Below are 119,937 nucleotides of genomic sequence, written 5' to 3'. Positions count from 1 at the left end.
TTGCATGGATGTCTTCTTATGATAAAACAAAATTTACATTTATGTTTGGATATGATACAGTTTGTTTAAATTACCCACAATTTCCATTTAATTCCCATAAATTCCCAATATTTCCAAAATTCCCCACCTCAACTTCCCATGTTTCCAGTTTCTGGAAATTTACTGGAAATTTTCCGCCCCTTTGCAACCCTACACAGAAATAATAATCATTTCAGTTTGTTACTAAGCGATAAAAACATCTCCAGCATTAGTTTTGATTCTGATCCGTTATATAACAACTGGCACATTTATCTTTTAATCATTTCTGATGAAATTATTGGCTTTTTCATAATTAAATGTTGAGTTTCGTAGACGTGTGACATGACAGCAGGTCCGTGATCCATCCGGTCGGTCGGTCGGTCGGTCGGAGAGAGACGAGGCATCCGACCGTGTGTAGCAGTCAGTGCAAGTGTTCAGTGCATCAGTAGTGTGTCGACAAACAATCAAGTCCCACTGCGTCCGACGGCCACAGAAGTGGTTCTCGACCTCTTTTTGAAAAAAACAATCGCAAAAATATTAAATATGATACATCATTTTTGCATATAAGACGTTTCGACATTCTTTAAATTATCTCGTCTCGCAGCTTGCTTTTTTTTTTTCAAAGTCTTTATATGTCTGAGGAGGATGAGGACAAAATACTTTCTGGCAAAAACAGCAGCTCAATGTAAAAAGCTGTTTTCTGGTTGAGTTCAACAGGAATCAATCACACTTGGTTCAATTTCTCCAGAAGAAGCTCAGCGATTGGCTGCCACGACGAGGTGATTAATATTCTAGGAATTGGCGGCAAGTCCCATAATTTAAAACAACGACAACAACAAAAAAAAAAAAAGGAAAAAGATGGCTCCTGTGGCGTGTCGGGGTCTCCAGGGTTGTTGTTTTTTTTTGAATGATGCTCCTTCTGCAGCCAATCACAGGCCTCCTCGTTCCTGATTATTGCAGCAACGCCGTTGTCGTCGTCGATGCTGCGAGTCGATGTTTCCGTCGGCCGGTGCAGCGACGTATTCAGCTCCCTGGGTTTGAGTCTAAAGAGCACTTTGATGTCACGTTGTCCGCTGCTTCGTGTCTTCTTTAGGCTTCATCTGAGCCTAACGAGTCTAACAAACGTCGGCTGATGCAGCTGCTTCTTCGTTATGTGCTTGGGATTCAGGAAACCTCTCTCTCGCTAAGAAAGACGGAGCTCCTCTTTAAGCCGGCGCTCCTGTGGCTATTGCTTCTTTTTTTCTGTTTTGTTTTTTGTTTTAATCCAGTGCAACAATGTCTTTAAAAAAAAGTCGTCAGGATCTCACATGGAAACAGCAACATAATCAGGAGGATGAGCGCTGCCGTCAAGTCGACCTCCTCTTCCCCCTCGTCAACGTCCCATGAGCCGTGATTGCGTCGTCGGCGGCTTTTAGGAGGTTTGAGGGAGGTTGTTTCCCGTCTCCGGTTGGACAGGTGTATCACAGGCGATACTTTTCCGTCTCGCCTGCCTGTCGAGAGTTCAGGCGTCACTGTGAGTCTCTGTGAAACCGGCTGCTGCTGCTGCTGAAGCTGCTGCGCTCGTGCTGCGAGACGACCGTGGTCATAGTGGCTTGTCGATCACGGCAACTCCTGGAGGAGAGACAACACAGGACACAGTGAGGCAGAGACACACACACACACACACACACACACACACACACACACACACACACACACACACACACACACACACACACACACACACACACACACACACACACACACACACACACACACACACACACACACACACACACACACACACACACACACACACACACACACACACACACAGGTAAGCAGGGTTCCCACTCTTTTCTTGAAATCATTTTCCAGCACTTTTCCAGGACATTTTCAGCTGCTAAAGTATGACGGACATCATGCCAACACATCCTCCGTCCCATTCATGCTTTGGAGAAGTCTTTTCGAAAGGTGTAGCTTATTTTGTACATTTAAAGCAGAAGTGAGCGATCCGGCCGTTTTGGCTAATGCTGCGTTCCAGGCAGGCTTTTGAAACCGTAAATTACAGCTTCAAGTCACAACTTACGATTTTGTAGCGTTCCAGGCAACCCACTCGTGTTTTTCCGACCTGTTTTACCGGTGAAAGTCACTATAACGGCCACTCGTAACTTCCGACCCGTGAACTCGTACCAGATCGAACTGGTATGACTTCACAGGTCGGAAAAACACGAGTTACGAGTTTCCTTGAACGCACCATAACAGTCCTCGTCCCTACGTCACCACATTCACGGCGTTCCTTGGCTGCACACACAGCCCTGCATGCCGTTCTCTCTCCTCATTGGATAAAAACTGTAGGATACGATAAATGTTTTCTCCTCGGCTCAGAGCAGAGCAGAGTGACTGAGAGACCCGTGTTTCAGTCCAAACACTCTATGTAAGTGATTGCTGTCGGAAGATATAACTATTTAAGACTTATATTAACACAAATATATCACTTACTTCTGCTTTAATCTCTCTTATTCTCTCTCCCAGAAGTCTGATTTAAAGATGTGCAGTCTATGGCTCCAACTTATCTATGACATAATATCTTACATGCTTAGAAATTAAAACAATTTTGTCATAGAATAATGCAAAAACATGTTGTTTTTGTTTTTAAACCACACCTACAACAGTTATCTGTCACTATCTATCTGTCCTTCCTCAGAGAAGACAACAGGTCCAATACTGGAAACACTCATCAACTCAATGTCCATAGTTTTCTCGCTAGGATTGGGAAAGAAATCCTTGGTGGGGTCTGAAAAAGTCAAACTGAGCTCTGGCAGCTGGTGTCATGATGTGATAAATAATTTTCCAGGACAACTCAAAGCTTTTCCAGGACATTTGACTATTTTTCCTCAATTCCCATGTGTTTCCCATGACTGGAAAATTGGTCAACCATTTTCCAGGTTTTCCAGGACGCGTGGGAACCCTGAGCTAAGATGTGAACACTGTAGGGATGTCGATTATTGTCAAAGAAATAATCACGGTATTACGTTTTTTTATTATTATGCATTAATTAATTTTACATCACTATGAATGTATAAATATAGTTCAAAATACAATTACATTACGAATTATATGCACAAAATATTTGAGGTATATATTAATATAGGACCAATTACTAATCCTCCAGGGGAAATGTTTGAAATATTCAAGTCATTAATTGTCATCTACAACAGATTAAGTTAAATTAAGTTAAATGTTATTATTATTTTAATGATACGCTTACATTGAAATTCCTACAAATTCAGTGTTACATTAGGTAAATTGATAAATTAATGTAATTTAACCCAGTATCTGTGCATTTACCTTTACTTTTGCAACTTGCACAGAAGGGAAACAAAGATAAATTATTTTCAGTTCAGTCTTTTTTGGAAAGCGAAGGTATTTAGGAACCTTTACGATTAATTAATTAATTAACTGTGGTGTTTTAATACCACGATTGATTGTGAAAACAGGTAATCGTGACCTCCCTAGAACACTGTCATGTAACATCGGTGTGATGAGTCGGGGCGTACCGGCGTAGCTGCGGCCGTTGCTCATGTTGGTGGGAATGAGGCTCCACTTGTCTGTGGCCGGGTTGTAAAACTCGACAGAGGAGAGGTTACAGGAGCCGTCGTCTCCTCCGATCACATACAGCAGTCCGTTAATGGCACACACACCTTGAGGAGGAGAGAGGAGAGTTTAAAGGCATAGTTCAACATTTTGGCAAACTGGCCCATTGCCATAATCCCTATAGTCATAGCAGTAGGTTCGTTACCTTTAGTTGTCGGTGCAAGCTGTTTTTAGAACGGCGGAGCAGAGCCGTGAGCTGCTCAAAGCTACGCTACGGAGGCTAATGGGATTTCTTGGTTTCCCTCATCAAACTCATCAAATACACAATCCAACAACTCCACAACGCTCTGGTGGACAAGTTGTGACCTGCACATTCACCACACTATGAGATAATAACACAACGTTACCAGACAGAGTTGTTTTAGAGGGAAATACATGCAAAACTGCTGATGCGCGTTGCCTTCAGGGGCAGTTTTTCCATCAAGCAGCCTCTGCATTTACCTCTAAAACAACTCTGTCTGGTAACTTCCTGTTATTATCTCATAGTGTGGTGAATGTGCAGGTCACAACTTGTCCACCAGAGCATTGTGGAGTTGTTGGATTGTGTATTTGATTAGTTTGATGAGAGAAACCAAGAAATCCCATGAGCCTCCGTAGCGTAGCTCTGAGCAGCTCGCGGCTCTGCTCCACCGTTCTAAAAATAGCTTGCACCGACAATTAAAGGTAACGAACCTACTGCTATGACTATAGGGATTATGGCAATGGCAATATCCCTTTAACATTTAAAATCTTTGCTCAACCTTTAAACAGTATAAATGTGTTTTCATCTGACCTGCGTTTCGTCTGCACATGTTCATGTCACACACCAGCCTCCAGGAGTTGGTCTGTGGGTCGTAAACCTCGACACTCTTCCTCACTAGAGGTCCGTCGTGTCCTCCTGCTGCGTACAGCTGACCGCACAACACACCCACACCTGGACGGAAACCGAAAAACCACAAAGCACTGGTGTGAACACAGATGAAGCAGCAGCAGTGGTAGAAGATGAAGCTGTAGTGTGGTAAAAATATATTTTAATAAGGTTGTGCTCTTCCTTTGACTTTTAAAGGTTAATTATATTCATATTTTATAGTCAAACTGAGCACCACCATCTTCACCTTTTAAACACTACTCAGTTAAAGATATGGTGGACTACGTGATAAATCTATATCTATATTACTTTCAGAGTCCTCCGTGCCTTCTCTGAGTTACAGCGGGGCTCGGCGCGGCACTGCACTGCCATATGACGGTAGCGAACGGGGCTCACTTTTCTTCGGCCAATTCAATTCAATTCAATTTATTTAAAGTGGGACAATGCGAGTTCATGAACGAAAACAAAATCGTAAACAAGCCGGATTGTAGCCACAGGCTAATTTCCATCCGCTGTCCCATACATAGATGTTCCCTGGTACAAAAAAAATACAATAAATAAAAACAAAAGCATGTTATAAAATAGCAGCAGTCAGTTTACAGTACAATCGATAATAATACAGATTCAGACAGTACAAAAGTGCAACCGTGTCATGATAAAGTGCTTACAATCAAGGCCAAAGGCTCCCAGTGTCTCAGTTCACTGCTCCGCCGGTGTCTTGAGTTGCACAGACACCGGCAAAGCAGTGAACTGAGACACTGGGAGCTTCCGCTACAAACAAGCTTAAAATATAGACTTATTTAATTTTTTTGGAACAATTTCTCATGTTGGGGCTTCAATACAAGAGGGACATTACAGACGAGCACTATGGAGGTATTTGGATGTTTTTTGGTGTGTCTTTTTGGACGAAGAAAAGTGAGCCCCATTTGCAACCGTCATATGGACATGCAGTGCTGCACGGAGCCCCGCTGTAACTCCAAGAAGGCACGGAGGACTCTGAAACTTCTCCCAACCCTTAGTTGACATTTTGGGTGAACTATCCCTTTAAGGGTTTGGCTGAAGTCGACTGCAGCGCTTAAAACACTGTTTCGTTTACCAATAGGTGTTTTCTGTGTCAGATTATTGTGTGTACAGTGACAGACAACGTCCACCAGGTGGTGCTGATGCTCCAAAGACTCAAACTGTTAGTATTAAAATCACAGGACTGCATAATCTACTCCAACACAAGTACACATTTAAAATGATGATCTTCCTCCCCCTCGTTTGTAGAAACACTGCTAAAGATAAAATAAGTGTTGTTTTGCTGCTGTTAGTGTGTGTGTGTGTGTGTGTGTGTGTGTGTGTGTGTACCTGCTCCGCTGCGCCGCGTGCTCATGTCGGCCACGTAGCACCACTGATCAGCGACGGGGTCGTACTCCTCCACGGTGCTGAGACACTGGCGAGACGCTCCGTCGTAGCCTCCGACTGCGTACAGCTTACCTACAACAGACACACAACCAGTAAAAGTCAGCGATTGTGTCTTGTGTTTTTGTATTTGTAGTCGTTGTTTAAAGGGATAGTTCACCCAAAATTGAAATTTCACTCATTATCTACTCACCCTCATGTGGACTAAGGGCTGGGAGAAGTTTCAGAGTCCTCCGTGGCTTCTCTGAGTTACAGGGGGTCTCGGCGTAGCAGTGCATGTCCATATAACGGTTGCAAATGGATACCAACTGTCTTCGTAACAAAAAGACACACCAAAAAACATCCAAATACCTCCATGCTGCTCGTATGTAATGTCTGTCTTGTATTGAAGCCCCGAAATGCGAAATTGTCGCGAAAAAAATTAAATGAGTCTATATTTCAAGCTTGTTTTGTAGCGGAAGCTTCTCGAAGCTCCTCTTCCCAGTTCCTCCAAATTTGACGAACTGGGAAGAGGAGCTTCGAGAAGCTTCCGCTACAAAACAAGCTTGAAATATAGACTTATTTAATTTTTTTCGGGACAATTTCGCAATTTGGCTTTTTTGGTGTGTCTTTTTGTTATGAAGACAGTTGGTATCCATTTGCAACCGTTATTATGGACATGCACTGCTACGCGGAGACCCCCTGTAACTTAGAGAAGCCACGGAGGACTCTGAAACTTCTCCCAGCCCTGAGTCGACATGAGGGTGAGTAGATAATGAGTGAAATTTCAATTTTGGGTGAACTATCCCTTTAAAACTACACGTCTGACACGATCGATCAAACACTTCACACCTACGTACCATCAACCACCCCGACGCCCACGCTGCTGCGCCGCGTGTTCATGGAGGCCACGTACATCCACTCGTTAGTTTTATAATTGTAGGCTTCTACTGTGGACAGACCTACACAGCAGAGAGAGACACACACACACACAAAAAGAGACAGAATAAGGTGAGAAAAAGACGACGTGTGTTGACGACGGGTGTGTGTGGGCATGTGAGACATTCTGCGTCCAGCTGGTAGTAGATGTGTTAAGAGAGGAGAGAGATAAGGAAAATGGCGTCTCTCCCCCTGTATCTGCCATTTACTGTTAACACCGGAGTAGAGTCGACAGTTGTGCCACCGCAAGCGATTACATCTGTTCAGCCTCAGGTGTTGATGAGCGAGAGGGCGAGTAATGATGCCGAGTCAGACGAGGAAATTTGTTTCAGAGAACTGGTCGGGGGGAAAAAGCGTCTTTACTAATCTAACAAATCTAATTTATACAAGACTTTTATTGACCAAATGTGTGTTTTGTGTGTATTTATGTCAATATACACAGTTACAAACATCTTAAATTCATCTTTTTTCTTCCTTTTTTTACTCTAGACAACATTTGTTAATACAACACTTTCTTTCTTTCACGTTCATGTTTTAAAAGGGACATTGTGTAACTCCTCCTGTTATCTATTCATGAAAATTGATTATTTGGTTCAAAAGTATGTTTTTCATTAATCAGTAACCCCCCCCCATCAACAAACTGAAGTGTTCCTTTCAGCTCTGAATGAGCCGTTCATATCATTCATTCTGATGCTGCATTCACCTGCAGTCGGGCAGACGGCCGTCGGTAACAAACCAGATGTCATTTTAGTCACAGGAGTCCAGAGAAAGCCGGTAAAACGTGGGTCAGGTAAACAATACGACATCACCATGACAACATATCGATGGCCGAAATGCAAAACCTCCTATCTGCAAAACTTCCGAATTGTGGATTTCACTTACAATGATGAGAACAGGGAAGGATCCTCCTATTTAGTCTGTTTGTAAGATAACCCTGCCCTTAATTGTGACAGAAAAGTCACCTAACCAAAACCTCCTATCAGGTTTGCTGGGAAAATTTTGAAGCGCAAAACCTCCGATCTGCCACAGCAGCAGCCCTAGCTGGAATTTGGGATGTCTGTGTTGCGTAGACCTGTCTAAATTTCTGTCAGATTGCAATAATCCATTGTTTTCTAAATAAGACGTGTCTTCCAACCGTACTAGTGAAGTATTTGATAGTATCTTTGTCAAGTTAATGATAAGAATAGTCTGAATCGTGCAGGATAGCATATTAGCACCCAGTGGTGAAACTTTTAGCACATCAAAAGGGTGAGTTTATCGAAAACCTGAGGAAATAATGCTTGAAACAGCACTGTAAAATGTCATAATTGCATAATTTGCATAATTGAGCATACTAAATAAGCATTATTTTGTAAATATCATGTTTGTTAGCCTAACTATTGCTAGGTAAAAACCTCCTATCTGCATGCAGATAGGCACAATGGCAGACAGTTCAGTGTTTAAAATTTCTACATAATACAACTGTATTAGTAAGATTCTGCTTACAAAGACAGGGTTTCCCGCAGCGCTGTCCTGTTAAGGCGGCTGCCTTAACAACAAAGAGCTGCCGCCTAAACTAACGTGTTAAAAAAAAAGTAGCGATATTCGCCGCCGCCGCCAATAGGCGAATTTGCCAAAATGGTGAACTATCCCTTTAAATCTTAGCATGAGATTTGTAAGGACTTAAGTAAATGTAAATGTAAATGTAAATGTAAATGTAAATGTACTTTATTTATACAGCCCTTTACAACAATCCTTTCGGAGTACCAAAGTGCTTTACATAAGTGTAATAATAAAAAGACAGAAGCAGAAATAAAAACAATTTAAAAACAATAAAAACAGTGAGAGCAATAAAATACAGCAAAGTCAAATAAAATAAAATAAGATAAAAATGCCATCGTGCTACTGGGTATTAAAAGCCATCCTAAATAAGTAGGTTTTTAACCTGGATTTAAAAAGGCCCGGGTCCGAGATGAGACGCATCTCGGTGGGGAGCTTGTTCCAGAGCCTGGGAGCAGCGACGGAAAAGGCTCGGTCACCCCAGTGTTTATATTTTGATCTGGGCACTTCCAGTACAAGTTGATTAAGTAAGTAAATTTAAACATTTGATAACAATTAAAGAGTTGAATATTTTAAACATTTCCCCTGAAGGACAGGGCCGTAGCCAGGGTTTTCAAATTGGTGAGGTCCGGGGGGGTTGAGAGTTGAGAGAGGCAGGAAACCACAAGTTCAAAATGCTCAACACCAAAACCTCGTATCTACATAGTTGAGAGAGGCAGGAAATGGGAGGGAGAGAGGGGGGGAATGACACGCAGGATAGGGCCGCTCAGCGCGGGATTTGAACCGGGGTCGCCTGCAGTGAGGACTATTAGCCTCAACACATGGGGCGGGTGCTCTACTTAGAAATGTCTTTGTAACACTTTCCAGACCAGTAGGGGGGGTGTTATGTGAACAAGTGGAAAATGTTCACATTTTTGACAAAAACTATGCATCACTTTGGACCCCTCTATACATAATCACATCAAAATGACCCACAATTATATAAAGTAGACTTAGACTTTTTATTATTATTATTTTTAGACCTATTAGTTAGGCTACTGTATGAAAGGAGCCTGCTTGAGCCTTACACCGCTGACCAGCAGGACAGACTTCCTGTGGTTTTCAGCCTTTTAACATCAGGTCATTAAATACAGTGCAGTGAAAAAGTATTTGCCCCCTTCCGGATGTCTTACTTTCTTGCAGATTTGTCACACTTAAATGTTAATTTTATTTATTTATTTTATTGTATGGCAGCCATCTAGGGAAGGTTTTCACCACTGTTCTAAGCTTAGCGTTCCCCTTTAGTGGATAAAGGCGCCTCTCACCGTGATTCACTGGCGTCCCAAAGCTTTAGAAATGTCTTTGTAACACTTTCCAGACCGGTTCAGTAGGTGTCAATTATTAGTTTTTTCATCTGTTCTTGAATGTCTTTCATTTCATTATCACAGTTAGTTCATGACTGAACTACTATGCATCACTTTGGACCCCTCTAGCCCCTAACCCTATACATAATTACATCAAAATGACCCATAAAGTAGACTTAGACTTTTTATTATGAAAGGAGGCTGGTTGAGCCTTACACCGCTGACCAGCAGGACAGATTTGTCCTGTGGTTTTCAGCCTTTTAACCTCAGGTATTGTTTGTTCCCTCTACATTAAATACAGTGCAGTGAAAAAGTATTTGCCCTCTTCCAAATTTCTTACTTTCTTGCAGATTTGTCACACTTAGATGTTTTATTTTATTTTATTTATTTATTATAGTATTTTGGCAGGATTTTGGGGGATGGATGTGTGTGCAGAAGACGCTATATCTTGTTAACATGTAATAATAGTAATATAGTCCAACAGTGTATCATGCATTGGATACCATTGACAAATAGCATTCTGCAAGAAAATACGTTTTTTTTTGTTTTCTCAAAAAAGTAATTTTTGCAGATAAGATCTGCTAACGCTAAACTACATCACTGTAAAATCATATTTTCATATTTTGGACTATTCTGTTTTAAGCACAATCTTAGCGATATACGATAGGTATTATTAATATATAATCAGCCCTTTCTCTGTTTGTTCAAGTATTTCTTTTCCTCAAAATCAATAAACATGATTACATTCCCAAATAAATAAAATTGTAAAAATGTTCATATTTCTGTCTTAACCGCATAAATTATTGGTCAGTAAACATATCCTGTGGAGCTGAGGAGAAAGAATTAAATCCAGGGATTATTTCATATTGAATAAATTTATCCTCCATCTCCTCGTCTGGACTGAATTTGTATATTTTCAGTCATTTGTCCTCATCACACCGGAACAGACCACGAAGAATCGCTTCATGTCACATTGTTTTCCTGCAGCCAGTCACAGATTTTTGTAATTTTACAGTTCTTTCAACATCTGGAAAAAATCTCAACTGGCCTATTTTGAGATGATGAGGTCTACTGGTCTATTTCTGTGTGTGTGTGTGTGTGTGTTCAAACACACCCGGAGGGCTGTTAACAATCAATGTCACAATCACAATGTCACAGTGAGACTCTTTTTAGTGCAGCTACTTCACCAGGTCATGTGATCGAAGCCTGAACGGCAGCCAGTGCAACACAGAACCTAATAAGGTCTAAGTTCATTACTTTCATTTATAGATACATTTGTATTAATTATTATTATTATGGGTTACATCATCCTGATATAACAAGTGAGGAAAAAAATTTTCCCATTTCCATTTTTGCTTTTCAAGATTAAAGGGAAACTTCGTTTTTTTTCAACCTGGGCCCTGTTTTCATATGTTTTTCTGTATATGTGAGTGATGGATAATACAATTATTGAGGTGGCTCCAGTATTGAGCCGGGCAGGCTGCTGCAGCCCAGCTAACGCTCTTCAACCGGGCAAGTGGCTCCCGTCAAAGTTCGCCCTATAAACGTGCCTTTTTTTCACACTGACAGGCTCAGATAGTTACAATGAGTGTCCAACAACATACTAGAAAGGAGAAATGAATGTAGGCCTATCTCTCTACCTTTAGCTGGAGGTCGCTGTTTGTTGTGATCTGCGTCCAAATCTCACCATGCTAGAAATCTCGTTTTTAAATCTCGTGATAACCCGCGGCAAAACACCGGTGGGGAAACTGTTACCTGACTGAGGTGAAGAGAGACGACCGGAGAATTTCCAAATTGTAACAACAAAATGTTGGGCTACTCTTCGCGCAGCTTTCACAGAGCTTTCACAAGTTAGGGCTAACAGTTAGCTGTGCTACAAATGGATGCTGACACTCCTGTGGATGCACTGCGCCGTGCAGACCACATGGTTGTCTGCTGTGACCACTTTGACCGGGATGACTACTGCCAGTCAAAGAAGAGACGCGCTAAAGGTAGAGACATACGTTCATTTCTCCTTTCTAGTATGTTGCTGGACACTCATTGTAACTATCTGAGCTTGTCAGTGTGAAAAAAATGCACGTCCATAGGGTGAACTTTGACGGGAGCCACTTGCCCCGTGGTAGAGCGTCAGCTGGGCTGCAGGCTGCCTGCCCGGCTCAATACTGGAGCCACCTCAATAACTGTATTATCCATCACTCACGTACAGAAAAACACATGGAAACAGGGCCCAGGTTGAAAAAAACGAAGTTTCCCTTTAAGTGTTTTCCAGATGTGCACAGCGACTCTTTGACCAAAGTGCTGACCAGCTACTTATATTATATTATATTATATTATATCTTCACTTGTGCATGCAGCTGTGTGTGTCAGTCTGTACCTATACTTCCGTTGAAGCCGCCCACAGCGTACAGCAGATCCCCCAACACGGCGGCTCCCAGCGTGCTGCGTCTCTCCTGCATACTCGCCACCGCGCTCCACTGGTCTCTCACTCCGTCGTACATGTCCACCGTCCGCTCCCGCAGCGAACTGTTGAACCCGCCGACGGCGTAAACACGGCCCGCCATGGAAACGACGCCTGGAGGCAGCAGAAAATGATTAAATGGATTATTTTATAAAAAAAGAAGACTACAGCACAGTGTGTTAAAATATATTCATGGAGGTTTTCAATTCCTGCTTCAACCTTAAAGTCTGGATACTTATTTATCACTTAAAAAAAAAAAAAAAAGGTAGTTTGGGGTTCAGACTGTTTTAATCTCTGTCAAATTTAGGTTTGGTTAGTACATGGTGGTGGAGGTGCAAGAGGGACGAGGTTACTTTTACATGTCAGTATCTTTAAAGGTGCAAATTACAGCATTAACATTTCTAAAGCTCAAACTTTCAGTGTTTCTCTGAGAGTGTGTAAACTGACATGTTCAGGGTTCCCACTCTTTTCTTGAAATCTCTTTCCAGGACATTTTCAGCTGCTACAGTACGACAGACATTAGTTTTTACGCCATACACTAATTCATTCATGCTTTGGAGATGTGTTCTTTTTGATAATGGCTCCTTATTTTGTACATTTAATCAGTTTGTTTCTATGTTTATTCTTCTCTCTCATTCTCTCTCCCAGAAGTCTGATTTACAGATGTACGGTCTATGGCTCTAACCTATGAAATAATCTTAGAAATGCTTAGAAATTATGACAAATGTATCATGTTGTTTTAGTTTTTAAACGCTGCCCACAGCTCTCTGTTGCTCCACTATCTGTCACTCGGCAGAGGAGACTGCAGCTGCGGGAGAGAAAACCCTCATCAGGGATCCCACTCTCTTCTTGAAATCATTTTCCAGGACATTTTCAAAGTGCTACAGTCTGCCAGACATGTCATCACGCCATACACTAATACATCCCTCATCCCATTCATGCCTTTGGGAAGTGTGCTTTTCGACAGTTGTACTCTGTTTTGCACATTTAAACAGTTTTTTTCTATGCTTATTCCTCTTTCACCCCCATTATTTTGATTTAGAGGTGTGCAGTCAATGGCTCTAATTTATGAAATAATCTTATAAATTGTAAAATGTAATCTCTTGCATCTTAATCTTTACATGCTTAGAAATTACAACAAATTTCTCGTAGAACAACGAAAACATGCGGTCTTTGACTTTTTTTTCTCATTTTCCATGTGTTTTCAATGACTGGAAAATAGGTCAACCATTTTCCAGGTTTTCCAGGTTTTACTGTCTGATGTTTATTAAAGGGATAGTTCAACTTTTTGTCAAATTGGCCCATTGCCATAATCCCTATAGTCATAGCAGTAGGTTTGTTACCTTTATTTGTCGGTGCAAGCTATTTTTAGACCGGCGGAGCAGAGCCGCGAGCTGCTCAGAGCTACGCTACGGAGGCTCATTATGGGATTTCTTGGTTTCCCTCATCAAACTAATCATATACACAATCCAACAACTCCAAAACGCTCTGGTGGACAAGTTGTGACCTGCACATTCACCACGCTATGAGATAATAACAGAACGTTACCACACAGAGTTGTTTTAGAGGGAAATTCATGCAAAACCGCTGATGCGCGTTGCCTTCAGGGACAGTTTTTCATCAAGCAGTCTCTGTATTTCCCTCTAAAACAACTCTGTCTGGTAACGTTGTGTTATTATCTCATAGCGTGGTGAATGTGCAGCTCACAACTTGTCCACCAGAGCGTTGTGGAGTTGTTGGATTGTGTATTTGATGAGTTTGATGAGGGAAACCAAGAAATCCCATGAGCCTCCGTAGCGTAGCTCTGAGCAGCTCACGGCTCTGCTCCGCCGTTCTAAAAATAGCTTGCACCGACAATTAAAGGTAACAAACCTACTGCTATGACTATAGGGATTATGTCAATGGGCCAGTTTGCCAAAATGTTGAACTATCCCTTTAACTGCAAAGTCATCACCATCCATCAGCATGAAACAGCTTCTTCTCCTTCTCCTCCTCCTAAAACACACACACTGACCTGCCCGGCAGCGTCTTGAAGGAAGCTCGGCTACTTGGTACCAGCGATCCTCCTGGAAGTCGTAACACTCCACGCTGCGGATCGCCTTCGGAGCCTGACCACCAACTACAATCATCACCTGCACATGTACACACACACACACACACACACACACACACAGAGAGTCAAGGTGAGACAGCTGAATCACTTCAGTGTGTTTACAAAGAGCAGAAACTATAATTGATGACTGTGAGCTGGCGTCCTGTCTGTCGGCAAACAGCCTGTGAGATGTGTGTTTGTGTGTGTGTGTGTGTGTGTGTGTGTGTGTGTGTATGTGTGTGTGTGTGTGTGTGTGTGTGTGTGTGTGTGTGTGTATTGACCTTGGGGATGCTGATCGGCGTCCTCGGCCGCGTCCTGTCCGTCTTGATGAGGTGGCGCTGGTCGGCCGGCAGCAGGTGATACTTCATCGCCTCTATGAGAAAATCTTTACAGGTGTTGTTGTTCTTTATCAAGGCCTCTTCCTCCACGATCTGAAACAGCGACACGTTGCCGACAAATTATAATTATTATTATTTAATTTACCAAACATCAGAGCTAAATATATAGAAGAACCAGTTTCACATCAACAACAACTACCCAGCCAAGAGACGAGAGGTGGAAGACAGAGAGCCTCCATTCTGCCCGTAACAAATCATTTAACCGTCACAATTACTCAGAAGCTGTTTAATAAATCAGTAGTCAAAATTTAAAGGAATAGTTCACCAAAAAAATGACATTCAGTGGAGGCCGGTTTGTAGTCCAACGAAAACTCGTCCACTGCAATCCAAGTGTCCTGAAGGGAGATAGTCCAGAGTTTACCTGAAACAACGTCATTGAGGCAAGTCCGGTCACGTCTGCGTGCGTCATGTGAACGCGAGAGAGCGCACCAAGCAAATTCAATCCAGGACTGTTTAGGCTGTAAAAATGTCCTAAATGACGTAATTTCCAGTAAACTCTGGACTACATCCCTTCAGGACACTTGGATTGCAGTGGACGAGCAGTGTGGAGGAATATTACAATGTTTTTGCGTAGTTTTATGGACCTCTTTGTGTCAGGCCCTATTCCTCTCATATGAATTGTTTGTTGGACTACGAACCGGCCTCCTGGGTCTCCAGATGCACTTTGAGGAATAAAAAACTACTCCGGAGTATTCATCAGCATGAGGGTGAGTCAATAATGACGGAATTTCATTTTTGGGTGAACTATTCCTTTAATAAAGGTAAAAAATCTTGCATAGTTCCTCTTTAAGACACTTTGATGCTTTGAACTGATGAAGTTATTTCTTCTTTACACACTTTCTTAAATCAGCTGAAGGACATCGGTGAAGAGCACCGACCGTATCTGAAGATGTTGAAGGCAAAACAACTTAATGTTTTACTGTTTAATTTGTTTGTAGTCTTTTTAACTGAAGCAGCTTCTTGTTCAGTCAGAAAACATCTCCAAACCTTCACCTCATGAAGTATTTCCAGACAGACTTTGATCTGGATGATCCACACTGACACACACAGATGTCTGGTGTTGCTCAGCTTATTCTAATTTATTTATAATTCATTTTTATTTATGTGAGTAACATGAACAATAACACGGTGGTGCAGTATGAGAGGAGAAGAATTCAGTAAAAGCAGAGAAGAGGACAGGATTTCTTTTACCTGTACCAGGTAATCCCTGGACAGCAGTGGAAGTCTGACATGCTCCATCAGTTTGGGCATGTACTCCAGGCGAGCCGGCTTATCGTGCTTGATCCAAGATATCATCGCCTCAAACACCTGGGGAGAGACGGAGAGCAGAGTCAGAGAGCAGAACGGGGAAATATACATAAATAAATGACGAGAGGCAGACCGAGAGAGGGTGAATCGTCCTTTTCTTTGACCTAGGAACACAGTCATTCAGGTTTTACACTTGAATTACGGCTGAATGTTCGTCTCAATCGCTGCATGATGAGGGGCGTGTTTCAGGTTTTTAGAAAGTCGCCTTTCTGACGTTGAAAAGAAGTGAGGAGGGGGAGTTCAACGATTTACAAATACTCAGACATCCTGAGTGTGAACGTTTTAGCCGTAGATACTGTGTCCTTTCATAGTGAAATACCAGTTTTAACTGCCCGTACTTCACTCCTTTTGTTTTATTTTACTGTTTTCGGTCCAAAACAAGATTGGGGTTAAAAGGCACCACACCCAGTCAGTGATGTGTTGATTCAAATTCACTGATTTACACACATTCACATCACACACGACGATAATTTCCTGTCGACCTGTGGAGCAGACGAGGGGCTGAGTGTCGCTCTTGTTGTGCACAAAGGGATGTTAATGAGGAGAGTCAGTACTCGACTTGCTGCTCCTCCAAGGTTCAAAGCGTCCGACCTCTATAAAGTACAAGCACCACCTCTCTACCGATGTACAGGACGAGCTTTCTATATAATTCAGATTTACGCAGCCCGCAAAATATTGTAATACGATCCAGCACAATGACGCTGTAATAAATATTTATGCTACGTCTGCTGGATATGTGCTGACAAAACCACAGCGCGTGCAGCTGACTTCACATCACGCCACACAAACTGTAATCAAGAGGATGTGACTCCTTCACCTCAACCTCAGAGTTGTAATTCTGAATGTTCATGATACAGGGATGCAAACGGGTCAGGACCAAAAAAGAGAGGAATTGTCGTGGGGGGGGGCTCACCATTAACAATATCACAGAAAAGTCTATTTCCAGTAGTTCAACCCCAACCAAGTATTGAGTGCATATAGATGGACAGTTTTCAGAAGGCCAACATTTCTATATTAAAAATGCTTTAAAAAAATAAAAACCATTGCAATATTTCAATTTTGGAGATACTGATTTTTAGGTCTTCACTGAATGTTAGTCATAATTATTACTATTAAAATAAACTGAAGAAATAAAGACATGGGATTTAACATCCCATTCAGTGTGTAATGGACATATAGGCCGATATAATGTGTTAGTTTCACTTTAATTGAACACATTCTACATCGCGGAGGCGACGTCTCTCCTTCACCTCTGAAACGGGGCAGAGCTCCGTGGGAAACACCTGCCTGACACAGCAACGGACATGATGCACGGGGGGGAAAACGGCGGCGCCGTCGCACCGAATGCACGCGGATACGCGCCGCTTTGGGTAACGAGCGCGCACGTCGCGTCTACATTGGAGGTGAATAGGAAGGCTTTGGGACTGATTGACTGTGGACCACCACCAGTCTGATCAGGTCCATCACAGCACAGCAGCTGCAGCTCTGCCCCGCTGTCACATGACGCATATCAGCGCAATCTGTTTACATTAAACCGACATCAGGAGAATAATGAGAATTATGATTAAAAAATATATATATTTGTTTCGAATTTTGGCCCCTGGATCATGATTTTTTTGGGCGCATTCTTGGTAAAAAAAAAAAAAAAATCCTCTAAAAAAAAGACAGTTGGGATCCATAATGTGTCTCATAACAGTATACTGTGCGTCACGTTATCGCAGAAATGTTGTTGTAGGCCGGTGCATATTCTCATTTGTCCAGGTCATAGTATTTCAAAGGAGGTTAAATCGAAAGCAACTGGACTTATACTGAGTCTCCACACCAGATAGTTGGACCAGTCCCAGCCTGGTCAGATGCTACATGAACTGATGAAGCCTCTTGGATGAGAGGTGAAACGTCTTCCTAGACTTTTTTTTTTCAAAGGAGGTTAAATCGAAAGCAACTGGACTTAGTTATAATAAGTAAATAACTAAGTCCAGTTGCTTTCGATTTAACCTCCTTTGAAAAAGAAAAAAAAAAAAAAAAAATTGTTGTAGTGAATTATTTTTTTGAAACGAGTGAAAACGAGCGCTAATTCGCGTATCTCGCGTATCTCGCGTTTGGTTGCGCGTAAAAGCTCGCGCGAAAAAAAAGCGTTCCTCAAACACGATGAAATAGACGAAGACGCGAGGGTCCCGTCGCCATAAAAGAATCGGGTGTATTGCGTCGCAAAAAAAAAAGTCGCGTCTACCGCGTCTCGCGCCTAATCGCGTCTTTGCGTCACGGCCTTTTACACCGCGGACGTAACGAATAAACGGTGACGGTGTGAACCAACAACATAGAACAGGACCAGACGTGGCGTTGTTTCCTCTTTTCACCGACAGCTCCACTCTCCCTTACTTACACAACTACTGTTATTGTTGAGGCCAGAGGATTGTGGGATTTGTAGTTTTTGACCAATCGCAGGTTGTGCTCTTTCTTTTTTGTGATTTTCCTGGTTCACACATGTTTTTTTTTTTTAGGGGCAAATGCGAGCGAAATGCTCGCCCATGGTGGGCATACGAAAATTTAAGAGCTGTCTTATTTAAGTCTTGAACACAATTATTCAACAAATTTAAGACATTTTAAGGCCTAAAAGTGTGTAATGGACATATAGGCTATAACCAGAGACAACCATGAATGAGTTCGCCTCAGTTTCACGTGATTGTCACTGTCAGCCTGTTAGAAAAACATTTTACTGACCCCAGCTGAGACCCCCCCCCCCCCCCCCCCAGCTGAGACGCTGAGACCCCCCCCCCCCCCCAAAAACAAAAACTCTTCGGATCTGAACGATTCACACAAGTCACCTAATTGGTCATGAAAAAAGCGAGTTTCGCTTTTCGGCGCGCTGTTTGCATCCCTGATATCAGGATCTGTTACTTTGTTAAAATAAACATGTGGTGGCAAAACGGCATTAAGTTTGAGTTGGATTTAACTGTGAAATGAATCAGTCGAGCTGCATGAGCCTGACTGTGAAGTTTGCATTAGGGGCAACCATCTTTAAATGTGTGAAAGAAGTTCCCACGATGAAACGGCAGGAAGTTTTCCCACGTCCTCTGAAAGCATCGCAGAGAAAACACGACAGCAAAAGTTGAACAATCCCACCTCTTTGAAACGGGGCGTGGAAAATAATCGTTTCAAAGATGCATTGAGATTCTTAATGGGACGATTCTGAATCGATGCAGTTACATAATCGATTATTAAATTCAAACTAGAAAAAGCATTTCCAAAAATGGAAATGGTGTGAATGCTGAAAGCGATTGCTGAACCATGCTGAATTAGCAGAATAAATTGACAAAGACATGCAGAATGGCATACAAGAAACATGTCCAAGGAAGGAATCAAACCCACAACCTTCTGCACATCAGCCCACTGATCTAACCACTTCACCATAGTTACATTCAATGAGAGAAGAATAAAAGAAATCCCTGTATAAGAGGCTCACTGACTTCTGAAGAGAGGTTGAGACTTGAGATTGAGATTTTTCAATGATGCTTAAAAAAAAGAAATTAAAGAGTATAAATGTGCCATTAGTTTGTCTACAGATCAGAAATTGAATGAAGTCTCTAGCAGAAAGTACAACATGAATGAGGCAGGAATCGAACCCATGACCTCATGATCAATAAACCTTTACTCTGCCACTTCTCTGAAAAATGGCCGAACAGAAGAACAATAGTGTGAATGCTGAAATGCTCTAGGCCTCTTCTTTTTCTTTGTGTGTTCAGACTCCAAGGAAGCTGCTGTATTGTGGAAATACATTTAAATGATATTTTCTATTTTATTTTGTGTAAATAAAAAGTTATCATATTTATCTGACTATTTATGTTAATTAATGAAAAAGCCATGTGTGGCAACATAGAAAATTGAGGATGTGATGCATCGAAATGCATCGTATAATCAAATCGTACTGATTCGTAATCAAATTGAATTTTTGGGCCAGTGAAGATGCACGCCACTACTTTAAAAATAAAAGCTAAGACGATCCGTTGCACTTTACTATGTATGTTTTTGTTTATGTTGATTCCCCAGCCGGTAAATTAGCAGACATTTCTGTGGTTACTTGCTGTATCACCAGTTTGACAATGACAGGATGACAGTGTCTGTCTCCCTGTGTGTCTTCGTTTGACTGAACCAGCAGTCACCTTGACTGCTGCTGCCATGACAGCAGGATGACACACAGATGCTCCCTCCTCTGACTCCTCCTGTTGACAGAGATGCCTTCCTCTGGAATACGTCTGTTGTAATCTAAACACAGCGGGCGTGACGAGGACGTCTGCCTCTAGTACAGCTCCAGATCGTTCTCAGCTCCCACTAGCGCTGTCCCAGAGTTTTTTTGTTTAGGGTTAGGGTTAAAAGAGCGCTTAATAGGGGTGTGCCAAAAAATCGATTCATATAAGAAATCACAATTCTCATTTAATACGATTCAGAATCGATATAAAATGCCCCAAAATCGGTTTTAAAAAATAAAAAAATGAAACTAATCTGCTGGCTGTCTGCCTCCATTTCCTTAAAATTTAAAAGGCAGCGTGTTTAACTGCACTATTTTTTTTTTTTTAAATAAAGTGGCACTTTTAATTTTGTTACTTAAGCAATATGTGATATTGCTTTTATGCAACAGTTTCAACAATTCCATCTAAGCATGGATAAATGTTTAAAACTCATTAAATGTGAAAACGACACTTTAGTCATTCTGCCTTGCAAAGCAGACTGGAGTAGATCATGACGGATCCTTTGCACACCGATAGACTGAAGCAGAAATCATTATGAATCCAATCGTTTTGAATCGAAAATCAATTTTGAATCGAATCGTAGCCCCAAAAGTCAGAATCGAATGTAATCGTGAGATAGTAAAAGATTCCCACCCCTAGCACTTATGTCATCTTCAAACTATCAGAAGTTCTTATTTCTGATATTTTGTGTCCCCTATTAGCAACAAGAGACAAAACTTTGGTGATAAGTTGTGTGTGTGTGTGTGTGTGTGTGTCTGCCACTCGCTGTCTGACCTTCTCCTCAGTGGAGACGGTGAGTTTATCGCTGGCGATGAGGCTGCACACTTGCTGCAGAGTGAGGCCCAGGAACTCCTCCCCCTGCACCACGTCTGTGAAATGCTGCTCTGAGAGACACAACAAACATGCAGCGTTACAATACACACACACACACACACAACGCCACTCAACATTTTACCCAACAGGCTGAACAGGTGGCAGGTTTCCAAAGATTTCAGCTTTTTTTAATTGTTTTTCCTCCGTCAGGGCTGGTGAAACTGTTACATAAAAACCACCACCACCACCACCACCTACCAAAACCAGAGATAAAACAAAGATGAGTCAGGATTCGTGGTGTGAACTTACCAGCGTACGCGTGGGCCTGGTTGAGAAGCTGCATGCATGTGTGCAGGTCAGCGAAGGCTCTGATGCCCAGACAGTTGGTGGGGTGAAGCTGAGACTGCAGGAACTCGCAGCAAACCTGACGAACGTCCATCAGCTGGAGGAGGCTCGCTGCCGGGAGGAGAACCTGCAAAGACGACACAAGACGCACAAAGTCAATTAGAATAATAAAAAACTCCAAATGGATTTAATCATCAGAGGAACACACAGAGATCTGGCTCTTCTTACGTATTCAAATCAGCCCAAAGTGTTAATATAAAATGCTAGAGCACAGTTATTTATCACCCACAGCCAAGGATTTAGGTCTGGATAGCTGTTAGTTGTGTAATCAACTCATTACTTTGACGACTTTACTGATAAATCAGTTGATTTACTCATCGATTAACAAGCTAGGCAAGTATCTATCAAGCAGCTATCGGTCCAGAAAAGTAATAAACAAGCCACTAATACATTTCTGCACCTGTCAGCTTGTTACTTCAGCAGGCCAGACACAAAAAATAAAATGTAACCTATTGATTTTACTGTAAGTTTTCAAACATTTGCTGGTTTAGACTTTTTTTTGTTATGTATTTTGTTATGTACAGTATATATATTTCCAAACATATGTGCAAAATATAGGCTTGTATGTATTATACTGTATATTATATATGGTACATGTATGTATATTTCTATAAGAATGCTTCATCAATAAAGTAACTTTGCTGTACCCTAGTAGTCTTAAAAGGTTCATTAATACTCGGAATTAAAGACAACTAAACAACTAAATCTATGACGTGTAGAATTTGCCGTTAGCTAACACTGAAAAAATCTGGTTTAGACTTTTTCAATATGAATGTCAGCTTCTTTTCTTTGTTATTTGAGGCATTGAGTTACCATCCTCACCAAAGTTAAGACAGCAACACATCAGCTCTTGAAAACACATCACATTTAATTTTGATAGCTGCAGATACAACACTAGATACTGTGTCAGACTTATCATTGCAACATGTATTGTAGTTTTTTTCTTAAACTGTTTTTATGTAAATAGGACTATAGATGAGAATTAGCATTTTTGCTACAATCTGGCATATTAACATACTTGTATGTTCATCAATGTGCACTGTCCCATCTGAATAATCAAATAAATACAAATACATTGGGATAAAACCTAAATTTGTATCTTCCTGGTCTTGAGCATCTGCAGCAGTCATTTCTCAGTGCTGCCACTTCACATAAACATGGATCCATACAGCTATTTATTAGAGGGGTTGTCTTGTCATACGGTTTGTCATTCTGCCTCTTTGTGCTCGGCCCTGCAGTCATTAAGTCTATTACTGAACCAGTTAGCAGAGCAGGCAGCGGCGGCGGTGCAAACTGTTCAAACCGTGATGCTAAGAGACAAAGCTACCCTTTGATACGTCCCTACACATTAGCCTAACTAGGTCAGTGAGACAGTGTCTGTCTGCACACTCACTCATCTTCTGAGTGTGCATTGTTACTGTCTCCTCAGTTTTCCAGCTGCCCTGAAGGCTTATGTTTTCCGAAAGGGAGCATGAGGCCCGCTGGAGCTATGATGCTTACAGCAGCTGGGACAGAGACAGAGAGAGACAGAGAGAGAGAGAGAGAGAGAGGCCCGAGGGCTCGACGAGCAACACATACACTGAATCAGAAACAGCCTCAGCTCTGTGTGGCTTTCAGTGAGGATAAGCAGCTGTTCAGGTGTCCCTAATAAAGTGCTCGGTGGTCGTTGTTATGTGGAGAAATGAAAAGTTAGAGCAACTCTTGTCTTTTCTAAAAAGAAAATGTTGCCCCTTAGTCAAAACACACGCGCCAAACATTTACAGTGGGAGCCAATCAGGCGGGCACGCCGCTAACAGTGGGAGGATTTCCTGCCTCTCTCTCCATGCACACTTCCTGTGCTAATAATGAGAGGAAGTATCCAGCCTGCAGCTTGATCCCGGTGCATTTATTCAACCCTGCAGCGAGCAAGGAGCCATGCAAGTTACCCAGAATTAATGCCACGGAGACAAACAAGGTCTCTCCAGTCATGTGCTTTTTTTTTCACAGCAAAAGCTCACAGCTCACTCACAACCATTAACCAGCTCTTACAGCGCTCGTGGTAAAACATCTGCTCCTCGGGGCAGGTTCACTTTGGCCCAAACTGGAAAAACCAAAGAATTAAAAAAAGTGAACAGGCCTTAAGGAACGACTCCCCTTGTGACAGACAAAAACAGTGACATTGATATAAAATCATTTATTATGAATAAAAAGAGCAATTTATCAACTAGTTGCGTCACTTTTTCCGTAGATAAACACATTTATTTTCGCCAATGCTCTGTGAATTATAAATATTTAACCCTGAATATACAATATGTTGTAAAATATCAACATGTGTTTGTCAGTAAAACACAACAATGAAGAGTGAAAAGAAGATTTTCTTTGTATTGTATTACCACGATATCATGTACTGTATGTATTTTGAAACAATAGTTTAGCAAAAGAGCGTTAACATCTGCTGTTTCACAATTTCGAGTCGAGACGTTTGCCATTTTTCCAAAAATTCCAAATATTTTTGTGAGTTTTCCGACTTGTGCTCGAGCCAGTGAGGAGGGGGAGGAGAAAAAACAAAACAAAAAGGTCTACGTGCAGAAAAAAGGTCAAGACAACAACAGCAGTAAGACGTTTCCTTCTGAAACAAAAAGGAAGTTCTGTAACTGTGTGACTAACACTGTGTGAGGCCAGATCTTTTCAGTGCTGCTTTGATTCACCGTCGTCTGCGCCGCGAAACGCAGAGAAAATGTGACAACGATGAAGTGAAGTAGTGATTTGAAACGCTGGTCCCCGAGGCAGCGGGGACACGTTAGTCGTTCGAAACTGAAGACTTCGAGAGAGAGAGCATGTTTTCAAAGCAAAATGCCACTAAGAATGAAAGAAAAACTGAAAAGAAAAAGGAAAAACAGGAAATGTTTCTTTCACCAACTCTCACTTCCTGCCCCCTCGCTCCCCCTCTTCATAAACACTGCAACACAAACACACTCCCTCACCTGGACGTTGTCCTCCGTCACCTCGATCTCAGCCGTGTAAATGTAATCGACCAGTTTTCTCAGCGTCTGCCCGTCCACCTCTCTGATCTCCACCTGATGGGCCTTGCTCTCGCTCATATCGCCTGCAACACAGAGGCGCACACATCAACACACACACACACACACACACACACATATATATAAGACATGATGACATGCACACAGCAGCAGTCAGTGTAATAAAACGTCTTTACCTGTGAACATGGCACAGAAGTAGGGGCTGCAGGACGCCAGGACCACCCTGTGAGCTGGCACCTCCACGTTCCCCGCGATCAGCTGGACGTCACACAGCATCTTTTTGCTGCAGGATGAGGAGACACAGTGACAAAGAATAAGACATATATAAACTCCTGCCTTATCTTAATATTCATGATGAAGCTATGAGAATAAAAAAAGTGTTTACAGGAGCCAGGAAAAACAAGACAATTAAGGTGTTAATTTAAAAAAAAAAAATACAAAAAACCTCCTGGAGAATACATGGACTTGTTCCATTTGGGAGTTTAATGTTTCAATATCATTTCCACATATTAATTTCAACCTGACTTGCTTGACGTTAAGTTGTTTCATCTTTCCATTTTTCCTTCTTTCTCAGAATAGAGGGAAGATTTCAGCTTTACTGTAAAACTGAAAATAGGCACCATTTACATCAGGGTGTCAAACTCATTTTAGTACAGGGGCCACATAGCTACAGCACAACTTGAAGTGGGCCAAACCGGTAAAATAATAGAATAATCACCTATAAATAACAAGAACTCTAAATATTTCCTTTGTTTTAGAGCAAATGAGCCCTCCTTTTCGAAACATGTTATGAGCAATCTAAAATGTCTTGAGAAAAATACTTGCAATTTCAACAATATTACACCTCTTCTGTCTTCTATGTGATTTTCACACTTGGCAGATTCATCCGGTGGGCCGGGTTGGACCCTCTGGGAGGCCGGTTTTGGCCCGCGGGCCTTATGTTTGACACCCCTGATTTATATTGTTTGTTTTTCAACTGCAAAGGGATAATCACCCAACATATTTCACCATGATTTTAAAATAGCTAAAAAAACAAATGATTAATCAATATAGTTACCAACTGTCCTCCTATCTAATAATAATGGACGGTCTATTTGATCATGTTTTAACAATGTTGACTGTCAACACATCTCATCGCCTCAGTACATGGTATGTGCTGTTTCTAAGCAGCAGCGTAGTGAAACCAAGGAAACTGTGAAACGCAGCCTCCTGCTTCTGCAACAGCTTTGCATCGTGGTGTGTTCAGGGTCCTGCTGCCTGAAATCTCTTTGATCTGAAATGGATTTCCGCTTGTGGCAGGACTTGGGTGGTGGTGGTGGTGGTGGTGGTGGTTGTGGTACAAAATGGTCCTGAAGAAGCACTTTCTTTTCTATTCTGAAGGACAGACACTAAAACCTGATGCTTATCACTGAGATGTTCTAGATAGCTAAGAGGTTTTTTTTAGCAAATTGAGGCCAGCACCTACAAAAAAAACCCAGCAACAACTACGCAGGAGGAGACCACCAGCTTTCTGTTTAAAAATGAAGCAGTTCCTCTTCAGGCAGAAGTAATTCACTGCTGTTCTGACATTTTCAAACAAACAAGGTGAACCACGGATGACTCCTGGGTTAATACATTACAGGGTTCCTACACATTTTAAATTTCCAAATTCCATACTTTTTCCAGACCCTAATTTCCGGACTTCCACTGCAAAAAACTCAAAACCTTACCAAGAATATTTGTCTTATTTCTAGTCAAAATGTCATTTCTAGTCAAAGCAAATCTCATTATACTTAAAATGAGACTCATCACATAAATAGTAGCTTGTTTTACTTCTTTCAAGCAGATTTTCACTTGAAATAAGTAGAAAAATCTGATAGTGGAGCAAGTTTTTCTTTCTTATTACAAGCACAAAAAACTTTCTTTCAGTGGCAGATTTTTCTACTTATTTCAAGTGAAAATTTGTTTGAAACAAGTGAAAATGATCTAAAAACAAGTTAATTTTTAGGTGATGAGTCTTATTTTAAGTGGAAAGAGATTCGTTTTGACTAGAAATTAGACATTTTGACAAGAAATAAGGCAAATATTCTTGGAAAGATGTAGAGTTTTTGCAGTGTCTCAAAAAAAAAATTCAAATAATTTGTGACATTTGAGCCAATAGATGCGTTTCATGTTAATAAATCATGCAATTAATCATTTGTTTTCATTATTCTGAATTAGTATGCCACTATGTAACCAAATAATTTCCAGGAGATTGTAGCTAGGTAGCCTACAATAGCGCATACAAAATGTTAATAAGACTGAATAAGTATTAAGATAAATATATTTCCATACAATAGTTTCCATTTTCCATACTTTTCAAGACCTGGAAATGTATAAAATCAAATTCCATATTATTCCATACTTTCCATACTTGCGTAGGAACCCTGACATTATTTCTGACAGACTACACAGCTTCTTCTTTACGGTTGCAACCCCCCCCCCCAAAAAAAACAAAGTGAAATGGCTTCATTACCTCCTCAGGTCGTTCATCAGCTGGAAAGCTTTCCTCGTGTGCGTCTGGTTGAAGGTGTGCATCCCTCCATTCACCGTGTCCTCCTCCGAGTCCGTGGTGGTGCAGTTGGGACGCGGCGAGGCCGGCGTGGCCACCAGACTGGTGAGACATGAGAGGCAGTGTCTGGATCAGTGGAAAATAGACGGTGACCCAACAGTTAGACGGAGAACTTCATGGTTCTTCACCTCCAGGGTTATGAAGAAAAGAAAAAAAGAGGACGGGACAGGGACGATAAAGTGGAGCCTCCACAAGTGGGAAAGTAGAGTTTTGTCGCTGTCGTGCCGCACCACAGAAAAGGCTGTTTAGTAAATGTACAGGCTACTTCATATCAGGCTCAGGCTCCTTATTTGTTGGTATTTTTGACCCATCCTCCTGTAATAATCCTTGGTTCTTCAAAGTAATCTGCTATGGTTGTCATGAAACACAGTGTGTTCTTTACATTAATGACATTATATGTCCTTTGACGACATTATGATCTTGTAGTTACAGCCTCTTATTTTGGGAGATTTGTTGACACCAAGAAAAACCTATGTGGCCAGCCTCCTCTGACATTTACAGAGCTCCAGATTGCCCCTAAATGCCGACTGCCCCTAATTTTGAGACAGTGCAAGTCAATTTTTCATCTACTTGCGCACGTGCAACCAGTAAATTTGCCTATTTACACTGGTGAAATGTAGAAGTGGCGACTCAAAGTAACTGGAATCCGTCATTACAGGTGGCAGGCCAATGTGTGTCAGGATCATGAATGAAAAGAAGAGCAAAGAAATTTGATTTATGGTCGATTTATGGTGTGTGCCCCTAAATGTTCTGCTTGCACTCCTAATATTTAAAGTCAGGGGCTACTGTGGTCCTAGAAAAAATATTTAGTTAGTGGTTAGTTAGTTAGTTAGTTAGTGTTAGGAGGAATAACTACAAATATTTCCCTTATTATCTAGGCTAATATTGAATAATCCAAACAAAGTCACACCTTAAACCTAAGGTGGTTTTCTCCGAGCTGAGAGCAGGTGTCAAAGGAGGAGGGAAACAGAAGAAAAAGAAAAGAGACAACCATCCAAAGCTCAACTAATGGGACATTTGCTTGGTTTTTAATGTGGAAAATATCACCGTGCATGTGCTCTACCTCATTTTATCCGGACTCACGTAATGATGACCCATATTATTGTCTCCACACACACACAACAAAACAAACACTTTGAACAAATCATGATGCAGCAGCAGCAGCAGCAGCAGCAGCACCACAGAGAAACCATGAGACTGTTGTTGTTATTATTTCAAGTTTGAACGAGACGTCAAAACTAAATAACACTAAAAACAGACCAAAAAAGTGAGAAAAGTGTGTATTTGTCTGTATTCACAACCAAAAAAAATATGAGTTTAGGGTAAAATGGTGTTTGTTTGTTTTGAGTTGTTGCTGTCAGCAGGCTGGGCTAGCTCTTAGCATTGCTAATCATTTAACTATCATATAAGCTTGTGACAGCGGTCGTTAGCCGCCTTGAATCATTGCTCATATCGAGGTTATAAACACACATCAGCGGTCCAGATCAATATCTCCCCAATAACGACTTGGTGGCAGTTTCCCAAACATTGTTTTACTGGGAGTTTTTGGTTTGAAGCACCACACCAGAGCAGACGATGCTAGCTGCTGCTGCTGCTGACTTAAGCTAGCTCGACTTCGTTTTGCCGTTGAAAGTCTCTTTACTAATGTTGGGTTTATGGTCATTAAGATCAGATCATGTGGCCTAAATGTTACCTAACAGATGTACCGCATGCAGTACAGAATCACAGATTTACTAAAAAAAAAAGATATAATCCCCCCCCCACTCCCCACTACTACCACCACCGGCTGAGCCAACTTACCCCAAAGAGACGCCGTCCATCCTCCCGGAGCTGCGGAGCACAGCAGGCATGAGGAGAGCCGCTCCAAGATCCTCTGTGGCCGGGAGGGAGAGCGAGAGGGGTCACTCCGCTGTTTTTTTGTTTTTTGTTTTTTTTTGTCAGACAAACATTACGCAGCTTGGCAGGAAACTGACTATTGACTGACCTGGTGCAAAAAAAAAAAAAAGAAAGAAAGAAAAAAAGAAAAAACTTTATTTAATGGGCTTCATTTACATTTTCCCCCAATGTGTCATTTGATTTTTGTTTGAGTTTATCCACCTTTATTGAAGTTTTACTACCAAACACTGGCAGCAACCTCTTTTTTATACAGTCTATGGCAGCAACCCATCCTCCTGTCCTCTCTCTGCAACAGGATTCAAGATTCAAGATTCAATATTCTTTATTTGTCACATGCATAGTTTGTTTGTTTATTTCACATATAAAAAAGTAAAAAAAAAAAAAAAAAAAAAAAAAAAAGATATAACATATAAAATCCAAGACAATGTGAAGGAGAAATGCCCCCCCCAAAAACCTCCAGGGGCTTGTGAGGTGGCATTCTTCTCCAGTTCTAAGCTAATGAGCATACATTTGTGAAGTACAAAAACCATTCATACATAATAAATACAAACATGGTTGCACATGATTTAACATTGTACAATGCAATACAAAAGCTTGATAAACATATGATAAAAAAAAAATAATAATAAAAAATCCCAGTTTAGATAGGCAGACCATGTGGAAAGTATTGACTGGTTAGCAGGAGTGACTTTAGTGCTCTCCTAAATTGTTGTAAAGATGAGTTAAAAAAAAAAAAAGGTGCAGGTAATAAATTCCATATTCTAGTTATAGTATACACTTACAACAAGCAGTGAAATGAAATCCTGACTACATCCCCCAGACTGTGCTGTCCCTCGAGTAAAAAACTATGTTAAAAAAAAGAAGCAAGAAGGCATCTCAGTACAAAAACATACAAGTTTAAAATGCAGATCAAGTGCAAATCAAAGGGCAAAAGGGTTAGAGAGACAGAGAGATGCTCATGGCATGTTCTGATTCATTCTGACAGCTTGTGGATAGAAACTTCTTTTCAGTCTCTCTGTCTCCGCTGCAATGCTCCTGAACCGCCTGCCTGATTTCAACAGCTGAACTTGTAAAGCTTTGAGCTGTATGTTTTTAATATATGAAAAGTGGTTTATAAATAAAGTTTGATTAATTTGACTGCCTCTATTTTACTATTGTGATTTATTTTATGGTGCACTTTATGTGGACTGCTGTACTGTTAACCCCACCACAGGTCCTTAGTGTTTTGTTTTATTGGGTTTTTATCCTATTTCATGTTTATCTTGTAATGTTTTATCTGTGATGTGAGTGAATGTTTTTTGTCAGTGCATGTAGCCCACTGAAACAAATTCCATTCGACATGTCAATATGGCAATCTTAAATAAAAAAAAACGTATATAAATTATAGTGAAAAAAAATTCATATAGACATTCAAAATAATTTAGCGATACACAGGGCCGATGCAAGGAATTCTGGGTCCCCCTCTCCTCTCCTCTCTTCTCCTGTTGCACCTTGTAGTTTCTTCTTGCTAATCAATATGCAAGAAGACATTGTCTCAATATGTATGATGTGGGAGAAGGGATGAAAAAGTTGTGCTGTCCCACACATAGCTGGACACCTGGTTAAAAAAAAGAAAAGAAAAGAAAAACGCACATAACAAAGTTTCACACATTTGTCGGTCTTTTCTTGCAATGGCTGTGTTCCCTGGCTTGAGGTGAATCACATCAGTCTGGTACTCAGAGTGTTTTACTGGATTCCTATGTGAAAAATAATCTATGTTTAAATACTAGGCTACTGCTATGTTTTTATAATGAGGCAGGTCCACTTACTGCTGTAAATAAACATGATTTTTCTTTCATATGATTTGGTAGTGTTGATTAGATTTAGGGAGCTTAAACTAACTCTTTACTGGCTACCTGTAAAAGATTGATTTTAAGATACTTTTTACAATAAAGCACTTCATTGGACTAAGCACCTGAGTATATTGCTGAACTCCTCTCCTCACTCTCACAATCTCTACTTTTCATCCTACATACAAATTGAAAAACCAGAGGTGACAGAGCATTTTCAGTTGCTGGTCCAAAACTGTGGAATAATTTACCACACTCAGTTTGTTCTTCACCCTCTATTACTGTAATATCTTCAAAACCCATCTCCTTTCCATGGCATTTGATTCGGCATAGTATAAATAGGCTACTCCATCATCGTCTGATTTACCCACTGTTTTAAAATGTTCTTTCTCTCTTTGTATACTCTTTTATCATTGTTCTTGTGTTGCACATAATTGTAAAGCACTTTTGTCCACATTTGTTGTTTTTAAATGTGCTCTACTGTATAAATAAAGCAGACTTGACTTGACTATTATTTCTAACATTTCTAATAGCACTCTTCACTCACAATGGCCTGCTAATGTTGCTAAAGCTGAAGTTATATTCTGCCAAATCACAAAATAGTATTTGCCGCAGCCAAAGCTACAATATGTTTGCGTGAGCAGAACAGCTTTCATGCGCCTTGATGTTGACCCTAGTATAGAAGAGAGGCATGGACACTATTCTTCCATTAGATTTGACCTCGTTTGGCGTCTTGATGATGGTGATGAAGTGCCGTCTGACACGTCATTCAGTTCTCCAGTAGATAATGAGATCTGTGGACTGTGATGATGGCCATTATCAAATGATATAAATGACTTTCATCAAACCATTCAGTGAAGCCTTGTTCCGTCTGGATGAAGACCTTTCACTTTAATCTGTTCTTGGGTGCTTCACTTCAGATGGGCCTGTTACTCCCGGCTGTTTATGTGGATGTCATCATCATTGATAAAGGGAATTAAGTTAAAACCAGACATCCTGAGAAACTTGTGATGACATGCTGCTGCAGAAATGTTTGGTGTGAGTCAAAATGAAGCCACTATATGCACAAGAGGTTAAATAGTGAGTCTCCACACCAGATAGTTGGACCAGTCCCAGCCTGGTCAGATGCTACATGAACTGATGAAGCCTCTTGGATGAAGGTGAAACGTCTTCCTAGACAAATAACTAAGTCCAGTTGCTTTCGATTTATTGTGTTCAAGACTTAAATAAGACAGCTCTTAAATTTTCGTATGCCCACCATGGGCGAGCATTTCGCTCGCATTTGCCCCTAAAAAAAAAAAAACATGTGTGAACCAGGAAAATCACAAAAAAGAAAGAGCACAACCTGCGATTGGTCAAAAACTACAAATCCCACAATCCTCTGGCCTCAACAATAACAGTAGTTAGTGTAAGTAAGGGCAGGGACTTTGGTAAGGGAGAGTGGAGCTGTCGGTGAAAAGAGGAAACAACGCCACGTCTGGTCCTGTTCTATGTTGTTGGTTCACACCGTCACCGTTTATTCGTTACGTCCGCGGTGTAAAAGGCCGTGACGCAAAGACGCGATTTTTTTTTTGCGACGCAATACACCCGATTCTTTTATGGCGACGGGACCTTCGCGTCTTCGTCTATTTCATCGTGTTTGGTGGGAAGACCCAAAGGGGCTTCCCACTCAAACACGAGGAACGCTTTTTTTTCGCGCGAGCTTTTACGCGCAACCAAACGCGAGATACGCGAGATACGCGAATTAGCGCTCGTTTTCACTCGTTTCAAAAAAAAATTTCACTACAACAATTTTTTTTTTTTTTTTTTTTTTTTTTTCAAAGGAGGTTAAATCGAAAGCAACTGGACTTAGTTATTTACTTATTATAACTAAGTCCAGTTGCTTTCGATTTAACCTCCTTTGAAAAAAAAGTCTAGGAAGACGTTTCACCTCTCATCCAAGAGGCTTCATCAGTTCATGTAGCATCTGACCAGGCTGGGACTGGTCCAACTATCTGGTGTGGAGACTCAGTATAAGTCCAGTTGCTTTCGATTTAACCTCCTTTGAAATACTATGACCTGGACAAATGAGAATATGCACCGGCTATATACACAACAAAATGGGTCAATGACGTGATGCAACCAAATGTCAAGTGGTATAACTGGTATTTTTTCATAAACATCTGATTATATGCAGGAAAATAATTCTGGACTCATATGTGGAATGAGTAATTCACTTTTGCAATGCAACACTATGTTTCTTGACAAATATTATGCAATTTGTCACATTATTTAGAAAAAAAAACTGCTGTGTTTTTGGGATATGTCCTGCCCATGTTGCCAAAATGCAATAAAATTTAGATGGAGAAACATATATCTATTTCAATTTATGGTTTCCAAAGAAAGAATATTTTTTATAAGTACATTTCTTAAATCCACTGTAGGTGGATAAAATATTTTTAATATTTATCATTCATCATCTTGTGGGTACACCATTTGACATTTTCAGGGGCATCCAGTCTTACTTTTGTTTTAAAAAAAGAGGTTCAGATGTCATTTCAAATGACATAAAACCAACATGAATTCAAAATTTACATTTTTACAAATGGATGCATGCTTTAAAAGCATTTTTTTCAAGATATTTTAGAATTTATCTTCTTGTCAACCCTTATTTGTCACTGACCCACATATATGTACTGTATTAATATAAAGGTGCCTGATAAGAAAATATATGCTTCCGTGTTGTCATACCCAGAAACAGTATCAGAGTGGGAGCTCACACTTTTTTCCATTCTCTGTGTTTGTAGTCTTTGCCTGCCTCTGTTGAATACAAAATCAATCAGTCATGTACATTTACCCATGAAATCAGCCTCCACTAAAAGACAATGTGTGATTTACAAATACTCAGAACATAATTTCATTCATGGTCTGAAACTGGACACAACATTTACACCAAATTAACACGAGGGGGGCGACACATGGTGCCTCCGAGTGAGTTAAACTAGTATTAAAGAGTGGAGTCGTCTTAGTGTCTGAAACACTAAACACTGGATGATTATATTATTAACAAACTGGCTGTGTGTGGGTTTGTAGACCAGGTAAACCAACCCAGATTTTTTTTTTTTTTTTTTAGAAAAGCTGTCAAAGGAAACATCTAAATCACAGTTTTCCAATAAGAAAAATGCAGCTAAATAGCTCTCTAAAATAGTGTTACAGCATAAAGGGACATTTCCTTCATTACATGGGAAAATGTTAATCTGAAATCAATAGTGTACCTTACAAAAAATACACTGCCACTATTAGATCTGTATGAGACAGTTAATTAATTTAATTGGATTGCAATCTGAGAAATTGACCTTTTATTTTGGTATTATCATGTAAAAATGCAGCTACAGAAGCAAATCAGGCTCAGCTTTTCACGATGAACCACATGAGCTCCTTTAACCTCTGCCTCCAAGTATTAGCATTTGCCGGTATAAAATGGCCGATGAAGTGGAAATGTGGCAATTATGCAGGCAACACTACCGCCTGGTGGTGGCTTTATGAACTCAATTTGTAAGATTACAAAAAAGGCAGATTATCGAAGTAAATGCAGATTAAAAAAAAGCACCAAACTGCAGCCTCCACGGTGCTGATTTAAATGCACACAAATGCAGACAACTTTGAATTAAGACTGCGAGATTAAAGATAGATTTTCAAAACATTAAAAACTTTAATAAAAGCAGAATACAACATAGGGGCGAACTGAACACATGGATTTCCAATACAGTTTTAATCTAAACAAACGCCTGTAATGGGACGGGAGAAGTGGAAAAAAAAAGGAAAAAAAAAAAAAAAAAAAGAATTTACAGTTAACAAAACAGTCCGTGACATTTCTCCAGAAAAAAATACTTTGTCACGGTAAGTGTTTTAAGATCAAGAAACTCAAGCAATCGAGTCCCATGCTGCCCGACACTGCCACCAACTTCACTTAAAACCCTGAGTTCATGATGCAAAAATAACAGACACATCTGGCTGGTTTGCAAGACAAACAAACTCATTTCTGAGTGAGCAGTGACTGACATTAATTATTACGGCTTTACAAATGGTTCAAAACAAGTTAATTTTTTTTCACCCCCACCCCTCCCCTCCCTTCCCCTCCTCACTCAACTCAAAACATAACAAAAAAAAAAAAATACGATTCAATAATTCACAATTCTTAGTAGTAAAGTCCATAATGTGTGGAATAAGAGGACAGATGGGTCCGGGTGGGGGGAAGAGCCAGGGGTCCTTATCACAGTCTCATTCATTCCGTGTGTGTGGGTGATGGGCACTACTGCTTCATTTGAATGAACAAAACAAAGACCCCTACACCCCCCACCTGGGCTTGTGTGGTGGTGGTGTGTGTATGTGCATGAGAGAGTGTGTGTATGTATATGTGTGTGTGAATTCAAGTTCGTTGTAATCAGATTTTTTCCCCCATGAACATTTCAAAAAAACAAACAAAAAAAAAAAAAAACAAAGTGGAGGAGGAAGCCACTTTAATAGCCGCCGCCAAATCCTCCTCCCCTGCCGTAGCCGCCACCACCACCTCCTCCTCCTCCTCCACCTCCTCCACCACCACCACCGCCGCCTCCTCTGTTGTAAGGCGCCCCGCTCCTGTAGGAGTAGTTGCCCCCCTTCATTGCACCATAATTTGAGTGCTGTTGTCCATAGCCGTCCCCAAAGTCACCATTGCTGTACCCACCCCCCATCTGGTTGTCGTATTCTTCGTAGCCGCCTCCGTAGCCCCCTCCGTAGCCTCCTCCGCCGCCGTTGTAGCCCCCTCCGTAGCCGCCGCCGCCTCCGTAGCTACCCCCTCCGTAGCCTCCACCGCCGCCGTAGCCTCCACCTCCTCCGTAGCCGCCGCCGCCTCCTCTTCCCCCGCCGTAGCTCTGCATCCCTCGCCCTCTCCCGCGTCCTCCGCCTCTCCCGCCGCCGCCGCCGGAGGACATCTCCTGCTTGGTGAGCGCCTTCTTCACCTCCACCTTGTTGCCGTTGATGGTGTGGTACTTGGTGAGCACGGCTTTGGTCGCCGAGTCGGTGTCCTCGAAGAAGACAAAGCCGAAGCCCCTCTTCCTGCCGGTCTGCTTGTCGGAGATGATCTCGGCCTTCTCCACCACGCCGAACTGGGAGAAGTACTCGGTCAGGTTGTCCGGCTCGATGTGATCCTTCACGCCGCCGACGAAGATTTTCTTCACGTTGGCGAGGATGTCCGGGTTGTTGGCGTCCTCCCGAGCTATGGCCCTTTTCAGCTCCACGTTGTTGCCTTCGACGACATGTGGCTTAGCCGCCATTGCTGCGTCGGCCTCCTCCGGCGTCGAGTAGGTGATGAAGCCGAAACAGCGGGACCGTCCGAGCTGCTGGTTCATGACCACGACGCAGTCACTCAGCGTGCCGTACTGCTCGAAATACTTACGGAGGCCATCTTCCGTGGTCTCCACGTTCAGTCCTCCAACAAAAAGCTTGCAAAGTTTCGCCGTCATGATTGAATTTCTTCTGTGTGGACGGTAGGATGAGACCGTCCCTCTTCTTCTTCAATGGACGACGTCAGGGCGGGCCTTTCGACTCACGCGGCATCGTAAGACGTAGCCGTCGCTGATTGGTCGTCTTGAAAAAATCTCCACCCCCATTGGCTGGCGAGCGAGTCCCCGTTCTGCCGCCTTCCAGTCCTGTCGGAAATTTGAAACTCCTGGTTAAGAGGCGTGGATTTGTGATAGTCGTGTTCCTTATTTCCGTTTTTCCCCTCTCCTACTGTATGAAACTTAATAAAAATACATTAATGTAAAACACAAGCACGTAATTAATACTTTTGTTGCACAAATTGCTGTTGTATTATCCCATGGCATTAAATAACGCCGTGTCCTAATTAAGTCATTTAGGTTATATCGCTGGTACTGTACAACCAGTGAACACAACTCTGCAGCATAATGCCTACGGATATATAACTGTAAAAAACACGTATCCCGCAGAATTAAACCCTACTTACAACACCAAAAATCGACATTTCCACTACAATATGACTTCAAAGAATTACGACTGACCACATAGTTGTAGAAGAGGCCTGAAAATACATGATACAAAATCGTCTTTGACCAGTAGACTACTAGACCACCACTGCAGTCCAACTGTACGTCAAACACAGAGCTGTAAAATCACCTACAAAGTGACATAACCACCTGGCTGAGGCTCTGATATGATCTTTTTTAAGTAAAATTATGTAAGTAAAACTCAACACCTTGAATCCTTAGCAACAAATAATAAAATCAACTGAAGTCCATATTTCACATACTAGTTATGTGGTTTTCGATGGCCAGCACTGACCTGGTTTTCCAACACTAATTATTTATGTTCTGTAGCAGTGCTTGACATTTCAGTAATGTGTTTTACAGTTAAAAAAAAATACACTGGTCATATAGCTTTGGTTCTTATTAGGTGGCATTTAGAATAGACATATACCTTAACATTTTATGCTGGCTGAACTTCTCACAATAAATGAAACTTGTCTCCACTCCTCCCGCAGGCAGATGACTGAGCTGCTTAGTTCAAAAGAATCTGCAGGACAAAAGCATGATGCAACATGCCCATCCTGCTTTGAGCTGGTAATTTCTGCAATTGCTTCCTTAACTGCCCATTTTCGTGGTACTTCTGGCACAGCCTAGGCACCAAGAAAGCTGTAGTATCAGTTTTGGGAGACCAACCAACTGTTAAACTAGGCCATCAAGTTTTTTTTTTTGTCTGTTCCCCCCTCAGCACTTATCACCATACTTCTTGGCTCCTTGTCTTTGTTTAGTGTGATTCCCTCCTCACATGGTTCATACATGAAGATGCCCCGTGGAGTTTCTGATTTCTAGCAGGCCATGGGGAGCAGTGTGTGTGTGTGCATGAAGGTGACATGACACACTCCTCCTGACAATGATTTAATACTAGTTACAGGTAGCATTGCTCTGAGGTGAGCAGCAATATGCCATAAAAGGCAAGAGGGAAGAATACTGCAGGCCCAAACATGGATGAAACCAATACAGGGCATATAATATATAATTCTGCTTTGTAAATGTGAGAAATACACTGTATTGAGGTAACACCGACTGTAAACATACCTTTAGTTTAGAGGAAAACTCCGGCGGATACCTTTAAACAGCCACAACACTCACACTATAAGGTATAAAGACCATGCTTGCCTCCTTAGTTTCACTCAACAGGCAAACAATCAAAACACAAATACTCCTCCAACTGTGGCCTCTGAAACCTTGTACATTTTGACACCCGTTCATGACGTGGGTCATCATCACCAACTATGCCCGGTGTGAAAAACACAAAAAGTAACGTAACAAGTCTCTTGGTATATAAAAATAGATATATTTATTGTGGATTCATAAAAAGCACAGCCAACATAACAGATGTTTCCTTTTCCTACGGGACGATGAGAAGCATCATTAATCCTATAAAGAAGACAAAGTAAGATTTACACTCCAATCGGCATGTCAAGCATTACTCAAACACAATATTGTCACGGACTGTTATGACACGTTACATCTCATGAGACATCACAGGGTTTAGTCCGCTTTTATGGAATGAGATTGTCACTGCGTTGTGTTGGTTTTAGTGCTCCTTTCACTCACATCAGTACAGCCAAGGCATGAGGAGGTACATTATTAAACTGCCACTGGCACCGAAACAGTGTCTGATGTGTTAAATGTCATCAAGGGTTTCTTGATAAGCTCCCCGATAAAGACCGTTTGTCTTTATCTCAAGAGTATGATAAGAGACCGCTTCATGCACAGATCATTTGCCACTCAATCAGCAGCGTCCTTTCAATTTTGACAATGAAATGAAACCAAAACCAACTGAACATGACAAACACAAAAACCCTCAAACATGGCGCCCACTGGCCTCTGACACTCATGAAAACTGTGCACCTTCTTCCCCAGACTGTTCAATGCCAATTTTAGGTGCATTTATGAACTTGCAGGACAGATACACTGGTGTTGATACATTACAACCAACCTCTCATCATTGTGCAACATTGCTCTTGAGTTGCAACACTTGTCTTTAAAGGCTCGAGGGCTTTGTAATATAGGGAAACATGGCACTCTCCGAGGGGCAATTCCACACATCACGAGAGTTTCATTTTGTGTCATCAGCCCTTTTGCGGTTCATTTACAGATGCTGACCATAACGCACACCTCCCTACAATCATTTTGAATTGCTTTATAGATCCTGTGACATCTTTAGTGTGGTTAATATAAGTTGTTAAACAGGTCTTCACAAGCATTTGAGTTCAAATCAATGCTTCTTGTTTTGCAACAAATCTGCAGACAAATGTTGCCTCCAAGCTCCACTGGATTTTCAGCCAGATGAAATATGCCAACAAAGCAATTTACATCTTATTAGTTACATGAGCCTTGCAAGAGGAGCAGTGCACCGATTTAGTTTCCTGCAGAACCACACACACGTGACAAAAGTCACACACACACAAACCTTTGTCGGATTAAACTCTGTTGAATATAAAAAACACGAAGACATGATAATAATTTATTATATATAAATATATTTTGAAACACAGTGCCCAAATGCAAGCTTCTTCTCCAGGGACATCAGTTGTTCCGTCAGCGGTCTCCAAGATAAAGCTGAGACCTAAGATTGAAAGAAACCATAAACCCATGCCGCCACCTTCATTCTGCGCCCTCAAACTCTGCCATCTCCCCCTTCAGTTGATAACAAACGTACTGTACTCGATCTGCACCTCACATTGTACTCACCGAGCATCCTAAAAAAGAGACACTCCTGTCCAAACCGTTTAAGACCGTAACCTGTCATGCATGAGTATAAGTACACTTTAAAAGGGTCACTTCACAGGTCCATTGTTCTCTCTGCTGGTCATTTGGGTCAAAGAACATCTGGTTGCACTGGAGCACTGTGTTGTCAAACCCCTCCCCCATACCCCACTCCCACTCCCACCCACTCCCCCCAAACCTACAGACATCTCCAACAAACCCTGTCAGACAGATGGACCACTTTTTTGGGGGAGGAATCCTTTGTGAAAACTGACTTCACCTGAGGGGGAGAAGGCAGCACAACCACTCTCTCCGGTTTCCCCTCGGTCGGCATGCCGTGCCGTGGGAGACACACACACACACCCCCCGTCGTTTTTTCGGGGTGATGTCCTCCTTCGTGCCCCAGGTTACCGTAGCAACCTGAAGGAGATGGGAGAAGAGACAGAGTGAGAAACTGGACAGAGTTGGTTTTCCTGGAGGAGACACCAATTTACTTGTTCCATTATTCTCATTTAATGGTGGAACAAAGTCTGGGTCCCCCTTCCACCCACTTCATTAAAGTTCATTAAATAAGACCACATTAAATGCCCCACCCCCCCCACATTTGTTTTTTTTTTATTTTAAGATTAGCTATATAAAAGGCGCATTAAGCTATGAAGTGTCAGTTAAGTTGTTTAAGATTAAATAATGGCACACTTGTGCACCATCACCAAAGATAATCCATACAACGGTTGATCAACACAGAGTGAAGACAGGTTGATTTACATACCTAGTTTGCTGGATGTGGATATCCTAAAGAGATATTTCAGACTCCTATCACAATCGACCCCAGGTAATCAACAGGGTCCTGATGTAGCCTACAAACAAACTGCTACGGCTATTTTGGCTGGGATAGCCTACTGGAATACGAGTAAGAACACCTAAATGTAGGAATAATCAGATAATCAAGATAAATATCAGAGCCCTCATGTCGACATATAGATATATTAAAATGTGTAAAAAAAAAAAAGAGAGAAAAAAGAAATATATTAAAAAAAGTTATTAGCAATGTCTAAAAACCACAAAATCAAAAACAAGGTCAAACCCTACAAAGCCTACATGCATTGGCTGTGGGTAGACTAAATCCATTCATTTCACCCACCTGAGAGTAAGGAATAAACTGGGAAAGATGCCATGTAACTAAGATCAACAAGATGATGCCACTTATAAAACCTGTGGACGAACTTGAGGAAGCCTGGTTAAATAAGTAAAATAACTAAGCTAAGTGGTATAACGTTTTATTTAAAATGAACATACATAAGCATACCAAAGTGTTTTAACAGTAGGTTTGTTCTCCAGACATGAAAGTATACAATATACATTATATTGCTACAGGTAGATGGAAAATGAACAATATTTAGGTTGAAACTAGTTCTATGCGTGAGTTTGAGTACAGTATAGGGAAGGAAACAAGGAAACTGGATCCTGCAGTACCACTTTCCCGCCTTTGCTGAATGACCAGAGTAAATAATTAATACAAATTTAAGTATAACATAGCTATGAAATCCAAAAACCACATAACATGCTTTCTCAAACTCATACATTGAAAATTCACACTAAATTTTTCTTTACTCCAGGAAACAAAATCTAAATCTAATTGCTTAAAAATGTAAGATAATAAGATAATCAGAACTTTGTCAGCAAAAACAATCCTACATCGAAAATTTTTCCAAAAACAACGGGGTTGAACGCAAATAATAAAAAAAATAATCAACTCTAAACGACAACCGCACGCCATCAGCGTGGGAACATAAAAAGGGGATCAATCATTGTGTGTATTTTTATTCTTCATGTTATAATGTGTCCTAGTTGTTGTTGAACGGCAACAATGGCTGCTCGTTATTATCAGGTTTTCTGGGAAGTGACCTTCCTACCTGTTTGGGGTTTTGAGGTCTTCATTATGATTAGAGAGAGAGGGGGGGGTCTCTGTCCGTATCTCTGCCATGGTTGGGTTTCACGGCAGACGCCCCGTAACTGAATTTGAGTTTAGTCGTTCAAATCCTGGCTCGAGGTAATTTGTGGCAGGGGGGATGGGTGGTTGACTCTCCATTGTACAGTCATCTCCTAGTAGCCGCCGCCGTAGCCCCCCCTTGGATAGCCACCACCGCCGCCGCCGCCTCTGGCGTAGGGGGCCGCGCTCCTCTGCCCGCCGAAGGGGGGCCCTTTCATGGGGCCGTAGCCGGAGGAGTGCTGGCCGTAGCCGCTGCCGAACTCGTTGTACCCGTTGCCACCTCCGTACCCGCTGCCCTGGTCTCCGTAGCCGCCCCCGTACGGTCCGCCGTACCCTCCGTAGCCGCCGCCGCCGCCGCCGCCACAGTTGTAGCCTCCGCCATTTCCGTAGTTGTAGTTTCCGCCGTAGTCCCTGCCGCCGTAGCCATTTTGATTCCCCCTCATGCCTCTGCCCGGCCTGCCGCGGGGCGCCATGGAGTTCCTGTTGGCCGCCTGCATCTCCTGCTTGGTCAGGGCTTTCTTCACCTCCACCTTGTGTCCCTTCACGGTGTGAAACTTCACCACCACCGCCTTGTCGGCCGCGTCGTGGTCGGTGAAGTACACAAAGCCGAAGCCTCTCTTCTTCCCCGTCTCCTTCTCCGAGATGACTTCGGCCTTCTCGATCTGGCCGTACTGGGAGAAGTACTCGGTCAGGTGCTCCTCCTCGATGTCGTCCTTCAGGCCGCCGACGAAGATCTTCTTTACCTTGGCGAGGGCCTCGGGTTTGTTGGCGTCCTCTCTCGCCACGGCCCGCTTCAACTCGACCGCGTTGCCGTCGACGGTGTGCGGCCTAGCGGCCATGGCTGCGTCGGCCTCCTCCGGCGTGGAGTAGGTCACAAAGCCGAAGCAGCGCGACCGCTGCAGCTGCTTGTTCACGACCACCACGCAGTCGGTGAGGGTCCCGTACTGCTCGAAGTGCTTCCGCAGGCCATCGTCGTCGGTGTCCACGTTCAACCCGCCGACGAAAAGTTTGCAAAGCTGGTCAGTCATTTTTGATTTAAAACAACAACGAGACGAGTCTTGAGTCAAACTCGGTCGGTAGTTAATCTCAAAATGGTGGCGAGGGGGAAGAGCGCAGATGTTTTTATACCGGAGGGGGAAGCTTGATATTTGGCACCACCTCTTCCGGTCCACTGTTCTCTATTATGTATGAAAAGACGGCAATCGATATTCTGAAGTAAAATACACGAAACGACACATAAAACCCACAACCATTGTGATTAAAAGAAAAAGATACATTAACATAGACATTAAACCGTCGGAGGCAACAATTCAGGAGGAGGCTTTGTGCGTCACATGATATCTAAACCTTTATAAAGGCATCGACAAAGAACGTCTCTGGTATCGATGTATTGTTACAATATATGCCATCCTTGAAAATAAAACATTAAAACTGAATGAATAAAACGCTTTTTAATTTCATTTGATAACACGCTCACCCATGAATAAATGAAATGTGTGAATAATAACGCTTTGTGGAGCAGTGATGGTGCCTGTGGCGTTGCCTCAGGATGGTCTTGTATGTCAGGCATTATTGAGAAGTGGTTGCTGATTTCATTTTATATCATAAATAGGAAATTAGATCAGCTACAGCAGCATATGCAGGCTATTTAGTAGTTTGGATTGCAATAGTTAAAGTTAAATAAAACATAAAAATATGATGATAATTTCTCCTATGCAGATCACTTACCCTGTTATTGATTCACTAAATAAAACAAAAGATAGCTAAATTAATTGATCAAATACTCAGTTATTCAACAATTAACCTTATAAAGCATTTACTATCAGCCACTGATTTGAGTTTGTTAAAGCAGATTTGAGGGTTGTTTTATATCACTGTACTCAGAATTTAGATTTTTGGTCCATGAGGCCAAACAAAACTGAATTTTGAGACTTTCTCTTTCACAGTTTGCTGACATTTTGGAGAGTTGTTTGTTCAATTTAATAAAATAAAACAACCAATGGTTTAATCACATTTGATATTGATTGTAAATTCAATTGCTTGCAGCTCACCAAAACACTCAATTTTCATTTAAGCGCACACACAAAATAGTGTTGCTGGTGGCTTACACATTGTCTGTGGACCAAAACTGGGATCAGTTAGTTTGTTTGTACAGCCTTAACCTTGTCAAATTTACTTACTGCCATGAAATCTACATTACAGGTAAGTGATCACCCCACGACACTGCAGTACATTACCATCTGTATGCATGTTTTTCACTGCTAGACCAAGAAAAACAACGCCTAGAGGAGCACACCGACCTCTTCAGACCATTGACGATTCAGGTATAGTTTCAGGTGAAAGACACGACACTTGGTTGAATTTCCACATCAACAGGGAACAGCAGCGAATAGTCGTTCTTCACGTCACACCCACCAGGGTTTATGCTAATCCTGATTTTAGAGCCCAGATTTTAGAGCAGACATTTCAAATAAAGAAACACCAATATCAAAGTTGATGGAAATCTTTATGAGGCATATTGCTCATGAAACAATCCCTTTATCTATTCTACCAACACAAACACACAGGACAGTCTGTGTCTGTACACACAACAGTTCCAGATCATTAATGGACACAAATGAGGCAACTTTTGGTTTGTCAATAAACAAGAAATGGAAGAAATGACTGATCACAAGACTGATCATGTTAAAACATAAAAACTGCATTTCTGGATTGCTTTTTGGATGTTATTATAATTTCCACACTTAAAACAATTACTTGTGCATTAGTTAACATTGGAGTCAACTTTCACGTCCTATCAATCCACATTGCAGATTTGTGCGCTTATTACTTCCAACCCATGTTTTAGAGAAAGCCATGAGGGAGGAGTTCATGTTTTCAGATGTTTTTCCAACTAAGTTTACAAGAAAAGACAGGATTGTTCAAGGACTGATCATCAGCCTAGTCAAAGTTTCATTTGTTTTTCAAATAAAGTAAAGATTGTGCATGAAGCTACATGAAATGTCAGTGACATTGGTGTAAACCCAGTAAAGTGTTGGGTGCTACAAGCAGCTTTAAAGTTTAAGAGAAACACATCTGCACAGTCCTTCACTTTATTATCGTCACTGGAAAGTAGTCATGAAATTAAGTCTATTTGGGTAAAGCTGAATTAACTAAAATCACCCAGGGTAAATATCCTAAATTCACTGCATTGAAATGCACTCACCCTTTTAGATGGAGAAGGGAAACTGGTGGAGTTAAGTTGAAAATGGCAAATCTCACACACAATAAGGGAAGACAATTTGTTCATTAAAAAAAGAAAAAAACACATCAGAGATGGTTGTCTTGTTTGGATATTGCATCAACTTCATCATAGTAGTAAAAAAAAAAAGCATAATTAATATTACTAATTGTTTATGTTATCAATTGAAACTAACAGCTTCTCCAGAAATTAAGTTATTCTGAACTTGGGGATACTGTGTGGGCAATATCAGGTTAACAACAGCCAAGAAAAGACTTGTTTAGTAGCAATCTTCATAGAAGCTCCATCTTTGTTACCATTACTTGTTCCCAAAACCCCTGAATTTATACATGAGGATGGTCAATTCCTATCTAATATTTACATTTGAAGAGGAGCCTCTGACAGCCCAATCGAGCTCCAGTTTCACAGCCAAGTAGGGGAAGAAATGCAAAAAATTTTAATTTAAAAGGAGGCATTTAACATATTGTATGCCCTCAACAACCCACCAAAAAACAAACAGCATGCATCACATGATAAGATGCTACTATGAGACCTGGCAGCCATGTTTGTTTTATAAAAAGCCCCCAAATCTCATGTGTTAATCTGGTTAATGAGGTGAGTTAACACAGTCCTGTCACGTGTTATTTAAGTAACAAAGGAACACGACTAGTAAAAAGGAAAAGGCAAAGTAACCTCAACAAGTTCTTTTATTTGTTGTAGTAAAATCAAACATCTACCTATCAGTTTTCACCACTTCAGTCCTTTTGCTCTAGTCTCTAATCTTCAGAGTGAAGGCCTGTAAGATAATGATAATGTTGATAGTCCATGTGCTTGAATGGATCAGATGAAACGACTTCTAGCCACATCTAAAACAGAGTCTGGAAGGAGGAGAGCCCAGTGTCTGTGCGATAAAACGGGAGGGAGGGGGGGTAGGTAGGTAGGTAGGTGAAAAGGAGTCAATCATGTATCAGGGAGGAGGGGGGGGGGCATTTCAGGGTAATTTGGGTGTGTCTGGGGGAGGATGAAGCGAGGGAGGGAGACGGGCACTGGATCACAGCTCCACAGGTGGCTCTCTTGAGTCGGCCAGGTCACAGGTGAGGGATGACAGGCCGTATTCAATCATGGTCATACTCAGGTTGGGGGTGGGGGGTCGTCTGAGTGATCACATGATGTAGACCTTCTCAGCCTGAGAGAAGTTGAAGACTTCTTTGGTTCTGGGGCACACCACTTTGTCATCTTGGCGGATGGACAGAAGGGACTGGAAGAGAGAGAGAGAGAGAGAGATCGTGACAAGAGGTTCATTAATTACACTGAAAAATAACCCCACACTGTATCTCTGCTATGGCAAGCCATTTTAACATTTAAAAGACAGACTGGATATGTGTTGCAGATATCAGTAATTCAGATCCGCCTAGTCCAGGGTTCCTACACATTTTAAATTTCCAAATTCCATACTTTTTCCAGACCCTAATTTCCAGACTTCCACTGCAAAAAACTCAATATCTTACCAAGAATATTTGTCTTATTTCTAGTCAAATCAAATCTCATTATACTTAAAATAAGACTCATCACATCAAAAAGTAGCTTGTTTTTAGACACTTCTTACTTCTTTCAAGCATATTTTTCGCTTGAAATAAGTAGAAAAATCTTGATAGTGGAGCAAGTTTTTTTCTTTCTTTATTACAAGCACAAAAAACTTGTTTCAAACAAATTTTCACTTGAAATAAGTAGAAAAAATCTGCCAGTGAAAGCAAGTGCAAATGGTCTAAAAATAAGTTTATTTTTAGGTGATGAGTCTTATGTTAAGTGGAAAGAGATTAATTTCAACTAGAAATGAGACATTTCGACAAGAAATAAGACAAATATTCTTGGAAAGATTTTGAGTTTTTGCAGTGTCTCAGTAAAAAGAAAAATTAAATAATTTGTGACATTTGAGTAAGTAGATGTGTATCATGTTAGTAAATCATGCAATTAATCATTTGTTTTCATTATTCTGAATGTGTATGCCATTATGTAACCAAATCATTTCCAGGAGATTGTAGCTAGGTACAATAGCGCATACAAAAATAATACTGTGAATAAGACCGAACCCAGATAAGTATTAAGATAAATATATTTCCATACAAGAGTTTCCATTTTCCATACTTTTCAAGACCTGGAAATGTATAAAATCAAATTCCATATTATTCCATACTTTCCATACTTGCGTAGGAACCCTGCTAGTCAAAAATAATATTTCCGATATCCGCAACTACATTCTTCCTATCCACAATTGTTATTTCAGATATCCACAACTACGTTCTTCCTAGGACAAATGACGTCACTTTTGCCATTCATGTGTATGGGGTTTGTCATTACAGATATCTACAATTCAGTTGCAGATATCTGCTATGTGAATTACGGATATCTGTAACTGAATTACAACTAGTACTTATTCCAGTTTGAGATATCTACAATTTGATTCTGACTAGTCATAATTCCAGTTCAAGATATCTTTAATTCACCTAAATTAAAGATATCTACATGTCCCTTTTCAGATATCTTAAATTACGTTTTGACTAGGAGAAATGACGTTGTAGATATCTCAAACTGGAATAGCCATAATTTAGTTGGATATCCGTAATTCACATAGCGGATATCTGCAACTCAATTGTAGATATCTGCAATGACAAACCCCATACACATGAACGGCAAAAGTGGCGTAATTTGTCCCAGGAAGAACGTAGTTGTGGATATCTGAAATGACAAAGTGGATAGGAAGAATGTAGTTGTGGATATCGGAAATGTTCTTTTTGACTAGGCAAAACTGAATTACAGATATCTTGAATGAAAAATCCAACTATTCAAAATGTAGTTACGACAAGTCAGAAAGACGTTGTTGATATCTACAATGTTAATTCCGGATAGTCAAACTTAGCTTTTAAATGTTAAATCCGCTTGCCATATCTCTGCTCCACAAACTCCCTTGTGCCCTTGTGGCGTACTCACGTTGTAGCCGTAGACATATCCATTAGGAAGCATCATTGGAGGGTTGTTTTCATTCATGACCTCCCCGGAGATCTTGCAGACTAGTCTGGAGTTGGCACAGTGGGCCATGGGTAGCGGCTGGGCCAGCTTGTTTAGAGATTTACTGCACACTGGGCAGTCTGGGTTCTTAGAGGTACCATCCTCCTTGTAACACTGACTGGAATGAGCATGAGGGTTAAGGTCCAACGTATTGTATTTCAATTAACACATTTGTCTCTGTATTTTACTCACAGCCGACAGAAATACAGAAGAGACCTGAAACAGAAGAGTAGGGCTGGGTTTAAAAACATTGATTTTCTGATTTATATCGATCTTCATCTGAAAGATCCGATAAAATCCTTTGACAATCTTTTAATGTACGCCATTGCACTGTTTACTTCTGGAGTGGGTCATTTTAAATAAATGTTCATTAATGTAACTGCTTTTTCGGTCAATTTAATATAAACATGAATGTTTTTAATAATACACCAGGTTAGAGAGTTCCATCTTTGTACAATTGGCAACATTAATTTTGTGAAAATCTCTTTCATAACCAAACAAATTGGTATTAAAACTGAAACATCTCCAAATGAATCAATATCGAATTGAATTGGGACCTTGTGAATGGGAATCGAATCAATTCAGTGAATCAGTAGCGATACCCAGCCCTAAAGAAGAGTGATGAAGACATAATTTAACAGACCTGAACCCACATTTAATGTTGAGCTGAATGAAGTCTTTTTAAATGTCTACCTTTCTCTATTCGCAATAAAAGTAATCCATATTTTATATTTCTTAAATAGTCTGGGGAATTAAATCCAAAAGGGCAAGACAGCCAGAGGTCTCCTTGCTTTTCACTGCCAGCAGACGCTCCAGCCTGCTTCACTTCACTGATAAACCTGAGAATCGTACTGAATAATTTACCAAATAAAAGTGAAGTTTCACCCCTCCGTCTGTTTATCTTGCCTCTGCCCTGTGTCGGTTACGTTTTAACATCAACATCTCCATTCCTGGTAGTAATGCTCGCTCACCAGAGCACAACACGTGTCCACACTTGGCAAGAGGAGGCTTGTACTGGACCATATGATAGACCTCTGATAAAGGTTTAACCTGTGTCACTGTCCCTGTACGAACAGGATAAGACAAAATATTCATGTAACAGAGTGCAGAAGGATACGGTGTCTTGATGGCAGACAGACCAGCCTGTAGGGTGATAGTAAAGACAGAGTTGTTTCCAAGCTGGTGCAGTCTGTAGTTGTCATATCGGAACTGCTGGATCAGCATCTTCCAGCGGGCTGGATCCAAAAGATCCTGATGGAACGACACAAACAGGAAGTAAAGATTAACACCAACAGACCCAGTAGTTGCTGGTTGTGAGAACGATGGTACAGCGATGTGCAAAGCAGAAAATTACATGCATACAAGAAGGAACTAATAAATGGAGAAATAGGAATCAACACCAACAGGGAAGTAGAAGATTACAGAGAAAAATCCCCTCATGCACCGTTATGATTAAGCAAATAAGCAGAGAAGAGTTGGGAAACTGTTTGTTTTTTTGTTTTGTTTTTTACAACGATTTACAATACAAGCAAATACCAGGAAATATGCAAGTAAACAACAAGTGTGTCTGGTACAAACTGAATAACACGTGGCCTACAGTGCAAAAATGGTCTAAAGTTTTCTCTTAGTTGAGTATATCATGTAATATTGGGTTGATTCAAAATTTAGAGAAATGTATGAATAGTTTCACATCAATAATGATCACAAAAATTCCAACTAATTAAATGTGATGATTAGTGAGGATAACAAGGCTCTGTATTGAGAGTTCCTGTCCTGTTCACACATCAGATTGATCCTCACTCACAGATGTTTGTTTTGAGCAAACTGTGATTAACAGCTCTCTGCTCATGCACACACACATCTGAGGTGGTAGTCAGAGTGTTTCACAAAGACATCCGACATGTAAATACAATACACACAGGATTCTTCCTGTTCAGCTGTGTGCTACGGTGGTGGCAAGTCTAATCTCATTAGGTTTTCACACTCAAGTCATGTAAAAGAAAGTGAGGGTGTAATTCAATATTTGTTTTCAAAGATGAACTGATCCTGAGTTCAACAGGAAAATAACTGTGATTATTATTTTAGCTATAAATATGCTGGCCGGGAACAGTGCTATGGTCGGGCTGGCACATGGAGCTGGCAGCAGTTTAGCTAAATCTATCTACCTTGCTTGTGGAAAAATTCAAATGTTTTTGCTTTTTTTTTTAGCTAAAATATTATTGGATTGACGCCATAGTAGAAATGTTTTTCAGAAAAACTTCTGTCTGGCATTGAAAATGAAAAATATCAACAGTGCTCCAGACAACAGCTGCACTTAGGCAAGTTAAAGCAGCACAGGAGCAAACAGTGTAGGACTTTCAAATAGAGAAGAACGGCCCTCTAGTGGTCACTCTGTGGCTACAGCACTGTGCTGCTTGATCCCTACAAAGCTCCACTGACACAGATTCAGTGGTGGATTACTGTCAATAAAAGGTTTAGGCCATAAACAAGTGGGTGATGTTTAGTTTTATCCACATTGAGCACATGTGGGTCATGTTGTTCATCATGCATACACACAACTGCAATGAGTTATACTACAGTGTGTAACCACTGGGGAGGACATTTCAGCAGACTGGTCCGTTTCAGGTCTGTCAGTGACCTCTCCATGTGAGAATAGTAGATAAACACTCATAAACCACAGTATTAAACATGTGTGAACGGGCTCTGACCATATAAAGTCTGATCCATGTCACACGTAATCTATATGTACTGTCTAGAGCTAGACTGCAGCTCTATGTGCTACCTACTGCTGTAACATGTTATGTAAAAATGTCATAAGTAAAAGAATGCTATATCAAAATGTAAAAAAGAAAAAACAAACGAAAATATTATGATATGATCTGCATACTACCTATTGCTGTAACATGTTATGTCAAATGTCATAAGTAAAAGAATGTTATATCAAAATGTAAAAAAGCAAAAACAAAAGAAAAAGATTATGATATGATTATGAAAAAGATTTTATTCTGTGGGTAATGGGGGCGGGACTAGATAAGCTTTTGCTTCTCCCGCTTTCCCTTTCGGCCATGTGTATTGTATTATTTGAACTAAGGTGAAGTGTGATGATGATTATTTAAATTGACATGCCCGAAATAAACAAATTGATTGATTGATTGATTGAACTTTAGGCACGTTTCCACTGCGGGAGTTCCTGGTAAAGAGAGGGGGTAGGAACTTCTTACTCGGCCCCTCTCAGCTGCCGTGTCTCCACTGCAGACCAGAACCCACCAGACTCTTGCGGCGACATGCAACAGCTTTGCGTAAGCATCGGGTAATCATTGTGCAGCAGTTTTTGTTTTGTTTTGTTTTTAACTGCTCTTGTTGTTGCGATCGTGTAATTCTCTGTCCACTTATCATATGTATTTTACTACTACTACCATCATATGTCTTTTACTGACTTATTCTCTTTTTTCCGGCCATGTAGACACTTTTATAAATGACGCTGGGTTTACAGTTTTTCTCAATTGCCAAAACACTAAACCCTGTTGTCTGAACCAAATTCTCAGTTGCCTGAACCCACTGATTGAACCAGTCACTTCTTTTGGCAAAACCATCAGCACTTTTCACCTGTTTAGACACAACTTACCAACACATTTTCATTGTGATGCACCTGTGTTGCATAATGCTGAGCACAGGTGGCAAAAGTCAAACACAACTAAAGCACGGGTGTCACCGGTTGAACACAACAACTCAAAATTGATCACACTTATGTCCAATGATGTGAGGGCACATATACTGTAAGCTAGTTCAGGATGAAGTCCTGTGGCCTGATCCAGTACAGAGAAATGATGCTGTGGCTGAGTTGTGCACTTCTCATTTGTTTTTTTTTTGTTTGTATTTTTATCTTTATTTTTACGTAGGCCTACAAGTGCTAAATGCACAAGATTTCTGTTTGTTTTTGTACTGTACAAGTGCTACATGTAAAATGCACATGTTTTTTATTTTGCAAGATGAGATGATGAGAGACGACAGGGTGAAGGAAGAAAGGATGAGGGAGGGAGGGAGGGATGAACTGGGAAGAAAAAAGAAGAAAAGGAAAAGGGGATGACATGGATGTGGGGAGGGAGGGAGGAGGGTGAAAGAAAGGGAAGGAGAGAAGTGCTAAATGCACAGGTTTTTTGTTTTGCAACATGCATTTAGCCTACAATGAACGATAAACATTTAGGCTATTTCTACAGCTTCATGTGCTGAGCTTTGTGTTTTCTATTTTTCTATGTAGTGTTGATTGACTCGGGGCACGATTTGACAACATAGTTCAGTTTTGGGCACAGATTGAACTGTTTTGAGGTGAAAGTTTGGTTTTGCAAGAAGAGTCTGAGGTTTTGTGAATGTAGCTTGAAAATTGGGGTTTGTGTTCACAGTTTAGAGAAACTGAGAGAAGCTTTCGAGAAATGTGTCTTAGCAATCGAGAAAAACTGTAAAAGGTGCGGCTCATTCCGGGGCTTTCTCTTGACGTCACATCCTGCTTTGAGTATGACCTATCGGCACCGTGTAAATCTCAGGCCCCACCCGGGAGCTTTTCGGGGCCGATCTGAGTACCTACCCCCAGACAGGGACTGTTTTCAGCCCCGTAAAATGACGTGAAGTTCCTGCAGTGGAAACGCGGCTATTTACAACAGTTAGACCATGGGTGTTACCTTGTATGGGGAGATGTGTGTATCTGATGGGAAGGCCAGCATTCCCATCACCTGCCGAACCTCATCCAGCTGTCCGCCCTCTGCTTGGCTGAAGTGTTTCCTTGCATGTCTGACACAGACAGAGTCACAGCATCAATATGTGTACACGTGTGTAGTTAAAGTTTGGCTGCGGCTGGTGGAAGGATTTAGGGTAAAACGGTTCATACCTGACTGCATCCATGCGTTTGTTTTGTCTGATGAGCTCGATGAACTCCTGGATTCTCAGACTGAACTCAAGACAGCTCTGCCATGGAAACAGATAAAAGAGGACACGATGTTTAAACCACTTCAATCATTATGCTTTGTCTTTTATGAACCTGGGACACTGTTGCATGCAGTAAACTGAGGTCTTTTATAGCTGCAGTGGTACTGGCGGTTTCACCACTGCATTTAAACACTGTGTTGACCAAATGGTTTGTGGACTGAGGAAAAAATATCCTACTGCTGTTTCCTGTTAACGAGTGCTGTTAAAACCTGCATGCAGTTGGCCGGTGTTGGTTTACTAATCTTCTTGTGACCTGATTGGAAAATTCACAAATGCTCAGAAATAAACAAAAACAACAACAAAAAAACACTCTGGGCAACCTTTTTAACCGTCCAGTACAATGTTGACTCTAGCAGCTGACTGGGAAGATTATCATGCGTTCCTGCAAGTCTGAACTCTACTTAGTACTTTCTCCTTTAATGGGATAATCCCAGGATTAACACTTTAACCTGCTGCCACAGTGAGCGGGGCAAAACACCCAGGACGAGTAATTAAATCTTGACATGTCCGTCCTTCATGATAGGCAATGTTACAAGGCTGGTTACTGTAGTATTTTATATAGAAAACCAGCAGTACTTGGCCACACATTTCTTTTTCTTGACTTTTTTTTGGTTGGTGAGGGACATGGTATGAAATTACCTTCATAATAATAGTACTGTATTTTCCGGACTATATGTCGCACCGGAGTATTAGTCGCATCTGTCAAAAAATACGCACGAAGAGGAAAAAAACATATATAAGTCGCACCGGTTTATAAGTCGCATTTATTTTTCAAACATTTAATTAATAGCCGGGTCTCATATAATGGCCGGGGCTTTGTTTACATGAAAGGCCGGAACCAAATAGCCTACTCCAGGCCGTGTCAAAAAAAGAAAAAGAAAAAAGAAAAACAACTCCGTGCCCTGGAGCAAACTGAGGAGGATATAATCAGAAACTCTTTGTGGACGGTCTGTGAAGACTGACGGGAGCCGACCTCTCCTCTGCTTCAGGGAGGGACTGCCTTGCACTGTCGGACCTGGGTTTCTGGTCCGTGTCCGGAGCTTGGTCGGGACCGGAGCAGAGACCGAAGACGGGCCGCAGAACATGCTGTGAAAATACTCTGAATTGACTGGGAGTGAAGCGCTACAGTGCAACGGAGACAGGTCCGACAGTGCGTGAGGAAGATGAAGATGAGCTAATGAATGAGGAGGGATTTAGAAATAAAAGCCTCACTTCCCTCTTGTGGTCATAGCGTAGGCTATATTTTGATATATAAGTCGCTTCTGAATATAGGTCGCATGGCCAGCCAAACTAGGAAAAAAAACGTCCGGAAAATATGGTAATAATAATTCCTAATGCTAGAAATTTCTTTCTAAAATAATTTACCTTCATCTTGCGGAGGCGAGACTTATTGTCATGGCACCAGGCTAAGCAGGTGGCCGTCTCCTGCCTCTCAAGAGACTCTTCTACCTCCTTAGCTGTGAGGAACATCTCAATGTTCACCAGATCCTGAAAATACAAGAGAGAGTAAGTGTTAATGGGAAAGAGGCATGCCAAAAACTTAAAGGGGACCTATTATGCTTTTCCAGCTTTTCAGACTTTTCTATATGTTTAAAATGTCGGATAATGGTTCTAGAGGCCGTGGAAGTGTCATATCCTGAGGTTAATGCATTTGGAGGTAAACCCTGCTAGATGATTGGGATTTCTCTGCACACCTGTTAACACTCGGTTGAGCTGAGTTTTTTTTGACATGAGCTCGCGTCTACGTCGATGCGTGCCGGACTCCCCTACATGGTCATGCCGAGGTCTCTGCTCCAGCCGGCCCCGCCTCCTCCCATGCTGCTCTGCTCTGTTGTGCCTGGGGTCACCGCGGAGAGCGGAGCGGACTACTTCCTGCTTTTTCCCTGCATGTTTTAGCGCTGTCGCGCCACTTTACTGAGTTTTATTTAGGAGTTTACGCCGACGTTTCATGTAAGTGAAGCTGTACCTGTGTGAGGAGCGACGTACCGCCGGGGCGACGTTGTTCGCCGGACCGACGTAACGCTGGACCGCCGCAGCACCGGAGCTCCGGAGCTCTGAAGCTCCAGCGGCGCCTCACACAGGCAGAGCCCGTCTGCAGGCCTCCTTGGCCGGGCAGGCGTCCGTGCTCATCGCGGTAGAGAAAACCCTCGCTAATAAACATACCCGCAGGTTTTTTAGACGTTTACCGCCGTGTGGTTAGTCTATTTAGCAGAATGTTGGTCTCATTGATGAAATCTTGTGGCAGTTGAATTAGTTTGAATGAAAAGTGAAGCTGTGAGAAGGAGGAGGAGAGGAGGAGCAGTGCTGCTGTAGTCTATGTGCACAAATCACCACATTTACATCAATAAATAACTGTTTTACAATGAACTGACCAGTCTGCATATATTTTTAATTTATTTTATATATTTATTTTTGCATTTTTATATTACATGTTACATGGTTACAGTAGCCTACATATACCATCTTTGGTCATGGGCACATTTCATTACACAATGTAGACTGGTCAGATGCAGACTGGAGATCTGGCAATTTGCCTACTGCAGATTTAGCTTTTGTTTGCATGCTACATTTTGGCCAAATCAGTAGGCTATAGGTACTAGTAGTAGACATCGTCATGGTAACACAATGCTGAGGGAGTGGTTCATTTGCATTTAAAGGGAGGGGCCACTGAAACAGACCGTTTTGCAGAGCCCTGTTTTTGAGAATGCTGTGATGTTTGATCTTTGGGGTATTTTGACCAAAGCACGTCACAGACATGTCTTTAAGACACCCAGGAACTATTTTAGTTTGTGCAAAAAGGAGCATAATAGGTCCCCTTTAAGATGATAAACAACACAAGTTAAGCACTGAAGTGAACAGAGGATTAAATTCAGAAACAACCTGTAAGCAACGGATTAAAACTGTAAGTTTGTTATGACAAGAAACTTATCAAAAAAGCCAACTGGTTCACTTTAGGACGAGACAGCTCTCACTCTAACACACAATACAAGTGAAACCAAAGTTTGTGTGTCGACCAAGGTCATTAAGTATTATGTCTTTCAGCGTTATATGAACAAAGGAACTCCAAAGTCCTCTAAGTGACCTTGAGAAAACACTTAAGACATTCACCTCTATACCGCTCTGCCTGGCCAGTTTAACAGCTGTGTTGTAGTAGCCGCAGCGCAGCAGATGCTCCACCATCATGCGGTCCATGCGTTTCTTCTTCCACAAGTTGACCGAGGCCGGCTGGTCGCTGCTGTGCTCCTTCAAGTGCTCGATACGACGCTTGCACAGTTTGGCGCTCTCGTCTTCTGCTTGGATAGACTCTGCGGCCTACGGGACACACACAAGAAAAATAAAAAGATGTTTATAAAAAGGTGACTGTGCAGCATTTGCAACAGAACTACAACTTCAAATTAGAGTTTATTTATCTATACTTATAAAACTGTCATAACTGCACTTTGAATTGTTGGATTTACTGTGAAAAGACACTCTGGTTATCTTGTGTGAAAGATAACGTTAACTAAATAAAATCAGACTGTATTCATAACAGGTCATTTCAACAGGCAGAAGCCCATATTTTTTGTAAACATTAGGCAATACAGCTGACTATTACAAACTGATCTAATAACCTGAGCATGGCTGTCCAAACACTGAAGCCAAACCACAAGACTAACAGCTGCTTCCTGTTCTGTGGATTAACTGTTATGTGGTCGAGGCAAATTGGTTGTCATAACCACAAAGGCTATTTGATGTGACAAGTATCTCCTGGACAACATGCTGGCACAAAGTAAAAAAAAAAAAAAAAAGACCCGCAGGAGAGTGTTTTGATCACTTGTTTTCTGGCTCTTTAAAAAGGACTTGGTGCAAAAAACCAGCCAGACAGCATTCCTCTGCTCACAAACAAGGCCACGGTCCTGCTATTATAAAGAAACCACGGCCATAATAAAGTGCTTTTGTCAACAGGGGCGAGTGATGTGGCTTTCAACAGTTGGCTCCAGCTGGAGGGGGATCTTCTTTGTAGATCGCATAGTGCCAGCAGCATGTACAGGTACTAGGGCCAAAACAAGAGGTTTCTTTTTTTTCTGCCTCTAAATACACAGTGTTTTAGATCCAAGTCTTTTCATGTACAATTGGGATTTCTTGGGTTTTGTGCACAGATGGATTATTCTGTGATACCTCCATCTGCTAAAGCCCTGGAAAATAACCTCCAATGTGGTTACTGTTTTAAAAAAAACTGGCATCAAAGTGCAGTATTGACAAAGCAAACAGAGCTTTAAAAGACAACACATGACTGTTGTGATAAACCTTCCACAAACAAAGCTGGTAGAGTAGCATTCGCCAACAACGTCAAAGCCAACTTTTTAGTCGCCTCCGACTTATCTCTGTAATCACTTTTTTTGTTCAAGAGAAAAAGAGAAATGAGAAGATAGGACAATGACCAAAGCCTGTATTTTATGATCAGCTTTACTGGGACACAAAATAAACAACCACAGGGATAGAGAGACAGACGATGTCAAAAGCCCTGTTCACTGAAATGGCCTGTTTGTCTTATCTCTCTAATCATTTCTTAACAGAAGGTGGTGGTAGAGTTCAATTTTCTGGTTTGCCAAGTAGTAAAAGAGAAATAAGGAAAGAAAAGGAAGAGATTGAAGTGTTTTTGTTTTTCATTTCAGTGTGAATAGCAACTCTCTGGGGGAAAATCTGTTGAAGTAAAACTTTACATGAGGGTAGGAGTGTGTGTGTGTACAATACATCTGCGTCCCTCACCTTCCTCTTCAGGGCGCTGAGTTTCTCCACCACCCCATCCAGCAGTGACACCACAGAGTCGACCACTGGGAAGCTGCTCAGGGTTTTCTCCAGCTCTGCGACCACCATTGTGACGTGACTCGTCTCCCGGTCGATGTTCTTCTGAGCCGCTCTGAAGCGTTTGTTCAGAGTCTCGTAGGGGACCTGCGAAGAAGAAGAAAAGGCCGTTGGACGTTTAGTTTTTACCTTTGTGTGTGAGGCTTTGAGCTTTGGCACAGAGAAAACACGCAGCTCAGTACAACTTTAAGTTTAAGTGTCATAAAGGCTCACCACTACCAGTACCACACCCATATGAAAATTACCCCCTGGCTTCAGACTCTGATTTGTATTTTGAAAAAAAAAAAAGAGAGAAATTTGTGTAGATAGCTGAGCTGCAATGGACCATGACATGTACACATTCTTCCATATTTAGAGAGTTAGCCTACCACCACATAGAGAAAGAGAAGTACTTTGCATAGATATCCTGTCTTGGATGGACTACAGAGACCAGTGCACACACAAGCCAACATTTCCCCCCTGCTGTTAATGTGTCTTGACAGTGGAATGAGCTTAACATTATACTTTGCAGTGTGCTCTGTGATGCCCTCTGAACTGTCTAACACAGCCCAACTTCACGATATCTATAAAACCAGCAGACTCCAGTAACTCATTCATAGACACAAGTAAAGTATAAATCAAAAGTCAATTGTCAGCCTGCATCAATCACGTCTTTCTTGATGCTGCTATCTACTGAGTGTTTGTTAGTATGGCTGTACTTATAATGCATCTTACCTGGACTCAACATGATCCACTTAATCCTGACTAATTCTGTTCAAGATTTTCCTAATACTTGCTATGAGAATATCTTTTTAACCAGGCTTCATAATTATTGATTATTTTATTGTTGGCTATGCCCCAACTGTGAGCACTTTTTAAAATCCAGGTTAAAAACATTTCTCTTTTCACATGCTTATAGCTGAGCTCTTTTAAGAACTTAAAACTTTACCTATTTTCTTTTATTTTACTTTTATTTGCTCTTGCTTTTAACTCTGTTTTTAGTGTTTTGTTTGTTTTTATTCTGTCTTATGCTTCTTTTTTTAATGTTTTGTCTTTATGTAAAGCACATTGAGTTGCCTTGGTATGAAATGCGCTATATAAATAAAGATGCCTTGCCTTGCCTATCAGCCTTTTCACAGTTTATGGTCTAATAAACTATCATATTAGCAGGCAAAACCTTAGCATCTACTATTTTTCACCATAACAAGTAGAAACACTGTTCCCTTGCCCACATGTCTGGTAATATTTGATATCTAAAATCAATGTAGGCTCTTTTGAGAATAATTCAAAAACCTCAGAAAAGGACCAACTGGTGTAGCATGTAGTAACAGTATTTTTATGTTTGGCTGACTGTGTAGCCTACATGAAGCAGGATGAAAACATTTAAAAAGAGCAACAATGAAGCATTCATAAACCACATCCTTATCATACAGGAACATTTTCACTATATTCATCAAGATCTAAATCTGATTAACCATGGTACAGTGTTTTTCTCCCGCTTACGACTGCAACACAAGATGACTTTGCAGACACCTGTGAACCAGCTTCATGAGACCATTGTGGCTCATTCTCTGACGTGTTGCATTATAAAAAAAAAACTAGTCGAGCTTTGATCCTTTGAGATTGTTTTTCTCTCTTTTAAGATAGAGCCAAGTGCATTTCTCAGATCATGAAGACTGAGGGGGGAAATTATACAATGCAGAATGATAGAATAAGCAATGCCGTTGCTTGGCTGCAATGTGGGAGACTCATTTCCGATTTTGCAGAATTAAAACCCAGAACAGGATCCTGCTATTCAGATATTTAATTGTACCACAGAGCAGTTTTGCATGCACTGGTAAATATTCATTATTGTCCCGTTTGCAGAAACAGAGGGCTTATTCTGCTCCAGAATGTGTATAGCCTCTGTATGAGAGGGAAAAGATGGATGAGACATTGGCTTTACGTCAGTCTCTCCGGCATTTATTTTTTCCTCACGGCCACATCAATATCAGAGTTTGCCACAGACACGTTCGACTGGTCGGTGTCTGACCAGTAAATGCTGAGATTCTGGTGACACGATGGGCCAAAGATCAACAAATCAACTCATGAAATAAAGGAGCTAGTCAGATAGCTGATAGCAGAGCTGCAATCACCACCAATTCTGTTTATTTCTTATATTTCTGGTGTATGCAAACAAGTGGGATGAGGCTATGCAGTGTTATAGACCTCCAAACCACAGAGGACTGGTAAACTGGCACGTACTAATCCAGCTTCTTCCAATTCCTCATCTTCTGGTATCTGCCAATATGATGGATAATATCTCTGGATGTACCAGGCTATTACAGAACTTTTAATCTACAACAATGAGAATCTATCAGGTATTTAATTAACTGGAATAGCAAATCACAGACATCGTTGTCAGACATGGATAGTTAATCTATCTAATCATTGTTGAAATTAATTTCCAAGATAATTCACTACATCCTGATATTGATGGTTTTCTATAAAATGGTGAATACCAGATATCATATACGATCTCATGCCATTCATATTTTTAAATCTCCCAATCTTCGCCCCACAGAGATTTGTCCAAATAGAGCTGGTGTGACAATTGATTTCCTGAAAAAAATAATAAATATTCCCTTTGAATATCACATGCTACTACTGCTAATATGTGTTATGGTTTCATTCTTTTCCATATGACCTTGATTAGCTTGACAGTGGACATGTAATTCAGCCATGACCACATTTCAGGCTGCTATTGTAGTGCCCATGCTGACATTGTGTGAGTGCTTGTCTTTCATGATTTGATGGAAAGCTACTCATTCCTAGAGACAGTGACAAGCCCACTCCCAGCAGCACACATTACTCATTAATGATAATCAGAATACCAATAATCATTACACAGCGGAGGTAATTTAAATAAGTCTGAGCGAATAATGTGGACTCACCTTGAAATACAGACACAATATCTTTGATATTCACGTATTGCAAAGTCAACTGAGTGCTGTGTGGGCCTGTGCCTTTTGCATTCAGGCAGATGATTAACAAACCTCAGGCTAAAATGCTATGTTAAGTGGCAGCACATGAATATATGGGTTACCATTTGCTTATGGCAAACAATACATTGACCTGAGTGTGACAAATATACAAATACATCCTCAAGGACATAATATCCAACACATGCTGTATTTTATTGGCAATGCAGATTAGCAGATTCCTCAGTGTCTGTGTCAGGCATCATTATTATAATTCTTCTCAATATAGCTGCAAATGTAATCAACACTGCTCTCCCCCAGCTGTAGACTCCCATTTGATGCCAATTATAACCATCACTCCTGCCTTAAAATGGTGCCCATCATGTATCATCATTTTTTTTTTTTTTTTTTACACTGCAGCATCCAAGCTAAGACAGACAGACACATCCCCCTCCAAAAAAACCACAGCCAGCCACATCTTAACATCGCCATCAAAGCTAAACGCCACGTTATATCCATCATGGCATCAGTATCCCACCATTTAGTCATCCTCCACACACACACAAAAAAAAAAAGAAATAGCTGTCAATGCATTTGCTACTCACAGCCAGCCAGCCGCTGCTTTATACGACGACGCTTTCTGTCTTTCTTTCTTTCTCACCCGAGACAGCTGAGCACAGGGAGCAGCCCGGACCCGTGTCGGCTGCTCTCGGTCTTTTAGCGGCGGTGTCGCAGTAACGTTGTGTGCAATGGAGGACCAGTGCGTGTGTGCGGCGGCGGCGGCAGCAGCGGACTGTGATTTCTCTCGCTGGCCATTTTGAAGAGCTCACACACAGGCAGCAGCGATCTGATGACACTGCGCTAACACTAACTAACACGCCGCCGGGCTGCCTGCCTGCCTGCCTGCCTCCTCCCTGCCTCTCGTAGCGGGGTTACGGGACTGGATCTGTATCTGAATCTCCCCCCTACGTCCGGTGATGATCTTCTTCCAGCCGGCTAACAATGAATCTGCATGCTCGGCGTTTCGTGTCTTTTTTTTTTTTTTTTTTTTGGAAGGGCAGGCTATAAATTAACCATTCAAGACTGATAATATGCTTCTTTCTTTTCTTTTTTTTTTACTGCCACAGCTAGCTAGCAGGCCAATCACGTCAGCGTGGTTATTTCATTGAGCACCCATGTTGTTGTTTCATGTTCATGTTGGTGGAACACTTGGAATCCATCTCCCAACTGAATTTAACTGACAAAAACGGCCTCGCGTCCAGCTTCATCTTAACCGTCAACGTCAACCGTCACATGAACGTGTCACCACCGTTTAGTTTAAAAATAATACGTTAACGTTAACTAACTGACATTATCCTAACGGCTGTGAAGGGGAGCACCTTGTCAAAAACAACAGGCTTTTTAAACTTGAGCTAACATCTATTTCTAACTAAAGGCCTTCGACAACACTCAACGCCGATAAAAATCGCCTATTGAGGCAGTGAACACGCCAGCAAACCAACAATTAGACATTATTATGATGCAACAGATCAATATTAACTGTCAAATGTGTCAAACAAGGGGTATTTTAGTGGGACGCTGCTACATGGCTAAGCTAGCCCAAGCTAACGTTAGCCTCCCTGTCAAGCTCGCTCGCTGCCCTCGCTGTCTAATGTGGCTCCTTTATCCCCGTTTTTCCTTTGAGCACCGAGCGCATCGTGTGTTTTCAGCGTCACGGCAGTCGTTAGGCTATCGATATATGCCAGTTATTGTTTTTGTTTACCTTCAGGGTTGGATATTCTTGGACTTTGAGAGCCATGGACAGTTGAGATGCTGTCTCTTGCACCGCCATCTTGGTTTTGTGGTTTTTCTTGTGGTTGTTTGTGTTTTTCTTTTTTTTCCCCATCTGCTCAGAACGGCCTGACTCCCTCACTACCGCCACCTGGTGGGACGGTGTCAGCACGGCAGGACGTGTGGGCTGGGGATGAGGTGCTCTGCATAAGACTTATAGATGCTTTGTTGATTAAAGCATGTTTTATTTATATAAATTACAATATCAATTTGACTGCAGTTCTAGATTAAGTTAGGCTACTGATTATTTCAAGTCAACTGGACTTTCTTTCTGTCTTGAGGACGTTTGGCCCCTTATCCAAGTGGCTTCATCAGTTTGTGTAGCCTAGACTAGACCGGCTAGTCTATAAGGGGCGAAACGTCTTCAAGACAAGAACGAATAAGTCCAGTTGACTTGATTCGATTGCCTAGGGATGCCTTTGACCTGGACAAATTAGAATCTGCACAGACATTATTTCCATTATTGACTTAGGGCCTATCTGATTATTTTCTTGATCAATAAACACATAGATTTATCTGTAAAACATTGAGAAATTCCCATTATAAAGCCCATAGTTTTCATATGTCTGATAAAAAGTCCAAACCGAGGGCCCTCTGTTAAGATGAATAAAATATGTAGGGAATAAACAAGTCAATCAGTTAATTTTATTGCCTTCACACCACAGGTTATGTTTTTGTCTGTGTCTTGATTGATTTGCTTGTCACCAGGATTGCACAAGATGTACTCAAGCAATTCACACCACACCTTGGTGCACGGAAGAACCCGTTAAATTTAGGCGTGGACCTGATTAAACGGGCGCGTCTGAGAATTGACCTTTTCCTTCTATTGTACGAGTGAGACAGACATGGGTAGGACTGTTTGGCGTTGGCAGAGGTTTTCACTTTACTTAGAGCCATCCTAGTGAATCAGGTTCCCTTGTATTTCCTAAGGCTACTGTATCTGAGCATAATGAATCACTCTTTATATTGATCTATAATCCAACACGAGTAGATTCTTTGTTACTCTAGGACAACGCCTCTGATTTCTCTGTATAAACTCTGAATTATTAGATTTCACGTACCAGGCAGAATGGATGGACTGGATCAAATCAGCAATGAAACAATTGATGTTGATGATAAAACAAAATGCAAAAAGTTCAAATGTGAGGACATGGTGTTTTTTTTTTTTTAGTTTGGTTTAACGTTTTGGATGATTGGGTGAAAATATGTTTCTGATATTTTAGAGCTGACAATCAAAGATATATTAATTACACAATAATAATATAGCCCTGCCATAAGGGGTAAATACTGGTACAAACATTCCCATAACACTACAGATGATATGGGCCTATAACCCTTCAAAATAAAGTTGCAATTTATGAGTGAAAAGAAGCACTTATGTGTAACATGCAATGACAGTCATTACTAAATGTTACAAACAAGAAGACGAATCATTTTAGTGAACAAACTTTAATGTGGAGAAGTTCAGGAATCCAAACCATACATGGAAATTGTATATGAGCACATTTTATCATTACAATATTTTATTCTACTACTGATAAATTAAGCAGTTTGAAAAACAGAGAGCGCCCTCTAATAGGTATCTATCATGTATCATGCAGTTAAAGCACATATTGTGTCATTTTTAGTCTTGTTAAATATTAAAAACACATATTACAGTCCATATGAATCCCCCCCTTACACCCCGTTCCATATCATGGCCACATTTCTTTTCCTGTGTGAGTGAGAGCGCCCTCCCCCCAGCCACAGCGAACATATTGCCATTGGCTGCTGTCCAGTGCTGAAGCGTGCTGATTGGCTGGCAAGAACTGTAATCGCTTACAATTGGCCCATTATCTGCTGCATGCCCCACATCCCCACACCCCCCACACAGCTTTGGAACAAAGTGGAACAGTGGACACAGAGAGAGGAAGGTGATGCAAGGTTTGTGATGTATTTTTGGCCCCATATCGAGTGCTTCCTGTGTGTCATTTGTGTGTGTGTGCGTGTGTATGTGTATGTGTGTATGTGCCTGAGTGCGTGTCTATGTGAGTGTTCAGATGTGTGATAGTAGCGGCTGTGCTGCAGTTAAGAGGAAATAACTCTGTGCCAAACCAAATAAGAGGGGAAATGAAAGTGTGTACTTAAAATACCAAGGGCTTGCTTGTGTGCAACTGTATGCAGATATGAATGTGTTTATTTTTGTTTATGTGTGTATAGCCTACAGTGTGTGTGTCTGTGTGTGACAGGAGGAGCATTGTTTATTAATGAAGAACTTGGCAGAGAAACGGGGATCTCTGCCTCTTTAAAGATGGATTTTGCCCAGAGTGGTTGTTGAATGTTGTTGGTGCAATTCACTGAATCTAGAAAGACGCTTCTCTAACGGACTCTTGGCTCCACATTGTCATTCATCTTCATCTTACAGTAAATAACGATTTTCTTTTCAACGTCCGAGATCGAAAAGTTCTTTATAACTCATCACCCCGATGATGATATCCCAGTTTCTTTACAGCACAGCAAGCGAGAATTAGGAGTCTATAAGCTCAACCATTGTTTCTCTGAAGACTTTTTATATGGTGGAATTCATCTGAGATCACAGGTGTACGAAATAAAGTGGAACAATTAGCAGTTTAAACAATATTCAGAGAAAGTTTAGCGCAAAAATGCCAAACATCAGTACTATTACTGTACAGCTTCATATATTTTGAATTACCCTCCTTGGGTGTCAGACTTCTTGTCCAGACAAATCACAACATCTTAACTTTTAGTTTACTGAACACACATAAGGAACACACACTGCAAAAACTCAAAATCTTTCCAAGAATATTTGTCCTTTTTCTTGTCAAAATGTCTCATTTCTAGTCAAAACTAATCTCTTTCCACTTAAAATAAGACTCATCACCTAAAAATTAACTTGTTTTTAGATCATTTTTACTTGTTTCAAACAAAATTTCACTTGAAATAAGTAGAAAAATCTGCCAGTGAAAGCAGCAGTTTTTTGTGCTTGTAATAAGGAAGAAAAACTTGCTCCACTATCAGATTTTTCTACTTATTTCAAGTGAAAATATGCTTGAAAGAAGTAAAAACAGTCTAAAAACAAGCTGCTTTTTAATGTGATGTTTCTTATTTTAAGTATAATGAGATTTGTTTTGACTAGAAATTACATTTTGACTAAAAATAATACAAATATTCTTGCAGTGCATGACAATAACTATAAGTATAAGTGTAAGAATATAAACGCTCTCATCGAACGAGATTAGAAGCTCTCGAACTATAAGCCGCTCACTCAACCTGAGGATCTGAAGCTGTCTGTAAAGTCTCAACATCCAACCTTTTGTGATATTAATGATCCCTGTTCCTTTATTCCACACTTTTCTCCCACCTCATCTCTCTCCACCTTCTCCCTCCCACTCTGCTTCTTTATTATACTGCTTTCCTGTGCTGTGCCCCCCCCCTTTTTTTGTCATATCTCATCATCTACTCTTCCGTTTCCCCCTCTTTACTCTTCTTTCCCACCCACCTGCTCCTCCTTTCATCTCTCCTGATCCTCCTCCCACCTACTCTACCTCCCCTCCTTCCTACATGTGGGTTTAGACTCTTCATGCCTGCGGTATATACACACACCACACATCTCCGCCTATAGCAGATAAGATTGCAAGTGTCTCCAGTATCTGTTCTCTCTCCTCTTCTCTGTAGCAGCGTCCACACTGCTCTCCAGCTCACTGTCAGTATCCATATATCTAAATGGCACCGTCTCTCTCTCTCTGTGTGTGTGTATGTGTGTGTTTATGTGCCTGCATGCATCTGCACGTTTGCAGCTTGTGTGACTGGTACTGTGTCTGACTGTAGCTACAAAAATGTGTGTTGTGCACAAGTGTGAACACTTTGTTGCAGCTGCATAATTTTGCATCATGTGCATATCTGCATTTGTCAGTGCCATTGTTGTGAATGCTTGTAAATCATTTTCTCTGCACGCAAGCTGGGTTTTTTTTTCTATGCGTGTGCAGGTATGTAGCTTTGTAATTATATGTCCGAGTGTGTGCACGTGTGTGTGTGTGATAGCTCTAGGTCTGGCTGGCTGTCAGTCTTGATAAGGCCAGCGGTTGGGAGGCGTTAGTCGGGGGGGGGGGGGGGGGGGGGGGGGGGGGGGCTTGCTGCTCGCCGGGCCTCCGCGTGGTGGATCTGCTGAGAAGGAGCTGAACCATTAGACACGCTGCAGTGACTACAGAGAGAGAGGGGAGAAGGGGTGGGAGGTGGAGGAGGAGGGTGGAGATGTATGGTGTGAAAGCCAGAGATGGAAAAAAAAAAAAAAAAAAGAGGGAAAGAGATGCGGGAATAAGGATTTGCTTGGAGGGGGGGTGGGTGGGAGGGTGGAGCTTTGATGGAGTACGAAAGAGATTGAGAGAGAAATTGGGAGGGATAGGAGACAGAGAGCAAGATGGGCAGATGGAGGAGCAGGAGGTAAAGAGATAGAAGGGGGACAGGGAGGAGGAAGGGGAGGGAGGGAGGGAGGGAGGGAGGAGAGAAGGTAGATGGGGAGGGAGGGAGAGGTAGAGGGAGACGGAGGAGAAGATAAACTGAAGAGGAGGAGGGAAAAAAAACAGTGGGTGTGGATTGAGCGATAAGCAGAAGAAGGGTGTAACTGTTGTTGCTCACCCTCACAAAATATACACGAGGATATCAGAGCTGAAAAACTGAACAGCTCATTTAAATAAAAACACTTTAAGGAAGTGAAATCTTTTTCCTCCTCTCACTTTGTCTCTCCTCCATGTGCAGCATTAAATATTCAATCGATCATTATACGACCAAGACACATCTGTTTGTTCTTCTCACTCCCCTTTATCTCTCCATCTCCCACTCTTTTCCTTCTTCCTCGATCCTCCGCCCCGTGCACCGTTTTTCTGCATCCTCTTGCACCGTCCTGCTTTTTTTTTCTTTCTTTTTTTTAAAGAATCACTGAATATGTTTCACGGTTCCTCTGTCTCGCCCCCCGGGGGGGAACAACATTTGTGTCTTGCGTGTAAAGAGGAGGTGGCCCAGCCCCCGAGTAGAGTAGCTAGAAGTTGCCACCGGCCTTGTCAACAAGATGAATGTGTCTGTAGCTTCCCACGTTGTCGACCGCCAGTTGTCAGGTTGAATTTGGTGTGAGAGGAACCAAACACTGGACTTTACACACCTCATCACAAGGCTTGTTATTACTGTACATGCAGCTGTGGCGTCGCTACACTAAACGCCTTTAGACACGGAGCTCACAGGAATAGCTTCAGTTCAGTATGCGGCCAGATAAATCGTAGCTACAGTGTCAGAGATATTAGTCAATTATTAGCAAATTAATCAGTTTAGAGTCTGAAGTGGTGAAATGTTGTTGAGTTTATGGTTATTATGATACGACACTAAGCAGCTCAAGTGCTTCTTAAAATAGCAAGGGGCTGATACTCTGTGCAATGTGGAGCAAAATTTGATGCATCACCCCCCCAACACACACACACACGGCCTCTAAATCTCATAGCAAGCGATTAGAGAATGTGTTGTGATTTGGGAACAGTATTTATGCTTCAGCGCATCAGCTTTTCTTGCCTAAACATATCTTATCGGGCTCTTTATAGTGGAAATAAAATAAATAAATAAATAAATAAATAAAGAAAAGGAACAAGGGGCCATATTTTTAAAGTCCGACATCCACAGACAGGCTCAATTAGTTTGGTGCAGATGCTGCTGTCAGCTGCGGTTCAAAAGGCGACTTCAAGTCAGTTTTAATACCGCCATACTTCACAGCTGCCACAGATACAGATTTGAAACTTCTCCCCCGATTTGACTTTGTGTTTTTTCCACTTGTTTTGATGAACGCATTATAACCATACTTATGAGTTGTAATGCAGTTATAGCACTGTATAACTACAGTTATAAACACTCATAAATGATCATAATGCTTTATATCAATAATCATAACGCACTATAAAGCATTTTATCATGACTTATAAGGTTGGGTATTATAATACGGTGTAATTGTTAGTAACTCACTGACAATGTCCACATTTATAATGCATCATAAATATAGTTATGTGTTATAATTGTCTTATAAACGTGTATAACTATCATTATAAACACTCATAAATTATCATAAGGCTTTATAGCAATAAGAATAACAGAGCATTTTATAATGGCTTATAAGGTCTTAGTATTATAATACTCTATGATGTCTTATGCTTATTGTTATAAAGCCTATGAGTGTTTATAATGATAGTTATACACGCTTATAAGCCAATTATAACACATATCTATATTTATAATGCATTATCAATGTGGGCATTGTCAGCGAGTTACTAACAATTATAACGTATTATAATACCTGACCTTATAAGTCATGATAAAATGCTTTATAGTGTGTTATTATGCTTATTGTTATAAAGCCTTATGATAATTTATGAGTGTTTATAAGCCAATTATAACACATTATAACTATATTTTTATAATGCATTATTGATGTGGGCATTGTCAGCGAGTTACTAACAATTATAACGTATTATAATACCTGACCTTATAAGTCATGATAAAATGCTTTATAGTGTGTTATTATGCTTATTGTTATAAAGCCTTGTGATAATTTATGAGTGTTTATAACTATATGTGACAGTTGATGCCTCCAATTGATCATGTGCCCTGACATGTGCCATGTGCTCTTACCCGGGAGAATAGGGTTCAAACCCCGCCCGGGCCCTCCTTCGTCCTGCTATAACAGTATAGTTATAATGCGTTATAGAGATAGGCGTCAAATAAAGTGTTACCTGTTTTCCCACTGTGACTCCTCCCTCGATACATGAGTACATCTCGTGGGTCAGAGACCACAGTGGTGTCGGTTGTAGTAGTAGTAGTAGTAGTATTTGCCTGCAGCAGTCACAAAACATGCACATCGCTCATTTTTGCTTTAATTCAGACAAGTCATTTTGAAGCTAATGAGCTACGAGTAAAACCAGTTATGAGTGACAACAGTCTCCCTAACCCCCCCCCCTCACCCCACTGTGTGTGACTGACATTTACCAATAGTTAGGATGTGATGTAACAGACGCTGCTGCTAAACTAGGTTGGGCCCTGGCAGTTTAGTTAGCCGGGCCTCTGTCTGAGGTTGCTTATATCACTGTGGTTATCAAGTGGCCGAGTGCGGATGGGAGGGACTGTAACATCAAAGAAAAACAACCCTGAGAAGGTGCATGGGTTTCAACCACAGGGACGGAAAGTTTCACCTGCTAAAACATAGATTAAAAAAGACAATCAGCTACAGTTAAGTGCACATCAACTTTATAACTATACGGCTTTAGTTCAAAACATGCACAACTAATATTTTAATGGTAAATGAGAATCAGGAAACTGAATTTGAGCTCTAAGACCAAATAGAGATATCAATACCTGTTGCAAAGAACAGAGAGGAAATGACACTAGTGCACAAACTCAGTTCTGAAGTTCAACACGTTGGTCTGGTCTGTGCACAGGTCACATATTAGATCACATATAAACATAAATATAAATTTTATTCCATTTTTGACCTAAATATCTTTTGTCTTCTTGGATCAAGCAGAGAAATGAACATCAGTGTTTATTCTTATAGGATCAAACAATAGCGAAACCCTTGTAAAATAACTAACTGAACGCCTGAGGGTTTGTTTACACCTCGCTGAAAGCCAGCACATCACATCCCTCACAAGATAAGACATATCAAGGACGCCACAACGAGTTGTTTGTCCCACAAATAATAATCAGCATATTCAGCTCCAGTTTTGTTCTGTAACAACAACAATAACATAATTTGCATATTACATTTATCACAGACTTTTTATTGCTCTAATAATTACAAAGCTCTATAAAGTCACATTTACTGAATATGGTAATCTAGACTCTGTTTAGGAATCAAAGTTGCAGAAACAGCAGATTTTGATGACATTTTATAGTAAATATACAACTTTATTTACTCCTTATTGGGGGATTTACTGATGATTTGAAACTGAAATAAGTTATTTATTTGCCAGTTTAAAAGAAACAAAGTAACGTAGAGAGTTAACAGTTGCAAAACCAGCAGTAACGTTTGGTCTTTTAAATTTTTTTTGTCATTATTTAAAAAGTAGCTACACTGTGATCACAATGTCCCAACAAGTTCCTGCTCCTTACAGTGAAGTTTTATGAGCTTTGCAATTGTTTATTGAGATATTAGACAGAACAAGTTTTCCCTCTTCTTGCTTCAGCCGTGTCATTGCATAACTCTTCTGTCTTTTCTTTTCTTTTTTTCTCTCTCTCTCCTCACTGTCGTCTTTCAGGAAACAAAAGATGAATTTTGGCCGGTGATAGCTCCTCCCCATTCCTGCTCTGTCTCACACACACACACACATACACACACATACACTCTTTTTCAAACACACACACACACACACTCTCTCTCTCTCACTCTTTCTTTCTGTTCTCTCTTTCTCTTTCACTCTTATCCTCCGGGTCCCACAAATGCAGCAGCAGCAGCAGCAGCAGCAGCAGTGTTGCATTCGGGTGTCTATCTACGTGTATGTGTGTAGGCTACTTATTGTAGGCCTATTTATTTGATTTTATCTATTTTATTTTTTATTTTTTGGGGTTGTTGTTGTTGTTGTTGTTGTGGTGGTGGTTGACAGAGACAGAGGAGGAGGACACGGAAAGACAGAGAGATTTGCTGTAATAGAAAGTGAGAAAGGGAGGGGAGGGAAGTAAGCTAGAGACGGTAGGGAGGGAAGGAGGGAGGGAGGGAGGGGTAAGACAGATAGAGAGAGCAGGCGAGCGAAGGGGACGGAAGGGAGGGGAGAGAGCGATAGAGAGCGAGAGAGAGAGAGAGAAAAGAGGGGGAGCACATGTGTATGCTTGTCACTAAGGGGCTGGGAGAAGGACTAAGGGAAGCGAGGTAGCTGGCCGCCACAGCCACAGCCGCCATATGCTGAGTGGATTCCTGTTCATGTCTGCTGCTGCTGCTGCTGCTGCGCTGTGTGAAGACTGTAGGTTTGTGTTGAGTTGAGCGCTGGCCGGCTGAGGAACACAACACACCATGGGAAGCTCACATCTCCTCAACAAAGGCATGCCTCTAGGTAAACAACCAGCACTCTGCTGCTTTTATGTGTGTGTGTGTGTATGAGGGGGGGGGGGGGGACTGTGTGTGTGTGTGTGTGTGTGTTTGCCAATATTTGTGAACTCAGTGTACATTATTCTGCCTTCCTTCCTTCCTTCCTTCCTCCCCCTCCCCTCCCCCTTCTCTCTCTCTCTCTCTCTCTCTCTTCCTCTCCCTTTTTCCGTCTCCTCCTCCCTCCCTCCCTCCCTTCTTAATTCTCTCACTCTATTATCTTTTCTTTTTATCGCTCAGCCAGCCTCTCTCTCTCTCTCTCTCTCTCTCGCCACACAAGAACGGTTAGCCTTTTCTCTACGGCTCTCTGTGTGTGTGTGTATGTGTGTGTGTGTGTGTGTGTGTGTGTGTGTGTGTGTGTGTGAAGAGGCAAATCTCTGCTATTGAAGGCTGCTTGAACACCTCCATTTGTGGGGACAGAAATAGATCTCTCTCTCTCTCTCCTTCGAGGGCTAGCAAGGACATGACACATATTTCCCTTTCATTGTGCTTGCTTCTTTTTACGGAGAGCGGTTGCCTTCATTGACTCACACACACACACACACACACACACACACACACACACACACACACACACACACACACACACACACACACACACACACACACACACACACACACATACACACACACACACATACACACACATGCACACACAAATACAAATCACACATGTTACTGTATAGGGAACTCAAATAGTGTGACCAGAAAATAGGTATTCGCACAGCTGCGAGTGGCACGCACGCAGGTGACGGATGCACCTTGTGATAAGAAGGTCTTAGAGAAGAAGACTGTTCTAGAAAATGGGAAGGCGAAGGTATAGAGGGGGGGGGGGGGGGGGGGCTGCCAAGGAATAAGAAGGTGAGGAAAGGAGGGACGTTGAGGTTGAGGGGGGGTGAGGATAAATGAGCTGAATTACTGGGATCTGCATGTGGTCACCTATAAATCTGGATCCGTGGAGCTCGTTTCTCCCCAAAAAGAAACCAGAGATCGTAGCGTGATGTCATCAACAGGCTGCGGGCTGTGTCTCTTGATGACATCAAAGATTAAAGTTGCAGCTCTGATCTTTTGCCTCCCTTTCCCTCCCTCCCTCCATCCTCCTTCCCCACCCTCCCTTATTTTTTTTTTCTCGCTTCAGGAGAGATCTTCTCCACATCCGCCTCAACTCTGTCCCAACAGCTATAGAGAGAGTCCAAGGTCACAGGGATAATAATGACTGTGAATGAATTATGGTTCGGGGGGAGGTCTGCCCCTTTTACTAAGATGCCGGTGTACAAATCAAATACAAGCAGTCAATATAATCGCGACACTGATCTGATCATCGAGTGTGTTTTGGCACAGCGGGAAGCTCGTTGAAAACCTTTGAAGGTCTTGCTTTTAAAATCGGTTTGTCGACTCGTCCCATGCTGATTGATGAATGTGTTGATTCATGTTTGTAGAAAAGCAGGCAGGCAGGCAAGCAGGGCGCCTCTGATCCCGAAGTGTTGAGTCACGTCTGATCTTAATACAGAGATGTCAGGTTACATCCACGAGGCATGCTTTGTTTTAAAACACATTGCTTTTGCTACGTTATCACCTCCTGTTCACACTATATTGGCATTTTTTGGGAAATAATAGTTGCTCCCTGACTGGGTCTTATCTAACTTGGAAGTGGTGAAAGCAACACGGATAATGAAATACAAGCATTACTGAGCTTGTTGTCCGGTTAAATTCTGCATTTTAAAGGGATAGTTCAACATTTTTGGAAAATTGGCCCATTGTCATAAACCCTATAGTCATAGCAGTAGGTTCGTTACCTTTAATTGTCGGTGCAAGCTATTTTTAGAACGGCGAGTCGGAGCCGTTTTAGGGGCAAATTCAGAGACTGATGCTGAAAAACTGTCCCTGAAGGCAACACGCATCAGCGGTTTTGCATGAATTTACCTCTAAAACAACTCTGTCTGGTAACGTTTTGTTATTATCTCATAGCGTGGTGAATGTGCAGGTCACAACTTGTCCACCAGAGCGTTTTGAAGTTGATGGATTGTGTATTTGATGAGTTTGACGAGGGAAACCAAGAAATCCCCTTAGCCTCCGTAGCATAGCTCTGAGCAGCTCACGGCTCTGCTCCACCGTTCTAAAAATAGCTTGCACCGACAATTAAAGGTAATGAACCTACTGCTAAAACTATAGGGATTATGGCAATAGGCCAATTTGCAGAAAATGTTGAACTATCCCTTTAATATAGAGCTCTAGATTGATCACACACATGTCAGGTTACATCCACACATGCTTTCTTTTAAAACACATTGCTTTTGCTACGTTATCACCTCCTGTTCACACTACATTGGCATTTTTTTGGAAATAATAGTTGCTCCCTGACTGGGTCTTATCTAAGTTGAAGTGGTGAAAGCAACACGGATAATGAAATACAAGCATTACTGAGCTTGTTGTCCGGTTAAATTCTGCATTTTAATAACATTGTAGCCGTATTTGCTGTTGCTCATTTGTAGTATATTTTGCAACATAGGCTATCAGCTGCAGAGTAGTTTATCTGCTTCCTGTTTAAAGCAGCTCATGCATGCCTAATAGCTATATGCATTTATAGGTGTGATAGTCCGGATGGAGATCGTTTCTGATAAGGAGTGAAAGATGGAGCTGGGTGGAGACTGTTTCAGTCAGTCACTTCCTATATCATTTTTAAGATCAGAAATGTGACTATGTGTATTTAATTAAATAACAAGCTTGTGTTGAAAGGTTAAGAACAATGTGATTGTCCAGGCAGTTTCCCACCAGGAGTTTAGGCGACCTAATTATGCAGAGGGAAAAGATCAAGGAAACTGCTCATTGTGACATTGTGACATGCTGCCAACGTGAGGAAACCACAACCAAATGGGATGTAATATTAGTTTACAGGTCATGAACACACCTGCACTACAGACTAAACATAGGCTACAGCCATGTTCCAGTTTCTACACATTTGCATCTAGAATGAGACAAACTTTAAAGGGATAGTTCAACACATTGGCAAATAGGCCCATTGCCATAATCCCTATAGTCATAGCAGTAGGTTCGTTACCTTTAATTGTCGGTGCAAGCTATTTTTAGAACGGCGGAGCAGAACGGTGAGCTGCTCAGAGCTGCGCTACGGAGGCTCATTATGGGATTTCTTGGTTTCCCTCATCAAACTCATCAAATACACAATCCAACAACTCCAAAACGCTCTGGTGGACAAGTTGTGACCTGCACATTCACCACGCTATGAGATAATAACAGAACGTTACCAGACAGAGTTGTTTTAGAGGGAAATTTATGCAAAACTGCTGATGCGCACTCACGTCGGGGTCAGTTTTTCAGCAAGCCGTCTCTGCATTTCCCTCTAAACAACTCTGTCTGGTAACGTTCTGTTATTATCTCATAGCGTGGTGAATGTGCAGGTCACAACTTGTCCACCAGAGCGTTTTGGAGTTGTTGGACTGTGTATTTGATGAGTTTGATGAGGGAAACCAAGAAATCCCATGAGCCTCTGTAGCGTAGCTCTGCTCCGCCGTTCTAAAAATAGCTTGCGCCGACAATTAAAGGTAACGAACCTACTCCTAAAACAATATGGATTATGGCAATGGGCCAATTTGCCAAAATGTTGAACTATCCCTTTAACATAGTAAATACTGACTTGTTATATTTAGGGCTGCCACATTTTTAATTTCAACTACATCACTGTCACAGAGAGATGAGCAATTGACTTAAGCAGGGGTTCACGACCTGACTAGTCTAAAAGAACAGACAGCGAAGCAGGTATAATTGGCAGCACTTAGAAATCTATGAAGCCTGAAGTGCTGAGCAAGGAGACGATGTAGTAACAACCACTGAAAGGCTCGGCCTATTATGTCTAATGCATCCAAGAGAATGCTTGAGATTAAAAGAGAAGCAGCAGTGAAAGCTTGGAACAACCACTGCTGAAAAGGTTGGGCATTTTCAAAGCGTGATGTTTGTGGTGAAAGGTTAGCCAACACAATACGTGGCAGTCATATTGAATAAATGGAAGCATTTTATTAAGAAATGCCATTCAAAAGTGGAAATGTAACTGAGAACTGTGACAGTCCAGACCATCAGGCGGTTAAATAACAGTGTTCTCATGTATAGAAAAAAACGTACCATCCCAAAACAACAATTAGTAGACAGGGCTGTAATTCAACGTATGAGTCCTAAATGAAAACCACTTATTACAGAGGAACATGCTTTGTTGTTGTTAATTTATACGTCGGCAGAGTGAGGTGAGTCCGTTTAGTGTAAGACCTGCCACTGAAAGAGCTCACTCAGCTGGCAGCCATGAAGCAGGAATAGCAGGAGCAGCAGCTGCACCGTTCTGCCATTGGTGTCATCACGCAAACATTTACTGTCATTGTCTGCACTGGGCTGGCTTGTATTGCAATATTTATGAGGTTACACAGTAACTTTGGCCGTGTCACTGTTTCAAATCAGCACCTTCGCTTTTCATCAAAGGTCTGAAAAACATAAGAGATGAGATGTAGGCTTAAGTCGTCTGAATAAGCCCAGAAAGTCTGTTTCTGTTACGATCACCTGAGATAATTAAGTATATGATATAAATCCGGCCGTACTTAATACTCTCCGCTAGACATAATGAGCCAGTAATAATAATAATAATAAAAATAAGCTGTGATATACTGATTAATAGACCAACTCTAATTAACAGGAAATACGTGAAATAATACAGTTTTTAATTTAGCTGGGGAAGCCTTTGAACCAATTCAAAGACCCCCTGTGGGTCCTAGGACACCAGTTTGGGAACCCTTAATCTAAATACAATAAATGTCTCGGCCTTAATAATTCATTAATGGGGCACATTTACTCCAGAGTATCCAGACTGACCCCAATCCAAGTGAAACTTGAAAGCAATTGTGACTTTCTTCTGCATATTAACAGTTAATCCAATACAATGGGCCGACGGCCATACAATGATCTAGTTATGGCCTGTATTTAAATGTAGTATTTCCTGTAGTTGGAGTATTGTATATAGGTCAGAACTGGACCTTTTTGGGTTGGTAGCAGCTTACTCATCAGCGTTGTCGGTAACACTTTATAATAAGTATACACACTGTTAAGCATGAAATACTGAATTCATCATTTATAACACATGAATACTCATTAGTATGTAGTTTATAAACACAATTAAAAATGTTTTACTCATCTGTATTTATAAACATACTAATGAGTATTCATGCATTATAAATGAAGAATTCGGTATTTATTAATGCTTGACTAATGCTTAATAGTGTATACTTATTATAAAGTGTTACCGCATTGTCTATTGGTGATACCCCCGAAGAGCTAGTTTCCTCTTTTCAGGTTGTTTAATTACATTTTTTTTTATTCTTACAGGCCAAAGGGTTGAAAATAACTTATTATTTCACACCAAAAAACAGCTGTAATATGTTAAATTAACATGGTTTTAATATTAGTGTAGAATAGAAGATGTGTTTTCTGCATATCCATCTTCTAATGTTTCACATTTTGTCTCTGGGCTCTGATTCAGTGCAGGGGTGTGAGTGGAGTGGCTATAGCGGGCGGCTACTACTATAAAGCTTTATTGATCTATTGATCTAGACCGAGGCAGCAGCCACTGTAAAGCTTTAAAAAAAAAAGTCTGCTTTCAAACCTCACCTTCTCCTATCTGCACTCAAAGGCAGACAGCTAGCCTATGAAAAAAAAAATTGCAAAATGAGCAAATATGCACATGTTGTCAGTCCTGCTCAGACACAGAGGAGAACTAACTCGACACTTGTATCGGTTGCTATAGTACAAACAGGCTGCTGCCAAACATTGTGTCTCCTCCTTGTCTGTTTTGCTGCTGGTGTCTTAGTAGCGGTAGTAACAAAAAGCTGACAAACCTGAACTGGCTCGATGATATAGGACCGACAAATAGAGACCTTGTGTCTGTGTAAAAGTCATTGTGTGTGTGCGTGTGTGTGTGTGAGAGAGAGAGAGATCTGCAGAGTGATCATTTCTGTGTGTAAGCACTTGGATGTATCATATATCACTGCATATTAGTTATGTCAGCCTGCATGGGTTTGTGTGTGCTGAGTATGCACCTGTATTTCTGTCCATGTGGGTGGGGCAGCAGGATGTGTTTGTATCACGCTATACCTGCACACTCTGTACCTGCACATTCAGCTCTTTTTTTCTCAGTAAGGATCTCATTCTTAGACGGATGCATTGGGGAGAGGAAATAGAAAAAAAAAGGAAATGGTACGGGAGATAATAAAAAAAAAAAAGCCTAAGGGAAATGAGACTCAAATGAGAGATGAAGAACTGAAAATGAGGCAACAAGAGATGAAGGGGACGGCATGAAGGATCAACAACACCGAGGGGGTGAAAGACGGATATGGGGGCTTTTTAACCACGTCATGTTGCTGCATGCCACAGGAGCCAGTAACATTATAAATCAACCGTGCTGCGGCTCGATGGTTGGTCGCTACGGTTGCAGGCGGGTGACTGATCACAGGTGCCGACAGCAACACTTTCCTCTCCTCTCTCCTCTGCACAGTGTTAAATACAAACACTGTAGCTGAATGTGAATGTGTCATTTTTTCTTTTTCCCTTTTTTTTTTTTTTTTTAATATTTTTGCGCTAGCCAGGGTTCATTTTCAGTTCAGACGGCGAGGGACTGAAAAGAGATTTAATTCAGGAAGTCTGACCTTGTTTCACAACTGAAAATCCAAAGAAAGAGCATTTAACAGCTGCGAGTTCTTTGGCAATGACTGAAAACGTTTTGTAAAGGCGTGTGTTGAACTGGTTTGAATAGAGTGAAATCAAGGAGAGTGGAAGCTCGCTTTGATCCCAATACATCTGATCGGTCCACCTGCCACGTCGGCCATGTCTGTTGAAAGTGAGAGGTGTTTATGGGCGTCACATTCACACCCATCAGTCATAAATAAAATATGTAGAGCAGCAACTATAATTTCAATGATTGTGGTAACTGAGCGTCTAATTTTTTTCTGTTACTGATTCATTGTTTGGCTTCTTAAGAAGTCAAATAGTAGAAATTAAAAAAAATGTAAAGGGAAACTACAATTTCCCAGAATCAGATGACATTTTCAGGTATCACATGTCCACCTAGCATTAAAGGAGCCAAACACTGCAAAAACTCAAATTTTGTCTTTGTCTTATTTCTAGTAAAAATTGAATTTCTAGTCAAAATAAATCTCATTATACTTAAAATAAGACTCATCACATAAAAAGTAGCTTGTTTTTAGACACTTTTTACTTCTTTCAACCAGATTTTCACTTGAAATAAGTAGAAAAATCTGATAGTGGAGCAAGTTTTTCTTCCTTATTACAAGCACAAAAATGCTATTGCTTTCACTGGCAGATTTTTCTACTTATTTCAAGTGAAAATTAGCTAAAAACAAGTTAATTTTTAGGTGATGAGTCTTATTTTAAGTGGAAAGAGATTAGTTTTGACTAGAATTGAGACATTTTGACGAGAAATAAGACAAATATTCTTGGTAAGATTTTGAGTTTTTGCAGTGAATATATTCACAGTGCAGTGATATAAAACAGGGAGAGCAACACATTCTCACATTACAGGAGTTTAAACTGGCAACATCTTAATATTTCACTGACTTAAAAAAGTAAATTGGTTATTTAAAGATTCATTTTCATTTTCTTTGATTGGCTAAAGGACCTGGATCACTTCAACTCAGAAGATTAAATATAAACTAAATGCATCTGCACATAACACTATCAAAAAATGTGCAGATCATTTTTCTGTCCATTTTCTAATTCTTACATGACTACATTTCTTCGGAGGTATTTATTCACACAGATAGTATTTATGCGCTATCTGTCTTTTTTCTTCTACATTTAAAGTTTGTTAGAACAAATTAAACCCACAGATGCAGAGAAAAGGAAAAACTCTTTATTTTTAAAGGGATAGTTCAACATTTTGGCAAATTTGCCCATTGCCATAATCCCTATAGTCATAGGTTCGTTACCTTTAAATTGTCGGTGCAAGCTGTTTTTAGAACGGCGGAGCAGAGCCGCGAACTGCTCAGAGCGACGCTACGGAGGCTCATGGGATTTCTTGGTTTCCCTCATCAAACTCATCAAATACACAATCCAACAACTCCAAAACGCTCTGGTGGACAAGTTGTGACCTGCACATTCACCACGCTATGAGATAATAACAGAACGTTACCAGACAGAGTTGTTTTAGAGGTAAATTCATGCAAAACCGCTGATGCGTGTTGCCTTCAGGGACAGTTTTTCAGCATCAGTCTCTGCATTTACCTCTAAAACAACTCTGTCTGGTAACGTTTATCTCATAGCATAACTATCCCTTTAAGAGTGTGTGGTAACTAACGGTTGTTGTTGTTGTTGTCCGTTAAAACCAGGCATCTGCAGCTTTGTTTTGGCAGATCACTACTGTATCTATCGACGCAGTCCAACTTCCTGGTGACCTCCTGCACATTTAAAAACCCATGAAAACTGCTGATATTTGGTTTTTTGTCTCAGTTGACTGACAGCCTGAAAACACCGTCCCGTTCCTTTGGGACAAAAATCCAGCTGTTCATGTGAGCTGGTCAGTGACAGCTGGATACAGGCAGGCTGCAGGGCTTTCCCACTGGCTCTCATGCCGCAGTCCCAGCAGTCATTGGCAGATGCTATTTCCATTTCTACATGTCAGTCAAACGGCGTTAGCCTCATTTTTGGTTTGATTACAAATTTTCCGGGCCACAATTTTCATACTGGGGGGTGGGGGGGGCCTAGTCTCCCAGGCCCTTAAGCATAAACAGCACAGACAGAGACGTTACCAGGCAGATGGTTCTTATTTTCATTCAACAATTATCACAAATAAAACTTTTGCATTGCCTCATAATGTTACCCAAATACAGTAATGAATGTGAGTCAAAGCAAAGCGTAGCTGCAGTGAAACTCTGGATAGATGGCAAAGAGCAGAGTGGGAGCTGTGGCTGTGGCCCCCGTTGGCTGTGAAGAGGCCTGTTTGCACTGTGAAAGCTCCCAGCAGTCACACAACCCCGGGGCTATGGGGGGTGGAGAGAAAGACAGAGAGAGAGAGCGTGTACTGGAGTATTGAATATAATGAGAGAGGGAGTGGAGAGATGGATGAGGTTTTAGAGTTTGGGAATTGAGCAGAGTGAGCTGAAAGTCTGGGCAATTATTTAATATAATGAAGAATTTAATGAGTGTTTAATGTGACGGCGGGAAAGCGAAAAAAAAAAAAAAAGAACATTAAATAAAAGAGACCGGGAGATAATGGCCGTTTGGGTTCGATTGAAGAATTCAAAAAGAGGGAGTGGATTATTATATAGGATGTTCAGCTCAGAGTTGACAAAGAATACAAATGGGAGTTTTGTCATTAAGCACAGTAGTAAAACTCAGCCCTCCTGTGCAGTGCTCCGTGGGTAAAGACCAGCGAGTGCCTCTATAACCTATATGTTCTCTCTCTGGTAGACACGAAATGTATCTCTAAGCCACGAGGCAAAGAAATCTGGCAAAGCTCTGGTCACATGGAGGCTGATGTCATTTCTGACCAGTTATCCCTTTAGCTACTACTACGGATGTGTATTGGCAAGAATCTGGCGTCACATGTCCTGAAGGAGGCTGATTTTCATTTCATTCAACATTGATGCTTTAAACATCAGTGTAAATGCGCCGTACTTAACTGCATATCTGCTAAATTTCAGCCGTAGTCCCAAGGCAGGTTCTTAGACAACATAGACACAGAAGACTTTAAAACCTCGCGACGACAGATCATACAAAATAGACAATTACAAAACAGAACACAGACAGACAATATCAAGGCAAAGCAGACGCAGACAAACAGAATAAAAAACAGACAATTTTAACCCACAGTTACAGAACAATAGACCAAAAGCCCCCGGGAACAGGCATCAGATTAAGAGCAGTATTTAAGCTATATGTCTATTTAGATAAATTGTAACTATAAGCAAGGTGATATATTGCATTTTTTTCTTCCAAAAGTCTATAAAAAAAGGATAAAATAGTATAAAGAACAAATAATGTTGTATGCACAAATACAGTTTATCTTAATCTATATTTAAACAGTAGTTTACATGGTGACAGTAGGTTTCTGTTGTATTTGAGCCGCCAACCAGTGGTAGTTCCATTCATATTGCACAAAAGTATTCATACAGTGTTATAGGAACTGTGAAATTCAAATACACGCGCATCTGTTCTGAGTTTGAATAGATACAAAACTTCAAGGAATGGATAAAGTATCACATCTCAACATATATTTTCTTTAAAGCCCTATGAGCTACTGGCTCTCCCCTTTACTTTCTGTCTGTACGAGCAAAGAGGTGAGACCGGCTTCCTAATTTGCCAACAACAGATTCACTCAGCTGTTGTTATTGCTGTGACAATCTAAAGATCAAGACCCTCGACCTTTTTCTCATTCACAACTGTGCATACAGGCAAACAGCCCGAGGGAGGGTCATGCAGGCACCTCTCTGACCCAGACCCTAATCCCGTCCTCCACCATCTCTGATCCCTCTCTGTTGCTGTGTCTCCTCCTCCTCACTAAAGGTCAATCAGGCCTCAGAGTGTCTCTGCCTGACATGTCTTTCCTCTATACCCACCAAACCTCTAATCTGGCTCACCCATGGCCGACGGATAACACCCGAAAGCTGCCCTCATAAAATAGGGTAACACTTTACTTGACGCCTATCTCTATAACACATTATAACCATACTTATGAGTTATAATGCAGTTATAACACTGTATAACTATAGTTATAAACACTCATAAATGATCACAATACTTTATAACAATAACCATAACACACTATAAAGCATTTTATCTTGACTTATAAGGTCAGTTGTAATTGTTAGTAACTCACTGCAATGCCCACATTTATAATGCATTATAAATATAGTTATAATGTGTTATAATTGGCTTATAAACGTGTATAACTATCATTAAAAACACTCATAAATCACATAATACTTTATAACAATAAGCATAACACATTATAGAGCATTATAACTCTATTATAATACTAAGACCATGTAAGCCATTATAAAATTTCTCTATAATGTCTTATGCTTATTGTGATAAAGTATTATGCCAATTAATGAGTGTTTATAATGATAGTTATACACGCTTATAAGCCAATTATAACACATTATAACTATATTAATAATGCATTATTGATGTGGGCATTGTCAGCCAGTTACTAACAATTATAACGTATTATAATACCTGACCTTATAAGTCATGATGAAATGCTTTATAGTGTGTTGTTATGCTTATTGTTATAAAGCCTTGTGATAATTTATGAGTGTTTATAATTATAGTTATACAGTGCTATAACTGCATTATAAGTATGGTTATAATGTTTTATAGAGATAGGCGCCGTCAAGTAAAGTGTTACCCAAAATAGCGTAAAATCCAGTGAGCGCCGCTGATCTTGAAGGCTGTTGTTAGCGGCTCCTATCTATCTTACTTCTCATCCAGCACCGGTGCTGCCAAAACCGCTATTTGCCGCGATAAGATCGGCATTACCGCAAAACAATAAGAAATCATTTTTCACCCTCAAAACAACACAACAACACCAATTCCTTGGCAACGGCAGACGTCAGACTGATGTAATCACAGTCGTTATCGTCCTGATTTACGCTCCTAAATATCAACCATGTCCACGCTGTCATCATCTCTGCTCCCCTCGATGGTGGAAGCAGCTACCAATTTGCAAAACGAGACCAGGGGGCCCTTCTCTCTCTCTATTTTTTCAAAACTAATCTCCTCTGAGCTTCAGACTGAGAGCACCTCCTCTTCTTTCACCTCTAACACCCTAACATGTCTAACCGATCTCCCTGCACTCTGTCTTATTGAACACATCTAGTACTTTAATGCCTGTACTCTCAGGTCTCCTACTGCGTTTTTTTGAGGCTTGAGTCTTCATTTGTAGTCTGCGTTGGATTGAAGCCAAATGAGCCAATGTAAACGTATAATGTACTCGGTAGCAGTCGGTGGTGCTGCTGGTCCCTCCAAGGTCATGCTTGGTGCTGGAATGAGAGCTATTTCCTCTCTCACTCTGACCAAGTGTGAGCTGGAGAAATGTCAGGAATCTCTGCTACTTTCCAAAAAAACTCTCTCACTCCGCTGCACCGACTACTAGACTGACCAGATTTCAGCATTTCGCTCATGTGAACACCGCGTTTAATGCATGCTGTTTAATTGAACTCGTCCGTGAATCACACTCACGCTCCGGTTACAGCTTAAATCAAAGCTGATAAACGTCGAGTCTATAGGCCTAAAAAAAAAAAAAAAGAATCTGCACAGCGAAGCAGCTCCACTACAGGCTCCTTATGATTACATCTGAGTTACAACGAGGCCTGTGTTGAATCCTCACAGTGCTTTTTGTTCTTGTTGAATTCCAATTTCTCAGCCATGCACCATTGATTTTGTATTGATGTGTAAGTGCAATGGCCTCCAGACAAATCCTATTACGGAAAGCTAATGTTTTACCAGGCCACATAAGGCATTGTGAGCAGGATTTGAGTTTCACTTTATTGGTCTTGCTGCGCTTGTGGGAGCTGCTTCATCAGATCAGGTTTCATGCTGTAATATGACGACGGAGATAAGGACGACGCCGAAATTGAGAGATGGATCGAGCCAAGTTGTGAGCCGTCTTTACTTCAGTGCAGTCTATTATGATCCATGTTATTTTTAACATACGCTAAGGTTCAGATGAGACGAGTTGTCAATACTATAACATACTGTGAGCAAAGTGAGGGCGGGGACTATAAGGTTTCAGACATTTAACTCACACAGTGAAGCTCTGCAAAAGTCAGTGTTGAATTCCTTGATCCTTAATGTATGCACCGAGTCCTGCATGGCTTTGTCTATACTTGCATCGACTCTGCATACACTGCACTCCCGATGCGTGATAAATGCAGGGCAGACCTGAAAGTAACGAGTACTTTTCAGCCTTCCTAGAAATTAACTTGAGTAAAAGTAAAAAATATTTGTCTTGGAAATGTATTCAAGTAAGAGTAATAAGTACCAAATAAATCTAATACTTAGGTACAGTACTCAAGTAAATTTACTCCGTTACTGTCCACCACTGCTCGGGAAGTATCTCAAATGTTAATAACGATACAAGACAGACTGTATATACCGTGGTTACTTCATGTCTGTTGTCTAAACACTAAGTATTCTGTTAAAACCTAAACCCTGACTTCTGCAGCACGGTGGAGCACGAACCAGAAATGCATGTATACATTACTTCCCCATGCATGCATGCACACTGGCTCGGTCAAGTCTGTGCAGAAAAAAAAAAAAAATCCCCACAGCTTCAGGAGTAAGCAGTATGTTTTTAGACACGTTTCTGTTTGCTGCAGCAGCATTTTACGTGAGAAAGAGGAAGATGATCCAGCTGCATCGGGGAAGTTCAGGCTATTTCATGCTTTTTTTTTTTTTTTTTTTACATCCTCCCTCCTTCTTAATCAAATAGTTACACACATATTCACTACTCGAAGCTTCCCAGTAAAACAATGTGCTCACTTGCTGTTCACTTGAGCTGTTTCACTGGGGGAAAAAAAGACAAGTGGCCAAATGCAGATGCTATGGTGTCATGTGAACACAGAAACAATAAGATTTAAAAGCTTAGTTTATATTCATGCTAAATGTCAGACTTGTCCAAGTGAAAGATACAACACAACAGCTTCTCTCCAGACTAGTTTGCACAAGCGTATAACGGTCCTCATATGAGGCGAAATCAATTGACTGCAGACAAAGCTGATTTACACATTTCTCTTGACACCAGAGGCCTCCATTAGTGATGCATTAACAAGATGCAGCGTGTTGCATTTGCAAACACATTTTGGAGGGATTTATTAAAGGGATAGTTCAACATTTTCGCAAATTGGTCCATTGCTGTAATCGCTATAGTCATAGCAGTAGGTTCGTTACCTTTAATTGTCGGTGCAAGCTATTTTTAGAACGGCGGAGCAGAGCCGCGAGCTGCTCAGAGCTACGCTACGGAGGCTCATGGGATTTCTTGGTTTCCTTCATCAAACTCATCAAATACACAATCCAACAACTCCAAAACGCTCTGGTGGACAAGTTGTGACCTGCACATTCACCACGCTATGAGATAATAACACAACGTTACAAAACGGAGCCGTTTTCGAGGTAAATACAGAGACTGCTTGCTGAAAAACTGTCCCTGAACGCAACGCGCATCAGCGGTTTTGCATGAATTTACCTCTAAAACAACTGATGTTGATTGCAAAGCTTCATTACAAAAACACACTGGAAAGTAATGAAAAGCAGAGATTAATGATACATACTGGTAGCATCCTTCCAGTAGGGACTTTTCCTTTAATTTATTTTGCTTATGGGCTATTTAATGATAGCTCTTTAGGGAAGAGCGTTGCTCAGTGTGCCTGCCCAAATTTTCCAGACTAATTTGCAGGACAGAAGCTGCCAGACATCTGTCCGCAAATCTGATTCTCAGGGATCCTTGGCATTTAAAATATTGAAGAAACCATAGAATCCTGATTTTGAAATGAGCGGTTTAATGATTCAGCCACTTTCTCATGATGTTCGCCCATGCAGCTGGAAAACAAAACTCCATCTGGAGGTTTCAGCTGCAGGAAAAAGGAAACAAAAAAAAAGTTTTAGGAGAAATATTTTGAGAGAAATGACAGAGGCAGCTGCTTATCTGAGATGTCAGCCTTCACCTCTCAGATGGGAATAGGTCAGGAATGAGTGATGAGACGAGTCAGCATCAGCAGAAACAGGAAGAACTGCGCTGCTCATTTCATCTACAGCGCTTCAGACCGAGCGGTGTCAAAACTTTACATGTCAGAGAGACACAGTTACTCACACACTGTATCTGATTTTCTACATCTGTCTGTGTGTCGCAGATGTTTTGGTTCTCAATTAGCATGTCTGTCAGTGATTTGTGAAAAGATTAACCCTTCATTTACCCGAGAGGAGCGGCGACCCACAGATCCATCCAGAGGATTGCAGTAGGATAAAGTAGTTAAGGAGGAGCTCAAAAAAAACCCCCGCAGCTTCTCTTAAAGGGATAGTTCAACAATTTTCTTCTACATTTAAAGTTTGTTAGAACAAATTAAACCCACAGATGCAGAGAAAAGGAAAAACTCTTTATTTTTAAAGGGATAGTTCAACATTTTGGCAAATTGACCCATTGCCATAATCCCTATAGTCATAGCAGTAGGTTTGTTACCCTTAATTGTCGGTGCAAGCTATTTTTAGAACGGCGGAGCAGAGCCGTGAGCTGCTCAGAGCTACGCTACGGAGGCTATTGGGATTTCTTGGTTTCCCTCATCAAACTCATCAAATACACAATCCAACAACTCCACAACGCTCTGGTGGACAAGTTGTGACCTGCACATTCACCACGCTATGAGATAATAACACAACGTTACCAGACAGAGTTGTTTTAGAGGGAAATACAGAGACTGCTTGCTGGAAAACTGCCCTTGATGAGAACGCGCATCAGCTGTTTTGCATGAATTTACCTCTAAAACAACTCCGTCTCATAACGTTGTGTTATTATCTCATAGCGTGGTGAATGTGCAGGTCACAACTTGTCCCCCAGAGCGTTTTGGAGTTGTTGGATTGTGTATTTGATGAGTTTGATGAGGGAAACCAAAAAATCCCATTAGCCTCCGTTGCGTAGCTCTGAGCAGCTCACGGCTCTGCTCCGCCGTTCTAAAAATAGCTTGCACCAACAATAAAGGTAACAAACCTACTGCTAAGACTATAGGGATTATGGCAATGGGCCCATTTGCCAAAATGTTGAACTATCCCTTTAACCACTGCTCTTGTTAAACCTGAAGGAAGGCCCACTAGTGGGGTCGTCTGATGGATCTGCCTTGTTAAATGCTACTTATGCTACTTGTAAGGCCTGGAAGTGCTCTCAGTCTAATGGTTTAAACTGAAGAGATGATTTAATAAAACAGAGTGGAAATGACGCAGGGGGTTCACTCTTAAAGATTTCACCTTCTGACAGATGTCACCTCTTCATATGCACTACCAGGGTTCCCACTCTTTTCTTGTAATTATTTTCCAGGATTTTTCCAAGACATTTTCAGCTGCTACAGTCTGACAGACATGCTATTAGGCCATACACATCGCCCTGTCCCATTCATGCTTTGGAGAAGTTGTAGTTCGACAGTTGTACTTTATTTTGTACATTCAACCAGTTTGTTCATACTCTTCATATATTGTTTCATCTCTTCATCAAGATTGGTTCAGCAATTTATTCACTTAATTCAGCATCGTTTCAACAATTTATTCAGCTCATTCAGCTTCCAGCTTTCAGCATTCACCCGTATTTCCTTCAGGAAATGCATTCTCTAGTTATTTCATTTCTCTCACCCCCAGAAGTTTGATTTAAAGATGTGCAACATATGGCTCTAACTTATCTATGAAATAATATCTTACGTGCTCAGAAATTAAGACAAATTTATCACAGAACAACGCAAAAACATGTAGTTTTTGTTTTTAAACCATACCTAAAACAGCGTGGGAACCCTGACTACTACACCTCCATACCTAAACCGACTTTTATCATTTTCAGTGCGCTATACTGTATGATAGATCACATTGCTGAATATATTTGTAAATGAAGACTGAGTAATTGAGATCTAGAGTTTCAGGCTGCATGCTCAGTTATTTTATCGCTACGAGTCGACTGCCCCATTTTTGTTGCTCCCAAGCGCCACCGTCAGTGGCCCACAGGGGCAAGGACTTACATTTACCATGAATATATGACAGCTCAATTAAAATAATGTGAAGTGGATGAAATATAACAAAGGATACTTTTAATTACAGCAGTGTTTTTGATTCTGATGCTTTACTCTACTGAGCGTATCTCTCTCTGACCTCAATACCTGCCTCATCCATCTCACCAATTACCACCTGTTTCCGTTTCAAAGAGTCAGCAAACTTCACCGCCACAAAAGTCGGTCGTAATTAAACTGAAACAACAGAAATGTTAAAAAGCACTAAGGAGGAAAACAGCTGGGAAACGCCACTTCTGCGGCAGACACACACACACACAGCTGCTCTGGGAATTTTATCCTACGCTAGTGTCACGGCTGTCATAGCAACTGCATCAGTCCAGAGCAGCAGGAACATTATGGGATGCAAGATGAAGCAGGAGGACCTCATCTGTGCCCCGGAGCAGCTGCATGTCTTCAGTTTTAGATTTCACATCTGACAAAACCGGATATGTCAGACACAGAGGATACAGTATATACCCAAGCTAATGAAAGCCTAAAGGTCTGATAAACATGCAGCATAGGGAGGAAAATACAAGATTTCTAATTCCTCTGTATGTGATCGCAGCTGCGTAGGTGTTCCCTCATAACAATGGGAAATTACACTCATTATATGCAGCACTCCTACTATTGTTGACAGTGAAGACTATTTTCTGTCTTTGTCTTCTTCTTGCCAACATTTATTTTGACACTTTTATTTTCTCTACTTTTGCATGTGTGTGTGTGTGTGTGTGTGTGTGTGTGTGTGTGTGTGTAGGGATCAGGCCACCCATTATGAACGGGCCCATGCACCCACGCCCCCTGGTGGCGCTGCTGGACGGCCGCGACTGCACCGTGGAGATGCCCATCCTGAAAGACGTAGCAACTGTGGCCTTCTGCGATGCTCAGTCCACACAGGAGATCCACGAGAAGGTAACACACCTAACTTAATAACACACACACACACACACACACACACACACACACACACACACACACACACACACACACACACACACACACACACACACACACACACACACACACTTAGACAGAGTACTCGACCCAGTACTTGAGTAAGAGTACAAATACTACTGGTCAAAATTTACTCCGTTACAAGTAAAAGTAGCTCAGTCGACTCGAGTAAGAGTAAAAAAGTACTTGCTTCTAAAGGTACTTAAAGCAGAAGTAAGTGATATATTTGTGTTAATATAAGTCTTAAATAGTTATATCTTCCGACAGCAATCACTTACAGATGTTACTGGTTCAAATTTGCGGGGTTTGTCCTGCACTGCAGGATCGCGTGATCGCGTGACTTTTCACCACAACTGTTTTCCTCTAGGTGGCAGCACCGTACTAAATACTGCTCAGACGTTTTGGGGACAATGCTGACAGCCTGATAGCCGCGATTAGGAGTGGCGCTGTTCATGATACAGAATACAAGAGGATGAAAGGAGAACTAGCTGCAGACAGTAAATAATATAGTAGCCTAGTTTTTCAATGACAAAATGTAACGACGGCAGCTACAGTAGACTATAGCCCACGTCTCACTCTCTTTTTTCGGTCATCTGTCTCGTCATCTCCAAAATGTGTTTTTAAAATGAGCCAACTACAGACTGTGCAGTAGTGCCGCAGATTTCTCACTCCGCACCTTGTTTGAGAGTGCAGCTGGATGATTTCTTGTGAATGAACGGGTCTGTGTCACTTTGGGGCTGGGCGATAAAACATAGGATAAATAACTTTCCCTCGATAGAAGACGCGGCCGATACAGAGTGACACCGTCAGCCATGCAGCCGGCCTGGACTTTTTATTTTTAATTATGAAGGATCATCTGCGCAAGGCAAAGATGATAGCATCAACAAAACACGGCGTAACACACGCGGCTGTATGGGACAGGCTTTTATTTAATTCAGAAGAAACCGCTTAGCAAAAATGGAAAATATAGTCTATAATAATTAATTGATCTGTTGTTTGGCCACTGTTTGAAAATAACCCGAATTATGAGCAAATAATCTGATCCAGAACAGCAGTCATAATCAGACTTCTTCTAAATAAACCTAAACATTAAATAACTGGGTCAGGTCGGACCATGGGGTTATTTTTTCTCTTCTTCTTCACAGGAGAAGAGGAGGCTATGTGCAAAGTACCACATTAACATCTCTATTCATATAACGCCCATCGAAACAGCTGATTTACATGTCGGCCGTTAAGGCAAGGCAAGGCAAGGCAATTTTATTTGTATAGCCTGTTTTTACAAACAGTTTGTCTCAAAGGGCTTCACATGGCATCGTAGCAACATCCTCTGTCCTTAGACCCTCACATCGACTGAGGAAAAACTCCATGGAAACCCTTTTAACAGGGAAAAACAGGAGAAACCTCAGGGTGAGCAACAGAGGAGGGATCCCTCACCCAGGACGGACAGACGTGCAATAGATGTTGTTACAGACAAGAAAACAGTTTACAGTTTGTCACAGAATGTGCGGAATATGGAAATGTTAACACATGGCGATTGGCCATTCACGCGGCTTTGTTCTTGGTTTCGGCCAATCAGCTTATAAGCACATGGCTAATTATCAGCTTTCAACCAATCGCACTGTTTTAATGTGTGTGTGTGAAAGTTATTTTCTTTAGTTCATTTTCGTTTCTTTTGGATTTTTTTTACAACAATGTATCAATATAATATTGTTTTCGTTTCATTTCGTTATAAAAATCAATCCCTTTTCTTTGAAACAATGAGATTGAGCAGCTAAAACTCAATAAACTCAACCATGGCTTGTCTTATTGTTAATCTGAACGCACATGTATAAAGGGCAGAGTCAAGGCAGCAGATAAATCACAAAACATCAACGCGTCCGTGAGCGCAGCGCACCTCCTCTTCTCCTGTGAAGAAGAAGAGAAAAAATAACCCCATGGTCCGACCTGACCCAGTTATTTAATGTTTAGGTTTATTTAGAAGAAGTCTGATTATGACTGCTGTTCTGGATCAGATTATTTGCTCATAATTCGGGTTATTTTCAAACAGTGGCCAAACAACAGATCAATTAATTATTATAGACTATATTTTCCATTTTTGCTAAGCGGTTTGTTCTGAATTAAATAAAAGCCTGTCCCATACAGCCGCGTGTGTTACGCCGTGTTTTGTTGATGCTATCATCTTTGCCTTGCGCAGATGATCCTTCATAATTAAAAATAAAAAGTCCAGGCCGGCTGCATGGCTGACGGTGTCACTTTGTATCGGCCGCGTCTTCTATCGAGGGAAAGTTATTTATCCTATGTTTTATCGCCCAGCCCCAAAGTGACACAGACCCGTTCATTCACAAGAAATCATCCAGCTGCACTCTCAAACAAGGTGCGGAGTGAGAAATCTGCGGCACTACTGCACAGTACTGTAGTTGGCTCATTTTAAAAACACATTTTGGAGATGACGAGACAGATGACCGAAAAAAGAGAGTGAGACGTGGGCTATAGTCTACTGTAGCTGCCGTCGTTACATTTTGTCATTGAAAAACTAGGCTACTATATTATTTACTGTCTGCAGCTAGTTCTCCTTTCATCCTCTTGTATTCTGTATCATGAACAGCGCCACTCCTAATCGCGGCGATATGTGATACATAATCATCAAGTCATAAAGCAAGACAGGCTTTATCATATTACAATAGTTTCTGTGATTTAGGCAGTGTATACAGTAGTTAGTTCTAGTTTAATAGCCTAGAGTTTAAGCTGTGGATTACTGCACAGATCACTGAGTCATCCGCCTGTCGTCCTCCGTTCTCACAGATGCCACCTGGCGGTTGTTTTGGCACATTGAGGCTTTTCATTAAAACCTCTTGTCTCGCCAAAGAAAAAAAATGCATGAGTCTTGTGCCGTCTCGCGTGGACCACGCGTGAAGTCCGCAAATTTGAACCAGTAACATCTGTTACATAGAGTGTTTGGACTGAAACACGGGTCTGTCAGTCCCTCTGCTCTGCTCTGAGCCCAGGAGAAAACATTTATCGTATCCTACAGTTTTTATCCAATGAGGAGAGAGAACGGCATGCAGGGCTGTGTGTGCAGCCAAGGAACGCCGTGAATGTGGCGACGTAGGGACGAGGACTGTTATGGTGCGTTCAAGGAAACTCGTAACTCGTGTTTTTCCGACCTGTGAAGTCGTACCAGTTCGATCTGGTACGAGTTCACCGGTCGGAAGTTACGAGTGGCCGTTACTGACTGTGTGAAGTGACTTTCACCGGTAAAACAGGTCGGAAAAACACGAGTGGGTTGCCTGGAACGCTACAAAGTCGTAAGTTGTGACTTGGAGCTGTAATTTACGGTTTCAAAAGCCTGCCTGGAACACAGCATTACCCAAAACGACCGGATCGCTTACTTCTGCTTTAAGTACAGTACTCAAGTAAATATACTCTGTTACTGTCCATCACTGCACACACATACTGTAGGATCCTAGGTTGAAATGGGAATTTTAATGTTCTGCCTGGATGTAAAATCATTTACTGGAACTTTAATTTATTGTCGGCAGCTGTTTATATATTTACCCTGCTAACGACTGCATCCTCCCTGCACTAATCTTCCTCCTATTCTCCAAGTGTCTTAGTAAACCTCAATCTTATGTACTGTCTATTAGACAATACCACACACAAATATCAATGTATCGTTTGCAGGAACAATTCACAACAGCACACAGCTCTTGATCACACAGTTATGGCGGGTATTGATCCGCCAATCAACAACAGATGCTACTATACATCAATGTTTCCTTTACAATACATGAAATCCCTTTGTTGATCTGCATGTGATCTCTGATGTGGAAATAAAAATACCATTTATGCCACATTCACATCACATTACTCACACTGTCATTACGACTAATGAGTCAAAGCCGTCGGCCTACAGTCAGTGCCGCTCTGACTCAGAGAGAGTGTCGCCAAACAGCAGCAAAATGGAGCCAAGCCTCCATCACTGGCAATTACGTCTGAATAAAATGCAATATTAACACGGATGTCGTCTATTCAGCTAATTTAAAAAGGAGATCAGATTCACGCTGTTTTGTTGTAAGCTCTCCAAAGGCACACACACAACACAACACAATAAAAAGGAGCTGGTTTAGGTACAAGACGAGCAGTGTGGATAACCACTGTGGACTACCAGGAGGTTATTATTAGGGGTGGGAATCTTTTACTTTCTCACGATTCACGATTCGATTCGATTCAGATTTTTGGGGTTACGATTCGATTCAAAATTGATTTTCGATTCAAAACGATTTGATTCCTAATGATTTCTGCTTCAGGCTATCGGTGTTCAAAGGATCCTCATGATCTACTCCAGTCTGCTTTGCAAGGCAGAATGACTAAAGTGTCTTTTATTGAGTTTTAAACATTTATCCCTGCTTAGATGGAATTGTTGAAACTGTTGCATAAAAGCAATATCACATATTACTTAAGTAACAACATTAAAAGTGCGTCTTTATTAAAAAAAATAGTGCAGTTAAACACGCTGCCTTTGAAATTCTAAGGAAACGGAGGCTGACAGCAGCAGATTTTGGGACATTTTATATCGATTCTGAATTGCGATTCTCATGTGAATCGATTTTTTGGCACACCTCTAGTTATTATAATAATAATAATAATAATACATTTCATTAACTCGCTTTTACAGATGCTCAAAGAGGCTTACATAAAAAAACAACACAATTGAAATACAGAAACAATGTAAAATATCAAAAAGAAATAGGATGAAATGAAATACATAAAGCCCAGAGATAGAAGAACAGAAATTTGACATATTTAAAAGCCAATGATGTTCCCACACTCCCTGACTGTGTTGCATGAATGCAGCATTAACACCATGAAGTTATGAAATTGGTGCATTTCAGGTGCTTTGGTGTTACAATTAGCAGAATGCTTTGGGTTAAGGATAGTTCAACATTTTGGCAAATTGGCCCATTGCCATAATCGCTATAGTCATAGCAGTAGGTTCGTTACCTTTAATTGTCGGTGCAAGCTATTTTTAGAACGGCGGAGCAGAGCCGTGAGCTGCTCAGAGCTACGCTACGGGGGCTCATGGGATTTCTTGGTTTCTCTCATCAAACTCATCAAATACACAATCCAACAACTCCAAAACGCTCTGGTGGACAAGTTGTGACCTACACATTCACCACGCTATGAGATAATAACAGAACGTTACCAGACAGAGTTGTTTTGGAGGCAAATGCAGAGACTGCTTGATGAAAAACTGTTTTGCATGAATTTACCTCTAAAACAACTCTGTCTGGTAACGTTCTGTTATTATCTCATAGCGTGGTGAATGTGCAGGTCACAACTTGTCCACCAGAGCGTTTTGGAGTTGTTGGATTGTGTATTTGATGAGTTTGATGAAGGAAACCAAGAAATCCCATTAGCCTCCGTAGTGTAGCTCTGAGCAGCTCACGGCTCTGCTCTGCTGCTCTAAAAATAGCTTGCACCGACAAATGAAGGTAACGAACCTACTGCTATGACTATAGGGATTATGACAATGGACCAATTTGCCAGAATGTTGAACTATCCCTTTAAAGACAGAAGAAAATCAGTGAATAAGAATAAAGTGTACAGAGAGCAAACCAAAAGAAAAAAAAAATGTGGGTCAGGCTCGGATGTTGCCACAGTCACTATGGATTGTAAATGGGTTTGTATGTCTGGCAGCGTTACGCCTGGTTCTGGGCGTCTGCCAGGCACACTCTCTCTGTGAGCGCGCTCAGTCGGCCACAGCGTGGGAGAAACAGATGGCTCTTGCTCTCTCACTTTCTATCTCTTGCTCTCTCTCTCCCTCTCCCTGGCTTCTCTAGTAAGCAGCCACCTCATTGTGTAATTAAAAGGGCTTCTTTATTATAATTGAACCGCATGTCATTTTCACCCTCGCTCGCACACATGAAGAGGAGGGTGGCTGGCAACGGCGGAAAAAAGATTGAAAGATTGAACAGAAAATCAATTAAAAGGTGACGGCTGAGGCTGTTTTCACACAGAGACACATATTCCTTTTCTATAAAGGTAAATCGCATTATCTGCTTTTCGACTCATTATATTCCATTGTCCATTTAAGACAATAAGCCGTCGTCCCTGATTAGAAGACACAGACAAAATCCCACGAGAACCGAGGACCGCTGCTGTGCTGATATTAGTTTTTGTTCGAGACACCTTATCCCGTTTCCTGTGGTTATGATGAAAGCTTTGTTTCCACGGTAATATTCAGGAAATGCCATTATTCCATGCCGGCAGGAATATCTAAAAACAGGATATGAGGATGATAGACTATAAACAGCACCTCCAGAAAAAGCCCCTGATGGAGATACTTTATATAAACAGTGTGACAGTGAACTCAGCGAACTGTGCTCCACTTGTGCTCACACCTACACAAACACACACTCCATGCAGTCTACAGTGTACAGAGAGTGGGTTCATGAAGAGTGTGCGCTCTTTCATATATATAAATGTATATTACTGCCACTCGTTAAAATAACTGTGTGTTTTGTGTGTGTTTTGTGTGTGCGTTCAGGTGCTGAACGAAGCTGTAGGAGCTCTAATGTATCACACCATCACTCTAATGAGAGAAGATCTGGAGAAGTTCAAAGCTCTTCGCATCATCGTACGGATCGGCAGCGGCTACGACAACATTGACATCAAATCTGCCGGGGAGCTGGGTGAGAACACACACACACACACACACACATGTACACTGTGTTATTGTGTGGCTTTTTCTTTGAAAAAAAGAGTTAACATACAAGAAATTTCATATAGTTGTGTGAGAGCAACGATCCTATGTGCAGATACTTTATGTATTATTGCTCAAATTCCCAGATGTAAAGTAGTTAGAGGCAATTTGACAAAAAGGGGCTGTTTTTTCTCATGTTTTTCCAAAATCAAATGGTCATATTTCTCCTCAGCCTAACTATATTTCATTAGTTCAAGTTACTTAAAGGGATAGTTCAACATTTTGGCAAATTTGCCCATTGCCAATCCCTAATTGGTTTAAATTGTTGATGTAAGCCATTTTTAGAACGGCGGAGCAGAGCCGTGAGCTGCTCAGAGCTAAACTACGGAGGCTCATAGGTTTCCCTCATCAAATCAAATACACAATCCAACAACTCCAAAACACTCTTGTGGAGAAGTTGTGACCTGCACATTCACCACGCTATGAGATAATAACGGAACGTTATACAAGTCAGAGTTGTTTTCAAGGCAAATTCATGTAAAACCGCTGCCACCGCGTTCCCGTCGGTGGCAGTTTTTCCACAAGCAGTCTCTGCATTTGCCTCGAAAACAACTCCGTCTCGTAATGTTCTGTTGAACTATCCCTTTAACCAACTGTTTCAAGTATTTTAACTTTTTTTTAAACAATTATAGCTTCAAAATCATATAATAATTTATATATTTTCTGGATATTCTTCTCTTCAATAATAACTATGTAGCTTTTTTGATCTTATGTCTTCTATTCCTCCTCGGATCTCTCCCTCTGCTGCTAATTGTCTTACTGTCATAATCTGTGCCAGATTTGTCTTTTCTTTTTTGTGATATGAATAATTTAGCATTTTTTCAATTGGTTTTACTTTACTGCCGGATAATTTAACTTAGTGGTAGCCTATTATCATCGTTATTCTCTCAAAGTATTTTCATTTCTGCCTGCCATGTGCTGACATGTTTACAAGTCTGTAATATTTGTCGAGAAAAAGTGAACATCAAGTGAAGTAAAGTTTAAAAAAGAAAAAAAAAACTCATCTCCCTCCTGCAGCAACGAGTCCTATCTCCTTCGACAAGACGACTCTGGTGGAGCAAACTGCTGACATCACACCTTCAGCCTGCACCTCTCCACCAAAATAAACTCTTAACGCCAAACTTCACTCCTTTTTCCCCCTCAAACAACCCCCCCAAAAAAAGCTATTACTAATCCTTATCTGCTCTCTGGCCCAACAGGCATCGCTGTGTGTAATATGCCAGCGGCTTCAGTGGAGGAAACGGCAGACTCCACACTGTGTCACATCCTCACTTTGTACCGACGCACCACCTGGCTGCACCAGGTTTGTAGCCTTGTGCGGATGATAAAAAAAAAAAGGGGAATGACATGAAATGAATTGGATTTAAATTAAAGGGATAGTTCATCCAAAATTAAAAAAAAAAAAAATCAAATTCAGAGTCCTCCGTGCCTTCTAGGAGTTACAGCGGGGCTCCGTGCAGCACTGCATGTCCATATGACGGTTCTTTGTCCAAAAAGACACACCAAAAAACATCCAAATACCTCCACAGTGCTCGTCTGTAATGTCCCTCTTGTATTGAAGATTTATTAAATTTTTTTTGGAACAATTTCTCATGTTGGGGCTTCAATACAAGAGGGACATTACAGACGAGCACTATGGAGGTATTTGGATGTTTTTTGGTGTGTCTTTTTGGATGAAGAAAAGTGAGAACTCTGAAACTTCTCCCAGCCCTTAGTCGACATGAGGGTGAGTAGATAATGAGTGAAATTTGAATTTTGGGTGAACTATCCCTTTAACTTTTTTTTTTTTTTTCAATGTATAGGTTAGAGGTGTACTTTTTGGTTATCACGTTGGACAGTTACGTATGATTGTCGACTGACAAATCAGCAAGATTGAAACATTTCGTTTCCTTTAGAATGTCGCTGTATTTGAAAGACGTTGATGTAAGATGTAGAAGGTACGGTAAAATGATTTGTTATAAGTTATATTATTATTATTATTATTATTATTGAGACATGTTTTACAACAGTGATCATAATATCTGAAAGGATTTAGACTCTAGTGCAAAGTCCTGACATTTTTGAAATACACCTGGATCGTATAAAGGTGCAGTTGTTTTGTCGTCCGTGTTGTTTTTACTTGTAATAATAATAATTCATTGATATTCACGGCAGGCTCTCCGAGAGGGCACGCGGGTCCAGAGCGTGGAGCAGATCCGAGAGGTGGCGTCGGGGGCAGCAAGAATCAGAGGAGAGACGCTGGGGCTCATCGGGCTCGGTGAGTCACTGACATCTACTTAGCATACAGTTGCAAGAGAAAATGGTTTATATTCTGTTTATGTATTTAGCCTCATGTGTAGTGTACGATTCGGTCGATTGGTCAGACTGTCCACTGAGTTTTTAATCAGACCAATTTTTCGCTCTTTTTTTTTTCATTTTGGGAAGTTTTGTCCAAACTCAGCTAAATTGGCTTCCCAAGGAGTTACTGCCAATAAAATATAAGCCGATTAGTAAACCGTGAGGAGAATGCAAATCTCTTCCCTGTAACAGTCTGAGCATTTTCCAGCAATAATGAGTGGACGTGTGGAGCCGGAGCGTTACGTAATTTGTAAATTTCAGAAGTCAAAAGGAAAGAAAGAAAGAAAGAAAGAAAGAAAGAAAGAAAGAAAGAAAGAAAGAAAGAAAGAAAGAAAGAGACAGAGAGGGGGACAGACAGACAGACAGTCAGTCAGACAGGCAGAAAGAAAGAAAGAAAGAAAGAAAGAAAGAAAGAAAGAAAGAAAAAAGTAAAAAGACAGATGGGGTAAAGAAATACAGAAAGAGATAGATAGATAGATAGATAGATAGATAGATAGATAGATAGATAGATAGATAGATAGATAGATAGATAGATAGATAGATAGATAGATAGATAGATAGATAGATAGATAGATAGATAGATAGATAGATAGATAGATAGATAGATAAAGAAATACAGAAAGAAAGACAGAAAGAAAGAAAGAAAGAAAGAAAGAAAGAAAGAAATACAGACAGAAAGAAAGAAAGAAAGAAAGAAAGAAAGAAAGAAAGAAAGAAAGAAAGAAAGAAAGAAAAAAGTAAAAAGTAAAAAGACAGACAGATGGGGTAAAGAAATACAGAAAGAAAGAGATAGATAGATAGATAGATAGATAGATAGATAGATAGATAGATAGATAGATAGATAGATAGATAGATAAAGAAATACAGAAAGAAAGACAGAAAGAAAGAAAGAAAGAAAGAAAGAAAGAAAGAAAGAAAGAAAGAAAGAAAGAAAGAAAGAAAGAAAGAAAAGTAAAAAGACAGACAGATGGGGTAGATAGAAAGAAATACAGAAAGAAAGAGACAGAGAGGGGGATAGATAGATACAGTAGATAGACAGACAGACAGAAAGAAAGAAATAAATATAGGATGAAAGAAAGAAAGAAAGAAAGAAAGAACATTAGATGTATAAAATGGCAGCTATTGTGTTTTTTGCTCCACTTGAATGGGGATTCGTGTGTGTGGAGTTTTGTCTAAACGCACTTGTGTGTTTAATAACGAGCAAGCCCGTGTGTGTTCGTGTGTTTCTAGGTCGAGTGGGCCAGGCGGTAGCGCTGCGAGCCAAGGCCTTCGGCTTCAATGTGATTTTCTATGACCCTTATTTAGCTGACGGAGTAGAAAGATCCCTGGGACTACAAAGGGTCACCACACTACAGGTAGCACACGCACGCACACACACACACACACACACTAGAGCCATTTTGTTTCTGTGAAATCAGCAACCACCTAGTGAAAAAAAGAAAAATGCCCATACACTCACAATAAATGCCTCCACAGCTTGAAGAATGACCGTCACCGTCACATCTAACACACTCTAACTGGTTAATGTGGTGTTGCCATGAAATAACTACAAGCTAATCAATCTTCTCTACTTATTTCCTTTGAGAAATAATGAATGATATGCTCCTGCTGAGGAACGGAGGTCCAAGTTTTGCCTTTTGCTCGAGACTCACACTGGTTTCAAAGGGAGCGCTGCTGACAGCTTTTATTAAGTTTCTCTGCATGTAACGCCACAGTCAGCAAAGACTGTCTCCCATGACAGTGATATTTGACTGTCACCTCAGTGCTATTTCAAACTCCCGCTAAGACTCGAGTCTGTACTGTAAGCACGTCGACCACGGCATTTAAATGGATTCACAATAAATCTTTTCAGTGGGGGAAAATTCTCCTTTGTCTCCTTTTCTCTTGGCTGACAAATTGTACGTTCGTCACCGAGCACCATGACAAATGTGCGTTAACCGGTTTGCTGCTGTGCCCACTCAGAGTCTGAGGCAAAAGGAGCACCCTCTTGTGCTCACTGTCAATTACTGCCACAATATAATAGAAGATTTTTTGACTTTTCTTTCTCCTTATATGTGTTTTCACCAAATTCGTATTTTATCAAAAGTCAAGCCTTATTTATCTTTTCATGACTTGGAAAGAGTCATCCATGCCTTTGTATCATGTACTGTAGGCTCCATTTTTGTAATTCATTATATATGTTGGTGCAGAACGCGGCTGCTCGCCTTTTGACTGGCACTAAAAAACATCAACACATCACCCCTGTTCTGGCCTCCCTCCACTGGCTTCCTATCCGCTTTAGGATTGATTTTAAAGTGTTATTAATTGTCTTTAATTAAGATTTTAACTGGTCTGGCTCCTCTATATCTGGCAGAACTTATACAAATCCGAAATCCAGCCAGAGATCTATACGGTCATCCAGTGAGTTGTTGCTGGATGTACCGAGATCAAAATTAAAAACCAAGGGCGATCGTGCCTTCTCTGTGGCTGCTCCCAGACTATGGAACAGCTTGCCATTACATGTTAGACATGCAGGATCCATGGAGAGGTTTAAGTGGCGCTTTAAAAACACACCTTTTGTCCTTGGCCTTCGGATCCACAGGGCCTTCTAATCCTGCTCTAGTTTTGTTCAAATATCTATGTGTAATCTCTTAACATATGACTACTGCAGCCGTGCACGTATGCGTATGTGTATGTATGCGCATATGTTCGTATATGTACATGTGCTACATGCATTTATGTGTGAGAATGTGTGATGGTACCGTATGCATGTTTTCTTGTTTCTTGTACATGCGTTGTTTTGTGTTTCCGTCTCTGTGTCTCTGTGAAGCACTTCGGACGACTGTCACAGGTCTTTTAACTGTGCTATGTACGTAAATAAATGTGAACTTGAACTTGTGTGTTATAATCAGAGGAGAGGAATTCACTGACCGTCCTGTCTTTGTCTTTCTTTCTTTCTTTCTTTCTTCTCAGGACCTGCTCTTCCACTCCGACTGCGTCTCTCTGCACTGCAGCCTGAACGAACACAACCACCACCTGATCAATGACTTCACCATCAAACAGGTGGAGGGACAGGGACACACACACACACACGTATACACACACAAACACACAGTCTCAGGAATGATTTATTTATCCCTACATCAACTACAGCCATAAATATTAAGTGGATACCCAGGGAAGTCCACTACCTACATACAGATGAATGAGGCTCTCTGCCGTGTGCACTGAGTCGCCCAGGAAATATCCGTTGTTGACGACTCCTCCTCAGCCCAGAGGAATATAGCTCTGAAGCAAACTGACCTTGCTGCAGGCGGGAAGGTGAATAGACAATGTGGACCGAGACAATATTATATTTTTATTACTACGGTTTGGTTTCACTGGGAATTTCTGTGCTGAGAGCAGAATACATAATTTATAGGGTCAAGTGCATTCATTGTAAGCTTTGTCTCTGCATGCGCACGTTTTAAAAGAGCCGACTTTACTACTTCAAACAACAAAAAGTCTTATTAGATGAAAGCAATTATTTGATTACATGTGTGTGTGTTAAAGATGCGTCAGGGGGCGTTCCTGGTAAACACGGCCCGGGGGGGTTTGGTGGATGAGAAGGCCTTGGCTCAGGCGCTGAAGGAGGGGAGGATACGTGGAGCTGCTCTCGACGTCCATGAGACGGAGCCTTTCAGGTAATAAACTCGCCGTTATTACTACAAACTGTGTGACCTGAACTGATACGGTGGAAATACACTGTTTATCTATCAGTGGACGATGATGTTTTAAAATTACACGATCTGGTTGACCTCAAAACTATAAAGTAATAAAACAACAATTACCTAGCAGTATCCAAGGGAGAGAAAGTAAGCACAACTTGAGAGGAATCTGTATATTAAAGTAAGGACAAACATGAAACGTCACTGTGTCACAACAAAAGGAGTTAATCTGTGGAACAACTGCAGCGATGAGCTGAAAACGTGTAGCAATTTAGCTAAATTGAAGAGATTATTTAGAAACAAAATACTGAGTTCCTATGAGATGGGCTAGTGTTTTTGTTCTTTGTTCTTTATTTTATGGACTGTACAAATGATCTGGAATATATATTTTACTATGACTGTTTTTCATAACTTATTATTATTATTAGTAGTAATTTTCATTAGTATTATATGAATAGCAAAAGGGGATAGGACCAGAAACGTTTTTAACTTCTATACCCCTTTTGAACATGACAGGCATCTTCTTTAGAGATGATGATTATTAATATACATTTATTAATTGTTTTTATTTTGTTATTATTTGTTTTTACTCTTGACATGTTCAATAAAGAAATGAAATGAAATGAAAATGTTTTCTCTATCAGAGATATGCAACATGGAGTAAAATACTTGTGTTGCAAAACATTTCATTCTAGTTTTAGAGGAATCTAGCAGAGTAGAGTGATTTTCTTTTTGATTTACTGACTAATTAGTTTCGGCTCTAGGACAGACATTGTTATTATGACAATATAAAAGTTGTACAAAAAGACCCAAAAATAAGCAGATTTCAGCACTGCAGAAAAATATGTACTCATAATTGTGTGAAACTCTCCAATGAGATGAAAGATCAGGTTTTTAGGGTTAGATTTATTTATTTAGCACACATTTAAAGTCAATGGTGCACGGAAGGAACAAAGCCGATTGGCTTGTAAGTTCCTCCCCTATAACAAATTACAACAATACAAATTTCTATGGCTAACAAAAGGAGATAAAGTGCATACATAATCAACGTTATATGAGCAAAATGAACAAATATAAGAAAAAATGGAGAGATAAAGAGCAAAGTAATCAGTAACAAATAGAGACAAATAGAAATAAGGTACAAAAGATTCATTAATTGAAATCATAAAAAGACAGAGTAAGGATGTGGGATATGGAGAGAGCGGGAAATTCAAGAGAAGTTGAGATGTATTTTTAGCTGCTTTTTAAATAGTGGAGAAAATAAGATATTTAAATGATTTACGTTGATTGTTATGGACATCAGAGGCCTTTGAACATACAATACTAAGGAATTCACAAGATAATTAAAAAATACGGATACATTTTTTTTTTTTAAATCATTAGTTGCAGAGATAGTAGTAACTCACTGCAGTGTTTGTTCTGTGTCAGTTTCAGTCAGGGTCCACTGAAGGACGCCCCCAATCTGATCTGCACCCCACACGCTGCCTGGTACAGCGAACAGGCGTCGCTGGAGATGAGAGAGGAGGCGGCCAGGGAGATCCGAAGGGCTGTCACAGGTACGACACACACACACGCACACGCACGTACTCACACGCACGTACTCACACACGCACACCAGATGAAAAATGTAAACACGTGTTTGAAAAGAGATATTTTTAGGTGTTCTGGTACAGTCAAGTATAAACCATCTATCTTCTTTTAGCTGAGACTCTTAAAAAGCCTTTCAGAGTCTCTCTTTCTTCCTCACCACCTTCCTTTCTTTCTTTTTCTTTCTTTCTTTCTTTCTTTCCGCTTTCTCCTATTCTTTGTTTTTTCTTTTCCGTTCTCTGTGGTTTATGACTTCCCCAGTGGCTCGGCCTGTTTACTCCAACACTAACTAGTTCCCCTGTGAGCCTTAGAGAACACTGGACCATTCATTTCAGGTGTTTTTTCCTTTTTTTTTTTTTTTTTTTTTTTCTTCAGCACTTCATATTTCTCTCTCCTTCTCTCACTCTCTCTGCCGTTTTCTTTTTGCACCATTTCTGTTTTTCAGGTCGTATCCCAGACAGTCTGAAAAACTGTGTGAATAAGGAGTTCCTCTCCCAGAACAACCACTGGGCAGGAGTCGATCCCGCTACCGTCCACCCCGAGCTCAACGGGGCTTATAGGTAACAACAACAACGATGAGGAACTTTTAACTTTTTTTTGCCACTGCAGTTTGAACGGTTTATGGTTTTTTAATATCAGTTTTGTTTATGTTTGTAATATCAGATTAGAAGTGCTAGGTAGGGGTGGGAATCTTTTACTATCTCACGATTACATTCGATTCTGATTTTTGGGGCTACGATTTGATTCAAAATTGATTTTCGATTCAAAACGATTGGATTCCTAATGATTTCTGCTTCAGTCTATCGGTGTGCAAAGGATCCTCATGATCTACTCCAGTCTGCTTTGCAAGACAGAATGACTAAAGTGTATTTTTCACATTTATTGAGTTTTAAACATTTATCCATGCTTAGATGGAATTGTTGAAGCAATATCACATATTACTTAAAGCAGAAGTAAGCGATCCGGTCGTTTTGGCTAATGCTGTGTTCCAGGCAGGCTTTTGAAACCGTAAATTACAGCTTCAAGTCACGACTTACGACTTTGTAGCGTTCCAGACAACCCACTCGTGTTTTTCCGACCTGTTTTACCTGTGAAAGTCACTATAACGGCCACTCGTAACTTCCGACCCGTGAACTCGTACCAGATCGAACTGGTACGACTTCACAGGCCGGAAAAACACGAGTTACGAGTTGCCTTGAACGCACCATAACGTCTTGTCAGCCGATGGAGTTAGCAGCCCCCGCCCTCGTCATGGATCTATTGGTCCTCGTCCCTGCACACACAGCCCTTCATGCCGTTCTCTCTCCTCATTGGATAAAACTTGTAGGATACGAGAAAAGTTTTCTCCTCGGCTCAGAGCAGAGCAGAGGGACTGACAGACCCGTGTTTCGGTCCAAACACTCTATGTAAATGATTGCTGTCGGAAGATATAACTATTTAAGACTTATATTAACACAAAAATATTGCTTACTTCTGCTTTAAGTAACAACATTAAAAGTGCCTCTTTATTTTAAAAACAATAGTGCAGTTAAACATGCTGCCTTTTAAATTCTAAGGAAATGGATTTTCCTTAGAATTTGCTTCATTGTTTTATTTTTTTTAATCGATTTTGGGACATTTTATATAGATTCTGAATCGTATTAAATGAGAATTGCGATTGCTATGTGAATCAATTTTTTGGCACACCCCTAGTGCTAGGTATAGTTTTCTAAAGAAATATACAGTTTTTGCCACAGTCAGCTGGGCCGTAGACTGCTGGCATCTATCCACTGATACCTGTGACCACAGCAGCAAGCAAATACCAACATCAAGGCACAGCTTGCATCTTTCCCCACCTTTAACTATTCTTTCATCTGCCATTCGGGCTCTTGGGAAGCCTGTTGCTGATCTGCAGCAGTAGTTTGAGGCATTATTATTAATACTGTAGATCAATATTGCTGCAGTGAAGCCTGATCCATTACATATCTTGTAGGTAGCCCATTGTGCTGTCTCACTGCGCTCCGTTAAAACACTGAGACTGCACTGACATTTCAGGATTTAGTCGTTGCTGCAGATGAAGTCTCCACGCGTTGTGAAAAAAAAAAAAAACACCACAGGATTCTTAACAAAACATCACAGGAGGGCGATTTAAAAAAAAAAAAGCTGTGATGCTGCACGCTATAATTTCTGTAAAGGTCAACATACCCAAATTACAAAAGGAGTTATATATTTTCCTCACTTATCCCCTCCTACGTTACCATGGAGATGGTTTACCTCAGAGATTTTTCGCTCAGTGCCCGCATCATAATGGAGCTGAATCGGATTTTTTGTCTGTGGTGCTTAGTGGAAAATGTCACTTTAAAATATTCAGCAACAGCATTTCATAGGAATTAGTTTCCACTGAAGAAGCAGTAAAAAAACAGCTGACAGTGTGTTAACCCGATTAATGAGGTCATCGTGTCTGGTAAAAGATGGGGCTGTTTAATATTTTAAATGTGAGCATCACAATGAAATCTTCATGGTTAGATACCATTAGTTTATTTTTTGTAATTTTAAAAAGGGAAATGTCTTAAATATTTTATTTGGCCTGGTTTTAGTCATGACATTGCAGATCTATAAATCTAATATATAAAGGGCTATTTATTTTTTCTGTTCTGGGGATGATTTGGGGCTTATTGCTGAAAACATCACTAATGAAATAGTTAAACTTAAAAGATGGTGATGAAAATAAGCTTTTGTTAAATTTGAAAAAAAACTAAATTCATGGTTTTTACAAATCGAAAAAAAATTGTACTTTCATTTGGAGGAGAGAGTATTGAGAGAGTGTCTGTATTTAGGTTTTTGGGTGTTATCCTGGAGGATAAGTTGACATGAAAAAACCATATAGCATATGTAAAAGCCAAGGTGGCGAAGAGTATTTATATTTTGAATAAGGTTAAGTTTGTCTTGGACACTAACACACTAAGAATTCCGTACTGTACATTTATTTTGCCATATCTTAATTATTGCGTGGAAGTGTGGGGCAACACCTATGTAAGTAACATCGCTCCTCTGTTTCTGCTACAGAAAAGAGCAGTAAGAGTTATTCACAAGGCAGGCAATAGAGAACCCTCAAATAGATTTTTTATTTCTGCAGGTTTGTTGAACGTGGCCGATATAATAGAACTTCAGACCTTAAAAATAATGTTTAAAGCAAAGAACATCATTACCAGAACATTTACAAAACTTGTTCAAACTGGAGGACGGGGACAACAAACTGAAGCTTGATTTTAAACATACATTTACAAGGCTAAGCCTAAAACAAATGTGTATTTCTGTTGCAGGTGTAAAATTATGGCATTCACAAAGCAAGGAATTGAAAAGTTGTATGTCTCAGTTTAAAAAAGAAAAGATAAGTGTCTACAAAAAAGAAGGCGAAAGAGGGGAAAAAAGAAAAGATAGATAGACGAGTGGTGTCCACTGCTATTTTGTTTGTTTTCTTGTCACTACTATGTTTCGTCATCTTTAATATTTTGAAATAGAGTATAATATTGGTGTTGAAGTAAGCCAATGTAACTATAACAACAGAGAGGGGCAGGTACTGTAAGTTTTCTTCACCCTGCTCCTTTTCATTCATGGTGACAATGTGTACATTATGTAAATACAGCTCCGGAAAAAATTAAGAGACCACTCCCAAAATGATCAGTTTCTCTGGTTTTACTATTTATAGGTATGTGTTTGAGCAAAATTATTTTTTTTTGTTTTGTTTTATTCTATCAATTACCGACAACATTTCTCCCAAAATTGAAAAAAAATATTGTCATTTAGAGCTTTATTGGCTAATGACTAAACTAGTCTAAATAACAAAAATGAATAATAATAATAATGCAAAGAAAACATGTTCATATTTATTCCTAAAGAACACAGCAAGAATATTTTAACTCAGGAAAAGAAAAGAATGACTGTCGTACATGTAGAGATGCTTTTAAGAAACATTTTGTGAATTTTGTTTCGGAAAAAAATAAGAGACCACTTTCACAAATGTTTCTTAAAAGCATCTCTACATGTATGGCAGTCATTCTTTTCTTTTCTTTTTTAAATACCAACACAAACACAACTCATTCTACTTAATGAGACTCTGATGAGCTCATCACCTGAACCACATCTTATTTTATATAAAAACTACTGCTGGGATTAAACATTGACGTTATCCCACAAAAACTGATTTATAAACTCTTCCTGAGTTAAAATATTCTTTGGTGTGTTCTTTAGGAATAAATATGATGAACATGTTTTCTTTGCATTATTATTATTATTCAAGGTCTGAAAAGACTTTATATTTTTGTTATTTAGACTAGTTTAGTCATTAGCCAATAAAGCTCTAAATGACAAATTTTTTTTCAATTTTGGGAGAAATGTTGTCGGTAGTTGATAGAATAAAACAATTTTTTATTTTTTTTATTTTACTCAAACACATACCTATAAATAGTAAAACCAGAGAAACTGATCATTTTGGGAGTGGTCTCTTAATTTTTTCCAGAGCTGTATGTGCAACCATGTGAAGTATGTAAACCATGAATGGAATAAATCAAAATGAATGAATGAATATCACACATTTCGAGCAGCTGTTTCAGTTGTGCTTTACTTCTGTGTGTGTCTCTCTCTCTCTCTGCTCTCCAGGTATCCCCCAGGAGTGGTGAGCTTGCCCGCCGGCGGCCTCCCGCCTCCCGTCGAGGGCATCGTGCCCAGCGCCGTGCCCATCACGCACACGCTCCCGCCCGCCGTCGTCACGCACCCTCCTCACGCCCCCTCGCCCGGACAGAACACAGTGAAGCCACCAGAGGGCGACAGAGAGCAGCATCCAAACGACCAACTGTAGCCACACATACACACACACACACACACACTCACACTCGCCCACAAACAAACCCACACACACACACATAATACACACAAAGCTTGTTGTCCATGTGCAACTGGAGGCGGTCGGCATGGCAACCAACCGGTGTCAAAGCAAAGTAAAGATCCCTATAGCGACAAAAGATGTTAATCGACAGGTTGAGGTCCCGAAAAAACAAAACAATCGATTCCACTCCAACTCTCTGGCGATCGGTTTACCGGCCGCCAGTTCAGTTCTCACTCCAAAGAGGAAGATGAAGAGGATGATGATGATGATAAAGAGGAGGATGAGGAGGAGGAGGAGTGGATAGCTGCTGAATGCTCTTAGCAAATAAAGCACAAAGCAGTTATCCTTTCCCCCCAAACTGAAGTCCTGACTGAGAAAGACTGTAAAACTCAAGGTTGGTTGGTTGGTTGATCTTCACACATCAACAACTTTCGTAGAGTTTTAAATAGTTTCCTCTGCCAGAAGTTTAACACAACAACAATAACTGTCTCTTGATTTGGAAAAGAAAAAAAATAAATACTCAAAGTCAAATTCTGCTGTCTTAGACTGTAGTGCGTCCAAAGTTAGAGGAGCGGGTTTCATGTCTTTCTCTCCTTTTTCTGTGTCCTTTCCTTAGTTTGATGTACAAGCAAACGTAGTAGGTTATGAAATGAATGTAACCTGTCTGTGTACAGTTTTTAGACTTACAGCAAGAAGATACTGATATTTGTATTCCAGTCTTAACAAAAACAAGAGTAACGTGATCTCTCTATGTAGCCAAACTGGTTTGAGAATACAATATCTGTTTGTTTGTTTTTCCAATGTGTCCCCAAATTAACAAGCCCCCCCCCCCACTATCCCACCCCGACCCCCCATCCCAAAAAAAAGAGGCAGCTTTTTGCACACCATCTCAGGAAATTAAGTTTCCGCAGTTGGTATATTATTTTTTTAAATCTTTTTTTTTTTTTTTGAGTTGTTTTGTTTTAAAAATTCCTTTTTATGCCACTTAGTGCTTTTGTTTTTCTACCTGCTTGCCTTTTCGTGTCCCGCTACATTAGAAAAAAAAGTTTTACAAGAGCTGAAATCGATCTAATGTTTGCTTTTGTTCGTTATGTTAAAGGGGCATGTGACTTTGCTCTGTGACTTATGTAAAATGTTTGACCCAAATGAAGGGGGTTGTGGGAGGAAGCCTGTAGGAAGGTGGCAAAATGGTATGCTTGGCTGGGGCGACTTCATCCCAAAGTTGTGATTATCAATTGCAGAATCGATTGGTGGTTGCTTTAATTACCCCGTAAAACGAAGCAGGTTGTCCGGTGTAGAGTTTGTAGCAGCTTGATTTTTTGAGAAACGGTACTTAATAAGTCTTCTTAATGTCTATCCAGTACTTCCATTATAACACAGTGATTGTCAAGCTCATTGAACATGAAGAGTTCAGCACACCAAGGTTTACAAAAAAAACGCACAACATTCATAAATCAGTGTGTTGCTTCATGCTGCTTAATCCGTATTTTACCGATGTTGCCCCGCCAAATATTCTGAATATGTCAAATCTGTCAAGAGACTTCATCAAACTACATAAAAAACATTTAACTTATTCAACTGTTCTTCTTTCTGCCAAAACTATTTCCAGTTCCCATTTGAAGTCAGACTCAGGAGAGAAAACGGTAACAAAACTGACAGACGAGGAACGGTTGTGTGCTTGTAGCTGGGTGAAACCAAATTTTCGTCACCCTTTCTAAAGACTTAAAAAAAAAAAGGAAAAAAAACTTTATGGCTTGTCAGTTAAAAGAGGAACGATCTGTGTATGCGAACAAAAAAACTTAAAAGGTTTAACAGAAACTTGAGTGACATCATATAATATGCACAATGAAGTGAAGATGTTTTAATGATAGCATGTCAGAATGTACGGATTGCTCCAGTCTAGTATCCCTTTAACATTTCACGACGGCTCCTTCCTGAGTATACCGTTTAGCCACCCTCTGTGGCCTCTCTGTGTCTATGTGTACATATGGTGTTCTGCCTGCCTGTGTCAATGTGACTTGGTTGTATCTGTGTCTACAAAAAACAAAAAAACAAAAGCAGCACTGGGAGGAGGGGTGGTGGCTAGTACTCTCCACAAGGCATCCTACTGTAACAAACTGCCATCGAAATACACGACTAAACTAAACTAAACTAAACACTATTATGTAAAAAGCTGAAAATGCTGAATCATATGTAAGTATAAGGTAGCAAACTGAGCCAGTGATCCAAGTTTGTGATGGTTTCATGCCAACAGTGTATGGTTAAATATCTGAAACTCGTTGCTATCAGGAATATTTATTACTGAGTCTAGCTCACGTGTTGTTCTTGTTCTTGTTGTTAGCGGGACAGCTAAGTGACGGTGCTCTCTCGATCCCCTTCTACCAGCAGCTGAGTAGTAAAAAAAACAGTTCACTGTTGCCTACCTGGTCGTCTTAATGGTGAGGTAGTAAGCGTAGCGATCAGGGATGGAGATTTCACTAGCTTATTGGTGAGTATTTTTTGCGGCCCAGGCTAGTGTCGAGTTCCCACCGCCGGCTTAAATCTGAACAGGGGTGTCAAACTGGTACTGAGCTGGCATTTGGATATCACTGTCAGATTAAAGCTCCCAAATCCTGAAAGGAATGCTGAAATATATATATATTGAACTTCACTCTTACTCTTTCCTCACCAGATGCCTGTTGTTATGAGGGAAGGGAAACTCTTTGTCAGTACTTTCTAATACAAACTCTAAAGCATTCCTTATTCAACCTGATGATGGGTGCCACAAATAAAAAAAAAAACAGCACACTAGCTTTTTAAAAGTGCCCAGGTGCTCCTTGAAATTCCATCCCTGGTAGTAACATACAGTCCACTGTTGCCTACCTTGGTCCCCTTTATGGTAAAGTAGTAGGCGTAGCAATATACAGTATACATATTCTATATTCTACAGTAAATATCATTATTTTTGGTCAAAACTGACAACCTGACAAAGATATGTTTGTGACTGTATGCATTTGTATGAATTATTTTAAAAGGAAATAAACTGTGGAAAGGTGAAGTGTTGTGTTTTTTAATGATATTTTATAGAGGTAGACATTTTTTGGAGGTTGCTGGTTTTCTAAAAGCATCTGTGAATCACTGCAAATGACAAATGAAATGATGATGTAAGAAAACATTAGATTATACATCATACAAGCCATGTAGAAAAGGAGGTAAATGCAAGTTAAACTAATCTAAGAAAAATTAAGTATTACTATTCACCACAGATTATCGATCTTTTCATGCACTTTTATCTATTATATTGTCAAACAAACGAAACTCTGGTCTTGTTTGACTTACACTAACATGACAGCTACTGCAAACCTCTAAGATATTGCCCCTCTTTCTTTCCTTTCTTCCTTCCTTTTGTCCTTATTTCTTCTTCCTTCCTCTTTTGATCCAATTGACCTGATCTGTTCCCTCCCTCCATCTTTCTTTCCTTCCCTTTTCCCTCCCTTCTTCTTCCTTCCTTGAATGAATCTGTTCCCTCCCTCCATCTGTCTTTCCACAATCCTTTCCCCCTTCCTTCTTCTTCCTTCCTTGAACCAATCTGTTCCCTCCCTTCCTTCCTTTTTGACCCAATTGAGCCAATCTGTTCCCTCCCTCCTATCTTTCCTTCATTTTTCCCTTCCTTCCTTCTTTTCCTTCATCCTTCCTTCCTTCCTTAACCCAGGAGGACAACAGGAGGGTTAAGTTGAAATGACTTGGTGGTTTTTCTCCAGATAAGTCAGCAGTTACCAGTTGACTCCACTAGGTGTCACCAGCACAGCTGCTGCTCTCCTGATGTGGAGCCACGCAAGCCAGCTTTGACATATGAATCTGCATTGGCTCTGCTACTTGCATCTGGTTTTCCAGTTTAATTTATTTATGCAATAAATTCATAATCATCTTTGTGTGTTCCTCCAGACATAGACAGTGCACCTGTGTTACAGCACAGTGGCTGTCAACACTTCTTGTGACAGTGAAGCACGACGCTCGTACTTGCCAACCCGCACTGAAATGTAAAGCTTAGTGTCATCAGATCTGAGCCCCAAACAATAAACAACATCCAGGACATGAAATATTAAGAAGATATATGAATAAGAAGTGGAAATAAATCATAATATGTGAAAGATCTTCTACACTTCCATTGTGTGTGGTGTGGTGTAGAGCTGGGTAGTAAAAACAATGATTTAAAGGCCTCAAGATGAATCTAATGTAACCCAAATCGCTTAAATCACAGGACTGAACAAACGAGCCCTTGCAAATTACGTAAGTGTTCTTCCTAGCAGGTGCAGAAATCAATTGGATATGGTCTGATTCTAGTTAGAAAAATAAATGTCTTATACAAACAGCGAGAAGAAGATGATCCAGTATCCAGGTTGTATAATGAAGTCAATGCACAGAATGAAGAGTCACCAAGAGTCTTCAACTCGGTAAATATAGATTAGATTATACTGTTTTATAGATCACGGTTTTGCCCAAGCGACCTAAGGTAGAATGAAGATTTTTTTATGCAGAAATAAGATACAACATAAATATTCAAGAATCAAGACAAAGTTTTGAGAGACAGGAGCCAAATCTATTCCTCTGCTGTCTTTGTCGACTTGAGGAGTAAAAGTGGTTGTTGGCTGCCAATCATGTGAAACCTCATCTCGAACCGTAGCGTCCTGCAGACAGAGGACATGGAAAGACTTCTACTACATCTCTTTGTCTTCGTGTTTCTCTTTTTCTATCTCTGGGTTGCGCCCTATACACACATCCCCAAAAAATCTCTCCATTGCACTCTTCTTTGCCTCTTCCTCTTTTCCTCTGTCCCGCTCTGGTTCATCCATTCGAGGTTATAGCCACTGGAACAGGCTCTCCAGCAGCTGGAAACTCAAGGTGGTTTAATCTAAATATCAGGGAGCAGGATGGGAACCAGATGCAGTAAAAAATGAAAATAAGCAGAGGGCACTTTTTATTCAATTAGCATGGGGACCTCCAAAGGGCACTCCACACAGGGGAATAGAAAGTTTCATAAGTCTGGTAGAAGTTTTATGGAGGAAATAAGTGTCTGCTCAGACCTCAAGACCAGAAGTGTAAGCATCAACCATGATTGTGGGCGAGCCTTGAATGTGAACAGTCACATCTTCCATTGTGAATATGGTCTAAGCTTGAAGATTTAAGAGATGATGACTAGTTAGAAATGAGGGAAATTTGGGGGAAAGCACGGGCAAATGACTAATGCTCTCTGCTTTTCAGGAAATTCCTTCAAACTGCCTTTGGGCAAGGCACTTAACATTAATCCATGTTATAGCAAAATACAGTTTTTCAGGGTTCGAGTGGGACAGTGAGGTTTCACGTGCTTGTTAAAGCCTTGGCTGTTGGACAAGACAATCTGATGCATGAAAGGAAAGAAACTGTAAGTTGAAAGGAAACAGCTCATGCAAATAGATGATGTCTGAGAGAGGTCTATTCAATACATTCTTTTTGTGACTTTAGGTTTCAGCTTAAAGGGATAGTTCAACATTTTGGCAAAGGGAATTTCTTGGTTTCCCTCATCAAACTCATCAAATACACAATCCAACAACTCCAAAACGCTTTTGTGGATAAGTTGTGACCTGCACATTCACCACGCTATGAGATAATAACAGAACGTTACGAGACGGAGTTGTTTTAGAGGTAAATTCATGCAAAACAGCTGATGCGCGTTGCGTTCAGGGACAGTTTTTCAGCAAGCAGACTCTGTATTTACCTCGAAAACGGCACCGTTTCGTAACGTTCTGTTATTATCTCATAGCGTGGTGAATGTGCAGGTCACAACTTGTCCACCAGAGCATTTTGGAGTTGTTAGATTGTGTATTTGATGAGTTTGATGAGGGAAACCAAGAAATCCCATTAGCCTCCGTAGCGTAGCTCTGAGCAGCTCACGGCTCTGCTCCACCGTTCTAAAAATAGCTTGCACCAACAATTAAAGGTAACGAACCTACTGCTATGACTATAGGGATTATGGCAATGGGCCAATTTGCCAAAATGTTGATCTATCCCTTTAAAACATAAGCTACGCTGTTGTTGTTTTCTTCTAGAGAGTGTTTCATTTCTTTCTTTGTTTCTTTATTTGATCATTCTGATGTTACCTGTCTTGTCTGTCTAGCAAAACGAGAACCCAACAACAGCAACGGGCCGATGTGTGAGCTGATGTCCCCACCCCTCAAAGAAATTGCTGACTTCAATAAATTAAGGTTTTGCGGCGACACTTTCTTTCTTTTTTTGCCAACAAATTGAATGCAAGCGCAAAGTTTTGGGGCAAAAAATGTAACTGTCACTAATTCATTGTTAGATGAGAAGAAAATGTTAGTCTCTTTATGGTCGTAGCTAACCATAAAGGTTATTTACATCTTAACATGTCTGTTTTTTCAGAATGTTTGAATATGCTGCAGTTAGATGTTTTCAATTAGTTTACTGACAATGATATTTGTATGACTGATAAAAACTAAGGTGAAAAAAAAAGGGTTTTCAGTGTATACAAATTGTTAATAATGACATAATGCAGATGTCTTGATTTCCTTTTGGTTGGCAGGTAAACTGTCAAGCATCCATAACCTACTGACGGCTGCTGTTTCCAGTTCAGCGTGTGACATACAATGTCATACAAGCTGTAGACCACACAGTTTGATATGTTAATCCCCCGTTGGGTCAGATTTGTACAGTCTCCGTTGAAAGTGCTGAATGGGACAAAGACATAGTATGTGTGGGTGAGGCGGGTCCAGGCTTTAGCAGATGAATCGGTCGATGATGGACATGGAGGAAACGGGTGGATTTTCACGGTTCCTCTTTGCATCTCTTTTTCCTCTCCCACAGCTCGTCTCGCCTTTCCTCTCACATCTCCTGTCACCTGTATGTGGTTTCTTCTTCCTACATTTGCTCTCTCTTCTGCTTTCTGTTCTGCTCTCTTCTCCCCTTGACTGGGCACGGTCCAAATAAAGCCAAACAGAGGATGATTATCCACAAAAATGTGGTGGAATAAATTGGCCCGCCTCGACACTGAGAAGGTGAGACACCCCTGCTGAGATGAGTTCCCCACCAAAGGCAGGGTTTCCATCAGCATTTGTGTCAGTGGCAGGTTTCAATGTCCGATGGGTCCACATACTGTTTCATAGGGCCCTATACCACCCTGCCAAGAAAAATGTCTGGTGGTTAATAAACACCAGACACGTGCTTGTAAATGCTGGCTGCCGCCTGAAAGGTACTAACTCTATTGCCTCCATTGGCAGGTCACCACTGTTTTGTTGGTGACAAGCAGAAGTGGTGCACTTCCAATTTCTCTAATATTGTGTCTAAAGTTATCAATTTTTACAATAACTGGCCACCACATATGTAGAAAATATGTAGTGACACTGACCGTAGAGCCAAGCTACTCCATTAAAACAAAGAATAAAATGTCAACAACAAATGGAAATTACCTTTTAAATCCCCAGTTTATTTGACCTATGACTATAGTTCTGGCACCATCTGTTATCAAGGTGATGATATGGAGATGCAGCACAAACTCCTGCAAGAGAAATTTAAAGCTTTTGACTGCAGCTGTCAACCATACGGCCAAACTCACAGGGTTTTGTTGATTTTACGCCTCTGAATGCCTCATTCAATTTCTGGGGTTTTAACAAGCCAAAAAGACTGGCTATGGTCCCCAAACTGGGTCTGTTAAAGTAGATTATATTGTTATCTCTGGCCTAATGGGTTTTGATAGTTCCATACAATGCTGGAAGACACTGCGCAATGGTTTGTATGAAAAATAAATTGCTGTTACTGCTGCTGGATAGGACCCACACTGCAGGAGGAGAAACCACAAGAAAATCAAATGAGAGGACGAAGATTATGAGAAAGACAGCTAAAGATACAAAGAGATAGAAGCGAGAAAAGAGGAGGAAAAGTATGTGAAAAAAAGTAAAAATGGCGGGGGATGACTGATGAGGTGACAAAGGCTCCTCCACTCTAAGTAATTTCTGTTATTGCAACACAACACATTGTATTAATGTGAAAATCAGCTTTTTTCAATTATTCTGTTTACATTTTTGCAGTGGGAGTCCTGGTCACGTTTTCCCATTTTCCCTCAACGTGTTGTGTGCGTGTGCATGTGCATGTGTGTTTGTGTGCGTGTGTGTTTGTCTGTGAGGGTGGTGACCCAGTTTCAGCAGCCAGGTTTCTGGGGTTTTCTGTTTTGGTTTTTTTTTTCTCTCCCCAAATGTGTCTGAGGTGAGAGCAGCCGGCACTTGACAAATGCCATGTGGTTCATATAAACACACAGAGAGAAAAACACACAGGTAGATGATGAACTGTAGGCATGCACACATTCACATGCATAAAAATATCGGGAAGAGTTCCTTGTTATCTTTTAACACTGAAACATGTTTTTTTTTCCTGCTCATTTAATATCTTCTGCAGCAGTTTAAATGGAGACTTCTTTGTGCATCATGGACTATTTTGAATACGATAAATATGTCATAATAAATTGCCTGTTTGCCCCTGCCAGCTTGTTAAATTGCAGGAAATATGTTCACAATCTCCCTCTGTGAATTACAGCATTGAGTAATGGTCAGAAGTGTTTTTTTTTTATAAAGTTGACCTTTGAACATCTGTATTGTTAGTTGGGAGGCTGGAGGCAATCCCAGCTGACACAGGGTGAGATCAGGGTACAACCTAGATAGGTCGGCAATTTATAACAGTCACCAACTGACCTACTAGTGTTCATGTGTTTGCAGTTTGGGAGAAAACTGGAGAAACTGGAGAGAAAGCATGCAGACTTCACACGGACAGCATCTGGGAACCGAACAAAGAACCTCCTTGCTGTGAGGCAACAGCACTAACCACTGCTACATTAGTCCTCAGCCTCTTGCCACCAACATTTGTTCATCCATGTCTAAATCTGGTGGAAACTCCCTTCAGACATTACTGTAACATTGCATTCACAAATATGGGAAAGAAGCAGAAGTAGAGAGAAGTAGAGAGTAAAGAAAGAAGGATGTACGACCCAAAAACCTAATGCCACACAAGCCCTGACTGTTGCATTTGCCAAAGCATTAAAAATGGAGGCGGGTTCACATCTAATTCCTCATGGAGAATTTGTCATATTCTAAGTGTGCAGTGGCTAGCAGTGAAAATCTCAAAGTAAATATGTAAATGCCTCCAATACAAGCTACCAGCAGCCCAAACAAAGATCCATACATGTACATCCACTTGTGCAACAGTCATTTAGGGACCCAGGTCGGATCCCTCACATATTCTGGCAACACTAAGATGAATGAGCTTAGATCAACAACACAGAGGCCAGTTCAAGTTAGAGTATACTTTAAATGAACTTTCAGACAAGCTGTTATTATTAAAAGCGTACGCAGTCAGTGTTGGGATTGTTTGCATTGTCCAAAAAGTTGTGAGAATGAAAAATGAGAGCTTGAGAAAGACGTTGAAAGCCTGCTCTTGCTGTCACCTCACACACCTGGCCGATGTCTTCATAAAGTGGGCTCGCTTATACAGTTGTTAGTTTTGGAAGGTTACCAAAACTGGCCCCCCAAAATCCGCTACTGGAAAGACATGGGGGACCGAGTTTCAGACATTGTTACACAATCCAACAAGCACGTTTTTTATACTGTATACTGACCTTTATCTGAATTGTTATATGCAGTATAAATGTAGTAAAACTCATTGTAAACCTTTCCTGCAAAGAAACAAAAATTGAGAAAGGTCTATGGTCTATGATATCAGAGTAAAAGTCTTATGTAACAAAACTTTCAACAAGACGCATAATTTGGTTTCTCCCTCTTGGCTCTCTCTAACCTGCTGTTATGATTTATTATATTGCAATGTTTTCTTTAAAAAACAAATGAAATTGATACATGAACTGGTCTCCGACCTTTGGTTTATCCACTCTTAATAGCAGTAGCTGGGTGGTATCAAAACTTTACATGAGGTTTAAAGACCTTTTGGATTCTTACTTCACATACATGCAATGTAACCCACACTTGAAAACAAGACTCTGTTTTCATAGACTTTCTTTGTCTTCCCAAAGTAAAAGTGCGCCAGCCTTGTTCAACTTCCAAACGAGATATTTCCAAGAAACATTTAACCATCTGCAGAAGCACCCAATATTGTATGAACAAATCAAGAGTAGGTTTCTTCTAGGAATGGAGAATAAATTCAGATCACATGGCAGTGCTTCATTCCGTCATAGATTAATAACAGCCTGTTTTCCAAACCTTGATCCAGGAAGCTGTTTCAGAAACCACTCCTTCACATGACTTAGAGTGTAAAGGCCAACATAGATGATCTTGCAGACACAGACTTATAGACACTGGGATATACAAAGCAGACAAACAGGCGTAGAGCCAGGATAACTGGTAGCATGCCAGTAATCGTAGAGATCCTGCAACAGCAATGAAACGCGGCCTCTACTGTACTTCCAGATTATCTAACTATAGGCCGCTGAAGGGTCAATACCATTTTAAGTCATAATGTTAATGTTTGACCTGCTTATTCTTTTTCAGGTGAAAGGGTCAGGGGTTGAGGAGCTCTACCATGTTCCCTCTATTCCCTCTGATGGTAAATTCACAGGTATTAAAGCAGCGTAGCGGGTTACTTAAGCAAAGACCGCACGATAGCATTACAGGGCGGTATCCAAATTTTGATACTGTCAAACTTCCTCCACATTTTACCACGGTATACGGTATTACCGTGACTAATTAAAAATGATGACGTAAGTGGCATTCGCTTGTGTCTGGGGGGGTAAAAGTAGGCTAAAACATATTAAACTAACTGGAAATTCAACCACACATAAGTGCTACTGGACATATAATCAATTTTAGACATTAAATTACTTTTATTTAATATTTAATCCTTATCTCCTGTATAAGTGCATTGCATTTTTTCATGACGGTATTGAAACTGATACCGTTGCTATTTTTAAATACCTGCAGTATACGGTATTACCGTAATACCGCCCAAGCCTACATTACACTGCTGTATATTTCTCCACCAACCAGCCGCCATCAAAAAAAGCCACTCGCATAACCACAAATAATGCTCAGAACAGCACCAAACTTCATCAACAGTACAAATAAGGCCCCAGCCCATAATACGAGGCATCAAACACCTGCTGGCTTTGCCTGAAAAGAGACGAAAACAAAACTCACCCACTCTCCTCCAGCCGCTTGCTCATTGTGGGGAAGCCCTGACGAGTCGATTACCGAGTGCATCACAGTGTACTTTTCTACTGCACTCGGCAATTGACTCATCAGGGCTTTCCCACAACGAGCAAGCGGCTGGAGAGCGGTTGAGTTTTGTTTTCGTCTATTTTCAGGCAGGTTTTGGTTTGAGGCCTCGTATTATGGGCTGGGACCCTACTGTTGATGAAGTTTTGTGCTGTTCTGAGCATTATTTGTGGCTATGAGTGGCTTC

The 119,937-nt window shown here is 40.8% G+C and overlaps 4 protein-coding genes across 5 annotated transcripts; 1 reads left to right on the top strand and 3 right to left on the bottom strand.

Moving 5' to 3' along the window:
- Positions 1-1,124: 1,124 nt before the first annotated feature.
- On the bottom strand, positions 1,125-28,929 carry klhl3 (kelch-like family member 3). Of its 2 annotated transcripts, none has more exons than XM_083980685.1 (15): positions 28,837-28,929; positions 26,941-27,078; positions 24,623-24,729; positions 24,390-24,511; positions 21,331-21,493; positions 20,983-21,092; positions 15,845-15,961; positions 14,537-14,686; positions 14,178-14,295; positions 12,080-12,277; positions 6,745-6,846; positions 5,852-5,980; positions 4,427-4,567; positions 3,558-3,701; positions 1,125-1,629 (listed from the first exon to the last, which is right to left on the bottom strand). In XM_083980685.1, the coding sequence occupies exons 1-15, from the start codon at positions 28,884-28,886 to the stop codon at positions 1,601-1,603; spliced, it is 1,818 nt and encodes a 605-aa protein (XP_083836811.1). In that variant the 5' UTR covers positions 28,887-28,929; the 3' UTR covers positions 1,125-1,600. The 2 variants fall into 2 exon arrangements, with proteins under 2 accessions (XP_083836811.1, XP_083836810.1); XM_083980684.1 differs by having other exon boundaries at positions 26,941-27,102; positions 28,837-28,858.
- A 5,500-nt stretch (positions 28,930-34,429) lies between these two features.
- Positions 34,430-42,652, bottom strand: hnrnpa0a (heterogeneous nuclear ribonucleoprotein A0a). Its single transcript, XM_083981183.1, is given in 4 exon segments — positions 34,430-36,264; positions 36,267-36,327; positions 36,331-36,450; positions 41,642-42,652. Coding segments are annotated over 4 exon segments (2,097 nt in total). The 5' UTR covers positions 42,554-42,652; the 3' UTR covers positions 34,430-35,260.
- A 1,415-nt stretch (positions 42,653-44,067) lies between these two features.
- On the bottom strand, positions 44,068-62,429 carry maea (macrophage erythroblast attacher, E3 ubiquitin ligase). Its single transcript, XM_083980342.1, has 9 exons — positions 62,338-62,429; positions 57,541-57,723; positions 55,900-56,103; positions 54,157-54,279; positions 52,694-52,770; positions 52,488-52,596; positions 48,929-49,062; positions 47,734-47,929; positions 44,068-46,003 (listed from the first exon to the last, which is right to left on the bottom strand). Exons 1-9 carry the CDS (start codon positions 62,404-62,406, stop codon positions 45,908-45,910), a joined length of 1,191 nt encoding a protein of 396 aa, XP_083836468.1. The 5' UTR covers positions 62,407-62,429; the 3' UTR covers positions 44,068-45,907.
- Positions 62,430-71,306: 8,877 nt separating this feature from the next.
- Positions 71,307-109,280, top strand: ctbp1 (C-terminal binding protein 1). The gene is made up of 11 exons (XM_083980689.1): positions 71,307-71,479; positions 89,074-89,228; positions 95,818-95,962; positions 97,233-97,336; positions 98,188-98,290; positions 99,601-99,725; positions 101,323-101,412; positions 101,902-102,032; positions 103,485-103,612; positions 104,089-104,203; positions 108,282-109,280. Exons 1-11 carry the CDS (start codon positions 71,440-71,442, stop codon positions 108,478-108,480), a joined length of 1,335 nt encoding a protein of 444 aa, XP_083836815.1. The 5' UTR covers positions 71,307-71,439; the 3' UTR covers positions 108,481-109,280.
- The last annotated feature ends 10,657 nt before the right edge of the window (positions 109,281-119,937 follow it).

Source organism: Trachurus trachurus (assembly GCF_905171665.1).
Source record: "Trachurus trachurus genome assembly, chromosome: 10".
NCBI lineage: Eukaryota > Metazoa > Chordata > Actinopteri > Carangiformes > Carangidae > Trachurus > Trachurus trachurus.
Note: the sequence above shows the minus strand (reverse complement) of the source record. Positions and strands in the feature narration are given on the sequence as shown.

What these genes read in the sequence shown, in the direction of transcription:
- klhl3 (XM_083980685.1), bottom strand. Translation starts at nt 28,886, where the DNA reads ATGCCTGCTGTGCTCCGCAGCTCCGGGAGGATGGACGGCGTCTCTTTG. An exon ending in CTGATGAACGACCTGAGGAG is followed by an intron (nt 24,730 to 26,940) that starts GTAATGAAGCCA and finishes CTCATCCTGCAG; the next exon opens with CAAAAAGATGCTGTGTGACG. An exon ending in CATGTGCAGACGAAACGCAG is followed by an intron (nt 3,702 to 4,426) that starts GTCAGATGAAAA and finishes CTCCTCCTCAAG; the next exon opens with GTGTGTGTGCCATTAACGGA.
- maea (XM_083980342.1), bottom strand. Translation starts at nt 62,406, where the DNA reads ATGGCGGTGCAAGAGACAGCATCTCAACTGTCCATGGCTCTCAAAGTC. An exon ending in CCAGGCAGAGCGGTATAGAG is followed by an intron (nt 54,280 to 55,899) that starts GTGAATGTCTTA and finishes TTGTATTTTCAG; the next exon opens with GATCTGGTGAACATTGAGAT. An exon ending in GATATGTCTACGGCTACAAC is followed by an intron (nt 46,004 to 47,733) that starts GTGAGTACGCCA and finishes TCTCTCTTCCAG; the next exon opens with TCCCTTCTGTCCATCCGCCA.
- ctbp1 (XM_083980689.1), top strand. Translation starts at nt 71,440, where the DNA reads ATGGGAAGCTCACATCTCCTCAACAAAGGCATGCCTCTAG. An exon ending in CAACAAAGGCATGCCTCTAG is followed by an intron (nt 71,480 to 89,073) that starts GTAAACAACCAG and finishes GTGTGTGTGTAG; the next exon opens with GGATCAGGCCACCCATTATG. An exon ending in CAAATCTGCCGGGGAGCTGG is followed by an intron (nt 95,963 to 97,232) that starts GTGAGAACACAC and finishes CTGGCCCAACAG; the next exon opens with GCATCGCTGTGTGTAATATG.